This window comes from Tilletiaria anomala, assembly GCF_000711695.1.
Source record: "Tilletiaria anomala UBC 951 chromosome Unknown K437scaffold_40, whole genome shotgun sequence".
Lineage (NCBI taxonomy): Eukaryota > Fungi > Basidiomycota > Exobasidiomycetes > Georgefischeriales > Tilletiariaceae > Tilletiaria > Tilletiaria anomala.
In genome coordinates, this window is record NW_013546982.1 from 1 (window position 1) to 124,060 (window position 124,060).

At 55.8% G+C, this 124,060-nt stretch overlaps 46 protein-coding genes across 46 annotated transcripts; 23 read left to right on the forward strand and 23 right to left on the reverse strand.

Annotated features, from left to right (window-relative positions):
* Nucleotides 1-392: 392 nt before the first annotated feature.
* Nucleotides 393-733, forward strand: K437DRAFT_268326 (uncharacterized protein; the record flags this gene model as incomplete). Its single annotated transcript, XM_013387808.1, has 2 exons — nt 393-413; nt 503-733. The coding sequence occupies 2 exons, from the start codon at nt 393-395 to the stop codon at nt 731-733; spliced, it is 252 nt and encodes an 83-aa protein (XP_013243262.1).
* Nucleotides 618-1,802, forward strand: K437DRAFT_256447 (NAD(P)-binding protein). Its single transcript, XM_013387809.1, has one exon. It carries the CDS (start codon nt 780-782, stop codon nt 1,626-1,628), a length of 849 nt encoding a protein of 282 aa, XP_013243263.1. The 5' UTR covers nt 618-779; the 3' UTR covers nt 1,629-1,802.
* Nucleotides 1,803-1,935: 133 nt separating this feature from the next.
* On the reverse strand, nt 1,936-2,800 carry K437DRAFT_256448 (uncharacterized protein). The gene has a single exon (XM_013387810.1). The coding sequence runs from the start codon at nt 2,651-2,653 to the stop codon at nt 2,231-2,233; it is 423 nt and encodes a 140-aa protein (XP_013243264.1). The 5' UTR covers nt 2,654-2,800; the 3' UTR covers nt 1,936-2,230.
* Nucleotides 2,801-3,272: 472 nt separating this feature from the next.
* K437DRAFT_256449 (uncharacterized protein) lies at nt 3,273-4,059 on the reverse strand. The gene has a single exon (XM_013387811.1). It carries the CDS (start codon nt 3,877-3,879, stop codon nt 3,565-3,567), a length of 315 nt encoding a protein of 104 aa, XP_013243265.1. The 5' UTR covers nt 3,880-4,059; the 3' UTR covers nt 3,273-3,564.
* A 789-nt stretch (nt 4,060-4,848) lies between these two features.
* On the forward strand, nt 4,849-7,388 carry K437DRAFT_256450 (galactose oxidase). Its single transcript, XM_013387812.1, has 3 exons — nt 4,849-6,202; nt 6,269-6,727; nt 6,793-7,388. The coding sequence occupies exons 1-3, from the start codon at nt 4,996-4,998 to the stop codon at nt 7,179-7,181; spliced, it is 2,055 nt and encodes a 684-aa protein (XP_013243266.1). The 5' UTR covers nt 4,849-4,995; the 3' UTR covers nt 7,182-7,388.
* A 19-nt stretch (nt 7,389-7,407) lies between these two features.
* Nucleotides 7,408-8,064, reverse strand: K437DRAFT_246930 (uncharacterized protein; the record flags this gene model as incomplete). Its single annotated transcript, XM_013387813.1, has 3 exons — nt 7,408-7,670; nt 7,749-7,875; nt 7,975-8,064. The coding sequence occupies 3 exons, from the start codon at nt 8,062-8,064 to the stop codon at nt 7,408-7,410; spliced, it is 480 nt and encodes a 159-aa protein (XP_013243267.1).
* A 347-nt stretch (nt 8,065-8,411) lies between these two features.
* K437DRAFT_256452 (uncharacterized protein) lies at nt 8,412-10,116 on the forward strand. The gene is made up of 3 exons (XM_013387814.1): nt 8,412-8,745; nt 8,814-9,843; nt 9,920-10,116. The coding sequence occupies exons 2-3, from the start codon at nt 8,903-8,905 to the stop codon at nt 9,948-9,950; spliced, it is 972 nt and encodes a 323-aa protein (XP_013243268.1). The 5' UTR covers nt 8,412-8,745; nt 8,814-8,902; the 3' UTR covers nt 9,951-10,116.
* Nucleotides 9,856-11,754, reverse strand: K437DRAFT_294475 (putative VPS74-protein). Its single transcript, XM_013387815.1, has 4 exons — nt 11,222-11,754; nt 10,903-11,152; nt 10,184-10,833; nt 9,856-10,116 (listed from the first exon to the last, which is right to left on the reverse strand). The coding sequence occupies exons 1-4, from the start codon at nt 11,636-11,638 to the stop codon at nt 10,111-10,113; spliced, it is 1,323 nt and encodes a 440-aa protein (XP_013243269.1). The 5' UTR covers nt 11,639-11,754; the 3' UTR covers nt 9,856-10,110.
* Nucleotides 11,755-12,183: 429 nt separating this feature from the next.
* Nucleotides 12,184-13,521, forward strand: K437DRAFT_224121 (uncharacterized protein; the record flags this gene model as incomplete). The annotated part of the gene is made up of 5 exons (XM_013387816.1): nt 12,184-12,375; nt 12,409-12,559; nt 12,622-12,906; nt 12,967-13,326; nt 13,391-13,521. The coding sequence occupies 5 exons, from the start codon at nt 12,184-12,186 to the stop codon at nt 13,519-13,521; spliced, it is 1,119 nt and encodes a 372-aa protein (XP_013243270.1).
* Nucleotides 13,522-15,728: 2,207 nt separating this feature from the next.
* On the forward strand, nt 15,729-17,642 carry K437DRAFT_235646 (uncharacterized protein). The gene is made up of 2 exons (XM_013387817.1): nt 15,729-16,535; nt 16,610-17,642. The coding sequence occupies exons 1-2, from the start codon at nt 15,864-15,866 to the stop codon at nt 17,144-17,146; spliced, it is 1,209 nt and encodes a 402-aa protein (XP_013243271.1). The 5' UTR covers nt 15,729-15,863; the 3' UTR covers nt 17,147-17,642.
* A 297-nt stretch (nt 17,643-17,939) lies between these two features.
* Nucleotides 17,940-19,574, forward strand: K437DRAFT_256458 (18S rRNA biogenesis protein). The gene is made up of 3 exons (XM_013387818.1): nt 17,940-18,517; nt 18,587-18,969; nt 19,036-19,574. The coding sequence occupies exons 1-3, from the start codon at nt 18,086-18,088 to the stop codon at nt 19,505-19,507; spliced, it is 1,287 nt and encodes a 428-aa protein (XP_013243272.1). The 5' UTR covers nt 17,940-18,085; the 3' UTR covers nt 19,508-19,574.
* Nucleotides 19,535-22,580, reverse strand: K437DRAFT_256459 (sodium/hydrogen exchanger). The gene is made up of 4 exons (XM_013387819.1): nt 21,723-22,580; nt 21,133-21,649; nt 20,956-21,065; nt 19,535-20,894 (listed from the first exon to the last, which is right to left on the reverse strand). Exons 1-4 carry the CDS (start codon nt 22,182-22,184, stop codon nt 19,623-19,625), a joined length of 2,361 nt encoding a protein of 786 aa, XP_013243273.1. The 5' UTR covers nt 22,185-22,580; the 3' UTR covers nt 19,535-19,622.
* Nucleotides 22,581-22,862: 282 nt separating this feature from the next.
* On the forward strand, nt 22,863-26,937 carry K437DRAFT_274137 (uncharacterized protein; the record flags this gene model as incomplete). Its single annotated transcript, XM_013387820.1, has 4 exons — nt 22,863-23,058; nt 23,134-26,138; nt 26,208-26,804; nt 26,894-26,937. Exons 1-4 carry the CDS (start codon nt 22,961-22,963, stop codon nt 26,935-26,937), a joined length of 3,744 nt encoding a protein of 1,247 aa, XP_013243274.1. The 5' UTR covers nt 22,863-22,960.
* Nucleotides 26,938-28,157: 1,220 nt separating this feature from the next.
* K437DRAFT_118623 (uncharacterized protein) lies at nt 28,158-29,490 on the forward strand. Its single transcript, XM_013387821.1, has 6 exons — nt 28,158-28,355; nt 28,511-28,695; nt 28,753-28,881; nt 29,006-29,082; nt 29,168-29,313; nt 29,418-29,490. Exons 2-5 carry the CDS (start codon nt 28,567-28,569, stop codon nt 29,295-29,297), a joined length of 465 nt encoding a protein of 154 aa, XP_013243275.1. The 5' UTR covers nt 28,158-28,355; nt 28,511-28,566; the 3' UTR covers nt 29,298-29,313; nt 29,418-29,490.
* Nucleotides 29,470-30,648, reverse strand: K437DRAFT_256463 (putative ATP18-subunit I/j of the mitochondrial F1F0-ATP synthase). Its single transcript, XM_013387822.1, has 3 exons — nt 30,405-30,648; nt 29,775-29,844; nt 29,470-29,691 (listed from the first exon to the last, which is right to left on the reverse strand). Exons 1-2 carry the CDS (start codon nt 30,559-30,561, stop codon nt 29,813-29,815), a joined length of 189 nt encoding a protein of 62 aa, XP_013243276.1. The 5' UTR covers nt 30,562-30,648; the 3' UTR covers nt 29,470-29,691; nt 29,775-29,812.
* A 334-nt stretch (nt 30,649-30,982) lies between these two features.
* Nucleotides 30,983-31,588, forward strand: K437DRAFT_224042 (uncharacterized protein; the record flags this gene model as incomplete). The annotated part of the gene is made up of 2 exons (XM_013387823.1): nt 30,983-31,324; nt 31,403-31,588. Coding segments are annotated over 2 exons (528 nt in total), but the record flags the coding sequence as incomplete, so codon positions are not given.
* A 2,725-nt stretch (nt 31,589-34,313) lies between these two features.
* On the reverse strand, nt 34,314-34,949 carry K437DRAFT_235662 (alkyl hydroperoxide reductase/ thiol specific antioxidant/ Mal allergen). The gene has a single exon (XM_013387824.1). It carries the CDS (start codon nt 34,829-34,831, stop codon nt 34,409-34,411), a length of 423 nt encoding a protein of 140 aa, XP_013243278.1. The 5' UTR covers nt 34,832-34,949; the 3' UTR covers nt 34,314-34,408.
* Nucleotides 34,950-35,494: 545 nt separating this feature from the next.
* Nucleotides 35,495-38,937, forward strand: K437DRAFT_235663 (DNA repair helicase). Its single transcript, XM_013387825.1, has 9 exons — nt 35,495-35,623; nt 35,708-35,993; nt 36,039-36,136; nt 36,227-36,355; nt 36,422-36,483; nt 36,640-36,952; nt 37,014-37,487; nt 37,564-38,109; nt 38,176-38,937. Exons 1-9 carry the CDS (start codon nt 35,558-35,560, stop codon nt 38,866-38,868), a joined length of 2,667 nt encoding a protein of 888 aa, XP_013243279.1. The 5' UTR covers nt 35,495-35,557; the 3' UTR covers nt 38,869-38,937.
* Nucleotides 38,938-39,011: 74 nt separating this feature from the next.
* On the reverse strand, nt 39,012-41,855 carry K437DRAFT_224087 (uncharacterized protein; the record flags this gene model as incomplete). The annotated part of the gene is made up of 3 exons (XM_013387826.1): nt 39,012-41,017; nt 41,105-41,473; nt 41,573-41,855. The coding sequence occupies 3 exons, from the start codon at nt 41,853-41,855 to the stop codon at nt 39,012-39,014; spliced, it is 2,658 nt and encodes an 885-aa protein (XP_013243280.1).
* Nucleotides 41,856-43,161: 1,306 nt separating this feature from the next.
* K437DRAFT_118892 (uncharacterized protein) lies at nt 43,162-43,654 on the forward strand. The gene has a single exon (XM_013387827.1). It carries the CDS (start codon nt 43,241-43,243, stop codon nt 43,514-43,516), a length of 276 nt encoding a protein of 91 aa, XP_013243281.1. The 5' UTR covers nt 43,162-43,240; the 3' UTR covers nt 43,517-43,654.
* K437DRAFT_118883 (uncharacterized protein) lies at nt 43,547-44,494 on the reverse strand. The gene is made up of 3 exons (XM_013387828.1): nt 44,221-44,494; nt 43,790-44,064; nt 43,547-43,713 (listed from the first exon to the last, which is right to left on the reverse strand). The coding sequence occupies exons 1-3, from the start codon at nt 44,358-44,360 to the stop codon at nt 43,652-43,654; spliced, it is 477 nt and encodes a 158-aa protein (XP_013243282.1). The 5' UTR covers nt 44,361-44,494; the 3' UTR covers nt 43,547-43,651.
* A 640-nt stretch (nt 44,495-45,134) lies between these two features.
* On the forward strand, nt 45,135-49,540 carry K437DRAFT_274143 (uncharacterized protein). Its single transcript, XM_013387829.1, has 3 exons — nt 45,135-47,257; nt 47,338-48,775; nt 48,858-49,540. The coding sequence occupies exons 1-3, from the start codon at nt 45,495-45,497 to the stop codon at nt 49,431-49,433; spliced, it is 3,777 nt and encodes a 1,258-aa protein (XP_013243283.1). The 5' UTR covers nt 45,135-45,494; the 3' UTR covers nt 49,434-49,540.
* K437DRAFT_274144 (uncharacterized protein) lies at nt 49,533-53,266 on the reverse strand. The gene is made up of 3 exons (XM_013387830.1): nt 52,954-53,266; nt 50,307-52,866; nt 49,533-50,232 (listed from the first exon to the last, which is right to left on the reverse strand). The coding sequence occupies exons 1-3, from the start codon at nt 52,987-52,989 to the stop codon at nt 49,661-49,663; spliced, it is 3,168 nt and encodes a 1,055-aa protein (XP_013243284.1). The 5' UTR covers nt 52,990-53,266; the 3' UTR covers nt 49,533-49,660.
* A 200-nt stretch (nt 53,267-53,466) lies between these two features.
* On the forward strand, nt 53,467-55,746 carry K437DRAFT_246966 (DUF382-domain-containing protein). Its single transcript, XM_013387831.1, has 2 exons — nt 53,467-55,341; nt 55,417-55,746. Exons 1-2 carry the CDS (start codon nt 53,641-53,643, stop codon nt 55,681-55,683), a joined length of 1,968 nt encoding a protein of 655 aa, XP_013243285.1. The 5' UTR covers nt 53,467-53,640; the 3' UTR covers nt 55,684-55,746.
* A 298-nt stretch (nt 55,747-56,044) lies between these two features.
* On the forward strand, nt 56,045-58,207 carry K437DRAFT_246969 (uncharacterized protein; the record flags this gene model as incomplete). Its single annotated transcript, XM_013387832.1, has 7 exons — nt 56,045-56,324; nt 56,373-56,521; nt 56,606-57,172; nt 57,245-57,486; nt 57,554-57,687; nt 57,781-57,882; nt 57,952-58,207. The coding sequence occupies 7 exons, from the start codon at nt 56,045-56,047 to the stop codon at nt 58,083-58,085; spliced, it is 1,608 nt and encodes a 535-aa protein (XP_013243286.1). The 3' UTR covers nt 58,086-58,207.
* On the reverse strand, nt 58,199-61,687 carry K437DRAFT_256472 (Pkinase-domain-containing protein). Its single transcript, XM_013387833.1, has 3 exons — nt 61,219-61,687; nt 58,644-61,126; nt 58,199-58,542 (listed from the first exon to the last, which is right to left on the reverse strand). Exons 1-3 carry the CDS (start codon nt 61,219-61,221, stop codon nt 58,353-58,355), a joined length of 2,676 nt encoding a protein of 891 aa, XP_013243287.1. The 5' UTR covers nt 61,222-61,687; the 3' UTR covers nt 58,199-58,352.
* On the reverse strand, nt 61,302-61,823 carry K437DRAFT_118944 (uncharacterized protein). The gene has a single exon (XM_013387834.1). It carries the CDS (start codon nt 61,716-61,718, stop codon nt 61,383-61,385), a length of 336 nt encoding a protein of 111 aa, XP_013243288.1. The 5' UTR covers nt 61,719-61,823; the 3' UTR covers nt 61,302-61,382.
* A 171-nt stretch (nt 61,824-61,994) lies between these two features.
* K437DRAFT_118981 (uncharacterized protein) lies at nt 61,995-66,120 on the forward strand. The gene is made up of 8 exons (XM_013387835.1): nt 61,995-62,968; nt 63,030-63,265; nt 63,348-63,419; nt 63,522-64,453; nt 64,545-64,713; nt 64,800-64,899; nt 64,989-65,455; nt 65,536-66,120. Exons 1-8 carry the CDS (start codon nt 62,153-62,155, stop codon nt 65,960-65,962), a joined length of 3,219 nt encoding a protein of 1,072 aa, XP_013243289.1. The 5' UTR covers nt 61,995-62,152; the 3' UTR covers nt 65,963-66,120.
* Nucleotides 65,960-67,859, reverse strand: K437DRAFT_256474 (WD40 repeat-like protein). Its single transcript, XM_013387836.1, has 2 exons — nt 66,380-67,859; nt 65,960-66,291 (listed from the first exon to the last, which is right to left on the reverse strand). Exons 1-2 carry the CDS (start codon nt 67,501-67,503, stop codon nt 66,024-66,026), a joined length of 1,392 nt encoding a protein of 463 aa, XP_013243290.1. The 5' UTR covers nt 67,504-67,859; the 3' UTR covers nt 65,960-66,023.
* Nucleotides 67,860-68,180: 321 nt separating this feature from the next.
* On the forward strand, nt 68,181-70,429 carry K437DRAFT_256475 (putative TIF2-translation initiation factor eIF4A). Its single transcript, XM_013387837.1, has 4 exons — nt 68,181-68,314; nt 68,576-68,684; nt 68,974-69,120; nt 69,198-70,429. The coding sequence occupies exons 2-4, from the start codon at nt 68,677-68,679 to the stop codon at nt 70,261-70,263; spliced, it is 1,221 nt and encodes a 406-aa protein (XP_013243291.1). The 5' UTR covers nt 68,181-68,314; nt 68,576-68,676; the 3' UTR covers nt 70,264-70,429.
* Nucleotides 70,430-72,803: 2,374 nt separating this feature from the next.
* Nucleotides 72,804-75,365, forward strand: K437DRAFT_224116 (BOP1NT-domain-containing protein; the record flags this gene model as incomplete). The annotated part of the gene is made up of 2 exons (XM_013387838.1): nt 72,804-74,428; nt 74,516-75,365. The coding sequence occupies 2 exons, from the start codon at nt 72,804-72,806 to the stop codon at nt 75,363-75,365; spliced, it is 2,475 nt and encodes an 824-aa protein (XP_013243292.1).
* Nucleotides 75,366-75,368: 3 nt separating this feature from the next.
* On the reverse strand, nt 75,369-77,846 carry K437DRAFT_294491 (uncharacterized protein). Its single transcript, XM_013387839.1, has 13 exons — nt 77,578-77,846; nt 77,281-77,456; nt 77,124-77,215; nt 76,918-77,056; nt 76,826-76,842; nt 76,685-76,741; nt 76,525-76,606; nt 76,291-76,453; nt 76,052-76,207; nt 75,950-75,981; nt 75,795-75,879; nt 75,710-75,729; nt 75,369-75,638 (listed from the first exon to the last, which is right to left on the reverse strand). Exons 1-13 carry the CDS (start codon nt 77,747-77,749, stop codon nt 75,453-75,455), a joined length of 1,377 nt encoding a protein of 458 aa, XP_013243293.1. The 5' UTR covers nt 77,750-77,846; the 3' UTR covers nt 75,369-75,452.
* Nucleotides 77,847-78,823: 977 nt separating this feature from the next.
* Nucleotides 78,824-80,064, forward strand: K437DRAFT_246986 (uncharacterized protein; the record flags this gene model as incomplete). Its single annotated transcript, XM_013387840.1, has 5 exons — nt 78,824-78,958; nt 79,064-79,168; nt 79,235-79,398; nt 79,476-79,639; nt 79,726-80,064. 5 exons carry the CDS (start codon nt 78,824-78,826, stop codon nt 79,932-79,934), a joined length of 777 nt encoding a protein of 258 aa, XP_013243294.1. The 3' UTR covers nt 79,935-80,064.
* On the reverse strand, nt 79,795-81,303 carry K437DRAFT_256483 (uncharacterized protein). Its single transcript, XM_013387841.1, has 3 exons — nt 80,622-81,303; nt 80,241-80,519; nt 79,795-80,160 (listed from the first exon to the last, which is right to left on the reverse strand). The coding sequence occupies exons 1-3, from the start codon at nt 81,050-81,052 to the stop codon at nt 80,079-80,081; spliced, it is 792 nt and encodes a 263-aa protein (XP_013243295.1). The 5' UTR covers nt 81,053-81,303; the 3' UTR covers nt 79,795-80,078.
* A 2,242-nt stretch (nt 81,304-83,545) lies between these two features.
* On the reverse strand, nt 83,546-85,031 carry K437DRAFT_119234 (uncharacterized protein). Its single transcript, XM_013387842.1, has 4 exons — nt 84,735-85,031; nt 84,171-84,570; nt 83,832-84,042; nt 83,546-83,738 (listed from the first exon to the last, which is right to left on the reverse strand). The coding sequence occupies exons 1-4, from the start codon at nt 84,907-84,909 to the stop codon at nt 83,733-83,735; spliced, it is 792 nt and encodes a 263-aa protein (XP_013243296.1). The 5' UTR covers nt 84,910-85,031; the 3' UTR covers nt 83,546-83,732.
* A 2,375-nt stretch (nt 85,032-87,406) lies between these two features.
* Nucleotides 87,407-95,035, forward strand: K437DRAFT_119183 (uncharacterized protein). Its single transcript, XM_013387843.1, has 4 exons — nt 87,407-92,055; nt 92,122-93,067; nt 93,133-94,289; nt 94,353-95,035. Exons 1-4 carry the CDS (start codon nt 87,564-87,566, stop codon nt 94,862-94,864), a joined length of 7,107 nt encoding a protein of 2,368 aa, XP_013243297.1. The 5' UTR covers nt 87,407-87,563; the 3' UTR covers nt 94,865-95,035.
* On the forward strand, nt 94,679-95,716 carry K437DRAFT_119599 (uncharacterized protein). Its single transcript, XM_013387844.1, has one exon. The coding sequence runs from the start codon at nt 94,886-94,888 to the stop codon at nt 95,606-95,608; it is 723 nt and encodes a 240-aa protein (XP_013243298.1). The 5' UTR covers nt 94,679-94,885; the 3' UTR covers nt 95,609-95,716.
* A 204-nt stretch (nt 95,717-95,920) lies between these two features.
* K437DRAFT_119439 (uncharacterized protein) lies at nt 95,921-96,683 on the reverse strand (the record flags this gene model as incomplete). The annotated part of the gene is made up of 2 exons (XM_013387845.1): nt 95,921-96,487; nt 96,572-96,683. Coding segments are annotated over 2 exons (471 nt in total), but the record flags the coding sequence as incomplete, so codon positions are not given.
* Nucleotides 96,684-97,031: 348 nt separating this feature from the next.
* K437DRAFT_119187 (uncharacterized protein) lies at nt 97,032-97,511 on the reverse strand. The gene has a single exon (XM_013387846.1). The coding sequence runs from the start codon at nt 97,446-97,448 to the stop codon at nt 97,128-97,130; it is 321 nt and encodes a 106-aa protein (XP_013243300.1). The 5' UTR covers nt 97,449-97,511; the 3' UTR covers nt 97,032-97,127.
* A 103-nt stretch (nt 97,512-97,614) lies between these two features.
* K437DRAFT_119409 (uncharacterized protein) lies at nt 97,615-98,491 on the reverse strand. The gene is made up of 2 exons (XM_013387847.1): nt 98,250-98,491; nt 97,615-98,169 (listed from the first exon to the last, which is right to left on the reverse strand). The coding sequence occupies exons 1-2, from the start codon at nt 98,327-98,329 to the stop codon at nt 97,710-97,712; spliced, it is 540 nt and encodes a 179-aa protein (XP_013243301.1). The 5' UTR covers nt 98,330-98,491; the 3' UTR covers nt 97,615-97,709.
* A 5,112-nt stretch (nt 98,492-103,603) lies between these two features.
* K437DRAFT_119639 (uncharacterized protein) lies at nt 103,604-105,494 on the reverse strand. Its single transcript, XM_013387848.1, has 2 exons — nt 105,357-105,494; nt 103,604-105,216 (listed from the first exon to the last, which is right to left on the reverse strand). Exon 2 carries the CDS (start codon nt 105,126-105,128, stop codon nt 103,704-103,706), a length of 1,425 nt encoding a protein of 474 aa, XP_013243302.1. The 5' UTR covers nt 105,129-105,216; nt 105,357-105,494; the 3' UTR covers nt 103,604-103,703.
* Nucleotides 105,495-108,046: 2,552 nt separating this feature from the next.
* K437DRAFT_246994 (uncharacterized protein) lies at nt 108,047-112,812 on the reverse strand. The gene is made up of 5 exons (XM_013387849.1): nt 112,220-112,812; nt 110,084-112,129; nt 109,629-110,007; nt 108,922-109,547; nt 108,047-108,852 (listed from the first exon to the last, which is right to left on the reverse strand). The coding sequence occupies exons 1-5, from the start codon at nt 112,640-112,642 to the stop codon at nt 108,133-108,135; spliced, it is 4,194 nt and encodes a 1,397-aa protein (XP_013243303.1). The 5' UTR covers nt 112,643-112,812; the 3' UTR covers nt 108,047-108,132.
* Nucleotides 112,813-115,644: 2,832 nt separating this feature from the next.
* Nucleotides 115,645-117,634, forward strand: K437DRAFT_274158 (uncharacterized protein). Its single transcript, XM_013387850.1, has 4 exons — nt 115,645-116,244; nt 116,302-116,358; nt 116,419-117,361; nt 117,440-117,634. Exons 1-4 carry the CDS (start codon nt 116,014-116,016, stop codon nt 117,484-117,486), a joined length of 1,278 nt encoding a protein of 425 aa, XP_013243304.1. The 5' UTR covers nt 115,645-116,013; the 3' UTR covers nt 117,487-117,634.
* A 51-nt stretch (nt 117,635-117,685) lies between these two features.
* K437DRAFT_246995 (uncharacterized protein) lies at nt 117,686-119,237 on the reverse strand. The gene is made up of 5 exons (XM_013387851.1): nt 118,958-119,237; nt 118,794-118,857; nt 118,650-118,728; nt 118,521-118,583; nt 117,686-118,455 (listed from the first exon to the last, which is right to left on the reverse strand). The coding sequence occupies exons 1-5, from the start codon at nt 119,049-119,051 to the stop codon at nt 117,721-117,723; spliced, it is 1,035 nt and encodes a 344-aa protein (XP_013243305.1). The 5' UTR covers nt 119,052-119,237; the 3' UTR covers nt 117,686-117,720.
* Nucleotides 119,238-120,069: 832 nt separating this feature from the next.
* K437DRAFT_268358 (putative HIS3-imidazoleglycerol-phosphate dehydratase) lies at nt 120,070-120,888 on the forward strand (the record flags this gene model as incomplete). Its single annotated transcript, XM_013387852.1, has 3 exons — nt 120,070-120,258; nt 120,352-120,808; nt 120,878-120,888. The coding sequence occupies 3 exons, from the start codon at nt 120,070-120,072 to the stop codon at nt 120,886-120,888; spliced, it is 657 nt and encodes a 218-aa protein (XP_013243306.1).
* An 83-nt stretch (nt 120,889-120,971) lies between these two features.
* On the reverse strand, nt 120,972-122,825 carry K437DRAFT_256493 (uncharacterized protein). The gene is made up of 2 exons (XM_013387853.1): nt 122,468-122,825; nt 120,972-122,383 (listed from the first exon to the last, which is right to left on the reverse strand). Exons 1-2 carry the CDS (start codon nt 122,737-122,739, stop codon nt 121,087-121,089), a joined length of 1,569 nt encoding a protein of 522 aa, XP_013243307.1. The 5' UTR covers nt 122,740-122,825; the 3' UTR covers nt 120,972-121,086.
* Nucleotides 122,826-124,060: the final 1,235 nt, after the last annotated feature.

Consider the following 124,060-nt stretch of genomic DNA (forward strand, 5'->3'; position numbering starts at 1 on the left):
TATTATTATTATTATTATTATTATTATTATTATTATTATTATTATTAGCAGTAGGATTCGTAGGTCCTGCTGCACGAGTTGGAGACTTTTAGCAACCAGCTGGCGGCACATTCGGTGCAACCTTCTGGCAGGCCAACGAGAAATGACGCCACACTGGAAAACGAACCTATCCCATTCTCGTCGCCCCCACCCCGGCGCTATCGTCGTCGCAGACTCCTCGGATCCCTCCACTACAAGCACCCGTAGAGATTTGCGAGTCTTGGTGCAGCAGCCTGCTGATGACGCCTGCAGCTGTCGCTGTAGCCAACTTGGATATTCTAGGGCCGCCGCAGAAATGTAGATCCTCAGCATCTTCCGCAGAGCCATCCGCGTCGTGCAATGCCCACATCGAAATGGTACAAAAGGCGGCGACTGTGGGTCGTTTGATCCAGCAGCCAACCGTTAACAATCTCTTCTTGCAGCTATCCACATGGCATTCCTTGCCCGCCTTCTTCACCGCAAGTCCACGACTAGCGCCAAGATGACAGTTCCCAGCTCCATCCCCGCTACCCAGCGTGCCATCGTCATCAACAAGACGGGTGGCCCCGAGGTGCTCGAATATAACGAGCAGTATCACACTCCCAAGCTCGAGGACCTCAAGACCAACCAGATCCTCATCAGAGCAAAGTTCGCCGGCATCAACTTCATTGGCGAGCTGCGCCTTTTTTATTCTCAATACCTGCGCTCCTGCTGACAATATCCCCCCGGCCCTTTCAGATACCAATGTCCGCAAAGGTGCAATGCCTGCTCCACTTCCGCTGATCCCGGGCATGGAGGGTGCCGGCACGGTTCTTGCCGCTGGTTCGGACGTGCAGAACCTCTTCCCCATCGGCAGCAAGGTTGGCTACATGGGCATTGGCATTCAGTCGTACGCCGAGTATGTGCTGGTCGACGCGTCCAAGGCGGTGCCCATTAAGGACGAGCAGACGCCGTTCGAGGACATATGCGGCGCCATGATGCAGGGCATGACTGCGCATTACCTCGTCAACGCCGACGGCAGCTACGAGATCAAGCAGGGCGACCATGTGCTAATCCACGCCGGCGCGGGCGGTATGGGTCTGTTGCTTACACAGATTGCCAAGGCAAAGGGCGCCGTCGTCACGACGACTGTCTCTTCCGCGGCCAAGGCTGAGAAGAGCAAGGCGGCCGGCGCCAATACGGTCCTGCGCTACGCCACAGACGAAGGCGCGAGCACCGATGCCTGGGTCGAGCAGGCGCGCGCTGCGACGCCCAAGGGCCAGGGCTTCAATGTGGTCTACGACTCGGTCGGCAAGTCCACTTTCACCCACTCGCTCGACCTCGTCGCCAAGACCGGTAGCGTCGTCCTCTTCGGCGCGGCGTCCGGCGCACCCGACCCAATCGCCCCGCTTAGCCTCGGCCCCAAGTCGATCAAGCTAACGCGGCCTATGCTCTTCCACTATGTTGCGGACGAGGACACGCTCCGCAGGCGCGCGTACGAGGCTCTCGACTGGATCAAGAAGGGTTATGTCAAGTTTGACTACGTCAAGGCGCCCCTGAAGGACGCTGCCGACTTGCACGCGAAGCTCGAGAGCCGGCAGACAACAGGTAAGCTCTTGCTCGAGCTATAATACCGTTGTAACATACGAAGCTATCGGTATAGTCTAGGCTCGACTTTCGTTTTCATCCACGATGCATGCACTCGACTACCTGAAGGAAGCGCATCTCAGAAAGGCGCACGCCCATTTTCTGTCCTGACCAAACCTTGAACTCGATCACTGAGCTGGCTCAAGGGCAACTTGGAGCTGCGATCACAAACACTGACCGACGCGCGAATATCAGGGGCTCATTGACGACACTCCAATGCACGCGTTGGTAGTTGCATTTAGTTGGATTAGAATGGAGGTATTCCCCATGTGATGTGTGACGTCAGAACCCGTTCTAGCATCTAGAAAACCCTCAAAAGAGAGTTTGGATTTCTAGATGCTTTGAAAGTAGCGAAAGCTTTGCAAAGATAGAAGCAGGCAGCCGTGGTGGCACTCCAGATCGCCCAAAAGCCGATGCCCAGCTGCAAGCTAGGAGCGCCGTCCAGGTCTGGGAGAGGCCTTGCCAACGGTGAGCTCAGCACGATAGCACCGACGAATTTGAGCAGCGGAAAATGTAAGCCATAAAAGAACAGCGTATTCGTCCCAAAGACGAGAGCACTTATCTGGTTCTGGCGATAAACTTGGGGCTATTGAGAGCCGCGATCGGCTGCATGAGGACGAGCAGGGCAAATGTGGCTGACATTGTGAAGGCGTAAGCCGGCGAAGGTGGGGTACTTGACGGTGTACAAGAAGCTTTGAACGCTGGAGAGAAATCGGTTGGCGCTGGCTGCACGCTGGCTTTGCGCTGGCGTCCGCAGGCAGTCGGTTGATAAGTTACCGAACTGGGAGATGCGTGTACAGACAAACATGAGCGCAAATATAACAGCCAGCGTAGCATTGATACCAATAGCCAATTTGCCGTTATCGCTGCGTGCCATGAACTGGCCATACACGAGAACAAAGACGACAAAGCTGAGCCACCCCGTGCGAGGAAACACGCTGATAATGCCGAGATCAGGGCACAGAGCTGTAAGATAGGGAGGAAGAGTTGCGCTCAGCGTATTCGGCATCAAGATACGTCAAGACCTGCTCGCCTGTGCCAAATAAAAACTTGAAGACGAGGCCTGCGTCAGCGTTGCAAGGGGGCACGCCATCCCATGGTGCCTTGGCGCCAATGTAGAACTGGTCCAGGTGAGCAAGAAATGCGGCTGGCGCTGGAGCTTCAGGAAAAGGACAACGCCCGTGGAGTGGGTCAGTCCAGATGTTAAGCCAGGCGAGCATGGCACTGAATGCCAAAAGCAGCCCATCTATGAGCAGTGCAATGCGTCTGTTACGTTGCAAGACTGCGGCATCTTCAGGGTTGGAAAGCACTGCATGAGAGCATACCGTCCGATTGAGCAATCGCACGACATAATGTGATAGCGCGATGGACAGGAGCCCGGAAAGAATGTAATCTGACGGACATGCCATTCTGTAAGAAAGCGACATTGCGAGGATTTTGGCCCGATCACCCATGCTTACCGATAATTAGAGCCCAGAGGGCAATATTGAGAAGCCAGATGCCTTGACTGAAGAGCTCAGGGAAGGCAAGGAAATTGATGACAATGATGGCAACAGCTCGAAGGACTACGTGCTTGAGGAGCGCTTGACTTCTAGGCCTTTTGATATACGCTGTTGCGCAAAATATTATTCAAGCAAAAATGGTATCATGCATTAATCACCACCATGTACATTTGGCTTTGTCATAAAACTTGGCCTGTTGAACTCAGACCATTTGTCCAATATGCGATTCCCATGCCCATGAGCATTGCAAAGCTTGGCGCACACATGTGTGACAGTGTCCCCAGCAGGTATGGCCAGAAGTGATTAAAACGAGTAATAGTGAGGCTTGCAGTTTCTGAAGTCATTCCCTGTCCGTGTGCGAACGCGCTTGAGTAAGTGCTCCATGATCTGCACCGACAGGCACAAGGAAAGGATCACATCAGCACTGTCCAAGTGTACTACACCTGACGTATTCCATCTTCTGGCAGCCCAGACAGGCTGATCCAGGTGGGCAGACCGACCAATGGCCGGCCATAAGCAGCATTAAAATGCCACGCGCAAGATCCGGGGCAATTACGCGGGAAGACGTGGTGAGTTTGGCAGTAGTGGATTCTGCTCGAATCTGGGTCGCTTCATCTCGCTCTTCAGTTCTGGCGACACCTACCAGGTTTCCGGCGAGCGTAGTCTCTTGAACATTAGAGACGAGGACGAGAGGCGTACACTCGTCTGAGCGTGTTGTTGTTTTTGTTGTCATTTTGCCATACGCATGCAAATGGATGATACGATGACCAGCGTCGGTATCTATCAGGGCGGAATCACTACGGACTATAGTACTCAATTACAGTTAATCCATGGTACCTTGCCCAGCGGTCGACTGGGGTGCACGCTCGTCGTTACCTTGTTGTTTCACAAGACGCCATGAAGATGCTCATATGTCTCTCGCCTTGACAGCTGCTTGGTAAGGCTGGCATATGGAGTGTGAACCACGTTGTACGCTCGAATCAAGGCTCGTTGCGAATACATCCCACTCTGACGCCGAAGGCCCCGTGCGGCGCTTAAATCAAGTTCACTGTAGTTCCAGACTCTTGCTTTTATGACCCCACGAGTCACCCAGGTCACCACCAGAAGCGTCCATCGTACGGGTCCCACTCCTTTCGCTCGATTGCACCACATTTATCTTTCACGCCTCAAAAGAACAAAGGGGACCTGGGACATCTGCCCTTCATCATTTTGGTCCAAAAAAGAAAATGTGAATTTCACAAATGGTGGAGCACAAGGCGACGTTGTGCCTTGCAAGGGGCCACCGTGCCTTGCGCGCACGGATGAAGGGCTCGAGGTGCCTCCTGATGACAGTCGATGTAGATCCAATGATACATGCTGTTGCTGCGGCCAGCTCGCTGCCCTTTGAAACAACGACCCCCTCCTGAACTCATCGGCTAGTACTCAATCATTGTTGTATCACGCCTCATGAGCAAGTGGAGGGGGGCATGAATTAATGAGTTCCCCAATGTTGGCACCAGAAAGCGGATAACAGCAAGTTGCGTGTTGACGAAAACTTAAGAGTAATCCCCTGATTCATAGATCAGAGCTGGTAAGCCCCTGGGATTTGAAATGGATACGCGCAGGTCGCCGTCTTTTTGATGAGCCCCTCATGACCCATCACCAGTACGTGCAATATAGGCGACTTTCACACCAGTGGTGGCGTAAGGCCGACCGTGGTGTTCCGCTCCATGAAGCAAAGGTCGTGGGCGTTTCAGCTCAGTAGCATGTAGGTTTACCACTTAACCAAGGAGAAGCAAGCGAAGATGAGAGTGCACCACCAGCAGCAGGCAGCGGGCCGTCGTCGTTGTCACCCTCGCTCCACAAGCCTATGTCGACAGTATTGGGCTACGCTGTTTCCTCCAATATCGAGGACGTGGACGTTGCAGGCTCATCGTTCTCTGTCACAGCGTACACAGTTGAAGTCAACGAGAACGAGCCGTCCGTGGCACACGATTCGATGTCGCTAGATGCACCCTCGGCCCCGGACGATACGATCGTCATCGCAGCTCCTCACCAGCCGCTAGGAATCGATCCGGCTCTTGATGCGTCGAGTGCGACCCTAGGGAGACATCTGTCCTCGCTATCAACGTCGATGGCGAGGACCAGCTCTGCTCCCCAGGGCAGCCTAGGAAACGGAAACATGTCCAGCACGTCCCTTGCCGATGTGCATTCGCTGAGTGCAAGCGTGGCCCCTGCTGGTCAAGCAACGTCGCCCTTTCGATCACCAACCGAGCTTCCTTTGGAAGACGACGCTGAGGTGCTGAGTGATGGCGCTTCTACATATGTCACCGCTCGAAGGGACGTAGGAAGCACTGCAAGTGGCCGCGCGAGCCATCCTCCCCCTCGCATCTCGGCATCAGCCAATCAGGCTCGGATCATAAATGAAACCACCCATGAAGCAAGCTCGACGTTTTCAAATGGCCTCAACAGCGCGCTGGGCTCAACTGGCGACGATCTCGTATCAGCTTCAACCTCCACTGCGTCACAGCCGCTTCATGCGGCTTCGGGGCAGAACCGCAGTGGGCATGGGTACAAGGGATCGGCGGGCTCGGCTATTGCACTGGGTCACTCCACCTCGTACACATCGCACGCCTCGAGCGAAGGCCCAAACCAGAACCCGAAAGGGAACCAGTCGAGTTTTCGATCCCAGTCGTCCAAAGGCAACAAGCGGGCCCTGAACGAGGAGTCTGTACAGGTACCAGAAAGCCCATCCAATAAGCTTACCGCGATTGGGACAGCCTCGGAAGCCGCGAATGCGGCCAGCGCTGCAGGCAGCACACCAGTTAGCGGCGGGGGCTCCTATCCTCACTACCCTTGGTCAACAGTCCGTGTGTCTGCTCCTAGGCTGCCCTCGGCGCCAGGCGTCTCCCCTGCACCACCACCAGCAATGTACTGGTCACGAGCGCCAGTACACGGGACTGTTCCCAAGCGCGCATTCCGCGCTCACACTGCGAATTTAGTCGAAGAAGTTCTCTGGCTTTTTGGGGGCTGTGACTCGAAGGGATGCTTCAGGGAGTTATGGTGTTTTGACACGGGTAAGGGTCTTGTCTGAGCCGGCTAAAACGCGTTACAAGCCTGACGACCCTCGCACTTCATCGCAGAGACCATGTGTTGGTCAAAGCCGAAGGTTACCGGGGACGTGCCGCCTCCGCGTCGAGCGCATTCATCGTGTATGATGGATCGTATGCTCTTCGTCTTTGCTGGTGGCGATGGGCCGCACTATTTCAACGATCTTTACGTCTTCGACACAGTATCCCTTCGCTGGACCAAACCGGTTGTGTACGGCGCGACCCCATCACCACGGCGCGCCCATACTGCGAATGCGTATGAAGGTCATATGATTGTCTTTGGTGGAGGAAATGGGGTCGGCGCGCTGAATGACGTGTATAGCATGGACTGTTCAAATCTGAGCAGCCTGGAGTGGAAGAAGTGGGACTGCAAAGGCAAGATTCCCATCGGTCGAGGGTATCATACCAGCAATGTCGTAGACGGCAAGCTAATTGTGATCGGAGGCAGCGACGGCCACATGAGCTTCAATGATATACACGTACTCAAGCTGGGTAAGGGCAAGCCGACATGCTCTTCGTTGCCACTGTCGAATGCGCTGATCAAACTTTTCACGCAGATTCAAAGGTCTGGTACCAGGTCAAGACCGATGAGATACACAATCGACTAGGGCACACCGCTACCCAAGTTGGCTCGTATCTCTTTGTAGTCGGCGGACACGATTCGCACTCGTACACGTCAGAGATTCTCACACTGAACTTGGTAAACTTGCAGTGGGAGGTCCGCAGAGTATGTGGACGCCAGCCACCTGGTCGAGGATACCACCAAGCCTGGCTGCGCGATTCGCGACTTTTTGTGCATGGCGGGTTCGACGGCAAAGAGATCTATGACGACCTGTACTACATTGACCTGGCCGCTTGCGCATACCTGCCGCAGATCACCAGCTTCAGCGTTGAGGTAAGTACATGCCGTGGCCATCTTGCCACATCACGGCTGATTATGGCCTGATGCCATGCTTGCGATTATGTTTGACAGTTGGAAGAATAGGCAGGCTAGAGAGAACCCCGAGAGGCAAACCCAACACGCCTCGGCTTGGCCGGTATTTCTTGTATGCGACAGACATATTCTCGTGCAATCCCGTCGTCTCAATAATCATTTCTATCCTATGGTACGGGTGAGAATATAGCGTCATGGTTTAATCTATTTCTGTCGTTGTGACACATCGCTGGAGTGTCTAGGTGTGCGACGTCGACACCATTTCGGGAACGGCCTGATGAGCCACCCTGTCTACGGCGTCTTGCTGTTTCGCCTGTTTGTCTAGGTACTCTTGTCTCAAGGTATCCTTCCACTTTTCAATTTCCGCCTCGGAAGCGACAATCCCTTTTCTGCCCAGTTCTGAGCAGGCCATTTGCCGTATTCGGCTCTCCCTTGCTCGTTGCTGGGACTCGTGAGAGAGAAGCTTAGTATCTGCCCCAACCACGAACCCAAAAATCGTAGCTGCCAAAGTGGAAGACGGATTGTTCAGGACCACTGGAAAACAACTACTCCTGATTTTTTCACTTCATGCTTGTTCACCTCCAGATGTCAAAAATGCCTTGAGCGCCAGCGTTTGCCGTCGGAAACCAGGGAAGAGATTGTGGGCGAAAAAACAGGACGACGCTCCTATCCCCGTCCAGATGAGGGCGCCTTTGATTGCTGCAGCCTGTCATATACAATCGCCATGGAACAGTTTCAATTCAGTTGCGATCAACCTCCAGCAATGGTGACCAGAGCGATAAGGGGCAGGCAAACAAGAACGCACACGCTGAACCTCATAGGCGCTTTCAATCTCCTCTTCCCGACGCCTTCTGCGCAGAGGCGCGCTTCCCAGCTCTGAAGTGAAGGTCGTCATCGCTTCTGCCGAACAGGTCTGAAGCCTCCTTTAGTTCTTTTCTGATGGGAAACTGAACATGGCGGCAACATGTGGTCTTCGATGACGAGACTTGAAGCGACGAATTGAGGCCATGCAATAGTATCTTGCATGGCCCTGTATGCCAATGGGATCGAGTCCTCATTGTAGTCTCGGCGGATTCCGAGTGATACAGACTATGGAAGATCATAAAACCCTATATTACGCCGAATACACCAAGTTGCATTACGTAATTTTCCGATCCCCTTACAAGCTTTTTTTCGCTGTGAGGCCAAAACGGCGTTCATTGCTAATTCGTTCGTCGCTCTCTGACACTTACGTTTGTGGCTGTATTTGGCCCCTGTAGTCACCGTGCTGTACATGCCAGGTCATATCAGAAGGCAGGGCTGAAACAAGAATTCTAGAGACTCCTTCTATCTCACGTCTTCTTGGACTTCACCTCTATCCCTTCCAATATTAACGGGGAACAAGTGCTAAGGCTCCTGCCTATCGAACGATCCTGCTTCGAAGAGTTTCTGTCTGCATCACAGAAAGTGTGCGAGCCTTGGACAAGTGGCTGCAAGGGGAAAGAAGGTCCAAAATAATAATAAAACAGGGCGGTTGGAACTACCACCATGACAAACCCTACGGATACAGCTGGCATCTCAGACGGAAAATTATTAGGTGCGAATGTAGAGCGTTGTAGACATCAAGCTCCATTCCACTGAACTCATCATCTCTTCCGTGCGTAGAACTCTTCACTATAGCTCATCGCGCCGCCCTGGATCGATCTGTACCCTTGGCTGCAACTCAGATTAGGCAAGCGGCTACACTGCTTGGCATGGCCATCACTACCAACGCGGAAGAAGGTATCAAGATTGACACTGACAGTGATAGCAGCAATAGCAGCAATAGCAGTGACAGTAGTAGCTCGTCAGAGGACAGCGATGACAGCAGTGACGACAACGACTCTGACAATGAGGAAGCATCATCCTCTTCTTCGTCATCTTCAGAATCCACATCTTCCAGCTCAGATAGTGACAGCTCTTCTGATAGCGACGATGAGAGCGAATCCAGCTCTAACGCCGAAAGCTCGGACGAGGAGAGCAGCGACGATGAAGACGATGGAGATGTGCCCATGAAGGCTACCGCAAACTCAGGGAGCGCAACAACCGGACCTGCGACTCCCACCAGTCGCGCCACTTCTTCGCTTGGCAAGCGGAAACATTCTGCAAATGCGGAGAGTGACGATGATTCGTCCGAACAGAGTAGCAGCAGCAGCAGTGGTAGCAGCAGCAGCAGTGGTAGCAGCAGCAGCAGTAGCAGCAGCGATTCTTCGGATTCGGACAGCGAAGCGGAAGAAACGCGAAAGCCCACACCACCCAACAAGGCAAATGAGGGCCACACGGCAAAACGAACAAAAACAGAGGCTGCAACAGCCGATGTTACTAATCCTCGGGACGGTTTAGCCGTTCCGATGACTAGCACGCCCCAGGGTGGCAAGGCGACCACAAGTGAGAGTGGAACTACAAGCGGCAAAAATACACCCAGCCGCAACGGAAACGGGACGTCGAACAGGTTCCAGCGCATCAAGAGCGAGGATGTCAGCTACCTGGACGATCGGTTGAAGGACATGTCTTATTCGGCCAAGTCTGGTGCAGGCGATTGGGGCGCCAAAGCTTCAGCGGACCTGATCGTCACGCGCGGCAAAGGATTTACCAAGGAGAAGAACAAGAAGAAGAGGGGCAGCTACAGGGGTGGTGTGATTGACACCAGCAGCCAGTGAGTGGCGATGAGCAAATTAGGCCACGTTCCATTGCAATTGCTGATTTGCGTACATCTCTTCTGCCCATTGCAGCTCGATCAAGTTCACTTATGACGACGAATAGAGCACATTGCGTCCCTTGACATGACGCGTATTCCCTCACACACGACCGTATGGCTAAAATGTGGCGCCTGGGTGGCCTGGAGCCGGAAATCATCTGTTTTGCTCCTAAGCAACGGGTGGATTATATTAATCGTAGCTTTAGATCAAAATGCCCGGTATTATCATATCTGAGATAGGGGGGAATAGTCAACTGAGGTGTGCAGGATGGGACCCCGGACCAAATGTTATCCTCACCAGACTGTCCATTTTTGCCAAAGTCGCCAGCAAGCCTGCGATCGCTTCGTATTGCGATTCATCCGCCTTGGAATAGTCATTGCGGATGGCTCTGGCCAATTCTGTGACGCCTACGCCCATGCTGGCCTCTTCGTAAGTATCTGTGAGCACACTTCCCTCGCCAATGCCGGTTCCGTTCATTCTTGCCCCCGAGGCAGATGCCGCGGTCGGGGCAGCGCCGATGCCTCCTCCAGGCGTTTGTGGTGCCATGGGCCACTGGCTGAATTCGTTCATGATGTCATCCGCCTTTTGAAATGCCGTCTCGCGCGCTTCATACGTCAGATGCGTCAGTGCATTTTCCAGCACATTCGCGGCAAACGCACAGCAGAGCAGGCAGAGCGCTCGCGTGACGCGGAAAGTGACATCCGCTTTCTCTTCGCGATAGAAAATGTTGGCATGTACCGAAGATGAGCTGGAGGTGAGGAGAACGAGTATTCGTTTTAGGACAGCATCTTTGGTTGCGGTGTCTGCCACAGGATGCGTTGCCATGTCGAACAGCAAAAAGTTGCGCTTTTCAGTCCGTAAAATACCCTTGTCTACCAATCCCTTTGCGAGCCGTTCGCGGACCTGCTTCATCTGGAAGCCAATCTTCATCCAGTTCCAGGTCTCACCTGAGTGGATTTAGCGAACGTACTTGTGAGCATGCCACCATATGCATGTTGCTTTCACGTTGCACTTACCGCTGAGCAAGTCCACCCATTGTGAACAGCTCATTGGCTCATCACATGCCTTCATGACTTTCAATGCTTCGTCCAACAGCACCTCCCCCGTCATCTTCGAGCCGATCACTTCAAGAATCCGATCTTGCACTGCGAATCTCCGCCGACTTGGATCCTTGGTGACCGCTATCCGCTTCCGTAGCACGAGCTCGAGTAGAATGCAGCCACGCAGTGCGTATGAAATGTTGTCATTCCAGAAAGAAAGATACCCCTGTGAGCGCACCATCAGGAAGCAGATTAGCACATGGTGGACAAAGGCTGCGCATGGATGAATACGCACCGCTCTGTCCTTGAGTCCTAACAGAAGGATCTCCTCCATCAGAGTAAGGTGTGGGTGCTCGTTTGTCTCCTTGTCATCATTCAGGTCCCTTGGATCATAAGCGACTCTTCGACCCCGGTCGTCGGTGACAGTGATGCTCTGTCCACCCCCTCCAGATCGGCTGAAAGAGGCAATCCCTGGCGAATTCGGATTGCCTAGATCGCCATCCCGCCGCCGTGTTCGTGAGGACGATCCTACATCCCAGCTCGACCTGCTTTCTCCACCATTTTCCTGATGCACAGGTGTACTGGTGTGCGAGCGAGGTGGGGTATCTTCGTCCAGGTCAGCCACTGCTCCTGCAGCCCAGCTAGTCGACGGGGCAGCCGACGAACCGGGTACGCGCCGTCGTTGGAGGCCTCCTGTCCCAGATGCGCTCATACTGCCAAGTGTCTAAAGCCAGACGTCCCGAGGGTGCTGGATCGGTGGAGTCGGCAGAACTCTAGCACAACCAGTAGCACATGTCTGATCTATGGAAAGTATCACGTGGAGAACTGTTCGCGCCTAATTGATTCATCCATTTATTCCTTGCAATGTGTACTTGCATTTTGAAAACAAGGAGACGGAGGGTCTCATCAGGCACCAGACCGCAGGGGGGCGTAATGGCCATGGGTTTTTTGGATAAGTGGACCGCGGTGTCACTAACTCGTTGCTAACTGGGATCAACTCAATCAATGCAGGGAACAGTGTCGTGGACGACAGTCCTGCATGCTCTTCAGTCTTCGCCCTTTAGGCAGAATTCGAGAGAGAGACCAAGTGACAGACAGCCAGATCAGCCTTGATCGCGGGAACGCCGGGGAAGCGCCTTGATTGCAGTGCCATACATGGCCTGGAGGCATCTGCCGCATCTGTTTCAACCGCCATCGCTCATTCCCACGTGCTCGCACCCGACTCGCCGTACAAGCCTGCATAGATCCTTACGCGCGATGACTTCCCAATCCGAAATAAAGCGTATATTTTTTGGCGTCATGCAGCAATACGAAAAGGCGATTACTACTGGAGATGCTTTCTTCTATCCGTCAGAGGTCCATGTTCTGCACGAGAGTAGCACTGGCTTGCAAGTGCCGTGGATCCTACGCAATGTCCCTTCTCTCCTCGAGAAGCCGACGCCGAATGCGGTCAACCCTGGGGTTGGAGCGAGCGAAGGGCAGAAACGGGACGAGACGGGCTTACAACAGAACAAATCAGATCCATTTCTGCCGCCTTACGTGCCAAACTTGCTCGTGAAGGAATGCGATGAAGGCGTTATCCTCCTCAACAAGTTCTGTGTCGTCCCCAAGCATTTTCTCCTCATCACAAAAGGTTGGTACTGCAATTTTTGACTTTATTCATTCTTGCAACTGACTAAAGCCTTGCGGACCCAGATTTCGTTCCGCAAGACCTCCCTCCTCCACCCCCACTGCTCAGCTTAGCCTATCGAATCGTAACAGCACATCCCATGTCTGACGACAGTGAAATGCTTGCTTTTTTCAACTGTGGCTGGGACAGCGGGGCAAGCCAAAAGCATTGTCATTTACAGTGCATCGAAGTACGTAAGGATGATATGCAACAAAATGCGAATGCAACGGGTACGGACGAACACGACGAGGATGGTCTCATCCCCATTGAGAAGTTGTTGAACAAAATCGAGAAAGACGGGAAAGAGCACGGTGGGTGCTCAACAAAATTGCACACGAGAACGCATGCTGAATTTTCGAAGCTTCCTGCAGATGGTGTGTATGCCCTCCCAGTACCCTGGCAGCACTTTGTCGCGCTGCTTGACGCAGGCCAGGCGAAAAAAGCCGGTACAACGGAGCAATATGTCACGAATAAGCTTATGGGCCTTTTAGATGCAATGATTCAAGCCAAATATGCCCTTTCATCGGCGGCGATAGAATCGTCCGGCAAAGATCAGACCGAAAGGCAGGATGGCGGGTTGATGGGCTCGGGGCGCACGCCGAGCTTCAACTTGCTCGTCACGAGACGTGCGATGCACTTCATTCCGAGGCGAACAGAGGAGTACAAGCTCGAAGGCGAATGGCCAGTGGTGAACGGAAAACAGCTCGGGGTCATGAGCATCAATGCAATGGGTGAGTTGCCACCTGCCCGGCGTGCAAATCAATTCACTCTTATGATCATTCGCTCTCCACTCAGGTTTTGCTGGCATGCTGTTGGCAAAGCATGCGTCCGAGGTGGAGGCCATTCAGCGCATGCCGAGGGGAGTGGCCGCGATACTGTCCCATGTAGGGCTGCCACCGGCGCCGGAAATGAGCAATCACATTTGACGCTCGTCATCTCTCGATAAAATTGTTTTGCTGCGGTATCTGGATGCTTCATCGAGATGCTTGTGAAGAGGAATGTCACCTTGCACCGCGGGTCCTCAGCAGCGTTTCGCGCGTAAAAAAAGTTCATCGCCTGACTGATGGTTAGCACAAAGAGACCTCCCGCGACTGTCCGGATGTCGGATACCGCTTCTCCCGAAGCCGGCACCAACGTGTCAAGCTTTGCAGGGGAGAAGACAGCGTTGCCGGAGCGAGCGCCTTCAGCTCTGGTCTGACATGATAACGCCTGAGGATATGCCGACCGTCTGAAACGTGTGGAATCAGCATCAGTCCAGCAAAAGGGGTCAAGATGGCTAGAGCAATGACGGCGAGGTACGCCAGGCGCACGCTCGGATTTAAATTGTCAATGATCTCAAACAGCATAGGTCAGTCAATTGGTTGCTCATCCCGGTAGTCCTGAAACCAAGAGAAAAGCCAATCCGCTTGCTCATTTTTCCAAGGTACTGCAATCGAGCCAAGGACCACTGGGGCTATACAACGGGCAGAGATCTGCAGACGCGAGGAATCCGTATGATGTTCAAACCCCTCTGGGTCTTTTGAGCCAACTCACCAGGTACGCACGCAAGTTGCATGCAAGAGTGTAGTTCTTAAGTCTGTTTATTCTTACTCGACGTTCTGCGCTACCGCGCTGTCCGGGTTGATTATCAAGTGGTTGGCGTAAGTACTCCATGTCGTACTGAATGGAGGAAGACCTGTAGTCAACGCCTGACGAGTAACCTTCGTAGTCGTATCGCCTTACACGCATGAAGTGACGACCCAGATGACGCTGAGTCGGGAAGGCTAGCACGAAATACAAGCCAGTCTATGTGAAGGATCCAGCAGAGGTTTCATCTCGACCGCAACTCTTGGGGAGCATCCTTGCTGTTTCTCCCAGTGAACCACATGGACAAAGTCAGCAGTGCGGGGAGTGTCGAGATACTAGCACAAGTTTCCCACGCCTCCATCAGACGCTGAGAAAAGGGGCTTCCCACGTAAATCACCTTCAACGCTGCCGACACTCGCCGCTCTTCAGCGCTGCTGACATTGGGTATCCGAGTGGGCGTCCCTTCTGGGCCGCGAGTAAGAATGTAGCGTAGGGTTGGAGGGGAGGCCGTACAGCTCTGACTTGCGCATGCTGCCGTAAGACAGGCATGCGAGGCCAGCGCCTTGCGGAGTATCGCATGTGTGGAGATGACTCAAGGTGGGGCTGTCATCATCCCGCTCAGAGAGCTCGGCCACAAGGTGCGACCTTATGCAGGCTCGTGCCGTTGGATAGCCACGTGGTGGCGTGCACAGCGAGGTCCAGATTAGGGCGCAAACCCGCCTGTGGCGTTCGGGATATGAGCAACGTCTTCCCCCATTATAAAGACTTGAACCTCAGAGGTTGGGCTAAACCTTTTGATTGAGATTTCATTAAATCTATAGTAGAACCTATCTGACGAGGGTATACATTGACAAGAGCGACGGAGGTGCAACTGAACCACAACGTTGTTGCTGCTTCAGTACTCATCTGGAAGCTTGATGTTTGATGCTTGATGATGAAAGCAGAAAGCTTGTAAGCCAGAGTCATGTGCATGCATGTACTATCGCCAGGACAGGGTCAGCAGCCCTGCCCTACCTTGTTCGCAACGGGCACACGTGCTATATATATGACAGAGTGACAATCCTGGGGGTGGTGGAATGGTGAGTGGGCCAGTCGTCCCTCGTGCTGGCATATTTCGATTCAACGCTGCAAACTCTGGGTCTGCTTATCAGATTGGTGCACATTGGTCCGAGCTTGCCCAAGTAGACCGGTTCAACCTCGAGCCAATGAATCTGAATCGCATCGAGGTGTTGAACTCGTGGAGACAGGTTCAAATAATGCAGCCGAAAAGGTCAACTTCCTTGGGCAGCAAGCGAAAACATCAGAATAATCTGAGTAGAAAAGGCGGTAGAATGTACTTGCACCTCTGCAAAAAAAAACAAAGTAAAGGCATGGCCACAAGGCGAGTGTCTATTAGGGTTATGCACACGACGAGTGCGACGCACGGGCCTTCATGCGTTTGGCGGGCTCGGGTCTCGGGTCTCGGCCTCTCCGGGACGAAGGATGATCCAACTCGGACGGCTCGAAAGCAGTTTCAAGCTTGTTGGTATGAACAAAGCGACCCCGCTCAATGAGGCCTGTAAAAGACGGTCGCTGTCCAGCACACCCTCCTGCGCAACGTGCTGAAGGCAGGCTTTGTCAAATCTTCTCGTTCCTCTCCCCAAGAGCTAGAATGCACACCTGCCGTTGTTCGAGTCGCCCTAGACGATGTTGTTGAACCACGATGGCGACTATCGCCGTACTCTTCGCGGCCCTTGCCGGCCTCGGGTATGTCGCTGTTCCCCTTGTCAGGGACGTTGCCGGGATCGGCAGAGCAATCACCCCGACGAGAAACGGCAACTGCGTCAAGATCCAAAGTTTGTCGGGTTGCGAAGACTTTTGGATGCACCACGAGTCGGGCTTGCTGTATGCCGCCTGTTCAGCGGCCGAGGGCAAAAAGCATTGGTTCCCTGGCATGGCAAACTTGCATGCCGATCAAAGGACCCTCAACGACGCAGTGTACATCCTGGATACCAATTCAGACCTGAAGACCAACCCAAAAGTAACCAAAGTCAAGACGGAAGGATTCAGCGGCCTCAATGGCGATGGCACATTCAATCTGCATGGCATCAACGTTCACGTCATCCCCGCCGTATCCACTGACGAAAACCCTACCCTGCGGATCTTCTTGAACAATCACCGCCCTACGCTCGACGTCCAGGGCAATTTGATCGACAACACAAAGACCGGCGCCAATTCCACCATCGAGATCTTTGAGACAACGCTAGGGAGTGACAGCATGACCCACGTCCGCACTTGGGCCGATCCGCTTATCCACACGCCGAATCGTGTCGCTCCGGTAGATGCGGACGGCTTCTTGTACACGAATGATCACCAGAGAAAATCAGGAAAGCACGTACGTGTTGAGACAAGCGATTCGCAAGCGGCTCACTCCTTTTTTTGCTTACGCTGATTATATCTCCTCGGTAGCGCGACACGATCGAGACGCTGCATCCAGTCGCTAACGTGGGATACTGTGATCCTGCTGTTGGATGCAAGATCGTTTATTCTCCCAGCGCGTTGCCCAACGGCCTTGTCCGTCTGAGTCAGCATGCAAATCGATACCTCGTTCCCTACTCTGGCCGCCCACATCAAACGCTCTTTGACTTTGACCCTGCGTCCAAGGCATTGAATAAGGTCGTCGACATCCCCGTGGGCATGCCAAGCGATAATGTCAACATGGCCAGCAACGGTGACGCTTTCGCCGCCAGCTTCCCCAAGGTGTTCGACACGGCCGCAGTCCTTGCTGCTGGGGATCCGTACAACCGCAAAGCCCCAGGCACGGTCATACGTATCCCGGCAGCCGACCTGGCCTCAGCTGGCGCGGATGGCTGGCACATTGAAAAGTTCTACGAGGCAGACGGCAGCGATGTCAACGTGATTACCAACGCCAACTTGGACGTTGCCCGCAACTTACTCTACCTTTCCGGCCCCATCTCGCCGCATCTGAGCGTCTGCAGCGTCTGACTTGGCTGCAATGCGTCTCCACAGAGTAATTCAAAAGGTGAGAAATTGCGCCAAAGAAAAATACAGATCTTGAAAGAAAGAGAGAAATCAAATACAACGGTCTGTAAAAAGGACTGGAACCATGTAATTCGGGACACTACCAACCCCAGTCACCCATGCTCGCAAAATGCGAAAATCATTCTCCTCTCTTACCCAATGTTTAAAACGATGTAATTGCGTCTCTTTGCTGTTTTTGAGCAGAAACAAGGCTGTATACGGTAGTAAACTTGAGTGCAAGGACAGAGCACCCGCTGTGTGACTCCTCGCAGACGAATGCAAGGTGATCCATGACGTTGAGATCAAGGCATGGTCTCAGATGCACCAGGCGTTGATCCGCCAACTTGGTCACATTTGGTTGCATTCCCGCCCCTCACTTGAGGGAGACGTTGCTTGAAACTTTGACAGAATCAAGATCGACAAGGTAACTATGAGCCGCCTTGTGGCTGTTCCACTCCAGGAAGGCGGGGACGGTGTACACGAAAGGACGGAGGCTAACGAACCCCCCCCCCCCAAAGAAATTAACAAACGAAATGGATATTCCGAGGTCACTTGTTAGGGTTGCTGCTTCTGCGCATGCTTTCAACGAGGGGGTGTTCGGGAAGTGTGGAGCTCGGAACTCGGAATTCGGAATCACGTCCAGAAATTTCGCTCCCTTCGCTCCTACTCTCGCCCCCCAAGGAGCGTTGCTGTCCGAGAAGTACAAGGTTGGCCTTGTTGCTGTCGCGCATGGCTATAACCCGACATGCTGTTCCGTGTGCGGGAGGACCATTAGCCACAGTTGGTACTGAAAACAACCCAAGAAACGGCAGTCATCATACCCTCTTGAGCTGCGCAATGTCGGTAGCGTCGACCTCCAAAAAGCGAAAAGTAAACGCCATTAGCGGCGGTACAGCAGCCTCCATGACCAGCGGCAGCAGCGTCCCTTCTGCATCAGAGCAGCAATCTGCGAGTGCGTCTCGTCTGATGCGCTTCACGGGACATGCCTACTTGCGACAAAGAATCGTTCTTTCGGTGTTGTCTGGGCGTCCAATTCGAATAGACAAGATCCGAGCATCGTCGTCGTTCACAGAGCCCGGTCTTTCCAATTACGAGGCATCATTTCTGCGTCTCATCGAGAAGATCACTAACGGCAGCAAAGTGGAGATTGGGTACACCGGTACTTCCATCTTCCTAAAGCCGGGGATTGTAAGCGGTGGAAAGGTGACGCACGACTGTGGGGCGGACAAGAGCATCAGCTGGTATCTAGAGTGGATTATCTGCCTTGCGCCTTTTGCCAAGCGTGAGCTCCACCTCACCTTAAAAGGCATCACGACGCACTATAACGAGCTTGGGGTAAGAGCACGATCATCAAATTTTCTGTAAAATGATCATCAGGTACTGACCACTCTCCCTTCGTGAAAGGCGGATATTCTCCGCACTGTCACTCTGCCGCACTTGCAACTCTTCATGCCGACCGAGCTTTCCTCCCTCTCTTCTCCCCTTGAACTTCGCATCCTCAAACGAGGAGCACCCCCGCTTGGTGGTGGCGAGGTGTTCTTTTGTTGTCCACTCCTACCTTCAACGGGAGGTACGGGATCGGGAGGGTCATCGGCGGGTGGCATGATTAGGAGCTTGAACTTTACGCAGCCTGGTCGCGTACGACGAATACGAGGTATCGCTAGCGCTACGCGCGTCAGCCCGCAAATGGCAAATCGCATGATCGATAGTGCCAGGGGTGTCCTCAATAGATACATTCCGGATTTGTACCTCTTTGCAGATGTGTTCAAGGGTGATGAAAGCGGCAAGTGAGTATGCATGTCGCTGTAAAGATGGCTATTCTGTTGATTGTCGCATCTCTTTGTGCCGTCCAGATCACCAGGCTACGCGTTATCCCTTGTTGCAACCTCCACAACAGGTGTTCTGCACTGCGCAGAAGCGCTTTCCAATCCTTCATCCTCAGAACAGTCCCTATCCACGCCCGAAGAAGTTGCACTCAGTGCTTCCCGCGCTCTCTTGACGGAAATTGCTAGCCGGGGCTGCATAGACCGTGCACACCAAGCGATGGTCCTCCTTCTGATGGCCGTAGGACCGGAGGACGTGAGCAAGGTGCGGATGGGCCGTCTCACGGCGAATGCGGTGCAAATGCTCCGGGACATACAAGATACCTTAGGAGTCAGGTTCAAGATCAAGGATGCTGATGCGGAGCAAGGGAAGAAGAGGGCGAAGAGTGTTGTGCATGCCGAAAACGCCGAGCCGAGTGAAACTAAAGTGGAGGTGGAAGGGGACGAAGTGATACTAAGCTGCTTTGGTGTTGCGGTCCGGGGCGCTCGCAAGGTTGGGTGAGGAGGCCGCAGGGGTATGCAACTCTGCAATGTATTCTGCTGGTTGCTGCAAGTCTTCGCTATCCTACATGTCTAGAGTTAATGCACCTATTACACTTTACTGACGAACCCTGAGTCTATGGCCCAAATGCCCCTTTCAATGTGGACGGCCCTGATGCTGTTCCCACAAGCGGACGCGTTGGCTCTGCCTCGTCGTCTTCGTCATCCTCGACCACGTCTGCGTCTCGCTCGCCGAAGACCAGCTCGTTCCGGGCAGCGCTAGTGCTCCGTGCCGCGCTTTTCGACAAGGCCACAGCCGCAGCCTGGGCCTCTAGCCGGTCCTTCTTTCGCTCCTCAGCTTTTCGATTTGCGACGCTGTTGCTGAACATGGGCAGCAAATAGCGCTCATCGATGCGCTGGAACCATTGACCATCGCGCATGATGAGGCCTGCCCGGCCCAGCAGCTGTCGCGCGGATGCAGAGCCTATGCCGCTGCGGGCCTCTTCAAGATCTAGCGGGCCGATTGCACTACTCGACGCTCGTGACGCCACGGTGGGTGCTGCTGCAGCTGTTCCTTCCGCTGTTGGCGAAGCACCGAAGTGCGCCGGGAGCACTTCACCAGAATGAGATGAAGACATGTCCTCGTCGTCATCAAGCTCGTAATGTGAAAAGTCGGTCATGTCAGCCGGCGCAGTGGCGAGCACGCGGCCACTAGCCTGCCACCCATATGAGAGCGGTGATGCAATTTGGCTTCCGCCGTGACCGGTGTGGATGTCGTCCGTGCTGACATTGTCCTTGAAGCTTGCCCGCAATGGTCTTGCGCTTTCTCGATCTTCCCATTGGCTGCGCCTGACGCCGCTGGTGGTCCTGCTCATTTGGGCGCGGCGATACGGTGCGCGGCGCCGCTGGGTGCCAGCCGAGCCCACAACGGAGCGCATGCTGTGCGTATCACTGCCCCCATATTCATCTTCGTCCGAAGAATCCCCATCGTCCTGCACGCCGGTGCGGATGCCGAGAATTTCGAGCATCTGCGCTGTCGTGCCACCAAACATGATGACGGTAAGCACGACGGCGACGAGGACGGTGGTCTGGAGCGGGATAGCATTCGTGCCTTCGATGCCTGCGCTCAGCGCAAAGCCAACCGCGCCGCGCAGACCAGCCCAGAAGAGCATGATCTGGTACTCGCGCGGAAGCTCTTCCTTCCCTGGTGTGCGGGCTGCGGCGCCGGTCCGCCGTCTGTTACGAGCGCGTCGGATGGCATTCACGATGCCTGCAATCGGAAAGACGGCGCAGTAGCGCGAAACGACGACGGCCACTACGGTGATGATGATGAACAGCGGCTTGTACACTAACTCGTCTTGCGTAAAGAGACTGAGGCCAAGGTAGATAAAGATAAAGTTCTCTGACAGCTGCATTTTTAAGAGTGTTAGCGAAGCGCGGAGAGATCAAATTGCGCATATATCGGCTCACGTTAGCTAGCGTCTGGAAAATGTATTTTGTTGTCTTTTGCGTTCGGGTCGACATGTTGTGGTATGCGTAGTGTTTGAGTGTGATACCGCAGAAGAGCAATGATACAATTCCTGGCGAAAGGAGGAAGCACAGTCAGTCAGTTTTTGTGGAAAAAAAGTAACCAGCTTGCATGCTCACCACTCATGGTAACACTGTTGCTGAAAAAGTAGCTCGTGTACGCTATCAAGAAAACAAGACAACTCTCCAAAGCTGGGTAGTAACTCAATCTAGAGTGTTTGAGCATCAGCGAGCACCCTAGTCCGAAGCAGATGCCGAGGGCCATGCTGAGCGTAAAAATGACGATGAAGAGCCCGAACCCATGGAAGATGGAGAGTGCCGAGATGGTCTTGCCTCGGAAGGTGCTCAGCGTGTCGAACATGACGATGGACACCGCGTCATTCAGAATGCTTTCCCCGAAAATGACGCTGTAGAGCTGCGGGTCGACCTTGTATGTGTTGAAGATCGCGAGAATTGTGACAGGATCGGTGGCGCTAAGCGTCGAGCCAAAAATGAGGCACTCGAGGAAGGAGAGGGAGAGTGACTCAAGTTGCAGAAGCGACCAGATGTAGACGATCGCGCCGATGACAATCGCGCTGATGAAAGTGCCTGCGAACGCAAAGCAGAGGATAACCCAAAAATTGCGGAAGAAGTTTTCCTGCGCGGCATACAGAAGCTCGAGTAAATCCAAGCTATTTTGGCCAAGTTGAAGATTGGGCGAGGTCACTCACCTGCCTCAGGTCATAACCGCTCGCAAGGATGATGGGTGGCAGCAATACATTGAGCATTATAGTATTGCTGAAGCGTAGCATCTTCTGCACTTGCTCGCCGGGCCCGATCCTCAAGATGAGGCCGACAAACATGCCAGCGAAGAGCCCGACAATGGTTTCGTGCACAGCGGTGATCTTCTTGACTTTGAGGTAGTACGAGGTCCAGAAGGAGCCAATGAGGAGCATCAACACGAGAAATAGCGCCAATGAGGAGAACCGCTCGTTTTGCTCCGCCGCTGGCGGTACCGGCGGGTCTGGTACTGTCGAGGGTGGAGGGTCCATGTACGTAGCGTTGATCATCTGAGTGAGGGCTGTGGTAAGGAGACCTGCTGTGGTCCTTGGCGTGACATTTCTGGAGAAGTTCAATGGGTTGAACGTCGAGATGTTCGAGGGTGCGAGTACGCCAGTGACTCCAGTCGCCATCTTTGGCGAAATGGCAGATGCCTGCCCGCTGTCCGAGCCTGCAATGTGAGTTCTGCTTGCTACAGTTGATTACTGCTCATCCGTGTCGCAAGAGACCCATCTGTTCTCTTCCGCTGCTGCCAGATCAAGCAGATGTGACTAAACTCCGCCTTGATATCGATCAAGCGAGAGATAGCCAATCATAGGAGTCTGTAGCCGTACCTCGCGCAGTCTTGTCGTCTGTGGGGAATTGGGATCCGTATCGCTGTGCTCCTCACCCCTTTTCCTTCCAGACTACTGCAGATTGTTGCGGGCCAGGGCTCGCAGTAATTTTCGGGTTCCAGCACTCTACTTGAAGACAAGTCTTCTATCGAAGCAAAGGCAGGTCCATCTGTCCATTGCCAGCGCCGAGCGAGCTCATGGTTACCTCGTGGGAACAAGAGAAAGAGGAGCAGAAAGGTTGTCATCGTTGTTGTCGCCTCGCATCACATTCACCGAAGTGAGCGACTGACAGATTGTGGCGCGAACTACACACATGCAACCCTAACTCTGCCATTGATCCACTGCGGTAAACGAAAGTAATTAGGGTTGTGGTCGTTGTCGCAAACGCGTCGCGTACTCGACAAAAGGTCGCGTTTATAGGTTCCCCAGGATGGTCCTCGTGATGATAGTCTTAACCTCGATCTCGTTGCCAATCAGCCCATGCTCAAGTGTCTGCCACGGAGGCGCACAGCAGGCCTAGACGAGCTTCCGTGCAATAAGAAAGCGACGATCGAAGGCAGAACGCAGCGGCAAAAATGCAGTTCAGCGACAAGCAGAACGGTGTCGACCTGCAGGTCGTCCACGGGCCTGGTGCGACCTACGTCAAGCACCCCACGCGCGGCTGCCCCATCGAGTACGTGTTAAATCTCAACCGGAGGGATGACTAGGCTCGGAGAACTGAGTCTTACCATCTTTACCCTTGCTACAGCATCGTGCTGACTGGCGGCGATGACTACCTGGTCCGTGCTTTGCCGAGCCTGGGGAACGATGACTCCTTCACACCTGTCACGATGGAAGAGGCAACGATGCAGATCAGCTGGATTGACGTGGACTCATACTTTATCATCACGTCTTCCGAAGATGGTTGCGTGCGCGTCTACACGATCAACATTGAGCCATCCACTGGGGAGAGCGTATGGGTCATGGACTCACTTCTGACGCGCTCCACCCTGCCGGTCCGCTGCGCCGCCATCGAACGCAACTATCCCACGGGAAAGGCTCCGCGCATCGCCGTCGCCAGCGATGAGCTCATCGTCAAAGTGATCAACCTGGAAGATCCATTAAATGTTGATCTCCTCACGGGACACATGCGTTCGGTTCGGCACTGCGCTTGGAGCCCCACCGCTCCGATCCTCCTGACCTCCGGCTGCGATGGCATTGTGCGAGTTTGGGACATGGGAACTAACGGTGAAGCATGCGAGCCAATCTGCACGCAGATAATTAAGGATCTCCTCGTCACTACGCGCGCAACGGACACGGAACGCGCGACGCAGACACTTTGGCATCCTACCGGCAAGTTCTTCCTCATCCCCGGCAAGACAAACGAGATTATCATCATGGGCCCGTCCGCCACGAACCCTGGGCAGTGGGAGCGCAAGCAGACATTCAACGGCCACTCGCCTACCATCGACCCGCCTGTCGGCGCGGTGACCGCCATGGACTTTAGCCCGAACGGACGCTACCTCGCAACTGCTACCGCTGGCAACGGGCAAGTCACTGTGTGGGACACGGCGACTCGTGCACCCATCAAGCGCAGACTTTCAGAGGCCAACGTTACCAGCATCAGCTGGAATATGCGCAGAAACGCGCTCTGCTGGACCGATCTTGGCGGATCGTTGTACAGGTGGGAGGACGTGATCAGTCCCGGAAGCGCCAGCCCGTGCGATCTGCTCCCTGGGCAGGAGGCCAACATCCGCATGCATCCGTCTGTCGAGGAAGAGGAGGCGCTAGCGCCTCAGGTGCACCGTGAGAGCAAACGATTGGTTGACATGAATGCCGCTGGCGCCGACCTGGGGCATGACGATGCCGTCAGCGACGACAACGACGATGACGATATGGTCTCCCTTGTCGATTTCGTCGTCGACGATGCCGGTGGCGATTACGCTCGCGATCTGGAGCGTGAGCGTCTCCAGCGTCATGCTGGACGCTTGAAAAGTGGTAAGAGCATGAGTGGGCTAATGGTCCAGGGTACCCCGAGTCAACCTGCTTTCCAAGTCACTTCTACACCCATGCGCAGTCAGCGGCGCTTTCTTGCCTTCAACACGCTCGGCACGCTCATCGCGGTGGACCAAGACAACCATCAAAGCATCCTATTTGAATCATATGACACTGCGGCTCGGCGCAATTACCGCATTCAGGACCAGCACAAATTTAGCATGGCCTCGCTCGCTTCTCACGGGGCGCTTTTCGCATGCGAGGAGAATGAGCGCGATCGCCTGGCCAGCACCGTTTTCTTCAAGCCTTTTGACAATTTGTGGGGTGCCTACTCTACCGAATGGAGCTTCGATCTGCCAAAAGGCGAGAGCGCCGTCTGCGTCGCCATGAGTGGGCCTTGCGGAAAGCCAGAAGAGGAGGAGAATGCAAGCGATGCTGCATCCACGGCTGCGCTGGTAGCAACGAGTGCCGGCTACGTGCGCATCTTCAGTGCTTCCGGTCTGCAACGTTTCATCTGGCATCTCGGCGCATCTGTCGTCACGATGGTCGCTGGCAGCCACACAGCCATGATTGTCACACGCGGACCCGGTGCGGCGCTGGGAGGATACCAGAATCTCAACTACACGCTCTTGGACATGCAGACGCTCGCAACTGTGAATCACGGTTCGCTGCCCCTGCCCAAAGACACCACTTTGCAGTGGGCAGGCTTCAACGAGTATGACACACCAGCCATTTTCGACTCTCGGGGAGTGTTGAGCGTTCTCGACGGCTCACGCTCTGGTCCCAACGCCAAATGGGTGCCGTCGCTGGACGTCAGGAGCATGCCGGAGGCACCAAGTACTGCAGAGCTCAAGTATTGGCCCGTCAGTGTCGTCTCCAACAAGCTGCTCGTGATCATGTTGAAAGGAGCAATGACAATGCCGGATGCAGCAGCAGCACGTCCGCTTGTGCAGGAACTCGACCTTGCGCTACCCGTTTTAGACAACACTTCGCCGACAAGCCGACATGAGGAAGCATGGTTGCGTCAGGCATTGCTCGCATCGATGGTCCGCTCGCGGCCACCTGCGCTGCTCGATGCCGAGTTGAATCCAGACGCCATCGAGCAGAATGCAGACAAGGCTCTGTTGCAGCTGATCCAGCTCAGCTGCAAGTCCGACAAGCACAAGAAGGCCATAGACGCTGCTCGCGAACTTCACACGACACGTACGCTAGATGCGGCGTTGAAGATTGCGCAGTACTTTGGCCTAGCCAGCTTGGCGGATCGCATGGAGGGGCTGCGCGAATTTGTGGAGACGAGAAAGGAGCGCGTCGAGGAGGCTGGGCATGCATATTCTTCCGGTATCGTCATTGCTGCACCGCGCATTCTCGTGCCCGAAAGCCAGGAGAGCCGTGCAGCTGCCAAACAAGCACTGACGGAGGACTTTGCTCCGCGCGCTCCAAAAGTGACAAGGCGTGGCTTCGGTGGAGGATTCACGGCTGCGAGCAGCAGCCTGGCTTCAGCTGCTGCTGCTGCTGCAGCTACTAGCTCTTTCCGCTCCTCGCCTGCATTTTCGGTAGCAACAACTGGCAGCAGCACAAAGCTAACGCTTAAAACGGAGATCGAGATGGAGGAGCGCGCGCTGGCTGAAGCAGAGGCTCAAGAGGCGGTTCGCACCCTGCAGGCGGACAGGTCCGCCAATGAGAATCAGGAGGCCGAGTCAATGGAAGGAGAGCATCAAGTTGGCAGGCTCGGCAAGCGCAAGATCGGCGAAGACTTTGTGCTCCCGGCAAAGAAATCCAGTGAGTCGATTAGGTACATGACACATCCTGCCACTCATCTATTGACGCATGCCTGCACTTGCCATCCAGACAATCCCTTTTTGACGAACAAGCCAGCAAACCCGTTCGCCAAGACTGCCAGTGGCTCTCACCGCGAACGAAGCATGCACAAAAGCAACAGCTTCTTTGACCGCGTTGACGCCGTCGAAGGGACCGGCATGACGATCGCGGAGAGAGCCAGGAAGCAATCGACGCTGTTTGGCTTTGCTTCTTCCAAGGTGCAAAAGAAGAAGCCAGACGCAAACAAGCAGCAGTCAACAAGTCCTGCAGCTACACCTGCTTTTGCTGATACGCAGCTGATGGATGATGTGGAAGGCACAATGAAAAGCAACAAGAAAGCAGCAGGAATATGGGAGGACGCAGAGGACCAGGTCTGGGAGAAGGAGATTGCCGAGGAGGAAAGCCTACGATTGACGCTGCAAGCTGCACGGCGGATGGAGCATGAGAGTGTCGCGCTCGAGGAGACGCAGCTGACGGGTGCTGCTGACGAGACGCAGAACGAACAAATGCAGGAAGAGGGCGACAAGGTCAATGCTGCCGGATTAACACCGATGAGACCAACAGGCGGTGAACGCGACGTCCACGGCGAGCACGCGGACGAGGATGAGACCAACACGGCGCGCTTTAGTGAGTAGCTCAGTCGTCCGGCAAGTTGAATACGGTCTCACGTTAGGGTGAGCTGACATGACCGCCCTCCACCGTGTGTGCCTCTCCAGAACTCGAAGCCTTCCGAGCACCAGCCATCAGTCCAGCTGCGTAGAAGTAAAACGTTAACATCATATAAACCGCGACCGCACACACTAATGTACTTTACCGAGCAAACGACGCAACATTCTACAACATGTAGACTGCACATGCGCTACTTGGGACAAACACTGTGAATCATATCATAAGCATTCGCAACCCACGTAGTATGCATTTGCGTTACCTCCAGCATTTTGGCAGATCTGGTCTTGTTTCCAGGGGCTAGACAGACGGTTCCCCGACCTACCCTTGAAAGCGCATATGCGCCCAACTTAATGAGGGAAGGCCACAATAGAATCCCATTCAGCTTGTGTTCTTCTGTCAGATATCACTCTAAGTGTGCATCGTATCAATACTCGTGACACCCATGCTTGCCCGTTGGCATCAGTCGTGACTGAAGAAGAGGACGAGCGGGAGGACTTGGGACAAAGATGGTGATAGGATGACTTTCTTCGACTGGCAGGCATAGAAGATGGGTGAACTGCTGCCTTGGCCAGCAGTCCACTTCACCGGGATTTCCGATCGCTGCAGTTCCAGCTTCGACCTGTCCTCAATACGATCCAATTCGCGGGCCTGCGCTCGTCCCACGCCGCCCATGGGCCTTCTTCGTACCTCTCCGTGTGGCTGTGCTTGATTGCAAACACTAAACAAGAGCGACTATCTTTGGGCGGTTTCTATGCACAACATATACCAAGTCTGCGAGATCAAGCACGTCTTCGGCCTGGCGCAACCCAAGTTCATCGTCTGCGATGAGGAGCATCTAACCAAGCTCTTCAGCGCCTGCTACCGTAAAAGCCAGCTGTTTGCCATCTCGCCTCCGAAGGTGCAAGCCCGACGCTCAGCGGAGGGCAGAAAGGCAAAGCTGACCACGCTACCGAAACTGAACTAGGACGCTTAGTACGTCCGTACCTTGCTTGGCTCTCTCCTAAGCAAATCTAATCACTTTCTGACCTGTCTCCCCCTCAAAGCCACTCATTCTCGCCCGGAATGGCAGGCCCTCCAAAGCCTCTGTGTGTCGCCCCGTAACATGGCCTGCCTGCTCCAAAGCCTCAATAGGACCCGCAAGGTCTACGACAGCAAACCCTCGAGGTCGATCAAGTTCATGCCCATGTTTCACCCGGCTGGCCTGGTGATTGGCATGATCACCTTCTGAGGCTACCCAACTTCCCCATGCCTGCGTACACTTCAGGCTTGGCTTGAAATATTTCTTTGACGCCTTGAAGGGTCATTTATTCATCTGCTTCGCTTTGCGCTCCATTCGCACGTGCCCTCACACCATCAGGGATCTCAGAGATATCCATCACCTCGCGCCATTCGGCCCCTAGAAATAGGCCGACGTCATCGAGAAAGAACATATGCTGCGGCTATCGAGCTGTCTGCCCTCGCCCTGCTCAATCCATTGCCGCTGAGAAAAGATGAATTCATTCGGATGAAGTACGTCAACTTAAAAACTTTCAATGAGTTCCTCGAGATGCACTGTGTGTGCAAGATGTGCGTACAATACGAGTTTCCCTGGTTTGACGGCGAGATTTATCACATTTTTCAACTGATTTCGTGCCGTCTTTCGACCGCTGAAAACCTCGAAGCAGCCTTGCAGCAGCGCTTCTCCGACAAGGTCGGTGTGCCAGTCACGCAAAGCTACAGTATGACCAAAACAACGGTAGGTATGTCTCTGGGTACGGATGCTGCCGTAGGAAGCAACGGGTTCCTCGCTTCTGGTTTGAAAGGAAGGGTGATCGATCCAGATGCGGGCAAAGATGTTCCGCAAAGCGGGGTGGGTGACTTGCACGTCCCTGGGCCTCTGCATCCAGCCGGGTCAGCGTGACCCTAGGTGAAAACGGGGACGGAGAAAGTCTCGGCCCTTTATGTCGTTCCCCTTCCAACGCAGAGAATCGTCAAAGGCTACTTCAAGAACCCCAAAGCGACCCGCAGAAGCCATTTTGTCAAGATTCTGGTTGAGGTGAGCGATATCGTGGATATTGACAAAAATGCCAACGATTGTGTCTTTGGCTCGGTTCAAGGAACTGCTTAAGGTCAGAGGCTTCCAAAGTCGCATCAGCTGAGCTTGAGAACATCTTGAAGAGTCACCCGAAAGTACGCCTACTAGGCATCTTTGGCGTCTAGAATCCGCAGCAAGCGCCGGAATTCGTAAGTTGCACTTGTGAGTTGCAGACCGAACAGATGTCGTTCTTAAAAGTGCAGTCTGATCAGTTGCTCGATTTCGCCCACTAACGCCGTCACTTCAGCCACAAGTATATGTGGACCTCATTCAGCCCGTTGATAGCGACACTTCGGCACTGGAAGCGGAGATCGGTGAAATTGTCAACAAGGAGATTCCAGGATCGAAGCATTTGCGCGCTGGTGTCAGGATTGTGAAGGCTGTTCAAACTATGTGAGCGCCACATAGCGACGTGGAAGTGCAGCGGTCATATCTCTCGGCGGCTTGGTTGCTGAACGATACATATCGTCTCGCCTCACCCTCTCATTGTGCTGCAGGCCCACCGGAAAGAGCATCCGGAGGGGGCTAGGCCTGCTGTCGAGGAATGTTATGCAAGGCATTCCAAGTTTTGAAGAAGCAATTACAAACCTCATCAGTCCTTTCTGTATTTATGTGCTTAATTCTTCCTCTCTCCTTTAGAACCTTATCAGGAAACGCTGTGCCCTCTGCAATTCAATCGCGCATGACAAACGCCCGGACGATTCTTAAAGTGACTTTCTTGCTCAGTTGGTCATGTATTCCACGACAAGATGGTTACAGCGGTGCAAAGACCTGTATGACGACAATTCGGATTTGACTGCCATGTCAATGACACTGGATGTGAAGGAAATTTGCGACGGAGACGATCGACTCACCGACTTTGCGGCTGCGTTATGTCCTATCTTGAGCGCGTCTAGTGGTGTGACTCCTTGTGCACCTTTTGGCCTGCAGCAGTTGTGTTGACACATGAGAAGAGGCGTCAGTCCCAAATTCGGAGCTAGCATAAGCGCTGAAGAAGAAACGACGCTTCCAGCAAATGTTCGATCGAGGACCTCGAGCGTATACCCCAACAGCGCCGAGTTGCACTTTTGAGACCTCGTGGCTGTGCCTGTCCAATCTGATTCTGCGATGTCCCTGCGGACCCAGCATACCGCATTCCACCTAGCGTGGGCGGCCGACAGGCACGTCTGCGCCCGATAGGCAAACGAAGCCGACTGGACCGGCTCGCAGCGAGAAGAGACTGGCTTGCCCGAAAAACAGCCCTTCGATCAAGCAGTTGGAGGTGCTTCGAGGGTGCCTTTAAGCCCCAGCCACTGTCCCGGTCTGCCAATGCCCTTGTTCGATTCTCGGGAACGCATCTTCGCGAATCTCTCGCAGTGCTGGTCCACGCCCTAACTCCCCTCCCGCCTTCTTCCTCCCTCCCGCACCAACAGGGTGGGTCACCAAAGGTTGACGCAGTGCCCACACTGGCAGCCTGCTCGTCTGCTTCCGTACTCCTTGCTTACCATATGGGTTGCGCGGATCCTTTGCATTTTCCCCGCTCTTGACCATCGAGTTTTGAAGAGCGTTGACGCCCCAGAAGACGATGCCGGACGCGACGATGAACGGGCCGAGCGGCTTCCAGATGGGGGTTGGGTATGCTTTGAAGCCGAGGAAAGCCATGATGATCGTTTCTTCTTCTTTTTCGCGAGCTGGCGTGGCTTCTCCGGAGATACCCTGGGATAATTGTGATGAAGAACGAAGGTAACGATGGTGAGAGGAAGAGCAGATGACCAGCACGAGGCAGAACCGCAAAGGAACTCGCTCTCACTTGTCTCGGAAGGAGCCGCTGGCGCTTCGGACGGGTAAACGGCGGGATTTACAAAACGCCTCCCTCCCATTCCCCCTCCCCACAAAAGCAGCACAATATCAAGAGGTGCGTGACGCGCAGGCCGCAGACTTAAGACGCTCACCCGATGGAGTCCATCCAAATGACCCAACATTCTGGTCAATTTACGAGGGTCCATACGAATGCTCACTTCGCAGGAATAAGCGCTCAAAGAGCTTTCCCCGGACCGAGACAAGGAGAGACGCCACGGTCAGGATGACGCTCGTGGACAGCGGCTCGGACGAGCTGCAGACCATCTGGTCGCTCGTCGCCGAGCTCTCCTCACAGCTCTCTGCCAACAAAGAGCTCTGCGTGTCGCTGCAGCAGCAAGCCGATCAGCTTAAGGGGCAGATTCATCACAACAACACCGGCTTCACCTTGCGCAGATTCAATGTCGACATCAGCAAGGAGAATTTCGAGAGCGAGCTCGAAAAGATCAACGTTGCTCTCGTTCGGGAAAACACTGCGTTGCAGCATGAAAATAAGCAGCTGAACCAGCTCCTGCGAGAACATGAGCAAACGCTTGAGTCAGTCATGGTCAAGTTCCGCAACTTTTCAGTAAGCACCAAGCTGCCGGGCGTAAAATCTCGGATTGACGGACGCTTAGCTGACTTGAAGCTTCCATCTGCCGGATAGCACTCAACACAGCATCACATTCTCGAGCTGACGCAGCACTACGAAGGATTGTTGTCTACGCAATCGTACAATCAGGCATCTTCGTCGCTGCGCGCTACGACAGCGTCCTCTTCTACACTCACTCACTTGGGTGATCTAGTACGGCGAGCGCTTCGTGTCATTGACGGTGAAGTCGACGACATGGAGGATGAGGATGACTTGTATGAGCCAGAGTTCGAGGACGAGGACGAGGGCGAAGGCGGCGAGGCGGACGGTGTCTCAGGAGACGAAGCCATCCATGGAGAGGATTCGAAAAGCGTCAAGATTTCAAGCAGCCGGCTTGGCCCATGCGCACTCGGGCAAAGTGCAACTTCTTCCGGGGGGAGCACAGGCAGCAAAGCAGCCGTATCATCGGCTCGCCGATCCCATCGCTCAACCGGGACGCGGCTGGCGCCCTCGAACTATCGTGTCGCCACTGATCCGCGCTTCTACGGCTCCGGTGGTTACTTTGGCAAGTGGGGCGATCCCAACGCTTTGCGTGCTGATGCTGCCCTGGAGGCGATGGCGGAAGAAGAAAAGCTGCGCAGCGAAAATGAGATGCTGAGGAAGTTACTGCTGGTTGCTGAAGAGCCTCCGCTGCCACCACCACTACCCGCTGCCTCACACGAGGATACTGTGCTTCCCACAGGCATCATTTCCGGTGGCATGCCTGGCTCCGAGAAGCTCAGTCTCGGCCTACCGAGGGGCAAAATGAACAAGGAGAGGCAGCAGGAATCGGATGGTGGCAGCAAAAACCCGAGTGGAGGAAGCAGCTCGAGCGATGTACCTGGAACAGGGAGCTTAGCAGCATCTATACCCCCAATCTCTACACTTTTGCGAACGACGCCCCCATCTGCACTTTCCCCGACCAGTTCGGGCATTACTGTGTCAACATCACCGACGGGCCTCCGGCCAATCCGCACTCTCCCGCTCCAATCGCTCAAACGCCCCCCAATGGATGGCTACCTGGCAGAAAACCAGAGTCTGCCCTACACGTCACCGCCGAACAGCTCGTTCGATAATGCGTCGCAACAGCAGCAAGGTGGCACGTCGGCAAGCACGCTCCCTCCTTTTAGCATCGATATTAATTTGGCGAGTGGTGGCGGTGACGACGAGATCGGGTCGATGCTGGAGGGTCCTTCGTCGCCGATCAGGACGCGGGAAGACACACGACCGACCGTCCGGATGGGTGCCCTGTCGCTTACGCGCTGGACCGGTGATGACGATTCTCGATCGATAGGCCAGGGCGCCGGCGCTGGCGGAGTCAACAACAAGCGATCGTCAAGCGCGCTCTTTGGAGAGACTGATGATGAAGGCGAGGCAGCACATGACCCTAGACTGGACGTAGGGCTGGGCAATGAATTGCACGCCAATAGTGGCTTCAGGCGCTTCGATGACGAGCACGACGAGCCTTTCACCTCGGGCTCTCGGCATCTAGGCAGCTATGAGATGACGCGCGACGAAGCCAGTTCATCACGATTCGGCGTGGAGAGTCTTGGCCCGCCTGGCGGCCTCACCCGCGTCGACATTCCCGCCGACCAACACAGCAGTGCGATAGACGACGGCGATAGCGTGGCGGTGGGCTGTGAGGGCAATGCTTCGCAACGAAAAGGAGACGCGGACCACCTGCTGCCGAGCGAGCCACCTGCGCATCAGTTTCAGACGATCTCCCTCGATGACAACGAAGATGAGCCACTACCGAGTGCGACGGCGGATAACCTGTCTGGTCCGTCGACAGCAACGCCGTTGGCAACAGAGGATAGAGGCGATATTACAGACGAGACGCCAGGGTCTGGGCCCGCACCGTTGCCGGCTTCGCCAAGCGTAGGCGCAGACAGAAGCGCCGCGTCGCTACCAGTTGTAGGCGTTCCTGGCGAAGCGACGGGCGCTGTATCAGCATCTAACGAAGCAGAGGACATGAGCGACAGTGGGCCTGGGGGTGGCAGCGGTAGCAAGCAGATACTCATAGAGCCAGAAACGGCCGGCGAGCTGGAACAGGAAGCAGAGGATAGTGAGGACCCGCTCGCTGCTGCTGCTGCTGCCATGGCTGGACATGAGGCGCCTGCGGCGGAAGCGCTGCATTCTGACGGGCCTGCAGCCGCCGGTGCTCCAGCCGAGGTTGCGACGGAAGACAAGAGCAGCACCGATGGCGACGATGAGGTTGCCAGCATCGGCGAACTGGGCCTCAGCCTCGGGCCTGAGGACGTCGAGATTGTTACACCTGTCAAAGCTGTCGATGAGACAAAGGCCCAAGAGGCGTGATGCGCTCACTGTCCTGTACTTTGCCACCAAGTCGTCATTTTGCGCTTGATCATATTGCGCAGTAACGCTCACAATCGACGGTGCATGTTCAGAAAGCAGCCCAGTGTTCGTGGCACATGAGCGCCAGGGAGACTACATGGGCATGTCGCTCGAGCTAGCTAGCAGGCTCGTTCTGTTTGCGCTTGGGAATGTGCGGATGACCAGTCAAAATGAGTTGGTATGAGCTGCAATTCGATTCGGAACGGAAATTCGGCCGAGAGCTGGAAAGGCGATTGCCAGGTGAAACCATGCTATGAAAACGGTCCTAATTGCACCCATGTGTGCCGAAACGAGATGCTACGGGTATCGTGAACTGGATGCCGGGGGCTGATGCGTGGATGAACGGCGCGCAAAGCGATACGCTCCGCTTAAGCGGTGGTGGTAGGCGCGGGCGCGGGCGCCTCCGCCTCTGTCTCTGCGGCAGATGCATCCGTGGCGACAGCAGCAGGAGCGGCCGCCGCTTCGTTGCCGGCAGAAACAGGAGCGGCTTCGCTTCCCGCAGCTGGAGCTGCCGTTGGAGCGGGAGCTGCGGGTGTGGTCGTCTTTGACGGTTGCGAGGCTGTCAGCCTTTTGACGACATCCTTGGCCTTGTCGACGTGGCCGCCGCTGTGAATGCAAAAAGAAAGCCAGTCCCGGTGTCAGTCTTACAATATAGCAAAGCAAGCTGAGTGACCGGCCCGAGTTCTCTCACAAGTCCAGTGCGCTGGAAAAGACGTGCGCAATCTTGCCTTCCTTGTCGACGACAAAGGTGACTCTGCCAGGGATGAGGCCAAACAGCTGTTTCTTGACCTTGAACGCCTTTTGTGCTTCACCGTCCTTGTCTGTGAGCAGGCTAAACTGAAGCTTCTGCTTCTGCCTGAAGCTGGTGTGCGACTCCTGGTCTCCCTTGCTGATGCCGACGAGAGCGGCAGCGCCTACCGAGAGGAAGTCGTCGTAGCCGTCGCGAAAGCGGCAGACCTCCTTCGTGCAGCCGTACGAGTGGTCTTCCGGGTAAAAAAAGACGACGACAGGGCCCTTGTCGAGCCAGAGCGTAGAGAGCTGGACCGATGTGCCATCTTCGTTAGGCAGCGTCACGTCCGGCGCTTCGTCGCCGACTTTAAGGCCAGACATCGTTGGGATTGTGCTCTCTCGGGAGGACTTTGGGCCCTATTAGTTGTGCGGCCCCGTTGCAGCTGGCGGCGGTGGTAAAGGCGTGTTGTAAGGTGGCTCGTGCTTGACACAGAGAGAGGGTCCCAAGAAAGTAAGGATGTGCCCCAACAAGATCTGGTCACTGGAGGTTGTCAGAGAGAGCTAATAAAGGGTCGCCATATCTCTTCATCCTTCATACCTCACCGGTTTTGTTTGCTTGCCATGACGACTGGCCCGCCCATGGTTGGGGCACGGGCCACTCAAGACTGAACTTGGATTGGAAAACGAGTCACGTGACTTGAAGATTTGCATTGCAGTTGGACGCGACGCGATGCCGGCCGGTCATTGGCAGCCTTTGGGGAGCATCGCACACTTTCTTTGCATGGTGATGGATTCAGACTTGGAAGCAGGTTGCGACATGGGACGCGACGCATCGGCGCCTGTACAGCATGAAAACGGGCCTTTCCCTCGAGGTTATGGGCGCATGAGGCTGTCACTTGAAGACATTTGTCATAGAGACGTGCCAACGTGATGACTGAGTCGGTTCGGACGCAGGCAAGGCCCTTGGCCCTTCCTACACCGGGCCAAGCCACCACGGCTGGAGGCCCCGACCATGCTTGCAAGGCTCGGCACGCGCAGCAGCTTGCAGCCTCGTCGCGCGCATTCTCTTTCCCATATCCGCAAGCATATGGGATTCAGATCGACTTGATGCAAGCCGTCTTTCGGGCGATCGAGGATGCAAAAGTTGGCATCTTCGAGAGTCCGACTGGGACGGTGAGGCAGCGTCGAATGTCCTTTGCGCTAACACTCAGAGATACTGATACAGCATGCCCCCCTTTTGTCGGTTTCCTCTAATAGGGCAAGTCCCTCAGTCTCATCTGCTCGGCCTTCACATGGCTTGAGCACAACGCCAAGCGCTCAGAACTGGCAAATGAATCTGAACCCTCCCATTCAGGAGCAGAGGCAGGCACAGGCGACGAGCCAGACTGGGTATTAGCGCATGCGCGCGCAAAGCAGAGGGAGAAATCCGAGATGGCGGAGAGAGAGCTGAAACAGCGCATCGCGCACGCAAAGCGCTTGCAGGCCAAGTTCAAAAAGGAGCGCAGGCAAGACGAACGTATGAACAGAGGCAATAGCCTCGGTAGTGCCAGTACAACGAAAGCACGCCCGTCAGCAATTATGTCCGCAGGAAAGAAAACATCATATTCGAGGGCAGATTCCGACGAGGAGTTTTTGCTTGACTCGGGCGATGAGGCCTCGTCCCCTACGAGCAAGGCCCGCAAAAATGTAGATGCTCAGGACGGCGAACTGGCCGCATTTCTTGGAATGCAACGCGATGCCGACTCCGTCGTGGCTGCTCTTGGCGGCACCTCGGAGGCTACAGATGAATTGGGCCTCAGCGCAGAGGTGCGAGCGCTGATGGCACAGTATGACCAATCTTCCGCTGCTCGCGCCTCCTCCTTCAACCACTACTCCTCGTCATCCTCTTCCAATACACTCAATCGTGTCACTTTTAGCAGCAGCATGTCGGCGAGCGCGCGTGCCGAAATAGAGGAGCTTTTGCTAGCGCAGACTACGCCCAAGACCTACTACGCCAGTCGCACGCACTCGCAGCTGAGCCAATTTGTGCATGAGTTGCGCAAGACACGCTTCGCTACGGGAGCACTGCAAGCGCCAGCAGACACTGCAAGCAGCAGCGCGGACGCACAGAGATCAAGGCGATCAGACTCGGATATGATGCTCGAAGATGCTCCGTATTCCATGGCTGTGCGCAAGCGATCTCGCGTCAGCAACGGTCTTGTCGCACAGACAGAAGTCACGGAAGGGGACGCAGCGCAGTCGCCTGTACGCGTCGTCGCCCTCGGCAGTCGGAAGCAGATGTGCATCAACGAGGCTGTCCAGCAGATCGGGCGCGAGCGTGGCACCGAGGCGATGAACGAACGCTGCAAGGAGCTGTTGAAAGGCAAGCGCTCAACCGCCCCGAAGAACAGCGGCGGACAGCAGGTGCCGCAACGACAAAAGAATGAGAAAAGATGTCCTTATGCCCCAGCAATAGATGAGGGCGGACTGGAGCAAGCAATGGAGTTTCGAGATCATGCTTTTGTGAGCGCAGCTGCTACAAGTTTAAGAAGGATTGCTTCGCTGATTCTCCCCACCCCGCCAGACCGAAGTCAGAGACATTGAAGATTTAACCGAACTAGGACGCTCGCTCAATACGTGCCCGTACTTTGCTTCCCGTCTTGCAGCCAAGCAGGCACAGCTCGTCACGCTGCCATACAATCTCCTCCTCCACGCCGACTCGCGGCTGGCAGCCGGGGTCGATGTGACGGACAACGTGATTCTCATCGACGAGGCACACAATCTTATCGACACCATTCTCGCCACGCACACTGTCTCAATCACACTCACGCAGATCCAGCAGGCCCAAAAGCAGATTGAAACATACGTCAATCGCTTCGCGCTCAAGCTCAGGGGTAGCAACGAGATGCATCTCAAGCAGTTGGAGCTTGCACTCAAGAGCCTCAGCAAGCACTGCCTGCGTTGGGTGACGGCGCATGCCGAGAGCAAGTCGACAGAGGAGATTGTCACCGCTTCCCAGCTTGTGTCCAGCATGGATGGGACGCTGGATCAAATCAACGTGAGTGCGCAAGAACATGCAAGCGGGACGACCGGCTCACTGAATTGGCCCACCGTCACGCGATCCGCACATGCAGCTGGCGCAACTCGATTCTTTCCTGCGCGACAGTCAGATTGCCCGCAAAGTGGCCGGTTACGCGGACAAGCAGGCAATACAAGCCGCCAATAGCAGAAGTGGAGGCTCTCTCGAGAATCGCAACAGTATCACGTCCATGCGCACTATCTCCTCCTTCCTGCTATCGCTAATCAATGCTGACCAAGACGGCAAGGTCCTGCTGAGCATGTTGCCGCAGAACATCTCCAAGGAAAGGCCACTTGCAAACGCGGGGGCGGATGCAAGCGCAGCCCCGAATATGATCATCAAGTACCAGCTGCTTAATCCTTCCAAGTCGTTCAAGACTCTCGTCGATCAGTCCCGCGCGATCATCCTTGCTGGCGGCACGATGGAGCCGGTATCCGATCTTCTCATGCAAGTCTTGCCACATGTGCCGCCGACGCAGATTTCGAGGCTGTCGTGCGGCCACATCATCCCCTCTTCAAATCTCTTTGCCGCGGTCGTCTCTGTTGGCCCAAAGAAAGCGAGACTGGAGTTCAAATTCGACAGTCGGAACGACCATGCGCTGGTGAGTGTGTGCAGCACATTGAACGCGTGACAACATAGCATTGACTACCTGTTGTTCGTTTCGCAGCTTGATGAGCTCGGGTCAGCCTTGTCAAACTTTTGCAATGTCATCCCAGACGGCATGGTCGTGTTTGTGCCTTCGTACAAAGTGCTCAACACGTTCATGGAGCGCTGGAAGGCGACGAAGCAGCTCGACAGCCTCATGCGCCGCAAAAAGCTCTTCATTGAGCCTCAGACTGCCGCCGAGGTGGACGCAGTCTTGCGGCACTACACATCCGCGATCGAGATGCCGCAGCCAGGTATGACGGGCGCAATCCTCATCGCCGTCGTCGGCGCCAAACTATCCGAGGGTATCAACTTCTCAGACCGTCTAGCGCGTGCCGTCGTCATGGTCGGCCTGCCTTTTCCGAATGCTGCAAGCGCAGAGCTTGTCGAACGAATGCGCTTTGCAAGAGAGCTCGCCAGCAAGCAGCAGCAGGGCTCCGCAGTCAGCACACCAAAAGTGGATGCGGGCAAAGAGCTGTACGTCAACATGTGCATGAAGGCGGTCAACCAGTCAATCGGGCGCGCGATTCGTCATCGGAACGATTATGCTGCGCTCCTGCTGGTTGACATGCGCTTTGCCCGTCAAGACATCTCTTCCAAGCTTCCGGGTTGGATCCGAAGCGAGGTCCACCGCGATCTCACGTTCCCACTCGTTATGCGCGACTTGGCGGGCTTTTTCCGCTCCAAGAGAACAACGCCAAATACCGGCCTATGAGATACGCTCGTGCAGGCAGGGATGGTTACCAAGTAACTTGTTGGACCGAAATACTGTAGCCTACAAACCAAGACATATGTCACGTGTATTCACAAAAAATGTGTGAAGGGCCCAAACGCAAATGAAAGGTACAAGGCTAATCTTCATTGCTGTCTGGGCGAAGCGGCACCGGGTGGCGTCTCGGAAGCTTTCTGCATGTCCGCAAGAGGCGGGCGCCTGTTGTGGTCGTGCTTGGCGCCGCTGCCATTGAGGCCAGCGTGCCCAGCAGCCTGCGTCTCGAGGACGGTGGACGCGCCGGAGAAGTTGAGCTGGCGCGACGCGTCGCCTTGGTTCTTGAGGTCCTCAGCGGAGATGATCTCCTGTAGCGAGTGCGTGCGGGCACGGCGCTGCGCGGCCACCCCAGCACCCTGGCCCTGCTGCTGCAGCGCAGAGGAGCGGCCGGTGTATGAGCCGCCGCCTGCGACGAGTGGATTGCTGCGCTGCTCGGTGGGCGACATGATAAGATCGCGCAGGTTGTTATCAGAGCGATTGCGTTTCTCGGCAAAGGAGCCGGCGCCGCTACCGCTCCTGCTGCGTGTGCGGGAACGGGAGCTGCGGCGCGAGGAGGCATTGCTGGCGCTATGGCCGCCACCCATCCAGGTGCTTGGGTTGAGCATGCGGAAGACGGTTTCGTAGTCACCGTCGTCGTGCTCCTCGTCACCGTTGTCGTCGCCAAATTCGCTAGCTTCAGCGCTGGTAGTAAAGCCGGAGTGCGTGACAGCATCGTCCTCGTCAGATGGCGCAAGGACGGCTTTGAACTGCTCACGCAGCTTGCGCTCCTCTTCAGAGATACTGGCCTTCTCGCTCTTGCGCGGCTCGGCGGAGGGGATCTCTCGCGTGGCACCGGCGGTGTCGCCCGCGGCAGCGACTGCGGCGGAGGCAGCGGATTTCCTGCTGCGCTTTTGCTTCTTGGTGCCCCAGCCAAAGAGGCGCTCATCGACCCAGGCGAGCGGGTGAGACAGAGGGCTATCGACGCCAGGTGCGCTGGACGTGGCGGAGGAGGGTTTGTCGACGCCGGGCTGCGCACTGGCGCTCGGTGCGCTGAGCAGGCGGCTCGACTCAAAGTCTTCCCAAACCTGCGGGGCGAACTCCTCGATGAGCGCGTGGATCTCGGTGCTGAGGTGTGCGCGCATCTGCTGCAGCTCCATGATCACCTTGTGATTGCCGGGTAGGAGGGAGATGAAGAGCGGAGGGAGCGACTTGTAGATGTCGATGCCGACCTCGCCAAACTTGAGCGTCGAGTATGCGATGGCGGGCAGTGCGGCCATGACATAGAGCGGCATGAGCATTTGCTGCTTCCAGGGCAGCTGGTAGCGGTGGGCGAGGTACGTGGCGCAGCCGGCGTACACGGTGTACAGCACGGGCGCGACGACGAGCGAGACAAGAACCTTCCACGTGGCAAGCACATCTCTGCCTTTGAGCTTGACCTGGCTCGCTGCGAGAGCCTCCTTCGCCTTGCGCACAGAGATGCTCTTGGCGAGGATGAAGATGGGCGAGTTGAGGACGACGCCGGGGAGCGCGAGGCCGCCCCACATGCCGAGCAGGAAGATGCGGTAGGCGAGCAGGCCGAGGGAGCGCCAGCCGGCGCGCGTGGCACGCTCGACCTGGTGGTCGCGAAGACCAGCGTAGCGCAGCTTGGCGTTATAGCGCATGACGTCTTCCTTGACCTTCTGCACGCGCGGCTCGTGCTGGAACTGGAGGTAGCCGAGGATGAAGCGGCGGTTCAGCTCGACGACCTGTCCGAGGCTGGCGTGGTGGCCTGGCGGGGTGTAGAGCCGTCGGCCAGCTTGGATGACCATGAGCGTCTCGTAGTCTGGCGCACGGACGGTGACACTCTTGAGCCCGTCAAAGACGATATCCATCATCTGCGCGACAGCCTTCTTCTTGCCGTCGCCGCCCTGGTCGAAAAGCTGGACCATCTCCGCCGGTACGTCGAGCGGCGCGCCAAACTCGATGACGGCGCGCGAGCGGAAGCGGTGCGGGTGGAAGTAGGACAGCCCGACAGGGACGATGCGCACCTTGAGGCCAGGGTTGGCAGCCATCGCGCCGAGGGCCATGATGACGACACCCGCCTTCAGCGGGAGCAAGTCCGTGCGGTCATGCGAGCCGCCTGCGGCAGAGTGAAGAAGGGACCGAGAATGGCTGCGTCAGGCATCTGATTTTCGAGCGCTACCGCTCACACGAGCAGGGTACGCACCTTCAGGAAATATGCCGAGGCTGCCGCCCTTGGCGAGCTTTTCGTACACCTTGGCGTACATCTGCGTCTGGTCGACGAACGGCAGGACGGTGTAGGTGGACCCGTCTCCAGCGAGCGCATCGCGGACAGGCTTCTTTCCGGGTGCATCCTTGAACTCCTTCTTGATGCGCACCTGACTATCGCTGAGCACCTCGACGACCTCGGCGTTGGCGCTGCCGTACTCTTTACCCAGGACGAGCTGGCCCTTGACTTGGAGCTGCGTGGTGAACTGCGTGCCGTTGCGCCCGAGCACAAGCAATGGGTCCGATGGTGAGAGCGTGATTGTGCCCGCGCCGGGCTTGGCGGAGTCCGCTGCGCGCGCGACGGGGACTGCAGGAGGGGGTAGACAGGGAGAAGAAAGACATTGCATCCGCAGTCCGTGGTCAGTGGCCATCCTTCGACGGGGAAGAGTGGGAGAAAGATACGCACTGCTGTGCATGAGGCGCGCGGCGGCGCCAATGAGCGGGCGCTTGAGGCTTTTCTCGGCGGTAAGAAAGGCGACGCGGCGGCCGCTGGCGCGGCGTACCTCGCTGGCGAGCAGGAGCGGGTCGAGGAACTGGTTGTGGTGCGGTGCGGCGACGAAGATGAGCGGCCCGCCGGCGCCCTCGCGGGGGATGCGCCAGCTGCCACGCGGCTGGATGGAGCGGAAGAAGATGTTGATGATCAGGCGCCAGAAGAGAAGCGCGAGATCGAACACTGCGTTGGACGCCATGATGCCGCGCGCGGCAAGTACACGGCCGAGCGCACGGGCGCCAGCGCGAGGGACGAGCAGACGAACAAGCGACGCAGGCAGCGGCAGTGAGTGCAGCAGGCGCTGCAGGTCACGCAGCGTCTCCCGCAGGCGCGGTGGGTCGCCTGGGAGCGTGTAACGGTTCAGCCCGTGGCCGTGGCTCTGGCTCAGGTGCTGCGCCGAGGTGGACGATGGTGCTGGCGCTGCCGTTGAAATAGAGGAGGACGAAAAGGCGCCACTGCCGTGCGCCGGGCCGAACGAGGGTAGGTGGCGCGGGGCTTGTGAGCGCGAGAACCGGTGGGGCGGAGCGCCGAGCGTCGTTGTAGTCGCCGCCGGCTGGGGTGCGACAGCGGTAGAGGGAGGCGCGCCAAGTGCTTGGTCCTGTGCGTCCCGTGCTTGCGCTTGCTCTTGCTCTTGCTCTTGCTCTTGCTGCTGGTGCATGTGCTCGATCGCCTGCGCTTCGAGGTCCGGTCGCTGCGCAAGGCTGGGCGACGCGGACGAATCGGAGTCGGTGTGCAGTTTAGCGCGGGCAGCAGCAGCGTTCGAGTTGATTTGCGGGCTCGTCATGTGAGGATCGCAGTCGGTAGGTGCGTGGGTGGATTGCGGTATGTGTGCTGCTGAGGAGGACGAAGAAGATCGCGCCAAGACTGACGAATGGCGGGACCGGCGTTTCTTCTCACGTGCCCTGCCCTCCTTGTCCCTTTTTGGCGGCAGCCCGTGCGAGTAAACCTTCTGGACTAGAAGGAAATCTATACTTGGCTCGGCTCAGCAGGAGACCTGAAGCGAGAGGATGCTGCCATGTGCCAGCTGCCTGGAACGAACGATGCCAGCGGGGATGGGGCTGGAGACGGGGAGCGCGTGCGTCGATCCACAGCGTGTGGCTGGCCCTATTGGCTGGCTGGCGGGGGGCTGTTGGGCAATGAGTCGCGAGTGGTGCTGGTCGGCAGCCGTCGCCGTGGTCGTTGCGCAGGAAGTTGTAAGAAGCGAATGCATCCGTCTCGCCCCGCAACCCCCTTACTCCACCTGATAGACGTCCTGTCCTGTTCTTTATGGTATGCATATACATCAAGTAGCAGCGGGAGTTCCGCTCCGCCACCCTGCCGCGCGCCAGTGTGGTCAAGGTGACAGTGTTCTCAGCGAAAAATGTTGAGGGCGCAGACGCCCGCAAAAAGCCCACATTCATCAGCCATGCATATCATATCACACCGCACAAGGGCAGAAAGGGAGAGGAGCGAAAGAGAAGCGAAGGGTTGATCGCTCTCTCGCCAAGCACCCCAGGGACCACCACTTGGTCCCAACTCGCACAACCCTCGGCCCGACACTTGCCGCCCACGGTCAAACACGACCAAGCCAGCCTTTTCTGGCGCATGTACATGCATATCCTGGCTGACGGCCGTGGATCACCACAGCCAGCATGCTTTCGCAACCCGTCATGTGCCCACAAAAGTATGTACGGAACGATCGGAAACACTTCCTCTTCCGTCCCCAATGCGCGAGGGCCCATCAAGCGGGTCTCAGAATTTAGATGGTTCCTGCTCTCAATCCATATCACTAGCCTTTTTCGTGTGAATGTTGTTTTCTTTTCGATTCAAGTCAAACTTGTATATATATATATATATATATTCGCGTCCCAGATCATATAGGCCACAGGGGCCCCTACCAGGTCGATGAGCAGAAGCGGATCATCTGTAGCGTCTGTAGCTGTGCGTTCTACCAGTCCCATTCTTGATCCAAATCGGGCCTCCTGTTGCTTCTGCCCCCGCATCTGCTTGCGCCAGTTATCTAGCACGTGCGGCAGAGGAGAGCAAGCCACCAAATAGAATGAAGAAGCGTCTCTGTCCTGTTGTAGCGTACACAGCGCAGTGGTAAGCAATCGTTGCAAGAGTAGTTGGTCCGGCCAGTCGATCATATCATACGCAAGGAAGCGGCGCAGGTAGGTTTAAATGTCTGGATGGTCCTCCCCGGCTGTTCGTCAGCTTGGGCGTAGTCGGCCGTCGAAAGAGAGGAGGTGACGCCTGCAAGCCGGAGGACCTTTCGACATAGTGTAGACGCAAAGGTTGATACTCGGGCCGAGATGGGCGGTAGCATCACTAGTGACGACGAAGAGGGCAGACGGGTCAAGCGCCAACAGGCCCTCGTTCCTACCCGCCCTAGCCAGCTAGGCACTAGATGTTTCTCTTGCGAGGCAATGCTGGGCGACATCGTGTCACTATCGGCATAGACACTGGCGCAAACGATTCCTTTATACCACGCGCACTAGTCAAGCGACTCGGGCTGACGCTCTAGGGCGTGTGGTGCAAAGGAATCGTTTGGGTCAGAGAATCTCGCAACAACTACGGCACCTTACCTGGCAGTGAGCCTTTGGTCACGCCAACCAGTGTGCTGTGGCGTTGTCGGCAGACACCCACAGAACAGACTTTTCCTCGTGGGCAGGCCATTCCTGGCGCCCAACAACGCACTGCTCGGAACAAGCACGTGCCCTCTCATCTTTGCCCAGCTTGATCAAGTTGATGCGATCCCTGCTCACCTGGTCGAGGTGGGCAAGGAAGGAAGAGTCCCATCCATTACACCATCGCCACTCGTTCTATGCTGGAACAAGCTTCGGCTGCCGCTCAAATCAGCCCCATGTTGATGTCCAGGATAGCATCTTGTGGAGGCTGAGGATCAGACTCCCCTTTACCTCTTTCTATATGGCCATTTGACGGGACAATGCTCAGCTGATGTGCACTTTCACCATAAGAAGGTGCAAGTGTACATGCGCACCGCTCTTGGCCGTGGAACGGGTTTTGGGGCTTGCAAAGGATATTTCCAGGACGGGGCTGCGTATTCAGCAGCCGCCATGAATGATCAAACCGTCTCTCATCAATACCCCTACCTTGGTACGGTGCGTCTGAACAAATCCACCTTGATCCAACAAGATCAGAGCCTTGTGCAGCTGAGGACCTGAATGAATCCTTGCTTGTCCCTTTGTCGGAGCATATTATTTTGTGTCTGCGCCCCGAGACAGTGATGAAGATGATAGATAATAGATACAATCTCTGTGGAAGGAGTGTGTAAGAAATGTCTGCCAATAGCCGAAGTAGACAATGCCAGCCCCCGCGTCCACACTTGCTTGACAGCAAATGGAACGCCTTCCTTTGCCCTCTGGCGCGATCCTCGCGGTGCGCGGCTGTGGCTAGCTGGGCCGCCCGCGACACACGCGAACAAAAAAGACCTTATCCAACCTGACCCGCCCAACCGTTGTTGATCAGAGCCATAGAAGCAAACCGCACACACACCCTGACGCCATCTTCATTCATACAAACAGCTGACCGCCCCCATCGGCATCCGCGCTGCGCTGCGCTGCGAGCGCGCAAGTCAAATCCTGTCTGTGCTCGTATTCCGCGATCCAGCGATTGGCGGTGTGCACCACGCGTGGTCTCGTGCTCGTCGTGCCAGTGGCCTGCACAAGGACATCGTTCAGCGTCTCGCAGAGTGTGCAAGCGGCGCGAGGTCCAAAGCAACAGAAGCAGCGCAGGAAAGGGCGAGACTGAGAGCGCTGGATGCAAAAAGGGAAGACCAGAAACAACAACAACAGCAAAAATACCAAGGAATCGCCATCCCGGCAAGCAACCCGCAAACATGCCACCACCCTACCCCTCCTCCACTTCGCACTCTCCCTCGCCCTCCTCGTCTTCGCCGGCGCTCAAGCTGAGCCCGAACCCGAATCCCGGCCCGCGAACGAGCTCCATCGCCATCTCAAGCTCTGCCTCGTCTTCCAGCGCGCACCCTGGCGGCGCGTCGTCGACCACCTCAGCGCGCTTGTTCCTCCCTGCGTCTTTGACGTCCATCCATGCGCATGCAGCCATGATGCCGCCAGTCCGGTGCGGTCATGAACAGGTGGAAGGCGGATCCGATCATGCTGAGGATGACGACAACGACGACGAGGAAGCAGATGATTTTTGCTCGGCGCATTCTCACACACAGCAAGCACCAGCACTCTCACGGCAAGCGCAGGAGCCAAAACACAGTGTGCTGCTCCTGCCTCCGAGGACATCCACGTCCGCGTCTTCAGCATTTGCGTCGCAGCCCAGCGCCTCCTCCGGCTTCCCATCTACCGTCAAGGAGCCGAGCGTCACCGGCAACACGATCAACAGAAGCCCCATGTCCCTCGCCGCCTCCGAGCCTCGTCGATGGAAGAGCCGCGCGTCCGGAAGCGGCCCGTTATTGAGCTCGAGCTCGAGCGCGAGCAGCGGCGCAGGCGAACAGCAGGGCTACTACTACTTTCAGCGCAAACGCATTCCTAGGCACATCAATCTCTTCCATCCGCCGCAAGGCATTGTAACGCGCACGGCGATGCAGTATGCGGAACTCCATCCTTCGTCAGCATCATTGACAGCACCAGCACGAGGGAGAGAGCGAGGGCGAGGGCAAGCCTTCAACAAGGCGACCCGCAGAGCGCAAAGGGGCCAAGCGCCGTCGTTCACGTTCATCTGCCTCGGCGTCGGGGGGGGGCCACTTGAGAGCGACTGTTCGTGCTACCTGCTCAAGCCCGGCGATGCGCCGTGGATCCCGGGCGCCACCGGCATCGGCAGCGCTACGCGGCGCAAATCATCGACCTCGTCCGCCAGCGTGAAGGGCAAGGTGGCCACGATGGGCATTCCAGAGGCTGCAGAGGAGGGGCAGGATGATGCTCAGCGAGAAGAAGTAGAACAAGAGGAAGAGGAGAGTCCGGAATTTAAAGGCTCGTGCGTGGTCATAGAGGGCGGGTCCTTCCTCGGCGCTTTGGCGCGCATCTGCTCGCAGCCGCAGCCGGAGGACCTGCCTAATCGCGGAGGCCGTGCGGCAGAGGATGACGGGGAACTGTGGGGGCAGGAGGAAGACGAGGAAAATGTGGACGGGGAGGACACGCTTACCCCCGATGCAGCCACGCTACATCTCGATCCGAGCGCGGCAAGTCCAGGTGCTGCTGATGATGCAGAAGGCTCCGAGTCAGACTCGAACGACGCGCTCTGCGCGCCGTACGCCCCGCCAGGGCCGGCGTTCCACCCTTCGAGCATCCTTTTTCCGTTCTCAGACCCGGCACTACGTGCCGGCTTCCTCGCGTCGTGCATCACCGGCTTCGTCATCACACATGCGCACCTCGACCACATCGCCGGCATGGTCCTCGGGTGTGCGTCGCTCCCCGGCACAAAGATGGTCTGGGGCACACGCGGAACGCTCGGCAACATCAAGGGTATGTTCGACGGATTCATCTGGCCCAAACTCGCCCGTTGGGAGCCCCGCGAGGATGCCGCTCCTGACACTCCCGGCGGCAAGAATGGCAGCGCCGCGGGCGATATGGAGGACGGGACAGAGGAGGAGGAAGAGGAGGATGACTCCGTCGGCGTGTACAGGCTGAAAGTGTGAGTACTATACGCCCTTCCCCCTGTGTCCCCTTGCTTTGTGTGCTGAACGGGCAGCCTGAATGTCACCCTTCATGCAGGCTGCAGCCGCTCAAGCCGACTTGGATTCTGTCGCGCGTCCTCTCCATTCAGCCATTCGCCCTCTCACACGGCCTGAACCAGAACGTTTCCCCGCCTGCTCCACCTGCCGCCCCAGCAGGTGCAGCTGGCGGCGCCACCAGCACTGGTGGCGCTGGTGGTGTTGGTGGCGGTATAGCATTGCACCATCCCTCGATGGATATTGGTATGGCTGCGTTTGGCGCGTTCGGCTTCAGCGACGTCCTAGGCGGCGGGGGCGTTGCTGCGCCACTGGCGTTCGGCACAGGTGGCCACGCCGGCAGGGCAACGAAGCGCTACAGCCTGCCACTGTCCAATGCCGTGCTGCACTATCCCCTTGCCTCCGCCTCGACGTCGGCATCGGGGGCCAGCACAGCGTTGCAAGCAAGACCGACTTCGCCGGGTGAGAAGCTCTTCTTCACCAGCCCGTTCGCGCCGGCTGAGGAAGGCACGTGGCTCAAGCGCGCGTCAGGGACAAGTGGGAGCTCTGCTCGCCAAGGGCGCAGCAGCGGCAGCAGTGGTGACGGTAGTGGTAGTGGAGGGAGCGGAAGTGCGCAGGGCAAAGCGGTGGGGACCTCAGCTGGGAATGGCGCTGGTGCAGACTTTGTTCTGCAGCAGGCAGATGGAGGCAAGAGGAAGACGAGCCTAATCTCGCCTGGCGCTGCTGTGGCTGACGACGAAGGCAAGCAGCTTGGCGCCGCCGAAAGCGCACAAGCCGCGGCAGCAGCATCAACATCAACATCGACATATATTCCGCCCGTCCAAGCGCAGCAAGAGCAACCGCAGCAGCTGCACACGTCGGCTCTCTCGGAAAAGATGAGTCAGCGCCTGGGTGTCAGTCTTGGTGCGCAGCCACTGCGCAAGGTGTCGCGACGGCCACGCACCGCGGCTGGGTCCGAAGTCGCAGCTGCGCGGCGGCGGCAGCAGACGTTCGAGCATTCTTCGCTGCATGTCGGCCCGACCCATCCGAGCGCGACCTCCGGAGGCAATGCTGGTTCGGAAGCAGGACCGGCATTGAGAGGTGGCGGCGATGCTCCTGGTGGTTCGGGCTCGCCTGCTCTCAGCAGTTCATCCTGCAAGCCAAGCGGCTTGTCCGACTCGGGAGCCTCCAGCCCAAAGTTCAACGTAGGGTCTACAGCCGGCACAGCAAGCACGGGGACAGGGCCTACGACGGCTATGCAGCCGCAGTTACAGGCACAAGCGCAGTCTCAAGCGCAAGCGCGCCAAATCTCGCCGCCATCGTTGGACAGTACAGCATTCTTCATCAAGAATCACCGGACTGGCAAGGAGGTGCTGTTCTTTGGCGATGTTGAACCAGACAGTATCAGCAAGTATCCTCGCAACATGGAGGTGTGGAGGCACGCCGCTGCCAAATTTGTACAGGGAGTGCTGAACACCATCTTCCTGGAGTGCTCTTTTCCTGTGAGTTGCTCGAGGGACAAGGTGGGAGCCTACCTGCCTGCGCTGGTTCGCTAACCCTTGCGGACTGTGTGTTTACCTGAAGGCATCGCATCCGACAAAATTCCTCTACGGTCATCTCTCTGTCAACCACCTCTTCGACGAGATGCGTGCGCTGGCACGCTGTGTGCTCGTCGAGCGCAAGAAGCTCGAGTCGGCCTGGCAGCGAATGCGGCTGCTCGAGCAGACCGCTGCGTACCGCGGCACGAACGGACTCGGCAACTCGCTCGATCCGCAGGCCGAGCAGGAGCTAGGGTCCAACAGCCTTGTCAACGACATGGCGCCCATCCCACCGAGTGCTAGCGCCGCGCGCGCACAGATGCAAGCGACGGACGAGGAGCTCAAGGGCATCCTGGAAGGGCTCTCCGTTGTCGTCATCCACATCAAGACTGCTCTGTTCCCATCCTTCCAAGCGCCCGCTCCTTCGGCAAACGGAGAAGACGCGGCTGCTGAGAGGCGACGTAGTGCCGCCTCGGGTGCCAGTGTGAATGTCGGCCCGAGGATCATCGACCCGCGCAGCATGCAGCACCGTATACTCGAAGAGCTGAGAGAGAATGAAAGCGAGCTGCAACTTGGACTAAGAATCGAACTGGCAGAGCAAGGGCAAAGGATCGAATGCTAACGTCGGGAATTGCATAGCATCTGCTCGTATCTGAAATTGCAACCTCGAACACTACTGTTCATCACTTGTACTAGCAGCATCATGGAATGGAAAGCAAATAATTTCTCAAGCAGGCATAGTTATTGGAAGGGAACATGCTGGAGTACAGAACTGTATGGATGTCGTCGTCTGGACACTTTTGTGGGATCGGTGCATAAGAAGAATCGGAGCAGAGCGCGCCTCGACGTCTACTTGCTGTCGGCCTGTTGCTTGGCAGCCTCCCTTTCGCGCCAAGAGGGGCCTGAGCCAAGTTTACGGGCTGCGAACGCGCCCGGGCGGTAGACGCTAGGCTTAGACGCTGCGTCGGGAGCACCTGCTGCGGATGTGCGCCCAGTCGGCACCGGACTGCTGTCCGCCGACACTCTTGGGGGCGTGGAAGAGCCATTGGTCGCAGGGGTTGATGTGCCACCTTGCTGAGCCTTTGCCGCAGCCTTTTCTCTCCAACCGCCACCATTGCCGAACAGCGGTGGGCCAGCTGATGGCTCATCTCGTGAATCCGGCGTGGCCGTCGCTGAAGCCCGCGTTGGTCGCCACGCGCCGCCAGTGCTTGGAGTGCTGGAGCCGCTGCCAGCGCCGCGACGCCGTTCCTCTTCGCGCTTGGCCAACAATCGCTCTTCCGCCTCGCGCTCCCTCTGGCGCTGCTTTTCGGCAATCTCGTCCAGCTTTCGGCGCTCGGCCTCGCGCTCGGCCCGTCTTGCCGCCTCGGCTTCGGCCTTCTGAGCAGCCTCTGCCTTGCGTTCTTCTTCGCGCCGAGCTTCCTCTGCAGACCACAACAAGCGAACAAGTTTAGCAATCTTGCCAGCATACCAATAGCTTGAACAAGCGAGAACTCACCCTCTGCACGCTTGCGCTCACGCTCCTCCTCCAGGACGCGGAGCCGCTCCTCCTCTTCGGCGCGCGCAATCTCGTCCTTGCGAGCCTGGATGGCAGCCGCCTTCCTCTTTGCCTTCTCCTTCTCGATCATCTTCTGCGCCTTTGCCTTCTTCTGGCTGATCTCCTCCTTCCGCTTTTCCTCGAGCTCTGCGCGAAGGACCTTGTAGTCGGGTAGGATCTTAATCAGGCGCTTCTTGACCTCGACGTCGTGCTCGTGCTTCTCCTTGGCGGCCTGCAGCAGTGTCGTGTGCGAGGCGTTGTAGAACTGCAGGTCCACGGCTTTTTGGCGCTCGTAGTCCTCGCCGAGCAAGGGAATCTCCTCGCGACGGTAGGCACGTTCTATGTGATCCATACGACGATGGATGACACGCAGACGCTCGTTGAGATCGCGCTTCTCCTTTTCAATCTGTTCGACCTGCATCTGCACGAGCTGGTCCGTATCCAGGTTGGCAATCTCGGCGTCTTCAAGCTTGAGACCGCCGCGCTCCTTGAGATTCTGTGCCATCTTGCGCGCTTCTTCGACGCGCACGGCCTCGAGCTCCTTCTTGATGCGCTCCTGCTCACGGCGGCGGTTCTCCTCTTCAATGCGCTTACGCTCGGCCTCGGCCGCGGCCCTGGCGCGCTCGGCGCGGGCGACTGCCTCGTCCTTCTCACGCGCAGCGGCCTTTTCGGTCAGCAGCTCCTTCCTGCGCGCGAGGATGGCCTTGCGCGCGACGGCAGCGCGGTGCTCCTGGTCCGCGACGGCGATGGCGTGTGCGAAGGCCTCACGCTTGGCCCTGGTGGCGATTTCAACGATGGTGGGATCAATGACCTTGATAGTCGTATCGAGTGTGTACGCAAGGCGCTGGAGCTGCGTGCGAACCAGCTCCGACGGCGTGCTCTGCAGGCGGACGCTGTCCGCCTCAATGGCCGCGTTGGCCGAGAAGGAGGAGCCTCCGCTGGCGCTGGGCTGCGAAGAGGGGTGCAAGTCGGTCTGGAAAACGTCGTCCTGGAACGTAATGGCCTTTTCGAGGTGGTCGATGCTGATGTTTAGATGGCCGCGCTTGCAGGCGTTGAGAGCGAATCGTTCAATATCGGCCGCCGTGTAGTTGTACGGTGCCTCAAAGGGAGAGACAAGGTCCATGACCTTGGTAAGCTTGACCTTGTCGTACACCTGGCTGAGCTGCTGGAAGAGCCGGGTGAGGATGACCGAGTGGAGCTGCTTGACGTAGCGACCCATTCCGCTTTGGTCTGCGGCGAGCTTGGCGATGATCGGCTGTATCTTGGCGCAGATGCTAAGTGGGTGGAACTCGACTTCGAGCATGTGGTACAGCTCGCGGATCTCCGGTAGCGCCTTCTTGAGGACGTTGCGCATGAGCGCCTCCTTCAGCAAGCCAGCGCGCGTAGGCGTGCGCTGAAGACCGAGCAGCGCCGTCAGACGGCCGGTGCGAGACCGCCCCTCAACATCCCCTTGCAAAAAGTCGGTCTTCACGCGGTTGAGGTTGCCAGTGCCGGGCGCACTGCTTGAGATGACAGGCACAGCGAGGGCGCTGAGCAAGACGTACGACGCGATCTTGGCCTGCTCGTCGTCCGACTTGCCGCTGAGCCTGGCCAGACTGTAGTACCTGTTCCAAGCGGCGGCGTGGAAGAGGGCATTGTCGCTGACGAGGAAGATGCGTGCGAGCTTCTCGTAGTAGTTTGCCATCATCGTCGGCCGGGGCGCCTTTTTGGCGGTGGTGAGCAAATTATGGACGTCTTCGACGCTGCGGAAGGCCTCCTGCCAAAGCTCAAGCTCGACTGCGCTGTTGAGTTGGGCGAAGCGGGTGTCGAGGTGGCGCTGGAGCGTGTCAGCATCAGTGAGGTTAATGGCATTGTTGTGTTGTCCGAAGCGAGACACGTTTTGCAAGTGGTTGCGCATGAGCTCGCATAGACGCCTGAACTCCGTCTTGCGCTGGTAGGTCAAGCAGAACTTCAAGGCCTGGTGAGCGACCTGCTGGTACGGCAGCTCGAGACGAGCATTGTTCTTGAGAATGTCGAGGGCAGTGCGGTAGGCCTCCCAGAGGAACTTGAGCCAAGGCGTGACGAGCACGCGGTCCGTACGGTCCTTGCTCTCCTCCACACTGACAGACCCAAGCAACATTGACTCAGGCGTCTCGCTCTCCTCGAGATCGTCGACCTCAGCCTCGGCGGCTGCTTCGCCGCCTTCACCGGCAGCAGCGTCATCCTGCGTCAACGCGCCGCCGGTGACGTGGTTGGCCTTCTCTTGCGCCTCGACGACCTTTTGGTTGGCGAGCTTGAGGAAGTGATTGATGACGAGCTCGATGCTAGCAGGGTTAGAGTTCTGCGAGGCATTCTTGTACTGAACGAGGCCATCCTTGGCGGTGCGACCGCGCTTAAGCTCAACGCAGAGGTCGATGAAGCGCAGGACGATAGGCTCGAGCGAGGAGAGCGGCGTCTGCTTGAAGCGACGCGAGGTGAAAATGTCGTGAAGTGCTTGCAGCGCAGCCTGCGACTGGCCGACGCCAATCAGCTCCTCGGCGCGCTGTCGAATACATCGTGGTATGGAAATGTCAGTGGGTTCTTATCAAGCGAGCGTGCCGCCAGAACGCTCAGAAGACGCGCTTCTCACCTTGAGCACCGTGTCGGGTCTCGCAACGGGCGGCATATTGGCTTTCGTTTGTTTTACTTTGATCCTTGAAGGTCGTGTTTGCTCGCGTACTTTGCCTGTAGGCTTCGGGGCGATGAAGTCAAAGAAAGTCCTTGTTGGGCAAAGATGGTCACTGGAGAGGGGTGGGAGATCGGCCGTCTGCAAAGTGCTTCTTTTGCGATCAGGGCGATTGACTGCGGCTGATGTACGCTGAAGACACTCTGTCCGTCTGTCGAACTGAGCAGAGAAGGCCTTTGTCGGTGAGCCGGGGCAAGGACTTGGTGAGGAGTGGTCGGGAAAGAAGCAAGGAAGAGGACGAAAGAGAAAAGTATGCTGAGAAGGTCAGAAGGGCCGCGCGAAAATTTGGCGAGTGGTGTGATGGGAGTGGCGACCACTGGCAGTGTGTGCTGGCGGGCATACAGTCAATATGTTGGCCTGGTCAAATACTAGCTGCGTCATGAGTATATATATATATATATATACCTAGCGTAAGCCCTGAAAGTAGCACTCATCCAGCCGCAGAAAGCAGCAGCATCGTGCAGTAGCATTGTAGCCAGCACAACGAGCTGTCGCCCAGACTGAGCTGCGGATAGAGACCGCTTCGTGCGCACGCAAGAGGAGAGTAATCCGTCGTGCAGCCCGCCTGCCCGCGCACGGCCTCACGCAAAGATGTCGGCAGTAGCCTCCAGCAGCAAGAACCCACTTCCCAATGGGAATGCGGGAATCCATGCAGCTACTGCGAACGGCAGTTTAAAGAATGCAAATGGCGCCAAGCTCGGCAAAGCCGCTCGCCGCAGGGCCAAAAAGAAGGAAGAGAAGGCTGCTGGTGCTGGCCATGCCACAGCAACATCTTCAGCTGCAGCCGCACCGAGCCAGAAAATCGGCGAGGCCGATGCTCAGGAAGGTGACTCAGCCGTTGCAGATACTGCTGAACCAGATGCACCAGCCTCAATACTTGATGCCCCGGAGATGGATGAAGAAATGCGGAAGCACTTTGGCAGCATCCTGCAACGATTTGCACAAGCTTCGGAAGACACACCTGAGGAGCAGGGAACCGAGCCATCAGGGAAAGGCCAGGTCATCTATTCGGACGAAGAGGATCTTTCTGACGAAGACGACTCAGATCGAGAGCACGAAAATGCAAACAAGCCGCTATCGAAAAAGAAGCAAAAGAAAATTCAGCGATTGACGGTCGCCGAGCTAAAGCAACTCGTCGCGAAACCAGACGTAGTGGAAGGAGTCGATGTGACCGCCAACGACCCACGGCTGCTGGTGCACGTCAAATCCTACCGCAATACTGTGCCCGTCCCAGCACACTGGTCGCTGAAGCGTGACTACCTAGGCAACAAGCGCGGCATCGAGAAGCCGCCGTTCCAACTGCCTTCGTACATTGCCGACACGGGTATCGCGACCATCAAGGACGCGCTGCGAGAACGAGAGGCAGACCAAACACTCAAGGCCCAAACGCGTGGAAGAGTGCAGCCGAAGATGGGGAAAGTCGATATCGACTACCAAAAGCTTCACGACGCCTTCTTCCGCTTCCAGACCAAGCCGCCCATGTCGAACTACGGCGAGATCTACTACGAAGGAAAAGAGTTCGAGACCAAGTTCAAAGAGCGACGACCGGGAGATCTCAGTGACGAACTTAAAGAGGCTCTCTCCATCCCGCCGCTCGCACCACCGCCATGGCTGATCGCGATGCAGCGGTACGGCCCGCCGCCATCGTACCCGCACCTAAAGATTCCGGGGCTCAATACGCCCATCCCTCCTGGTGCGCAGTTTGGCTTCCATCAAGGCGGTTGGGGCCAGCCGCCGGTGGATGCGTTTGGGCGGCCTCTGTATGGAGATGTCTTTGGCGACGGATCAGGTTTGTCAAATGGCTTGCCGAACACGGACCAATTCGAGCAGGACGTGCAAAAGGAGATCTGGGGCGAGCTGGAGCCAGAAGAGGATGCGGAGGAAGAGGAGGAAGAAGAAGAGGAGGAGGAACAAGATGAGCAAGAGGACCAGACCGAGGAAGACTCTGAGGACCGGGGGCAAGCGCCATTCGACGGCTTGGTGACACCGTCCGGCATGGAGTCGGTCAATTCGACCATCCCACCTGGCTTGGAGACGCCAGCTTTCATCGAGCTACGGAAGGACCAGCGTGCAGCAGCGGGGCGTGCACCTGGCGGGCCACCACCACCGCCGCCAGGGGCAGCCCTTGGTGGGCCAAAGCAACTCTACCAGGTCATCCCAGAGAGCCAGACCGCTATTCGGGGGATCATGGGCAGCGAGAGGGGTTACGATGTCTATGGTGCTGGAGTGGGCACTGGGGCCTCTGCTTCTGGCGCTGCACCAATACTTGGCCAGGAAGACAAGGGTACAAAGGTGAGCAAGTCGGAAAGCTGTGACTCTCTTGAATTTGAAATGCGGCTTTTGACACTCTACGTCTTCCGTCCGCAGCGAAAAGCACATGCAAACGGCATCGACGTCGCGCTTGACCCGGCGGAGCTAGAAGGCCTGACGGAAGCAGAGATCGCGCGGCGGTACGATGAGGCGCAAGCGCGGGTGCATGCGGCGCGCAATGGCGGCACGGTCAATGACACGAGCCGGGAAGAGATGGACATGCTGAGGGAGGAGCTGGCGAGGAAGAGGCATCAGACCGAGGTGCGAAGGCAGGAGAGGAGGGATGGCGGCGGCGGCGGCGGCGGTAGGGATCGGCAGCGGTAATGCACAAAGTAGCTATTCTGTTCACTTGTTCTGCCACTTCCAAATATATCTTATCCACGTAAGCAAGCACATGCTGCCATCTATGAGTGCAGCCATCTGAGAAATTCATTGGTGCCATCGACTGGTATGAGGGACCATCTCTCGGCCGGGACCCAGAAAAGCGCGGCGCGTCACGTGTGCGGCGGAGGGGTCAACGCGGCGTGTTCGGCAGCCCTGCCATATTTCACCTGGAACCGTCAATGTGGTGTGCACTTGTACTTCGACATTGGCAAGGCATCCTTCTGAAGTGCTCAAAGGGGTGGTCGAGCGGCTCAAGGTGTAAGCCTCTGTCGAGAAGCACACAAGGCCCGAAGAACCCACGATGGCAGCGAACGGCGCGTCAGCCGATCCGACTGCGATCCTCGATCGTCCCGCTGTCGCACACGATGCTCTGCCATCCTTATCCGGACCCCTCGTCAGTCCGATGGGCGCTAGGCTGTACAAGGCCCAATTCGCTCCTCTGTACGATTTCCGGCTGCGCATGCTGCGAAAGAAAGTCCGCGCATTCGCCCAGGCACGGTGGGAAAGCCAGGGCACGACGACGGCTAGCCATCAAGCCGGCACAAATCGTAGCGCGGACGTCAAGGGGAAAGCGAAAGCAAGTCAAGAAAGCATGGAGGTCGATAAAGATGAAGATGGAGACTCGCAAGGGCCGAGCTCCTCGCTGAGAGAGCAGGCACATGCAAAATTCGTTTCGCGCGTGTTGGACGTGCAGCAGGGGGATGTGTGCTACATCATCGGGACGGTCTACTGCAGCATGCTGCTCAAGCCAGACGTGCTGGAGGATCTGACCCGAGATGTTCGTTGACCGCGCGCTTGATCGCTGTCTCTTGGTTTTTTACAATGCTAAATGTCTTCACTGTGCCCTCTTTTCCTCACACAGCAATGGCTACCACCGCAGCCGGTTCGAACGAAATACTTTGACGCGGACAAGGACGAGATATTTCTAGAAGACGAATCCGGCCGTGTGCGATTGACAGGCCAGGCGCTCCTTCCATACTCGCGGGGTGGTGCCAATCTGCGCAACCAGATTGTCACCGGCGTCGTCATCGGTGTGCTTGGCACAGAGACCAAGAACGGCGATTTTGAAACCGCGGACATAGTTTTTCCAGATGGCAGCAGTGCTTTGAACGCGCCGTCGGAGGAAGAGCAGAACACCGAGATGCTCGCGGACATCCATGTGTCGGATGACCAGTGGATCGCACTTGTTAGCGGCTTGGAGGTCGGAGCGGATGAACAAGTCGCTGGAGAGCCAGACGCAGATGCAAATGGCGAAGGCACGTCGCTGCGACCTGATTCGGAGCTCAGGCTACTCATGCTCTCCGAGTGGCTCTCGGGGCAACTGGGCGAGGATGAAGATCGCAAGGAGAGCAGGAACATCGTCAGCTTAATTTTGGCTGGCAATTCGCTTGCTGAGCCAGTTCGATCGGATGACGAGAAGCGCGGCACTGTGAGTATCATGGCTTCCCTGTCGTTATGAACATCCGTTCCCACAAGTTGAAACTGATTCAAAAAATGACAGCGCAAAGCACTCGCAGCCTCGAAACCGCTGACAGAAGCACCAACACCACCCAAGATCTTCGACACATACCTGTCAGACATGGCCGCTACGATGCGCGTGCATCTCCTGCCAGGCGAAAAGGATCCAGCGCCAGTTGTCCTGCCGCAGCAGCCGATCCACCATGCCCTGCTGCCTAAGAGTGCGAGATGGAGTCTGCTGAAGCGCGAGACGAACCCGGCATGGTTTGGCCTGGGTGGAAAGAAGTGAGTGGAGAAGTGCGACTGCGTGCTTGGATCCGATGAGGTTAATGCATTCCTTGTGGCAACTCAGACTCCTAGGCACATCCGGCCAGAACATCGACGACATCTTCAAGTACATGGAAGAAGGGCAGGACTCGCGGCTCAGGATGGCGTTCCAGACACTTCGATGGGGCCATGTCGCACCCACCGCCCCAGACACACTTTGTGAGTGATTGCACAGAAAACTCGTGGTGAAGTTCTGCAGGCTGATTTCTACTGTTCTCACATTCTACCGTCGTCACTGCTGCTGTTTCTCAGGGTGTATCCCTTTTACTGACCGCGACCCTTTTTTGCTGTTGGAACGTCCGGATATCTACTTTATCGGAAACCAGCCTCGTTTCGCCACCGGCCTTTACGCACGTGAGTTCTGCGGATTGCCTGTACGTGCAGCTCTGACTGCTCGCTGACTATACCCCCATCGTTTCGCAGCGGCAATGGAAAAGAGTGAGGCGCGACCGACGCGCGTCGTGCTCCTTCCTCGGTTCTGCGAGACGGGCGAGGTGGCGCTAGTCAACCTGCGTACGCTTGAATGCAAAGTCGAAAAGATCGAGGTCGACCTCTGATTGATGAGGACGGCGCGTAACTCTAGAATCGACGATGCCAAGGCGTTTCTACTCTCGCTCAAATGTACACATTACACGCTTTGTGTAATGGCAATACGATTGCGATGATGATAATGGTATCGAATATGAAGAGCAAGTTACAGTACATTTAAGTTATGATCAACATTATCCAAGCAGAATGAGGAAGGCAGAAGCGACTTGATGTAGACAAAAAATTACACAGCGGGCAGGCGACAAGATGTTGGTTATGGGGAAGGCAAAAACTCTTCACAGCCATCGCCCTCGCAGACCCTCGAGCCAGCGGCCATAGAGTAGGTCTGCAATGGGTGACCGATACGCCGACGCAGCCTCGTTAGAGTTTTCGGATGGGCTCTCACTGACGTTTGCGAGCGAAGGCCGGCCATTGCCAAGCCTGTTGCGGAAGGTGGTGGAGAGGTTGTCTCTCGCTGCTTCATTACTGTTGTGAAAAGGGGTCCACGGGGAAGAACGCGTGAGTACCACTCCTCAAGGACACCTTCCCTCACTCGCTGAATTGTCAAGCATGGCGCAAGCACTCACTCGTTCATGCTGAGCAACAAATCGACGATCGTCTGGTACGCCAATTTCGGGTTGATGTCGCTGAGGTCCTCAAACCCGCGCGTAATCATATCGAGTGCCTCGATCTCGCGCGCGTCCATCTCGTCCCTGCGCGCCCGCTCCATGACAGGTAAGACGACCTCCTGGACGAGCGCACGGCCCGCTTGCGCCTCGTCCGCCGCACCGATAATGTGCCCGCTGCCGCTGCTGCCTCTGCTGCCTTTGCGTAGATGCCCACGCACATGCGGCGGAGGCGGCGTGTCCTGCAAGTTGCCGTTCGACGGCGTCCGTCGGATGCCGCCGATGAATTCGGCGCTGATGCGCGCGCTGCCGCCTGCGTCAAGCCGCTTGACGGGGCGGATCGTATCGTGCCCACTCGCAACGTCCCCTTGGCGCAGGATGGTGCCGTTGATGTCGTTGCGCTCGTTCCAGCTGCTGCGGCGCGTAGTGTTGAATGGTGAGGCGCTGCGCAGCGCTGCTGCTGTAGAGGACGACGAGGCGCCGGCGGTGACATCGGCGCTGCTTCGATTTTTCAACGCTGCCGCGCCTGAATCGACATCTAGTGGCGGCGCGAGTTTTCCGCCAACCCAATGCTGCTGTTGGTTAGTCGCATCGCCGGACGCAGCCGGCAGCCCTCCGCCTCTGCGTTGGCGGAACGTATCTCGGAGTGCATCGATGTGCGGGCTGTCGACATGCGCCGCGGGCTCCTTGTCTGCTGCTGCTTCCAATACAGAGACAGATGCGGACGCGACAGATGTGGCGGCTGTGTCGATGCTGTCGCGACTGCTGGACGCACGCAGGCGCTCCGAGTCGCGCAGGTTGACGGCTGCGAGTGAGCCCTTGCCCGTGCTGCGGCGCTTAGGGGTCGCGGGTGACTCAGGGCGCACATTGTCCGCCGCCGCCGAGGACGACGCAGCGGAGGACGACGAGACGGAGGACGACGACGAGGAAGGCTCCATCGACGACACGGACGGGGACGCGGCGACGGCATTGGCCAACGACTTGGCCGGGTGGTCCGGCCCACGCACGGTGCCGTAGCCGGCATCGGTCTCCTTGTGCCCGCTGCCGTTGTTGACCTGGGTGGCGTGGATGGATGCTTTCCAGTCTGCGAGCTCGCGCTCAGCTTGTGCCTCCTCGTCCGCGTCATCCTGCACATCGTGCTGCTTGTGGTATAGAAGCGATGAGCGGTTGCTGCGCATGGTATCAAACTGCCAGGCTGAAGTGACGGTGCCGTTGAGCGTGCTGGCGCCGTCGCTCTGGCTCATGTCGTGCTGCTGCATGCGGTCGCGCGCGATCTGGCCGCCGCGGTTGGCACGGCGGGCCTTCCAGTCCTGGTGGCGCTCGATGAGCTCCATGAGCGATGACGTCTTCTTGGCACCCTTGATGAAACGGTGGCTGAGCAGCTCCTTGGTCGTCGGGCGGTGCTTGGGGTCCTTGATCAGGCACAGGTCGACAAAGTCCTTAAAGTGCGCGCTGAAGCTGCCTTCGAGCGTCGGTGACTTCGCCTTGGGGATGAGGAAGAGCACGCGCATCGGGTGGTACTCGGACAGTGGCGGCTCGCCCTTGGCCATCTCGATGGCGGTGATGCCTAGGGACCACAAGTCGGCCTTGCAGTCGTAGCCGGCCTGGCGGATGACCTCGGGGGCCATCCAGAAGGGCGTGCCGACAAACGTGTTGCGTCGCGACTTGTTGCTGCTAAGTTGCGCCGCGACACCGAAGTCGGCGAGCTTGACGCGGCCCGACGCGGAGAGGAGGACGTTGGCGGCCTTGATGTCACGGTGGATCTTGCCCTCGTTGTGCAGGTACTCGAGGCCGAGCAGAAGCTCGCGGCATATGATCGCGATGTGGCTCTCGTGGAACGGCCCGGCCTTGAGCAGGTCGAGGCAACTACCTCCGGCGAGGTACTCCATGATGATCCAGAGCTTGTAGCCCTTGACGAAGCTGCCGTAGTACTTGGTGACGTACTCGCTGTCGCACTGCGCAAGGTGCGCGATCTCCATCTGAATCTCGCTAATGTCATCGTCGCTGTCCTCGAGGTCGATCTGCTTGATGGCAACAATCTGTTTGGTCTCCTTGTGCATGCCGCGGTATACGGTGCCGAAGGAGCCCGTGCCGAGCTTCTCGAGTAGCTCGTACTGGTCGGACAGGCTGGCGCCGGACGCGATCGCCGCGGCGGTCGTGGTGCCTGGGGCGCCGCGCGCCGAGGAACCGGACGAGGTGGTCCACAAGTCACTCTCACGGGAGCTGGCCGTTACACCCGAGGAGGAGCGGGATCCGGACGCGGCGCTCGAGCTGACCTGCGAAAAGGAGGGGGACGCTGGCGCCGACGAAGGCCCGGCGCTGCACGGCGAGCGGCCATCGGGTGCGCAGGAGCTCTTTGCCGGTTGCTGTAGCGGGGGCAGGTCCTTGTTGCTGCGTCGAGGGGATAGCAAAGGCGAGCGCGAGCGAGTGGGGAGCAGATTCGGCTGCTCAGGGACACGCGAGGAGGGGGCCACGTCAGTGCGCTGCTGCTGATAATCGAGGTCAAGGCGCGTCTGGCACCGTGGCATGGACTCACCATGGTGGGCAGCGTGAGAGAGGCGGATGTCGACCGATTTGGGTGTCTCTGTCTGCACGTTTAAGGAAAGAAAGAAAGGAAAGGGGGTTGGGCGTATAGATGGACGAGTTGTAGATCGCAGGGCTGCAGGAGTAGGAGTAGGTGAAGATGCCAGATGCCTCGCTTCACCTCGCCTCACACTTCTTATTTTCGTTGTCCCCCCTGGCGGCGAGTGGCTCTGCGCGAATGGCAAGCGGGCTGTGTGTATGGGGCGGCGGAGGATGGATGGCGGTACCTCCCGTCCAGCTGGATCCTGCGGGGAGCGGTAAGCAGGATGGAGTTGATAGATGGAGATAATGGATGGATGGGGGGGGGGAAGTTGTGCTCTGCTCAGGGGTGTGTCCGATGTGTGCTGAACTTCTACATGGGATCCTTCGTATACGCCACGCGCATCTCCCCATCTCAAACCCTCTCCCTCGGTAATAGCGGCAATTCTCCTTCCGTTGCCTCTCACTCATCATGACTTACCTGCATTCGTATTTGGATCACAACTCGACAGACGGCCTCGCATGTGCACGGGGTGCCGGCAGCAATACACCCCTCGCTCTCTGCTGCAGGCAGGCGGCACCTGCTGCCAAGAGGGAGAGCAAAGTATAGATACTACATACAATAGTCGCGGATAAATGGCGATTATATAATGGGGGACGGGGAGAGACACCAGTGGGAGTCCCTGCGGCGCCTATCACAACCATCACGAGCTGGATAGGTGTTGTTCTCCCCCCGTACATTAACACACGTGTAAAAATCACAATGCATGCTTGCTTGGTGCGCTCGGCAGCCGTCAAGCCTGCCGTCCTCTTGTGATGAAGGCAGAAGCGACAATCCAAGCCCCCTTCCCCCCTGAACTGTAGCGTGTGATCTGCCCCTCCACGCCGTCCGAAGCCACACCCTCATCATGACCTCCGGGCCGCTGTTCCGCTCCCCATCGCCACCCTCCACACGTGCCGGCGCAGGTGTAGGACGCCGCGAAGATGGCAGCAGCAGCAGCAGCGAGCCGCCAAGGCTGTACGGCCTCACGCCCTCGCGCGCAAACGCGCTCATCAACGCGCGTATACGCCACATCGGCGCCGAGCTCGCCGACCCTGTCGGTGCGTTCGCACCCGCCAGCAGCTTGAATCGCTCCCTCGCCGCCGCCGCGGCAGCAGCAGGACGAGAAGGAGGCAACGGCGGCGACAGGGTCAAGGCGCTGGCGAACGAGCGCTTGCAGGAGCTCAAGGAGCTTAGTCACATCTACGGCCTCAACGAGCGGCAGGCGCACGCGTGTGTGCGCATGGCGCTCGGCCTCAGCATCAAAGCCGCGCTCGCTGCGCCAGCCGATGCCGGCGACGACGACGATAGTGCTCGCAAAGGGAAAGCGCGAGGGATGCGGGCGGACACGCTCGCGCGCACGCCCGCCGTGCCGTCCATCGCGCTCGGCTCGAGCCTCCTCAAGCTCATCGTCCCGCGCCCCGGCTCCGAGTACGGCAAGGAGCTCGTGCTTGACATCCTCGGCGCGCTCGGCCCCGCGCCGGGCGCGCTCGAGGACCCGAGGGCCAACGGCCAGAAGGCTGGTGGTAGCTCGGGCTTGCCGGCGCAGGATGCACAGGAGGAGGGCGAAGAGGAAGAAGAAGCAGAGGAGGAGCCGGATGGGGATATGGATGCAAGCAGGCATCGGGATATGAAGAAAAAAGCCGGCAAGCCGTTGCGCAGGCATGTACACCTTCGCGTGCAGGTAAGTGCGCGCCATCCATTAGGTCTGCCCACGCAGTACTGACTAAGGCGGTGAATCCTAGGCGCTGGCGCTCAAGCTGCTCATCCTCCTGCTCGACATACCCGCCATCTCCATCGAGCACGCCGCATCCGAGCACGCCGCGGTGTCCTCGCTGGGGAGCCAAGCGGCTGACCCACTCGATGCGGCACGCAAAGCGCACTGCGAGCTACCCTCATCGTTCCTCAGCGTCGCAGCAAAAAGGATGCTTGATCGGTCTTACGGCGTTCTGTTCCACTTTCTCGAGTACCAGACACTGCGGTATGTATCGCGTCAAATCCTGTCCCACCCGTGCTGGGTGGCGTCCGGCCGCTGAGGAACCTGTTCTTTGACTGCCGCGCAGACCGCATCTGTGCTACCTGCTCTGCAAAATCGCGCGGCGCAAGCACGTCAAGAACTACCGCGTCGCCGGCCTGTGAGCTTTCGCACCCCCCCTCTCATGTCCTATCCTGTTGCAGTAGAACCCTTTCGTTGACGTTCGTGCACCCCGTCACATGTGCACGTATGCACCACATAGTCTGGCTTTGCGTAGCATATTCCCCGATGAGCCAGCCATCTCCTCCCTCCTCGCCGTCTTTGGCAACTTCTACCCGGATTTGCTCTTCCCCGACCTCGTCGGTGCCGCCCGAGGTAGCGGAAGCGGCGGCGGCACACTAGGAGCAGGCATGAACCTCGGCCTGCTCTCCGGTGGCGGCGTCCCCCCGCCGGGACTCAGATATCCGGACCTTGCGTGGCTCGTACACGTTGTCGAGCTACATCGCCATCCGCTTGGGCTACCACAGCCGCAGCCTTCGTTTCCGGAGCAAGCAGGGCATGATGCTCAAGCTGCTGGCGAGAGCGAGCGCCTTGCGAAGCGCCGCAAGCTCACTGCTGCCAAGGCCGGCCTGCTTGGCGCTGCTGATTCGCTCGTTGGCTCGGCGCCCGGCAACGCCAGCGGCAGCGGCAGCTATACGATCCCAAGCGGTGCCGTGATCTCCGTCGATGCGTCATCGCTGATCATCTCCGAGCTGCCGTCGATCCGCTCACTTGGCATGGCCCTCGACCGCCTGCAGATGCCCTCGCAAATGGCCGCCGCGCTCAATAACAGACTTATCAGGCTTGCCGTGCTCGTCGACGACGAGGTTGAGATGCACGATTGCATTGCTGAGTGGCTCGTCTCCGCTTTCGAGGACGAGATGCGCTCGCAAAAGGACCTAGGACCGCGCTCCGCGCCATCTTCAGCTGCGGCTGGCTCCCCGCACGTCGGGTTGCTTGTTGAGCGCACGCAGGAGCTCTTCGCGCTCGCCGGCGAGCTGCCACCCGCGCTCGCGCGCTGGCTGTACGCCCTGCTCGCGAGCGGAGCGGCACAGATGCTCAAGAGCAAGGTTCACGCGCGCCGCTTTTTCGACTCGGTCCCGCTTGAAATGGTGCTTCCGCTCGTTGCGCTGCTCAAACCCGACGCACCAGAGGGTGCGTACGCGCGCCTCCTACAGGGGACGCCCTGGCTGACGTTCCTTGTCACTGTCGCTGTCTTGCTCACTTGCTTGCCTTGCGCCCGTAGCTATCAGCAAGAATCTTCTTCAACCGCTCGAGAGCATTCTCAGGGCCCCTTGTGCACCTTTCTCGTGCAAGATCCAGATCCTCAGGTCGCTCACGGACATGCTACAGCTGTGGGCCCGCTTTGACTGGGCAACGGGCCTGCGGCAGAGCCAGAACCGGGCGCTGAAGATGTGGGTGGTCGCTCGACGTGCAGACTACATATAATGCCTCTGGCTTACTGACAGCACATCCCTGTACTCCTCTGTCGCTTCTGCAGCCGCTATGGCATCACGCCCATGCGCCACTGCGAGATGTGCTTCGAGTCGATTGATTTGACCGGGGCCTTCTTGACTCGCCTCGCTGGCAATGTATTACAAGTGAGTTGCAGGCTACACAGCGCAGCATCTCGCACAGCTTCAGTTGGAAGAGGAGCCACTGATCGTAGGATTCATTTCTCCGCCACCAGTCTCGACCAAGGTCCATTAAAGCACAGGCAGCAGTCCTAGACGCATACGCGACGCTCAGCGGACCGCTTAGCGGTCTGCACTCGTCTGTTCTGCCTTCTATGCCGGCCACCATGTTGCTCATCCTTTCCCCGTCCATTTACTGCCCTTCGCGCTTCTTCTCTCTCACCCAGGCGCTGCGGCGCAACTTTGAGGTGTGGGAGTTTGCGCAGGACGAAGTCTTCGAGCAGCAGCAGCAGCAACCACAGTCCCAAGAGCAGCAGGGAAGCAGTCAGCCTGGCTCAGTGGCGAGTGGGGCGCCGGCCAACAGCCGCGAGGGAAGGCTGAAGATGGCAGAGACTGCTTACTTTGACGAAGCTAATCGAGAAGACTTGAACCGCATGGTCGTCGTGCTCGCCGATCTCGTCTGGAGAGTCAAGGGTTTCGCGACGGTTGAAGAGGAGAATGGCATTTCTGTCGGACTTGGCAAGTGAGTGCAAGGCGGAACCGTTGTTGCGTTCGTGCTCTGTGACGTTGACGCTTGCCTGGTGTGCCGTGCGGTACCCGCAGGCGCTTCTTCACGAACTTCAAGCAGCGCTGCGAAGAGCGCGGTGAGTCGGCGCTGATGACCGGCTCGCTGACTCAAGGGCTCGCGTTTGTCAGCCTAGCAGAGCAGTACATGTTCTCGCTCGCGCGCGAGCGAGGCTGGAGCGGCGCACCACTCCGGCCGCCGATCTCGCAAGCGTCGCTAAAAGCCGCACGCACTCGGCACGGCTTCCCCGCGAGCGTCGCCTGGACAGACTACAGGGCCACATTCCTACAGTGGCTCGATGCCAAAGGCGCGGGCGGACTGCAGGAGCTGTTGAGCGCCATCATGAGCTCGCTCAGGCCGCCCGTGCGGCAGCAAGAACAGCAGGGCGGAGGGACGCCGACGGCAAGTGCGGGTAGCCTGAGCCAGCCAGTTGCAGGTTCATCGCAATTTCCCCAGGCGCTGTGAATGTGGTTAGACCTTGCTTGCATTATAATACAAATGAGAAAATCCGCACGACTTGACCTCTTCACGGTACCCAATGCGCATCGTTGAGCGCGACAGTGACGAGCGCCTTGTTGTGCCCGTTGTACTGCCTGACCGTCTCGCCCGAGCTGAGCTCCCAGAGCCGTGCGACGTGGTCGCTGCTGGCGCTGACGAGGTAGGCACTGTCCGCTGAGAACGCTGCGTCCCACACCCATCGCTGATGCCCCACAAGCGTCTTTTCGAGTGTGAACGCGTAGCGGGATGTGTTCCAGATCTTGATCGTCGTGTCTGCTGAGCATGTTGCCAAGTATCTGTAAGAAAAGCGCCGCATCATGTGCACCCAGGGAGGAAACCATTAGCGATGATACGACCAAAGGAAGGATGAACGAGCCGGCACACCTGACATCGGGACTGAGCAAACACTTTGTGAGGTACTTTTCGTGCGCGCGGAACGTGGTGACGGGCTGCAAGTCTGTGTACTCTTCGCCTGGGTTCGCATTCGCCGGCGGTGGCGGTACGAGCGGCTGCCCATCTGCAGCAGTGGAGCCTTCCGGGGCTGCTTGCAACGAACCCTGCCCTCCAGCGCCTTGCTGATCTGGGACGACGCCCGAGTTGATGCGCCACACGTAGACGTTGCCGTGGTGGTTGCCGGCAACAAGGCAGCTTCCCTCGCTTGCGACGCTGACGGAGCGGATAGGCACGTCCTCCTCTGGCACGAGGTCGTGGCTGCATCCGTTTTGCCCGAGGTCCCAGACCTTGACGCTGCCGGCCTGGTCACACGAGATGACGTCGCCCTGGTTCGGATGCACGACGACGTCGTTGACCGCTGCGTGGTGGTCGTACCAGCGCTGCGCGCGCGAGGTGGTGCGCAGATCCCAGATCTTCAGCGTGCCGTCTTCTGAGCCGGTTGCAAGCCACTTGGCATCGGCGTGCCAGGCAAGGGAGGTGACGTTGCCGGAGTGCCCGTCGAACGTCGCGACTGGCTGGCCGCCTGAGTGGCCTGGGATCGCTTGGGAGCCATTCGTGTTTCCTGGTCCCGCAGGTGCCGGAGCAGGGGGTAGTCCACCTGCCGCTCCTGCTCCGCCGCCGGTACCTGCGTTTCCACCGGCTCCGAGGCCTGCTTGGCCGGCTGCACCGCCTGGCGCCCCGCTGCCGTCTGCTCCATGCCCTGCTCCTCCCGGCAGTTGCGACGGTGCAGTGATGTTGCAATCATACAAGCGCACCTTGCCCATCCCCGCCGCTGCGAGCCATCGCTTGTCCGGGCTGATGGCGAGTCGATTCACCTGCGAGTCGGGGTGCTGTATCGTGCGACTGCAGATACCGGACCACGCTTCCCAGAAGCGGATCGTATGGTCGTAGCCGGCCGTGACGAGCAAGACGGAGAGCGCATCTTGCTGCGCGGCTGCTGCTGCTGCTGCTGCTGCTGCCGTGTCGGCAGATGGAGAAGCACGAGCTGCGGACACGGGGACATGCGCTGGTGCTCGGGTAGCACCTTGTATGGATGGCGCACGGTGAGCAGTCATGGTGGAAAGAAGGGCTACAGGCCGTCACTACTAAAAGGGGGTAGGGCGATATCCAGGTTTATCCACGCTGGGTATTTCTTTTAATGCCGGCTTCTCCGATGCCCTGCAGACGCCAGCCCACACTGGGGGAGCCAGCGGACGGTTGCTTTACCTGCTACCGCTGCAGATGAGGCGAGGCCCCAGCGGGCGCCGCGGGCATACGGGAGCTCGGAGCGCCGCTTCGCCTTGAGGAGGGCTCGGAAGCGTCCGCGCCGTACGGATGCGATCAGCGCTGTTGCTGGGTGTGTTCTCCTTGATCGTGAGCTGTCCTGCAAGCGTGTGATGTGCGCGATGTAAGCATCGGTGTTCCATTGGCAATCGTCGTACCTCGGCGCCATGTACCGATGGAGGTACATGGCTCCGACCAGCTCGTGATCCATGCTACGTTGCTCTCTCGGTCAACGATGAGATCGATTCCTACCAGGATTAGGGTTGTATTTCCCCTCAGTTCCGCGCCACCCCTCTCCCCCGGCCGTTTCGCACAAGGGGTAGGTCGGCGTGGCACTGCGCCAGTGTCGGGATGTGTGGTGTTGGGTGTGGGTGTGGACAAATTTTTTTCCAAGCATGTCTTTCTTTGCCCACTGAGAAATTCCACTAAAGAAGCCAAAGAGAGAAAGAGAGAGAAAGAGCAAGTGGATGGACAACAACGCGCACAGCACCTGCTCTTTCTTCTTCTTCCTTGCAATCCCCTTCCTTTCACCTTGACCCTCCCTTCCTCTTCTAATACAAGGGATTGAGTTCCTTTTTGAACACAAACATCGCTTTTCACAAGGTATGTTGCAGCTGGGAAGAAGTGGAGCTGGGCGGGCGCCGTGGATACGCGCGAAGGTGGGAGGGTCGACGCCGGTGCGCACACGGTGGATGCGAGTGGCCACACTGGCTTTGCTGGGCGATCCATCCACTGTTCTTCCTGTTCGGTGGCGATGCGCACAGCCCATGTCTTGCTCCCAAGAGTTTTCGCTGTCTTTGTGGACCTGTTTTGTTGGTAAACTGATACATCTTTCTGCTGGATTGCGCTTTGCTCAATCTTCAGCTCTTTTTTACGTTCACACGCCATTCTACCTTTCAGGTATCGTTTCTTCCCGAGTACAGGAGAAGAAGCGAATCTGAAAGTCTCAAAAACCACTAGCAATCATGTCGAAGTGAGTTATTGCTAGTGCTTGTTCGGTAGATGGCCATCAGGCACAGGTGATTTGAGGCTTCTGGCAGGAGGGCGTAATCATTCCGTGTGCTGCCGCCACCATTCTGGACCCTGGTTGGACTTGCATAGCCATAGGGTTGGCTTTGCCTGCGTGAATGCTGCGCATTGGGCGGAAGCATGATCACAAAGGGCCTGCGCTGCAGGTTTATTCTTGTTCAATGTGCAACTGTTGCATTCTCTTGCGCATGGGGCCTCGATACTGACCATTGTCTTCTTCACATTTTCACCAGGCCTGAGGATGTTGCCGCCGTCGGCGGTGAGGGTAACGACCTCCAGCTTGAGGGTGTCGAGATCGAGTCCAACTGGGACCAGGTCATCGACAACTTTGACAACATGGAATTGAAGCCCGAGCTTCTCCGTGGTGTCTACGCTTACGGGTGAGTCTTCAGTCGCGCAATTGTGGAACTCGCAACACAGATGCTGATCAGAGACATGCATGTTTTCCTCTGTCCAGTTTTGAGAAGCCCTCTGCTATCCAGGCCCGTGCCATTGTTCCCGTCATCAAGGGTAACGATGTCATTGCTCAGGCCCAGTCCGGTACCGGCAAGACCGCCACCTTCTCCATCTCGATTCTGCAGCGCATCGACCCGTCGATCAAGAACGTGCAGGCACTCATCCTCGCCCCGACGCGTGAGCTGGCGATTCAGATTCAGAAGGTCGTCATCGCGCTCGGTGACTACATGAGCATCGACTGCCATGCCTGCGTTGGCGGTACCAATGTCCGTGAGGACATGGCCAAGCTGCAGGAGGGCTGCCACGTTGTCGTCGGTACCCCAGGCCGTGTGTACGACATGATCAACCGTCGCGCCTTCCGCACTGACCACCTCAAGCTCTTCTGCCTCGACGAGGCAGACGAGATGCTAAGCAAGGGTTTCAAGGACCAGATGTACGAGGTGTTCCAGCGCTTGCCGCAGGACACTCAGGTTGTTCTGCTCTCTGCCACCATGCCGCAGGACGTGCTGGAGGTGACGAAGAAGTTCATGCGCGATCCTGTGCGCATCCTTGTCAAGCGGGACGAGCTGACGCTGGAAGGTATCAAGCAGTTCTACGTTGCAATTGAGAAGGAAGACTGGAAGCTGGACACGCTGTGCGACCTGTACGAGACGGTCACCATCACACAGGCGGTCATCTTCTGCAACACGCGCAGAAAGGTCGACTGGCTCACTGACAAGCTCACCTCACGCGAGTTCACCGTCTCGGCTATGCACGGCGACATGGACCAGGCGCAGCGCGACGTCATCATGCGCGAGTTCCGATCCGGTTCGTCGCGTGTGCTCATCACGACCGACTTGCTCGCGCGCGGCATTGACGTGCAACAGGTCTCGCTCGTCATCAACTATGACCTACCAAGCAACCGCGAGAACTACATCCACCGTATCGGTCGAGGCGGTCGTTTCGGTAGGAAGGGTGTCGCGATCAACTTCGTCACTAGCGACGACGTCCTAATGATGCGCGACATTGAGAAGTTCTACTCGACCCAGATCGAGGAGATGCCGCTCAACGTTGCGGACCTCATCTAAGCGAGGAACGCTTCAGCCGACTGCATTCATTGAACCATTCGGATACTTGCTCACCCACTCACTCGCTCGCGACGTAGATGAGAGGGGGCGCGCTCTTCGCTGATCGGCACGGACTCGCGCACGCATGCACAAACGCAAAGCAGTCCTCTGCAGCAGCAATCAAAACGGGCGTTCGAGAGTCGCGGCACGGTGCTGCCTGCTTCTATTCTCGCCCTGGAATTGAAACCCGCAATGTCACTCTCCAGGCTCTTTTCGCGAATATAGAAGGCGACTCAAGTTGCAACGTCGTCAGAGCATTCCACGAATCGAAGAGCCTGGGTGGAGGTTGCCGACTGTCTCTATAAAGCCTAGTCGCACCTCTCACTCTCTCCGACACCACCTCCACACCAAAGCTTGTACATTACCCGCTCTCACCCTGTCCCGCCCCGTAACCTACTATGAATTCCTCCTCCATGCACTCCTTGGTCTCCCGTCCTCTGGCTTCCGCCTTTGGCTGACGCTCAGCTTCGCTCCGTATGAGGGTGTTTCAAGTTACGACCCATCAAGCCCACGATAACCCAAATTGAAGGTCATTGAACTGACGGGAATGATTCACACGACGTACACTTACACGTAAGCGTTGCCACGCAAGCCCCGCTTTCTCGAGAAGAGCCCATTCGAAAGTCTGGGTACGTCCCTGGTGAAACTCGCTTGCAGCCGTTAGTAGAAGTAGTGTTGAGCATGAGATTGCCACAGGGCAGCTCATCACGACTAGTCGAAGCCCTCTTCCACACTAGAACGCGTCAAGGGACTAGAAACTCGGAGCTCAAGCGCAATGGCTTGTAGCTCCAATCGTTGATCCTCAAATTAGATACGGCGGATATTCTAGCTCGGCTCCTCAGATGCACAAAGATATCGCTCCTTCTCCTAGAGCTTTTCTTCAGGAGCTACAACGCCTTGCTAGATGCTGTCTGGAATAACCTTGGGATATCAATTCTGCTGCTTCTCAATCCTTGCACTTTAATCATGACGACGATCAACACAGACTCTCTCAAAAGAAGATGACTACTCTGCAGAGAGAGCTACCCACATCACGCGAGTTGCGGTAAGCGTGCACCCACAAGTCAATTCACGTGAATAGCAGCCGGATGACAACAACCCTGACAGAAGCCCATCATTCGCATCCAGTTCACAAGAGGCGGAGTGGAATGCCTGGTCGGGCCTTGCCACAAAGGTGAACGGTCGCACGCCTTCGTACCTTCTTTGCCGTCCGCTCGCCTCGAGTCCGAGTTCGACCACATTTTATCTGCCAGTCATGACGAATTGCCTGGGGATGAACCCATGAATCTCGATAACATCCATGCGGGACATGCAAAACTCCACGCTTGAAGGGTCCATACCATTCCCGTGGAAGAAATGGGACAATTTGGGCGTGAGTGTCGCAAAGTTTCACCGTCGGCATCCTTGTCAAAGGGAGGTTGAAGGTGGTGGGCATTACGATCTGGACGCGCAGGCTGACACAGGTCACCTTGTTGAGAAAACTGTACAGGCGGGCCACAGACGTGTACCGTCTGCGCGCAAAAGCGTTACGCCGATTATAATGTTATTTCACATGAAGATTGATGCTGCAGCTATTCTAAAGAGACAAAGGAACGTTCGGCGATCCTTCACATGCGTCCTCTTGAGCAGTGCTTCTATACCAAGTAGCAGATATGTAGTAAAGTGCGGTGGCTCTATTGATATTGACCAACAAGATTCCTACCACAGTTGAATGCGCTTTGTGTCAAGTCTGATTGGACCTGTAGTTCAGATGCTTTATATAATATCAAGCATCTGAGCTAGGGTGCCCCAAGGTTGTGTGCAGGTGAGCTCAGTTCAAGCAACTGTTACGACTCATGCAGAAGTGGCCTGTGTGCAGTCCAAGTATTATATCGGAAGCGGAACCTGGCCTGGGTCAAGCTGTGCCAGACGCGCGCTACACCCGCAAGTCGCCGCAGTTTGAAAACAGCTGCGCCCTGGTCAAAAGAGCAGCGCTGGTGACCGAAACCGTAGTAGGGAGTGGGCGACGGCACAAGAGGAGAACAGCGTAGAAGCTACTCGAGCAACGTCCACTCCGACACGCCAAACTGAATGATGCTTATGTAATAACGATCAGCGGAACGAGCAAAAAATTTGCCTCCAGCAGCGATCACGGACTCTTGCTTGGACCAATCGCAGCGACAAGTACTACACGGAAGCGAGGTCACTGCTCTTATGGAATGCGCAATTTTTGGTCTTTCTCGAATGGATCAGACACGTAGTCGGAAGTGCATATCGACCGTGAGAGTACACGGTTCGATAGCTCATTCTTTTGCGGAAAGCTAGAAAGAAGAGCGAGAGGCGACGACAAGATGGCACCACCGCCGGTGCATGGCAAGCTCCCTCGACCTTCATCCTCGGATGCCTCTGGTGTAGCAGTGGGGAAACGAAAGAGGCCGACGGCTGCCGATGCACAGAATGGGGGCATTGGTGGCAAGTCGGATGACCAGCGAATTTCCTCTAGCCTGTTTCCAGAAGACGGCATGCTGCGGCTTCCAGAGCCTGAAGATGAGGACGGTGCAGAAGGGGATCAAGAAGATCAAGGGGAAGACGACATCCCAGTTATAGATCCGGGGCAGAGTTCAGACGAGGAAGATGCTTTTCCTGAGGAAGAGAAAGCAGAAGAAGAGTCACGAGACAACGCCGATGGCGCAGACTCGGGCTCCGAGTCGGAGTCGGAAGAGGGATTCGATAGTGAAGATATCGACAATTGGGATGGATCGGACGAAGGGGACCTGAGGGAGAGCGCGCTCGCAGATGAGCAGGGACAAGAGACAGACATCTCTGAGTTAGATGAGACGCTAGAGAGAATGATGGAAGAAGCTAGAGGGCCGAACGGGAAGCCGACGGAGGATACATCCTACAATGTCCTTGGCATCAACAGGGACGAAGCTGCACAAGCCTTTGATCCGGACCGTCAGAATCCGGACGGAAGCAGCAAAGGTGTCTGGAAGGTCAGCGATATTACTGGAAAGCCGAAGCGTGTCTACCCAGCTATCGAGCCCAACTACGACTCGGACTCCTCGACAGAGGATGCACCGAATCGGATCGGCAACGTCCCACTCGAATGGTACGACGATCTTCCGCACATTGGTTACGACATGGACGGCAAGAAGGTCATGCGGCCCGCCAAGGGAGACGAGCTCGACAGGTTCCTCAGCACAGTGGACGATCCAGAAAGCTGGATGAGCGCGCAGGACAAGATGACCGGACAGGACATCAGATTGACCGATGAGGAACTCGACATCATTCGCAGGCTGCAAAACGCCGAAATTCCAGATGGATCTTATGATCCATACGAGCCGACGGTCGAATGGTTCACGGGGAAGGGAAAGGAGCTGCAGACACCTATGACAGCCAAGCCGGAGCCGAAGCGAAGATTTGTTCCAAGTAAATGGGAGCACAAGAAGGTCATGAAGATCGTCCGTGCCATCCGACAGGGTCGAATTGTGCCGCGTGCACCGACTGCCGAGCGACCGCCGTTCTACAACATCTGGTCCGAGGCCGATGAACCTCACCCGGATCATCCGATGAACATGCCAGCGCCCAAGATGCCATTACCCGGCCACGCCGAAAGCTACAATCCACCAGCAGAGTACCTGTTCAACAACGAAGAGCGCAAAGAATTTGAGTCGACTGACCCGGCAGACCGCAAGATCAACTTCATGCCCGCAAAGCATCCGTCGTTGCGTAATGTGCCCGGCTACCAGAATTTCATGCAAGAGCGGTTCGAACGCTGCCTCGATCTCTACCTGGCGCCCAGAATCCGCAAGAAGCGCGTCGACATTGACGATCCGGAGTCGCTGGTGCCGAAACTGCCGAGTCCTAAGGATCTCCGGCCGTTTCCGAGTATGACCGGCGTGATCTATAGCCATCCGGGTGCAGGCGACGCCTCTCCGCTTCGAGTCAGGTGCATTGCAATTGATCCCCTGGGCGTGTGGTGCGCTACAGGCGCAGACGACGGTCGTGTCAGACTATGGGACTTGGCCATTGGCAGATGCGCTGCAGTTTGGGACCTGCATGCTGCTTCTCCATCTAGCGAGCGAGCACCGGTGCAGAGCGTCGAATGGTGCCCAAACAAGGCGATGGGCATCCTCGTAGCTACCACGTGAGTCCACTTTCATTCATTGCTCTCCCACCTTGCATCTTCCTTTCGGGCTAAGCTGACACTGGCTCTGCTCCAACGTTGTGACAGTGCTGGAAAAGTCACCGTCATTGCTCCACCGCAAGCGAACGTGGGTCATGCCCCCACCGCCTCGCCCTCCTTCCTCTTTGCAACGTCTGGCTACCAGATGCCTGGCACCGAGTCGGCCGACATGGCCAAGAACCCCGTCAAGTGGACGCGGCCGAGAGATGTCGAGCGCAACAGGGGCGTCGCCGCGCACATCGCCGTACCAGGGACGCCCAAGCAAGTCCAATGGCATGCCAAGGGCGACTACTTTGCCACGGTCGCCAGCGACGCAGGTGCCTCCGCTGTCCTTGTTCATCAACTCAGCAAGCATCGCAGTCAGGCGCCGTTCCGAAAGGCAAACAAAGGCTCCGCAGTGCAGAAAGTCGCTTTCCATCCTTTCAAGCCACAGCTTTTCGTCGCGACGCAGCGGTACATTCGCATCTACGATCTCGCGGCGCAGCAGCTGATGAAGACGCTCTTGACCGGTCTAAAATGGATCAGCTCGCTGGACATTCACCCTGGTGGCGACAATCTTATTGTCGGAAGCTACGACAAGCGCCTGATTTGGTTCGACCTCGAGCTAAGCAACAAGCCATACAAGACGCTGCGCTACCATTCAAGAGCCATCCGCGCGGTCTGCTTCCACAGATCCTACCCGCTCTTCGCTTCCGTCTCAGACGATGGCACGGCGCAGATCTTCCATGGGAATGTGTTCTCGGATTTTAGCCAGAATGCACTGATCGTTCCGCTCAAGGTGCTTCGTGGGCATGAAATTAAGAACGGGCTGGGCCTACTAGACGCCAAATGGCATCCGACGCAGCCATGGTTGCTTACCGCCGGCGCAGACGGTGAGGGCCGTCTTTGGACGACATGAATTGACACTTCACATGGGTTCGTCATGCATCGGTACTATACAACATTGGCCCAAGTGTCATGGCCTGAAGAGGGACACGAGAGGAGCCTACTTATCCTTCTTGGCTTCCACCACTGTAACGTCACTGCTTGCACTGTCAGATGGCGGGGGAATATTATTTCCCAAGTCTGAACTGTCTTCCAATGCGCTTTTCACGGCTTGATCGGCGGAACGCGCAGCCTCAAGTTCCTTGCGCAAGGCGATCAGCTCTTTCTCAAAGCGGCGCCCCCAGACCTGCCGGAATTGAACACAAGCATGAGCCAAGATGATAACATTGCTGTTTACACAACAGCTTCAATGCTTACCTCGACATAGTAAGAAGCACCTGTATGCATGGATCGGTTATGTGTCAGCACCCATGATTCATGCTCAAATAGACAGTGGGCTCACCGTTAATCACGCTCATGAGCAGCACAAATAGAACCAGCACTGCAGAAGCCGTCTTCGATCGGTAGAACAGAAGAGGTGCGGGCAGCTGCAAAGAAGGAGAAATCTCAGCGTCAACAGAGCGTCGGTGGCGTCCGATGTAGAGCTTATGTACGCACTGTGGTAATAATGGTGTATACAAACTGGAGCACTGAGAAAACGAATGAATCGTCAATGCTAACGTCCAAGAGGTGCTATGGGTCCAATATAAAAAGACTCACGCATGAAAGCGGGCTCGCGTCTCTGCGGCTTTGCTTTCGATAGCAAGTTTGCAACTGCGCCTTTACCCTGACTGAGTGTGCTATAGCTGTTCGTGCGTTCACCACTTTCGATCTTAAACCGCCTTGGAACCATTACAACGTAGTAAAGTGATTGCCCTGGCGCAAACCAAGCGGAACACGTTGCCAGCCCAAGGGTCAGTTTGGCCTATGCTCTGTAAATAGACGTGCAAGATACGCACAAACAATGTACACCCCCACATTGAAGAAAAATGTTCTGAAACTGTTCAGATGCACCATCTGAGCGAGTGCCGGATATTGCTTGTACGCAATATCAGGGGGGATGAAGTGGCGGATAGCGACAAAGACCAGAAGTGGGTAGAGGTGGATAAAGAGCGAAGTCATCTGCAGAAAGAAAAGCGTGAAGTAGCAAGAAGATGAGGACATGCACCGCAGTTGGATAACTGCATGCATACCTTGTCTAGAGAGTGAAAAGTCATCGAGTTTCTCCATGTTGGAATTGCCGCTGCCAAAGGACCATGCGCGGCGCAGTAGCAACTGTTGGAGGAGTGGCACGAATGAGCTACGTTGCCGTTGAGGCCCAGATCATCCTTTTCGTCTCCTTGTTCGACTCACACCGTTAATAGGAACTTGGACTGCGGCATTAACCAGATAAATACCAAATTCGCCACACTGCAGTAGCGGCCATCCGTACATAATCATCCAAGGATCAGGTACAACACATCCGTGTCATCTGCGCCTTGCACCGTGACTTACTTTAAAAAGTAACAAAACTGCGATCGGCATCATCAAAGGGGCGAGTTGATCTTCAGCACGCTGTAATGTAGCATACACCAAGGTTGACTTACGTCAAATAAAAAGTAATGCCACTTTTTGCGTGTATATGTGAAGATCCGTATCGGCAAGAAGTAAAGGCATTGAATGGTGTATACCGTCGCTAGCCACTCGGGCCTGAGAGCAAAGATGAGAGACGATATGACGAGGTTCCTGTTGGCGAAAAGTTCAGCCTTCTCTAGCTGATTTACAAATCATGCCAGTCTGGGAGGGGGCTCACATTACGCCGATGACAAAGGAGACCTTATCCCTCGTCCTGACCATCTTGGCGTCGCTCCATCTTTCGCTAAGCTTTTCAACGCGTTCGACAACCTTGACCGTACATTGTAATCTCAGCAGATAGGCCAAATTTTCAATCCGTGTGCTGCAGAGCTCACCCCTTGCCGCAACTTCTCTGCTTCCTTCTGTAGTGCTTTCAGTTCCTTCTGGCCTTTGGCCCTTTGAACGAGTTTATCTCGCCGCTGCTTTGCTTTAAACTTGACCTCTTCGGACAAAGTTTTGAGCTTACGGTCCAGAAGATCCACGCGAGAGTCCCAAAAGGTTTCGAGGAGATCTAAAGGCATGTGTTCCATTCGTTTAGGAGAGGCGAGTGCAATAAGGAGTACGCGTAAAGACGTCAGTAACATTCCCCTCGAAGCGCTGCATGTACCGCAGCACTGGCAAAAGAGACTAACCAGCCAGAGGTAGGCCAGAAGCGCCTTCCATGAGGTCGATGCCATCATGCGTCGATGCGCTCTGCATGGAAGAGGATCTGCTTAGAGCAGACATGCTTTCCGAGCAAGTTGGGGAACGGTTGTCGCTCTCTGGGCCGGGGAGCCAGCCATTATGGACCGACGAGTCGGCCATTGACGCATATTTCGCCTAGCCTCTGATATCAGCTATGTTTAGACATGAAGTTTCTGCTCAGCCTGTGGAGGCGCTAGGTGGCGCTGTTTCAAGTACCAAGAGGAGGATGGGACATAATGGACGAGCCCTAAAGCATATCCTTTCCGAATTCAAGGTTCAGTGATGCATCGGAGACTTGCCGCACCGCACGGCGGCGCAAGTGTTGGTCTCGCAGTGTGTCCATGATAGGACCGCGCCCGTGTGATATCCATCTACCGCCCTTCCCTTCCTCTATCTACGATCTCTTCCCGCAGCGTCCAACAGGTTCGTCTTTGAGTGTTATGGATCGAAACAGGGCATCGAGACCTGCTCGTAGTAAGCTGAGAAATGCGGTCATCTGCCGGAAGGCTGCTATCCGTCGTGGCCTCGAGCTCTGGCGGCCCAGTGCGAGGCGTCCAAGTGATCACAATTACTCCATGCACCCAACTTTCCCGCGATGGGCGTATCTGCAACGAGGGCGCTTGCAGCGGAAGACATTTCCGTAGAGTAACTGCAGGGAATGGTATGCCTCTATTTCGACAGCGTTGGTACTCGACTGGAGCAGAATCGAGTAACTTCTCAGGGAATGGGGAGGCCCGAGATGCGGGCACCGTCTCATCCAGCAAAAAGGACACCAAACACCAGCTCTCAGATGCTGCCGCTGCTGCAGCGTACTCAGCAAATCTGGCTAGCTCTTCTGCATCCAGGAGAAAGACAAACAGTCAGCGTCAGGCATCTTCATCACCATCATCCTCGCCGTCAGACAAAACAGCGGAAAGTACAAGCTCACCTTCATCCGTGCCTGAGTTAGGGGCCTTCTGGTCCGCCGCCTCTTCGGCCCCAGAGTCGAGCTCGGATCCATTCATAGACAGTGAGGAATTGCTGAAGCGTCGATCTATGCATGCACAAAATCGGACGGAAGACTTTCGGAGGCTCAATGCGCTGACCTCAGGCCCGAGCTCTCGATCGCCCACTCGCGACTCAGAGGGCCGCACTCTGGAGGATGCAAATGGACAGGTAGAGAGCACCGCATTCTCGGGATCAATGACCGAACAAATGTCTGCGGGAACAGAGCTCGTCTCAGTGGCCCCATACGACTCCTCTAGTCAAGCATACTCGCGCGTGATTCCAAAAGCCTCCCATCCCTTCGACACGAGGGAGTTCGTGAATAAGCTTGAGGAAGCTGGGTTTGTCCGAAAGGCCCCATGGATGTCTGCGGATCGGAAGGGAAAGGAAAAGGAGATAGAGGGAGCGGCGGAGGATTCCGATCATAATGCAGACCTACAGCTAGCGCAGCACCGAGATCCAGCACAAGCGATCATGGAGGCGACGAGAGCTTTGTTGGCAGACAGGAACAATGCCATGCTGCAGCGCGCACTCGACAAGACTGATCTGGAGAATGTGAGTGCCTGATGACTTATTCCATTTTTGTGGCGCTCAACGTTTTGCGGATTGAATCCTACACAGGAGGCATATCTATTCAGCGCAGCCTTGTCCGAATTGCGTACGGAATTACAGGTCAAGGCTCGTAACGATGCGGCGTCCTTACGAAGCCTGACTACGCTTCTGCAACGCGAAGTTGACAGCATGAACCAAAAGATGCGCGAGGACATAAACACGCTTAAGCATGAGTGAGTTCGACGACGCTTACATCGCTTGAGCCGCTGGGAATCACACACGTGATGTTGATACGACCCTTGCTTCGCAGCATCCAAGTTGACATGAACAACCGCAAATCCGAATCCAAGGAAGAGCAAAACCAACTGGAGCAGGATATTCAGGATTTGCACAACCGCTTCACTATTTCGCTCAGCGACCTCAAGACAGAGATTGAGCAGAACATCAAATGGGATGCCACACGGCGGTCATTAGGTGCGTCCCTTCGCAAGCCGAAATCAGAGCGCGTGATCCTGACCACGATGATAATGCGCGCATCCCCAAAATCTCTTTCCTATCAGCCCTCGTCTTCGGCATCGCAGCTATCCTCATGACCACAATCATGCTCGCTGACTTCTTTACACGACCCGATGCGGAAGAATCCGAAAAGAGAAAGAACGGTTCGATGACTGATGGAAGCGCAATAACGGGCGAGACCAATTTGCCCAAGAAGGCGGAGGAGTTGGGTCTCGTGCCGCAGTATATGCAGGATGGCAGTCGCTTTGTATAGTGTAGGCGCATCGCCTGGCCTGTGATCGCCTCGTGCGGTCCCGCCAAGAGCTTTTGAATAATACATTTCACACTTCCGATAGGATGCGTTTTGCAGGAGATGCTGATGCGCGTCTAGCGGGAAGTACTCCAACGAAAGAAAAAATCACTTTTGGCCGGCCTTCTTGCGTGCGTCGGCGGCTAGGCGGTTGTGCTCGGTGATGTCCTCCGATTCCCAAGGATAGGCGCTGAAAGATCAGTGGCAAAGAATTGGACGTTGTCAGTAATTTTTCGGATCTAACGAATCACTGACTGAAATGAGGCTCACATCCACTCATTCTCCGTGTCCTCGCCGGCGTAATACCTGATACCCTCGACGATACCATTCTCTATCCGCTCTACAGGTTGGTTATTGTTTGCGGGTGCAGCTCCATCACCGGCGATGTGGTTGTTCTCGTTGAGGATGGGTAACTTACCCTTCTTGATGTTGCGCTTGTTGTGCACGACAAAGCAGGCAAACTTTGTGGCGGGCACCGCGGCTCGTTCTTGCTCCGACATGGAGGAAAGGGCCTGGCGCACATCGTTGTACAGTTCTTGGTAGGCGTACCTGCGTGGAACAGAATGTTCAAGTAGAAGAGATGATTTCCCGCATTAGAGGTGGTTTGCGCGATGCGAATGGTAGCAGCAGAGGTAAGAAGGTCTGACGCACTGTAGAGTTGTTCGAGAGTCATCTACTTCGTCGACGATAAGGATCTTCTTGCCGACCAAGCCACCGGCATCTTTGCCCTCTTCGACCTTCTTGGACGGGTCTTTGTGGCCCAGGAGCGCTTTCTCCGAAATCCACTGCGTGCGTGTGACAGACTTGCCAATTGACCCCTCAACCATGCCTGCCACCTCTTCGTATAGACTGAGGCCGATGGCCTGCGTAGGGATGTTGCGCAGGCGTGTGGGATCAAGCTCCGAGGGTCGCTTGAGGAAGGAGCGCATGATGCGACCGGGAATCAGCCCGCCGCCGCTGATGAGGACCATCAGGTCCGGGTCGAAATCAGCCTTGATGTAGGCGGCGCTGCGGTCGATCAGCTTGTGAATGTCCTCGTACGTCGGACGGAGCTTGCCGTCAGCGCACAGCGGAGTCGGCATCGTGGGCAGCGGTAAAACACGGCGAGGGGTTGCAGCGCGGGTGAAGTCGCACAAGCAGTTTCTGACGCAAGTTTGATCCTCGCAGACGTCGACCGGCTTGTTGTCAGGGCTCTAAACAGGCTGAGAGCGTAATTCAAGGTGCTATCACAATTTCGATGTTTGTTGGCTCCTTGCGGACAGCCGAAGATTGCGAGGCATTCAACAGCTGACTACTGTACTGACGCCCAACCGCACACAAGAGTGAAGAGATGCCGCACGTTTTTGTGGAGCATTGGTTTGTTAGCTCTCTTTGGATGAGCTGGTTTCGCTGTAAATCCCGCTCATCACTTTCGCATTCGGGTTCATGAAAATGACGCATCATTCGCGCTTGTCGCTTACCAAGGCGAAAGTTGATTGATTGATACATGGGATGTGAGGGCAGCTAGTGATGGGCTACCTCACTGCGGGGAACAACGTAGTCTCACTGCAGCAAGCACGCCTTGAGCCGTGAAGGGAGGCATCCTCTCGCGTCGCTCTCTCGCATTCAGCTTCGTATTATACCGTCATGTACCATCCGCACATGTAGCTAGACTCCTCGACTTGCATTGACATATCCCATGCTCCCGATCGCTCGCCGGGTGCGTCGCACTATCTGAAAGCGGGCTAAGAGGTGGTACAAGAGAGTGTGGGTGGTAGTGGTGGCAATGGAAGGAAAAGGAGCAAGGTCGAGGTAGACACCCGCCGGAGCGGTTGGGTGCGAAGAATGGGACCAGGGTGCGGTCGGATAGGCAGGCTGGAAGTGCAAGTCTCGCCAGCATGCCGAGTCGGGTACAGGCGGACCCTCATTGCGCGAACAGAGGGTGGTTCTTGCTAACGCAGCTCAATGCGCAGGTGACTTGTGGATGTAGCGGCGGTACGTAGAGGACCGCCAGTGGCCACACGTTTGCATGTCCTCCGGCGCCGCACCACAAGCACGCCCACGTGGTCGCCCCCCATCGGAAGCAGTGACCAGCGTATCTCAGGGGGGACAACCCCATAACACCCAGCGCCGCTTTGACGGCCGCAAGGAAACGCTCGCTCGAGAAACCACCACCACGCAATGAGAAGACCGACACCGAGGAGGGGCGGCCAGACGTGATAAGCCGGAACGCTGTGATCGTGCAGGCAAGACCGTCAATGGATCGAGTAAAAAGCGTTGTCTGCGGGGAGGATGCTGTCAATCTCACAGAGCAGTTCTTCTTGACACTCCTCCGCGATGGAGGCTATCTAGATGCCTGATTTGAAGAGGATGTCGAGAGCTTCTAAGGACGTCTTCCCCCATGCGGTCTTTCTCTCAGCTTGTACGAGAACTGGTCGGTAGGGATGGCCATCGAGGGCCGCCCCAAAGCTGCCACCGAGGTAATGCGTCCTCTCTACCCCTCGGGCAACATCACAGGTTCAATGGATGCACTCTGCAAGTGCCTTAAATAGGAACGCGCTCGAACAATAGCCAAAGAGACGACATCGATCGTCATAGAAGTGACCGTCTAGCTGGAGGTCAAACCGTGCTACTCGGAAGTGGGGAAAGTGTTTTTCAGGTCAATTCTTGCATAGGCAGAAGTTGAGGCAGGCCGCGAAGCCGTCAATGATGCGCTGCATGACATCGTAGCGAACAACAGGGACCACAGTGGATATGCCAGCATTGATGGAAGGCATGGCGTTGATCATTCCTAGGCCACCACAGGTGAAAGACGCTGCGATGTTGAGTCTCGTCCTTAGGCACGGCCCCAATCGGCGAGCAGACGATCTACGATGCGTCCGCACCAGCGCGAACCCTGAACACGCTTCAACCTCTTATCCATACCCTCCAGGACGCGCTGCAGACCCAGGTCGAACATAGGCAAGTTGCGAACATGAGGCTGCGAAGCGTCCCTCGAAGGGCCGCTATAGCCAATCAGGAGGCCGTGCTGCAGCCCGCTAAGCACTTGCTCGACTGCATGTCGGTCGGAATAGGGTTACAGCAGGCACCGCCAGTTGTGTGACTGCTGGGCGCAAGGTGAAGTCCCTACCAATTTCGTCGAACCGGAGCAACTCAGCTCCTGGAAGGACAAGGTAGGGCGAGCTAGTGGCAATGGCTTGCTGTGCGCCACCATGCGAATTAGAAAGAGGTCTACACACGCCGAAGAGCTTGATAAAGCTGGACCCAATGTGGGCACTGGCACGTGATGGTCGCCTTGGCCTACCTTGGCAGAGGGATGTGTGATCAGGACTGATGCAGTCGTCACCGCGCGACTTGTGTTCGACACGACCGAGGCTGTTGCAGACGTTCGCGCGCCCGCTCGACACATGCGTCAAAGCGGGGGTTATGCGTAGTGTGCTAAGACCATGCGATCTGCAACAAGCTCACCAGGCGACTCCGCCGACGTGGGACTTGTAGCGGAGTGATAGACGTGCATAGGTTGAGAGGGCAGTGCTGCACTACAATTGTGATTGTGATTGTGCGTTTGAAAGGTTGTTGTTCTTGGTTGGGTAAGAGCTAGCGGCATGCCTGCTCGCACAGCAGGTCAAGCAGACGCGTTGTCGCTTGCAGGTACTTTTCTCATTCCCACCCTTGCCCTGATTGTACAACCTGCACGGCTCGTTGTCACACGGGGCGGGCGATCGGATCGCGAGTGAGGCACACCTTGAGTAAGTGGTAGCATCCACGTGCCTCCACTGTATACTATGCCTGTCCGCGAGCAGGCGGGTCTTAGAGAATAAGATGAAAGCGCAGCGAAACGTCCACTGAAACTCGCAGTGTTGCAAGTTCTGATACACCCACGCGACTTGGTCTAGGGATTGATCCATGTCCAAGAACGTCCTCCCCTCCCCCCGCGGTGATATAGACGGTGAAGAGAGCGGAAATCCTGCAGGTTCGGAGGTTCGGGACGCACTTCCCGAAACAAGTGTTGTCCTCGCTTGCATTTCGAAGTGTCGAGTCGGGTGTCCACCCATGTCTGTTGCGCCGAACAGGGGTAGTCCCTCTAGAACCGCTGTACCGAGGTCGGAAGTAAGGTTGCAAAGACTTGCGAAACCCAGAACCGTAAAGCCGAACTCGAGCACGCGCTCGCGATCTGCACCGCTAAGCCAGTGCCCAGGCCATGGAAACAGACGTACTCACTAGCCGTGGGTGTAGCCTGAACGCGGGCCACTGTTGCCCCAATCAAGCGAGTAAGGGTGTCTCCACCAAGTAACATAGGACGACTCACAGATTCCAAGCCGGAGATGCGGTTGGAAAGGTCGTTGACTATCTTGGTGACGGCGGGCCTCCGCTAGCTGTGCTTTCGGTTCAGCGATGCACTGATAGAAGTCGGTCACGGTACCGCGCTGCTGAGGGGGGCAACTGCTATTATTCCTGAGATATCTCACCGCCAGCGGTGAGATTCTAGGACGAAGTGTGGGCGGCGAGGGCGCGAGGCATTGCGTGGGTTGGGCTGCGGTGACATGAAGCGTGCTGGCGGCCGTTGCTGCTGACGAAGAAGTCAATCTGGAGGACTTGATGGTACCTGCTGCACTCCTTGCTGATGCCCATGCAGAGGAACGAAAGTGGAGGTACTTGAGTCTGTCAGCAGAGCGGAAGAAACTGGCGAGGACACAAAGGACAAAGCTGGAAGGATATTTCGTTCCCAGTTGCATTCGCATTGCGTTTGAGCAGAGACAGCTCGGGATGCGATGAGCTACTCACCTACTCTCTTAGTCGTGTTAGCTTTGAGCGCTTGAGCAGACATGCAGGGAGGGAAGGAGACGGCAGAGAGGATTACTTGAATGAGATGACAAAAATAAAGCGAGCTGAACGGTGCGGAGGAGAGAGCCGTGCGCTTGGGGTAGAGCGCAATGTGCCGCAGTCGGATATTCGCCATGGTTCCCAACGGACAGCGTTGTTTGCTGCCAACCTATACTGCCGGAAGGCCACTGCGGGCGTTCATGCTTATGTGCGTGATTCGCGACTCGTGGCCGTCTTGTATCCTAGCGTCACGCGGTAGTCATACGACTTCATCGGTTTCATTGCATTCACTAGTACAAGGAGCCAAATGCTGTGTCGCGCAGTGCATGCGATGAAGGGAGGGGAGATGGGCTATGTAGATTTGCCTCCGGCCAGCTACCATGTTACCAAGCTTTTTAAGTTACCAATTTTCCATGCTACCAAGCTTGCCACGTTACGAAGCCTCCGACAGTCAAAAATCTATGATGTAACGGGGTAAGACAAAGGAAGCTCAGGGGTCGTGACCAGCTCTTCAGCGCTATGATTGCTAGTTCAAACTAGTTGGTCACTTGCGAAAATCCGTGGGCTTCGAGGTGTAGTTGCTGAGCTTGGCTGTTTGCAGAATCGCGTTGACCTGAGCGGTGAACTGAGGGTCGAGGGTTGGGGCGGTGGCTGCCGTACTTGTGTGACATTTGGAGGCTTGGTAACGTGGTACGTTTGGTAAAATGATAAGCTTGGTTGATAAGCTTAGTAATGTAGTAGGCTTAGTGAGGTGGTATTTGGTCGGGGCACAAGTTAGGGTTAATCAAGCTATTATGTAACCTGGTAAGGGCAGAAGTGGCTTTAAGTCTGTGACCAGCTTTTGGCGCTATGGTTACCGCTTGTGAAGGACTGAACAGCTTGCTTGAGAATACCAGTGCGACCAAAAGACGGTTGGGGACTTTCTGACAGATACACTCTCACCGCTCGTTGAATGCGTCTTTGGGAGTTCGTCATGGAGGCTCGTGGAAGTGTCGAGGCTGTGCTTAATTGTGCACAGTGCGTGGACATTTGACTCAGCTTCATAATTGCGCATTCTCGTTAACAGCGCTCGAAGGTAATGCAAACCTGTAGATGGTCATCACGCCTTAGTTCCGAAATCATACTTCCTTAGTGCGCCCCTTGGTTTGGCAAAGGGCTTGCACTGTTGTCCTGACCTGGTCGTGAGCTGCCCTGTGACACAGACGACGGAATGAGTAGTCTGTTGGCTTGACAGGGATTGAGCGCTTCCACGGTGCGCCTATAACGCAGCGAGCGAGCGTGCGATCAATCGAGCGCTGCGCCTGGTCTGAACGCCTTGAGGCTGACTGAGACTCTGCGTTCTGATCGAACCTCCATGCGCGCGCTTGGGGATTGTACGGGATGCGTCCGTCGACGGACGCCACCGCAGTCATCGCCGGTAATAAATGTATCGCCGACGAGCATAGAAAGGTGTTCCTGGGACTATTTTCGCCATCCAATGTATGGTGGAGAAGTAGGGACGAATATCGCCAAAGCTGGAGCAGGTGGAGCTTGAAGTTGAGCGCGAATTGAGCATCTCATTGCGCGCGTTGAGTCTGAATGCCAAGGAGGCAAGCAGTGTTGTCTCCTCGGCTCGTGCGTAGCAGGCGTAGGCCCATTGCCGCACGATGAGATCACGGTGTCAGAACTAGACTTTGGCTGCGCCGTGTGGCTCGACTTCAGGAGGCACCTGCACTCTGCACTCATCAACTCGGCAAGCGCCGAGAGCGGAGTACTGATGTGAAGGGTCGAGGGGATACTTTTCCTAATTGGCCTTGGGCCTTGAGGGGTCTCTTGGAGGCTGGCTGGGTGGTGGGGGGGCAGGGCCTCTCCGATGGTCTTCGAAAGTGCGGTGAGTTGCTTAAAAACTTGGGTGGCCGGCAAGAGGGCAAGAGTGCATTTGTCGTCCTGTTGTGTGTGTGCGAGAGTGGCGTTGGCAGCATTGCGGCAGTGTGAACTACGCCACATCGCCGGGCGGTGTCGGGCGTCAAAAGTGCATATGACATAAATATACACACAGGCCCAGTGTCTCCTCCTTTTGTTGTCTGTAGGAAGCGCGCTGCGCTGCGGTCTTGTCACACCAGTGTGGCAACTGCGGGGAGGGGGCGCCTCCACTGAACACTGAGACAGTGCTGGATCGCTGACTGAGGACAGCCCTTGGCGTTGGGAGGGCATTGCTCCAGCCTCCCAAGTACTACAGCTTGCTCCCAACAAAGTACATATTACAGACGACCCGACTTCATGCTCGTGGTCGTCCGACGAGGAGCTCATCACATTCCATTGCTTCTTCCCTATCCTTCCTGGAGCATGTCCTTTGTTCTGCGCAGGGCACAGCATCCCTCGACAGCAGGGCTGCAAACGGGCCCCGGTCTTGTGCATCGGTGTGTCTGTGGATGCGTGCTTATGCGTGTTGGCAGCAAGTCACTAGGTCTGCGCCGAACGGGGCGTCGGGGCGTCGGTGTGTCTATGTAAACGCTTGGTGAGCAGCGTCAAGGTCGACTCAGGAGGCGAGCAACGCGGCGGCCCTCTGACTCGTGATAGGATTACTTCCAAACAGAACCCAGTTCCATCAGATGCCAAAGTAAAAGCAGACTACAGCATCGTACATGCTGTTTACTGCGGACCAACGATACGCACACGCCAACAATTACATCCGATAGAAACCTGGCCGCAACGCCAGCCGCGGCTCACGCCTACGTTAGCAGCGATAGATCTTCTTCGCATGGCATCGACGGTTTCATTTCAAGGGAAAGCTAGCTAGCGACGCCCAACATGCTCCGCAGAGGCAAGGAGAAGCGCTCTGACAACTTCAACTCCAGCGCAGGCAGCAGCAACAGCATCAATGCTGCAAGCCAAGGTCAAGGGCCGAGTGAGGGGCAGGGCGGGCTGAGCGCGTCATTATCAAGCTCTACTGGGCTTGGAAGCAATAAGTCGCTGCCTGTTCCACCCCTGCCTTCGCCCGGGCTAGGCGGCGGTAGTAGCAATAGCTTGGGGCCCTCAGGAGCAACCAGCGTCGGCACACCTGTGAACGGGTCAGCTGCCTTGGGAGAGGGGGATCGCAACGGCTCTTCGAAGGGCACATCCGCTGCTGCTGTGGCTGCGGCCGCCGCAAACAACCCTAAGCTGCGTCCTGAGCAGCAAGGGCAACATAGCGCAGGCGTGGCTCTTCCGCTGCCGCCCTGGCATGAAGCGGGCCCAGGTGCGAGGGAAGCCGCATACAGTCAACCTGGACCCGGGAGAAGTACCGGTTTGCCGCAAAGCATATCCATAGACATCCACCCTTTGCAGCAACAGCAACAGGCGACCGCCGCGACGCACGGATTCCAGCAATTGCAGCAGCAGGCCTCGAGTCTGGGTCGCAGCCAATCGGCTTTCAACTTTCTCCTCTCGAAAGCGAAGGCATCCTTTGGTAGCAACCAGCAGAACCAAGGGCAAATGCAGGTACAGTCCGCTGCCATCGCGCAGCAGCAGCAGCTGATGCAACAAGGAGGACCAGGAGTGATCCACTCTTCGAGTTCCATGCCGGCCGTACAGGAAGGGTGGGGCATGGATGCAGGAATGGGCATGGCTTTCGGAGGCAACGGAGCAGGCGCTCCGTACATTCCTATGCGACGAGGGAGCTCGGGGCCAGGGCTTGCGAACGGAGGCAGCACCATCCATGGCCAGCGGGAGCAAGGCGTCGAGGATCCGTATGGACTCCCGCCGCGGCCTAGCTTTGCGACAGACGAGATTAGTTCCCCCCTCGCAGCAGCGTCGAGCCCGACGAAGCGCAGCTTCTTTAGCATGGGCCGCGAGCGCAAGCCTTCGCAGACATCTGTCTCTGCTCCGCGGCAGTCCTTTGCGGTTGCACAGAGCCCGCTGGGCAGGTCCAGCATGGCTTTGGACCGCGAGGGAGAGCGCATGATGGGGCTTGGCATGGGCATGGCAGGCTATGGCTATTCCAGCAGGAGTCAGTCTGACCTGCATGCACGATCGGATGTCCCGCCGCTCCCTCCAGACGCAGCTGCGGCCGCCTCGCGTGCAGCATTCACCAGTGCAAATACCCACGCTAACCCGAATGCTGACCTTGGCACCGGTGGCTTCCCCGCGCAGCGGAGCCCGTACCTGCGGTCTCCGTCACCAAACTTTGTCAGCGGCAACAGCATGGCGTTCTCGCGCAGTGTCGACGACCTGAGTCAGTTTTCAAGTCCCGCGCTCATGCCTACATCGCCTGGGGCCGCTTCTATCACCAGTAGCGGAAGCATGGCGCCTCCGCACAAGCTCCGCGTACTTGGACTTGACCAACAGCAGCCACCGCCGCAACAGCCACATCAGTCGCAATCATACCAACATGGACGTGCTGCGTCGATCATCGTAAGCAGCGGCAATCACCAGGCAATGGGTGCTGCCAATGGCCAACGACCGCCCGCAATGCCGCCGCTGCCGCCGCAGCACCAACAACAAAACCGGCTGCGAGAAGCGCAGCAGCAGCACGCGCGCAAGGCCTCGCGTCTTCCGTTTAGCTCTAAGGAAGCGCAAAAGGGAACTATAGGGACCCTTGATGCCAGCAATACCGGCTCTGCGGGGCGGAGCCAGAGCTTGGCGAATTCGCTAGGCGTCGCGACCGCTTCAGGCAGCGCCAGTAGCGCCATGCGCCAGGTGTCGTCATCATCTACTGGAGCAACGTCCATGCTCTCTTCCACCGATAGCGCTTGCACAGGTGCAGGGGCAGGGGTAGGCCGCGGCGTGTCTGCCTCTCCGCAGTCCATGAATATTCCCCTGCCGCCCGGCGCATCTTTCCAGGGCTTGCTCAATCGCAATATCAACATTTCCCTCTCGTATGCACAGCTCAACGAGGGAAAGGAGAAGGACATCACCAAGGGCTGGAAGCCGTACAAAGTAGTCATGCAGAATGGCAACCTGCAATTTTACAAGCCACCCAGCGGACTTGTCGAGGAAGTTCGTGCCGTCTTCCCTGCCGGTATCGTCCGGCCCACGCCCAAAGCGGCCACAGGTGGTCTGAGCGATCAGTACAATGGCATAGCACCGTTGGACGCCGAGGCGCTCAAGCGTAGCGGCTTGAACACCCGCGATCTATTGAGCGCCACAGCCTCGTCCGGCTCGATCGCCGCCTCATCACCTTCATCGCAGCGAGCTACCAGCCCAACTAATGGTAATCTCGCCGAGTCGCCGAGCTTCAAGCAGCTGTCTCTTCCATCTCCCTCTCCGTCGGTGCCTCGGCTTGGCACCGTCGAGCAGAACCCTGGGAAGCCAGATGTTCCTCGATTCGCAGCGCCTTGGGTGCGCCCCGACCACCATCCAGAGCTCAAACTTGTTGTCGCCCAAGAAGACCCTGGCTCGTGGGAGCGCCGAGTGGACTCTGGCTCGCTGCCAGCTCTAGCGCACGAGTTGGTGCATGCCACACAAGCAACGGAGAAACGGTCACCATCAGTTGCGAACCGTGATACCACCATCACTATGGACGGGGTCACCGAGGAGGCGGGTGAAGAGTGTCGGACGTTCGTGCGTTCGCTTGTCGTCGCTGCCATCCTCCATCACGACGCTCTCGCCTCGCTGTTGGACGAGGTGGCGAAAGCATGCAAGACCAGTCAATCAAAAAGTGCACCGGTGCGCATGCTGATTGCGGCGCTCGAGCCTGAGTTGATTTCACGCAAAGCGAAGGAACAGGCCATCGCAGCGCTACGTACCATCTGCGAGGCGGTGCAAGCACCGCTGCCAGCCTGGGTGGCCACTTTTGAGGCTGCCAAGTTTTCAGACGATATACCCTGTGCAGCCATCGAAGCGTCCAAGCGAACCAACCTTCGACCGCTTCTGAACGGAGCCTTTCCAGATGGGCTCCTCGTTACGCTCCCACCACAGGAAATTGCGCAGCAGATTCAAGCGTGGCATGTCCGAGAAACATCGCAAGTTCTGCGCCCTTACTTGGATCTTTCGAGCATCCTCAACGCAAGGGAGCAGAAAAATTCGCTTCTTTCGTTTGACACGAAGTCCTTGCACCCTGTGACCGAGCTGGTCTTGGAACAGGTTTTCTCCGTGCAATCACAGGCTTCAGACAACGGGCCCACAGCCGCTGCAGGGCAGGCACAGGCCGTCGCGCGCCATCGGGCCGCCATTCTGCGCCACTGGATCGCAGTCACATCGTATCTGCAAGCATACGGAGACATCGCGGGCTGGACCGCGGTAGTCGCCGCGCTCTGCTCTCGTGCTGTCGCTCGCCTCGAGACTACTTGGCGCTTTGTGGCACCTGGCGACAAGGATCTCATGGCCAAATTCTGGTGTCCCTCCCTCGCAAAGGTTGGCTGGACTGAGTCGATGCTATCAACTCAAGTCAACCCTCTTCTGAGCTCGCCGGATATCCCAAATCCGAAAGGTCTGCATGGCGAGTCGCTTGGTTCCATCCCTTTCTTGGGAAGCCTCGACCTTCCTGGAGAACTACAGATGGGGACGGATGGCGGTGTGGAACTGGACTTGCGGAGGAGCAATCGTCTGTCAACGCAGCTCTTCCACTTGCTTGCCGAGGTGCAGAAGGACGCACACAGCGCGAACTCTGCATTTGGCAGTGAGATCAGGCCCGTAGTACCCTTGCTATTGGAGTACAAGACGCTCTTCGATGCGTACCGGACCAGGCCTCGACCTGAGGCTCTCACATTCTACCTCGAGCGCTCCTATCACATTGAGCCGCGGACTTTGGGTAGCAACGGCATTAGTTGGCGCCAGCGCCCATCTCAGACGGTTGCAGCAAATGCGACCACACCCCTGCTATTCGTCAACCCTTTGCCTCTTCAGCGAGTCGTGGACCCCGAGTGGATTTCGCAAGCAGCCAATGGCGACCTACCAAAGCTTCCTAACTTCAATGATGGAGAAAAGGATGCCACTATTACGCACAGCTCACAACTGCAAGGTGCCGCGCCAAATGCAGCAGCGATGATCTTGCGGTCCAAGACTCTACCTTTCGCTTCTCTCAAAGGCGACCGTCGGAGTCCATTCCTGCGCACTTTCAAGCCGGTGACCGTAGGCACAAATGATCACGCCGAGATTAGGATTGGCACTGAACTGATCTTGAGGCCAATGGGCGAGTCCTTGGGCAATTCGTCGGCTTCGCCTTGTGGAAGCAAGCGCTTCTCTCAAGACTTTGCGCGCTCCTCACGTCCTCCATCCCAGGTCTCAAAGCGGTCAAGTCTGCCGGCTTCCAACCGCAGTTCCATTGCAGATACTGGCACTGTTATGCTGGTTGAGGTTAAGGCTGCGACATTGGAGAGAATGAGTGCGTGCGATTTTAACCCTTTTTGGCGCAAGGTTGTCACTCACATTTTTCCTGTCACTGTTGCAGTCGACGTGATCCTAATGGGTGTCAGACACATTCAGGTTCAAGTCTCCGACGACAACGGCGAAGTCCCTTTGTCTCTCCGCAGCCAACTCTCTCTGGACACTGGTGACCTGACAGCTGCCTTTTTGGGCACATATCGTGGTATTTGCTCACCTGGTGTTCTCTTCGACCTTCTACGCAAACGCTTCGTCGGGGCGATAAATGCTGGTCGCGAGCTCGCATTACCTGTGCAGCAACGATCTTCGAGTCAATTCCCCTCGTGGTCGTATCCAATATCAACAGCCTCATCGTCTGCCCAGTCGGTCGACTGGGATACTGTTACGCGCGTCCGAGTCGGCGTCCTCAGTATCTTGCGGAAATGGCTGCATGACTATGCGCAGGACTTCATCGACGACCGGGAGCTTTGGGCAGCTACAAGCTCGTTCTTGCGGGAGCGCCCCACACTTGACGAATTCGAAGACGATCCAGACAGGGCCCGTATTGCAGCATTTTACGAAGATGCCGCCTCGGCTTTCAAGCTCCATCTCATGCGACCGAATCTCGATGCAGAAGCTTTCCTGAGAAAGACGAGCTTAGCTGCATCCAATTTCTCACCGCCGTCAAGCTCACAGACCGATCCTTTTGACATTGACAAAGCGTCCGCTCAGGAGGTCGTCGACTACCTCGAGCCTGTTGCAACTGTCTTTGCAGAGAAAATTACACGCAGGGACTATCTCATTGTCAGTGAAATTTTCGAGCGGCAGGCAAGCGACACGACTGGCTGGTTCCCTCCGCGTAAAAGCAGTGGAGAAGATGGCGTTTCTGGCACGACAATGTACAAGATGCTCGAGATCATCCGCCTTGCGGGAGCTAATCCCCAATCACTCACCTTGCAGCAAGCCCTTCCTGGCGCGGTGCGTGATGTATGTGCCGCACAGAATCTTCTCCGCGGATGGATCGCCATTCAGATGTGAGTCTAAGAATGTGAATATGGCCGACGAGCGCATGGAAACTTAGAACTGCTTTCGTCGACAGCACTGAACCACGAATTGGTCTCGTGAAACGGCAAGAGCGACTCTCGAAACTTTTGGATGCGATCTTTATCTGTCGCGCGCGCATGTCCAAAGGCCGCGGCCTGGGTGCTGATGGCCCGCATACTGTGTTTCAGAAAGCATGCATCGCTGGCTTTGTGGAATCCGCTATCACCAGCAGCATCACGTCTTCCGAATCGCGAATTTTTAGCGCGGCGTGGCAAGGCGTTGCTCAAGCCCGTCAAGGCAGCGTAGAGTCATTGACTCGCCTCGGACCGCAGGCTGAAATAGCGAAAAATATGTGGGACGTCGCAGGTCAACGCGCTTGCACCATCGATATAGGGTGGATCCTCGGATGTCTGGCTGAAGCGATTACACAGCCTTATGATGTCAGCGACGACGCTGCACCTCTCATCCCATGGGACAAGTATCGCAACGTCTGGAATCTCATTAATGCCTCCGGTATCGGACAGCAACAGACATCTCAGGCAGAGCTCGATGTGGCCAGCGCTCGGCTCAAGTCAATGCAAATAGCGCTCGGTGGTGTTATCTGGGATCGTAAGTTTTTCAAGGAAGAGGCAAGCCGCGAGGCAAGCTACGCCCCTGCTGGCTCGACCTCTAGCCGCTGGCGCAGCATGAAGCCTTTGAACAATTTTCTCGCGGAGCAGCACGAGCGTCAAAAACGATTGCGGATGGCTTTCGATGCAATCGATCAGGATTCCAAAGCCGCTTCCGACGCCGCAGCTGCTGCCGAACTTCGCAAGGCTAATTCCAACGCCACCATAGCCCCTACTGCACCCGCATCTGAGAAGCGCGCGCGTCGTATGACAGCTCTTTTCCGGAATGCTGTACGACCAGTGCTGCACGAAAAGCACGACCAAGCGGCGGCCGCGACACGCCCTCCCGCAGAATTGCTCACAAGCATTCCGACTTCCAAAGCGTCGCTCATTGCCCGTTGCGGGGCAGCTCAGGTCTCTGTCTGGTCGAACTCTCAAAGATCATTTATCTTCCACCTCACCACGGCAGAGGGTGGCAAGTACTTGCTTCAAGCGCCAAGCCAAGGAGAGATGACAGAGTGGATTCGTATAATAGACCAGGCTGCAAAGGCCTTCATACCGCGCAGACCTGCTTCGAGAGGCAGCGCATCAGGCAACAAAGGCGGTGAGTAGAAGCTGACTAACTACTTTCGCCTGTACATCCGTCTTATATGTGCTTTCCCGCCAGTGCCTCTGTTTGGTGTTCCACTCTTTGTCATTGTCGAGCGAGAGGCGCGGCTCGTGCCGATTGCCATTGAACGCATGTTTGCCGAAATCGAAGCCCGCGGCCTGCGAGAACAAGGCATCTACCGTATCTCCGGTGCGAAGAGCGCCATCATGGGGCTGAAGGCGGCTTTCGAAAGGCAGCCGGCAGACCAAGTCAACTTGTCAACGGGCGACTTCAGCGACGTACACACTATTGCTGGCCTCATCAAGCAATGGTTCCGTGATCTGCCAGAGCCCTGCATTCCCTTCAACTGTTATCATCGCATGATCGCAGCGGAGCAAATTGAGAACGAGGAAGACCGGCTAACCACGATTCGAGAGTTGATCTGGAGCTTTCCTAAACCACATTTCAACCTTCTGGAGAGGACTTCGCAGCATTTGTCGCGGGTGGTAGAAGAAGGCAAGGAGAACCTGATGGCGCCGCACAACATCGGTCTCGTGTTCGGTGAGTTTATTGGCTTTTCTCTGGAATGAGTGCCAGTTGTTGAGCCACCAATGCTTTCACATGTAGGCACTTCTCTCCTGAACCCTCCACCTAGCCCAAGCAGTGTGGCTGAGGGCTTTGGAAACATCGGCAAGGCAGCCCACATTGTCAAGATCATTATCATGGCACATGAGTGGCTCTTTGACCCCATCGTTGAGGCAGAGCCTACGCCTGTTGAAACCGAGGAGACGGCGAGAGTAGGCCACTCGGACTCTGAACAAGCATCAACAAGCAGCGTACCCTCCGGTGCGACTGTGTCTGCACCTGTTACAAACGATGTTGAACCTGGATCAGGAAATGTGGACTCCAACAAGGACTCCATTCCGTCTTCCTCACCTGCGAACAGAGCAGAGCTGTCGGTTGTTCAACCGGAGCCCAGTTCCGCGTCTGCCTATGTTGATGCAGCAGCGTGCGCGCAGGCACGCGATGAGGAGAAAGAAGAGTTGGCAGATGACATCAATCGTATCGACTGTCCATTGAGCCCACCGTCCGCGCTTGGTCTCCAGCTGGCCGACAACGAGGGCGAGCGCACAATTGCCGGTACTCTGAGCGGGGGGCGCAATCTGCCGCGACGTGAACAAGAGGAGAGCATCTACCTTGATGCCCAGGATGCGCTGGAGATGCTGAGTTTCAATCTCGAGGAGCCGGTCAGCCTGGCTTCGCCACTGGAAGAGATTGACGATCCTATGCAACAGCTGCACACACAGCTCAACGCCATCGGCAAAACGCCTTGACATTCCTCAATGTTCAACTTTATTGCAAGCTTACCACTTAATTTTCGAAGAGCAAAAGCAAAAGATGATACCCCAAGGTCCTCCGCTCGCATTCCATGCACTGTTGTATTCCAGACTCGTATTGCTAATCACGGAGTCGGAGAAGATTCGTGTCTGAGAGTGGCACATAGCGGAAAGCGTTTTAATGTACTCGGGCTCATCAATGTGGCCTGCAAATGAAAGAGATCATGATAGCGTCTCAAGAGATGGGTGCAGCAAACGAGGAGATATATTCGACTCACAGTCAACGTTTCTCTCTGTTGACCTTGCCCTGCTGCAAGCAGCTCCCGACCTTCTTGCACGCCTTTGAGGTGACCGCGAATAACTCTCACACGGTTCGCTTTGAACTTGCCTTCGCCGATCCATCCATTCAGCTTCGCGACGAATACATATTCCCAATACTGTCGGCGCCACGCGTACGCCTCTACAATGGACACAAGTCTGACACTGACGCCAGAGAGCAAGGGCTGCTTGACTTTCTTCAGATCGTCGTCATACTCGCTTGAGAGGACAGCTGTGATGGTGCCGCCACCGCTGGCATGCTTGAGGACGTTGCCGAGCGAGCCGGACGTGCCATTCTCGAGGATGTCAACGAATGCTCGTGGCAGGCGCTACGGTCTCGTCGATCGGAGGAACTTCGTCTGTTCCCTTGTAATTGACGACAGTCTGTGCATCGAGCGACTGGACATACGCTGTCTTCGCAGTACCTGCTATTGCAATGAAGCGGTTCCTGGCGAGGTGCGCAAGTCGTACGGCGTAACTTCCAACCGACGAGGAACCTGCCTAGATGACGGGTGGCTCCCCTCCTGTACCTGTAGCCGGCTAGCCATTGTAGGTTAGCTGAGATAGTTTGAGCCCGTCAAAGAGATCAATGACCGTGGTCAAGCAATCGAGTCTGATCGGAGCCGCCTCATCGAAGCTAACATTCTCGAGTATGCGAAACCTCAATTGCTCCGGAGCGACTGTTTGGCCGTGGTCTGCAGCGGTACTGGGCGTCGCGGGCCAGGTACGTGAATGCGCCGACTCGGTCGCTGACTTTGTACTCCTTGACACCAGATTCAACAGACTTGACGGCTCAGTTCAGGCGAGATTGTCGCCTTCGATGCTGGGGAAATTCCCCGTTTGGCCATCTTCCTTCGTCATGCCTCATGCAACCAACTCATCGTTGTCTTGGGCTCATGAACCTTACCAAATCATTGACTACGCTATCGCCGGTATGTACAAGCATGCATGTCAAAGATCGCCTTATCGCCGAAGGAGGCGGGGCTGCGCATGGCTTGCTTCTTAACCATAATAGACGAGTTTCATGCCGCCTTGGGATACAAACGCGATCATTTGGGCGATAGGGCCGGCAATGAGAGGTGCTCCCTCAATCACTCAGTGCCACACAGCGCAGTGTAACATGTTCAGACTTCGGTGCTCTCTACACAATGATTGATGAGACTCTCGATTGACTCTCGAGTCCAGGGTCCTTCGAAAGTCAAGGTCTGCTTAGTTTGTTGCTGCTCAATCCGGAATCAGTGGGGGTACACATGGCGTTTTGAAGCCGTTCCCTTTGCCCTCGAGGTTTCCGGCACCGAACACCGGGTTGGGCTCGTTCTGTGCATGAATCGGTGGTTGTTTTGCAGCTTTCTTTTACCTTTCTTATGCCTCTTGACCAAGTGGTCACACCATTGACGGCCCTTTTCGCCCACCGCTCCTGGCGGAAAGTTGCGGAAGATGGTCGAAAGGTAGGCGGAGGGCGGGCCTGTGGGTGCAAATGTGCAACGACCGAGCCCGATGGAAGGGTCAACCCTGGCATTCATTGGATGGATGTGCCCTTGTCGAAGCATCGGTCAAAGAGCCACATGGGTATCCACACCTCTGTAACCACGAGATGTGCAAGCTGCGTCAGACTTGTGTATCAACGGGTTGCTCTGTGTTTCATGGCCTCACCCAGCTCATCGCTTCCAAACTCGTAAGGACTGAATGGCAACCATTGCCACCATGCGTTTCCGCCCTCCTGGCTGTTCAATTACTTTCCTTCATCCTCAAAGGGATCTTCTTTGCTCTTGTAGTCCGTCTACGGACGCTCCTGTCTGACGGCCGTGATTATCGGCAAAGGGTTGGGTCCGTCGTTGATTCCATTCGTCACTGCGATGCTTAACCGTTTAAACCAATCCTCGTTCATGGTGCCTTGTTCCTCTGCCTCCTCGCCGACCCTGCTACCAGCTGACTGGCCAGTATTTGCAGCATGTTGTTGTCGCTCTTCTTGCGCCGTTTTCTTTTCATCCGGTGCAATCCTCCACATGGCAGGACGCAGGAAGATGTGCGTCGTCATAAGTGTGCAATACCACCCAAGGGAGTGGGATACACCTTGCAGCCTTTCAGCTTGCGGATGATGGGTGCAAGCTGAAAGAAGATTTCTTCCGATAATCATGCAACGGCATTGATTGCACTTGCCGAAAGCGCATGTCTGCCAGATGACGTTGTGAAGTGATGAAACAAGTAGAACCGTACCAAGATGTGCAAAAATGTGTAGCCTGTTGTAGTCAGAAGGTAGCATCTGGCTTTGAGCCTTTGGCATCGGAACATGGGAGTGCAAGTGCTGCTCAGAACTCACGAAGCAATCGCCCAGCAGGTTTCGCTTATACCTGCGACATAGGAAACCAATGCCCAGAACTGTGCTTCTGCGACCTGCATCTGCGCAATGTAGCTCAAAAAGCTCAGTGTCAAGCTCTATAGCCACCGCCACTTCCTCCGAGGGTGGCAAGTGGCAGGTCGTCCTCGTGCACCTCTTCTTCCGGAAGTTTCAGAAAACGCTGAAGGTGCCGATTCAGACAATGCCGGATCGCCATACTGTCAAGAAGGCTGTCTCCTCTGGCGACATAGAGTTAAAGCGCGGAAGGTGGGTATCTAGTTAAGCTCGAGGCAGAGCGAATTGTTCTTCAAGTCTTCGGACACCTGTCTGGAGCAACCGAAATAGAAAGGTGAATGAATCATGTCGGATGTTGCTGGAGCGAGGGGTATCCACCTGGTGGCTCAACTTTGAGATTTCTTTCGGGATATGTCTGCTCTTTCAATTGCCTCCCGATGTCCTTGACTGGCCAAACTCATTCCTCTGGTTCCCCGCGCCAGGCGTTTCAACAGGCGCTTTCCACAATGTTCGTGATCTTTGCCGGGGCGGAGACGGGGCTGAGGCTTTCATTTTCACTAGTGCCTTTGGCATCTTTCGATGACGATCAGTCATTCAAGAAAATGGTGCCGACCTGTGTGCCCGCATTCAGGCCTCGGCCCGTGTGCTCCCGTCTCATATGTTCCTGGGAAGTCCGAAAGGGGATGTAGTAGTGCTGAGCTCCCGTGAGGACGGTATGTTCAGCCCAGGCTAGCGCCCCTTCGGCAATACGTTTCGGTGCATTTCAGCGGGGGAAACCCAGGGTAAAGTATTTAAGCCTCGCACAACCCTACCACTCAAAGTCGTGGAATGGAGAGAGGGAATGATGCAGATCAATTTGGATACGGAGCACAGTTTTCACGGAATGGAGAGCTTGTTGCGTATTGCGGTGATCTCGAGCCGGCAGCACATATGGCGGTCTGGCCAGCGCCTCCTTGGAGGTGTAGCCAGAAACGCCATCCGAAGAGCAGCTGCCAGATGGTGACACACATACACTTGAGATTTAAGATCGTACTCATCGTATTGCATCGAGTGGAGAGAGAAGAGCCTGCCCGCCAGCAGGCAGGTAGCGCAACTTATCTTTGGTTCTGAATATGTTCCCGGTTTGGGATCGGGATATTGCGAGGTTTCTCAGTTTCCCTTGGGATCCCGCAACTCTCCCACTCTCCCGTTCCCGTTGCATAGTTTTGGACCTGATTTCGCAACCGGAATGGCAAAGGGGGAGAATCCTGCAGGGCGATTCAGCGTCGGTATGGGAGGCAGTGCTGGCGGCTGTCGCCTCGGCCTACTCGCTTCACTTCCACACGCTCGGCGAGCAGCTAGTCGTACGCATCAATTCCCCGCTCGTGGGGTGAGGCGAACCTTTTTTCGTCAGGCGAGAAGGCGCCGACTATCGGCGGAACTTTGTCTCACGTAAATAGGAACCCGCCCAGCTCATCTACAGCGCGTGAGTCGCGAAGTTATCGCGCTCAAGAAGCTAGTCAAGCGCATGTAACCTTTCATCAAGGGCGATGGCGAAGGCGGTGAGAGGGTGCTCGGTAAGCCCAATTGACTTACGCTCGCAGAACAGTCGGTGATATAGTTACTGATGCTGGATCTGGGACCTTTCTTGCGATGCCTGGCAAGTTGCTCGTTGCCATTTGCGGGTATTGAAGCCGAGCAGAGCTACGTAAAGTTGACAGAACTCTAGGCTAAGTAATTGAAAAGTATTGTAAATGAGCATTGGCAAGAGAGTGGGGACCGTGGTGGGCTGGTATTATAGAATTGTGACAACATCGAATGTTGCAAGCTTTACATCTTCATATTCATATACGCTTTTGCAATTTGCATATATGATGTATATGTGCTTGTAAAAGTGTATCCGTTGTGTCCTTTGCAATGTAACGATAATTCCGCCTTCTATTGTTCTGTTAGCTATTTGCACACTGGGTTCTGGAAGCGACCACAACATATATGAATGATTGAACTTACATACCTCTAACAGGCTGAAACCACCCGCAGGCGGTGCAGGGCAAAGCTGACACGTTGCTTCGCCAAGTAGCCGAACGTAGCCAATACCCAATAGACAATTATGATCAGAATGTCAGATTTCGAACAAGATTGATGATTAATTGATCCGAGAGGAGGAATCCTCTCAATACCCGAAGTTACATGCCTATAGAGGCCAACAATTGGCATCGCCGAGGTCAGACATCTCACCAAGCTTTAGGCTAAATATTTAAGGCGTAACTCTGAAGAATTCTGAAAATCGCTCATCACTACTCTTCCGGTGTCAATCCACTGAGAGCGGTATGTCTCAGCATCAAAATGGTCTATGGCCTGCGACCCACGATAAGTGGCACGGTGAACGGACCATGATGGAATCAGTTACATACTAGAAATATTTAATTGTAAACAACGCCGATCACCAGCTGTTCGGACGGTCCGAGCCGCTTTTTGTGTCACAATCCGTAACAAGGTCCAAGAGGAACTCGATCTAGGAACGTTGCCGAGCTTCCTCTGCCAAGCACCATTCTGCACGTTTCCATGGGGATACCTTCAGCAACGACCTACCTCATCAAGACCCCCCGCCAGTATCCCAGAGAAGCTCAGTCAATTTAAACTGGCATCTTATACAGCTTCATAATCTGAAACCGCAAGCCACATCTTCTGGTTACTGCCCTTAGACTTGCACCCTCATCTCTATCGCAACCCTAAGCCTTGGAACCTAGTTCCTTGTTGCCTGATAATGAAATTTAAGGGCTATCTAGCCTACATTCGTTGTCCAGAGCTGTGAACCTCTCTAAATCTATTTCGCTCTCAATGCGCTTACAGGTCCTGTCGTTTTGGATTTTGGCTTTTTGTGCTCTCTGGTCCCGGGCGCCGGTACGCATTCATCCAGACTGGGGCCGACACAGCCCACAGGGCTGTTCTCGAGATCAGTAGCCTTTATTCTCTCGGCGAGGTCACGCCCCAGCACGCTGAAATCGTCGCACTGTCTGCCGAAGTGCCGGGGGGAATTTGGTTGCAAATTACGAACTTCATGAGACTGCCTACGCAAGGGGCTCTGAAAGGGCAGAATTACGTTGGAGGCTGGACCCATGGTATCTAGGTGGCCAGAAAGACGGAATTGGCAGCAGCTCGCCACCCTTCATGTTTTGTCACCTGTTAAAGCATCCAACAACCCAGCACTCTGCATGGACGGTTGAGGTTGAGCGCGCTGAGTGCTTGTCCACATAGCAGTCAGTGATTGAGCGTTAACTGTTGACGTTGAGCTATGCACGCTGCTTCTAGCTGTCAATGTATGTGTTCCCTGAACATCCGTAGAACTGTATCACCATCAACATCACCTTACATCACCCACTCACTCCGAGAATGTCCCAAGCTACTGAATATGTCCACATAAAACAAAAAAAACCATTGCTCTTTCTCATGATCGTGTTTTGTTGGCCTCACAAAGGTGACGTAGACATGGGTCTGAACGAACTGGGAAACGAACTGGGGATTTGAACAGGTTTATTACACGGATATATAAAAGCATCGAGTGCGCGGTAAATGCTGCTTCGTAAATACAAGATGAAGGAGGAAGTTGGAGGGTATTTTGGCCTGACTCTGAAGAGAGGTTTGGAGTGGGGGGCGCATAGCCCTGTCGGCACGAACTAGCAAGCGAAGGAAGTCGGGTAACTGGACGGTAGTGCCAGGGGTGACGGTGATTATGTGAGTGAGATGGCTGCAAGGTGGACACCAGTCGCAAGAGAAAGCAGGGGAGGCGAACAGATATGCAGTATGGTGTGCAGATGTTGTTTCTTTGTTCAAATTCGTAATGTGTCGAGGAGGCTGGAAGGGCTCTATCGATTAGCAAGCTTCAATTTCAGAAGAGAATGCACCGGTTATCTGGCATCTGGCTCATCTCCGGAGCGACCGTGGTCTCGTTGGTCTCCGCTGTGATGGCAAATCTGTGTTGCTGGTCACATTCAAGTCAGATACGCTGAGATGTTGTGAGACTGATATCACTGTGGCGGGTGTCCTGAGTATTGTACGTGTGCTGACTACGCTCCGTTTGGTGTGACGTCCTCGCGCCGCCGCGTCGGCCACACCGGCTGCCATCTCCATGGCCGCTGAGATGCCAGAAGCGGAAGCAGTGACGTTCATCGCGTGCTTGTCTTCGCCGAATGGATGGCGTGACAGTGATACGCTGCCTTCTCGCCCGCCGACCTGTCCATCGTGGTGCGACCAGGTCTTGGCAAGGTGACCCACCATGACACGCTCCCGCTCGTCCGAATTCGGGTGCCATGTCTCACGCAGCGCGCTGCGGTTCGAGCGGATCGGAGTTGGCCGGCGGATTGCCGCCTGTACCTTCGTCTTCCTACGCCGGCGCCACAGGAGGAAAAGGAGGAGCAAAAGCAGCACACCGGCCAGACCGACAAAGACACCGATCAGTGCATCGTGCACAAGTTCATTGTGTTTGTCGCCGTTGGAAACACGGTTATTCTGCGGAGCTTTGCTACGCCCGGCGTTGGTGTAGATGTCGAAGCTCCTGTCCAGGTACGATGCAACCCAGGTCTCCGCGGAGGTCTTCTGGCCTTTGTACAGGGTCGAGTTCGTCTGATTAACCTGCTGTTGCAGCTCCGGAGTGTGAGTGGTGGGAACGTAGCCTTTCCAGATTGTGTTGGCGTGATGCAAGGTATTGTCCGTGTCGTTCGGCAGCTGGAATGCGAGCAGCTGCCCGATGGTAATGCTCGACTGGGAAAGTTGCAGAGCCTGGTATAAAAGCATCGAATTTGGAACTGTCAGCCAAGGGAGAGCATTTACTCCAATTACCAACTCTTCACATTTCCGACGATTGTAGGCATGAGAGCGACCAGAATAGCGGCAGATCCGTTCTTGTTTATGGCGGCATTGTCCCGAGAACGGACCCTGCTTAAACAGGAGTGAGATACTAGTCGTGTTCAAGGGTTGTTCCAATGCACCGCCCTGAGGATTGATCGAGCTTGCAGGCTGGGAGATCGGGTTGTAGGACACCTGAGGAGTCGGAGCGCCTGCCGAAGTTGCAAACGCGTAAGGATTCATGTCGGAGGAGGTGTCAGAGGCCGTTGCATTGAACAGAATGATCAAACCTCCTGTAGGAAGCATGGCAGTAGTAGAGCCAAAGTTGGTGAGCAACGGCAAAGGCATAATGGAGAGCAGGATAGAGTTGCTGGTGCTGTTGACACCGGCAAGCTGACTGAGACCAACTGTGCCTGATGGTGGCGAAGAAGTAGACGAGCTGATGGAGCTGCTAACGCTGCTTGTAGGGAGGATGGTCAGGCTAGGACTTAAGTTTGAGCCAGAGTTGCTGCTACTGCTACTGTTGCCGCTGCTACCGCCAGTGCCGCTTCCGCAAGTCAGTGCGCCGGGACCCGGATTTGCTCCAGGTGCGCAAGTTCACAAACCCGGCACGACGCCTGCTGCACATGTGGGCGTGGGAATGACGCCGCCACCTCCCTCGCCGCACGTGGTCGTGCTGCCGGTTGGCGTTGCACCGGGAGCGCAGGTGCATTGTCGGTTGCCAGTAGCCGTTGGCGCGGATCCAGGAACACACTGGGAAGGCGTACCACCACCGACACCGTTGGTAGATGTGGTGCACACACCGTTGCTCGACATAAGGGGCGCATCGCACCCGCATGCAAAGGGGCCGCCGAAAATTGGTTGTCCGGCCGTGCAGGGTTGTTGGAGTAGCCCCTGGCAGAAACCATTGTTGACCATGGAAAGTCCAGCGCAAGCGCATGTCGTAGTGCCGCCAGGGTTCGCAACAGGGGAGCCGGGCGGGCAAGCAGTCGGTCTTGGATCTTTATCATTGGTGGAAGTGCACTTACCAGCATCGTTGGTAGTGCTGGGGTTCTTGCAGTTGCAATCAGGGTTATTCGGGTCGCCGACATTTTGACCGGGGGTGCAAGTCGGGGTGGAACCGCCACCCCCTCTGTTGCTCGTGGAGGTACACTGGCCGTTGGCACTCGTGGTGCTCAGAGTCTGGCAATTGCAGTTGGGATTAGCTGGGTTGCCGACGTTTTGGCCGGCTGTGCAAGTGGGTGCTCCGCCACCGCCATTGGCCTTTGACGTACAAGTACCGGTCACAGTGGACGAAGGGGGAGGGCAGGTGCAGTGCGGAACCGGCAGGCCCAGCACAATGGTCATGATGGCTTCACCGTTCGAACACTGGCCAAGAGGAACGCTGCTGGTGCATAGACCCGCCGCATTTGTCATTGAAGGGCTTTGGCAGTCGCATTTGGGAGATGCCGTCGGCCTCTGTCCAGGTGTGCACTTAAGCGGCGAACCGCCTCCGCCATTGCTGGGCGTGGCCCTGCATTGACCTCTGCTGTTGGCGGAGCTTCCACTTGGACATGTGCAAGTAGAGATGGCGGAGCGACCGGTGGTTTGCAAAACTTTGCACAGAGTCGCAGCGTAGCAGTGGCCCTGGTTGATGTAGCTACCCGCGGCAATGGCGCAAGAGCAGGTTTGGGAAGCTGAAGGTCCAAGGGATTGGCCGTTGCCCGAGAAAGAAGGGATTTCTAATACCCTTGGTGGAACGCATTTCCCTTCGCTTATGCTGCTTTCCTGGGGGCAACCGCAGGATATTCGATGGCCATCGATGACTTGGCTAGGAGTGCACCGTTCCGGAGTCGCATCTGGCACGATCGAAGCTGCCCTGGCGTCGCGGCCACTAACGGTGTCGCTCGGGGTGTTGCCGATGCCATCAACAATCGCTGTGCCGTTGATGTTAATGCTGGCTGTCGTGTTCATTACATCAGCTTGAGCAAGAGGTTCGCGGACGAAAAAGCCCTCTGCGGTCGTGCCAGGCGCTGGGCCCATCGAGCGAGGGCTCCATGTGGAAGGCGTGGCGCGGGCATAGCCTGCTGTCCGCGACGGGCTCGGGTGTAAGACCGGCTTGGCCTGAGCACTGGTGGTGGCCAGGAACAGGGTGAGTAGGAGGGAAGTGTCAAAACGCATATCCTGGGCGCAAGCAAGCGCTACAAATCAATCATTTGGGTCAGACCGAAGCGCCCCAAATGGCCGAGGTATTGGTACTCACGAGGCAACCTTACCCCTACGGCCGGAGAACAAAGTGGGGACTGCCTGCCAACTGCCCAGTCGCTGCCGAAAGGTCACGCAAGGAGACCTAAATAAAAGAGCTCAGAGGCGACGTGCGAAAAGCGGCGAGTTCTCGATGAGTAAATGTCTAAAAGCTCCAAGAAAGCTTCAGCCAATGCTTGCCAAGCAAGCTATGATCCCGGCCCAACGTCACTCTGGGAAATCCTTAGCATCGTCTTTTGCTGAAGGGAATGGTAATGGCAATCGCAGATGACGATGACCTGATGCAACAGGGAAAGGGATGTGCCATTCATGTGGGAGGAGGCGAGGAGCGCTTGTAACAGCAAATTACCGGCCAGCGGAGAGCTGATGAAATGAAACCGTTATGTAGACAACCAGGCTGGAAGCAGCAGTTGAGCAGACGATCGCCGCCTTTCTTCCCTAAAGTCTCCCTTTGCTCAATTGATGCGATGATGGACGGTCAGGTGGGGCTGCAGGCGTGCCTGTTGCAGCTCACGCCGATCACGGACGCCCATGCCCAATGGCCTGGGCAGCAGCGCAAATTGTCCTGGTACATTGTCTGCGAAAAGGGTGACAATCGCCGCAACACTTCATTCTCACATAGTCAATGTACGGGTGAAAGAGAACCGCCACTGCGATCCGCCTGCACTCTGCAGATCACTTCCTGGCCACATGGTGCAGCAAGATTGGTGCCACTTGGGTTCATGCGAAACAACGCGCTGCGTTTTCATCGATCTGGACACTTTGATTGTTGCGATCCAGGCACCGAGGCAGTGAGGAAAGAATAGTGTAGGTTTCTGTGCAGTGGGCTGTAGTGCACGACTGTGCTCGCACTAATATACACAGCAGAATCTAGTGGAGATATTTGCTCTGGAAGAGTCTGTCATTTCGCAGCCGAAACGCTGGGTGCAACTAAAATGCGAAAGTAAAAAATACAAAGTGAATCAACCAACACCAGTCCCCTGGCTGCAGGTGGCGACTAGCTGGACATGGCAAAACATGTAGCATAAGGGCGCACTCCCACATCAACAGCCAATGCCAGAGGCAAAATCAATCCAGAATTTCACAATTTATGAGTCAGCAATCATTCACCCTGTTGCGACCGTCAGTGCCCACAGTAGACTGATCCCCAGATGTACAGAGGCACTCTATGAAGGCAGCGATAATGGCTAGGTTCATACAAGGCTAAGCACCATTCACGTGCATATACCATTGTCCACTCTGAGTGATATGGGTGGTGCTGATGATGGAGCCCAGGCCCCAGTAGCGCTGAATGCATGGTCAAGTGTTCCGTTCCGTCCGTTACAACAATCCAACTCGTCATGAGCGAGAAAAGCTTTTCACTCCCTTCTCACAAGTCCCGCAATCATCTTCATATCGTCCATTGTTCATTGAACCGAATCGTCTCATTCATTCTCCACAATTCAAGCGAATAAATAGCGCTGTACCATGCCACTCAGGCAGTGCGAGGACGTTGCTCGACGTCCGAACCGCCTGATGCCTGACCAGAGCTCTGGTCTGCCCTTCGGTCGGAATCTTGGCACGTGTGGTGGAGCAGGGCGAATTTGTTGTGAGAAAGTCACACCCGTATCTCTTTGGGCGCTGCATCTTCTTAACCTGTTTCGAGCTTCCCGCTTATCCACGCCTGGCCACGCCTGGCCACGCCTGTCCTGGCACTCTCTGAGTCCCGCGAGCCTTGACACTGCCTTGTGAAGCTGTGACAAGTGACTCTCGAAAGACTTTGGACAGGCCCTGATGGCTACGTTTGTACATGGGTACTATTTGATCATGTACACATACATACGGCATTTTCCCACTTCATATTTGACCATGTTGCTAATGGTAACGATTGACTGTGTACTTGAATGGTACTTTTAAATTATGAGAATTGCAGACATGTACACAATGGGCATATGTACATCAGTGCAGACCTTCAAAGAGCGTGGCAGATATCCAGTGCTGGTGTGCCCATCCATTCTGCTGCCGGAGTCTCCGATACAGACAGCCAAGGTAGTAGAGGCTCGTTCGGCGACATGACTTCTTGATAAGAGGCTTGCGAACTTGGCGGAAAGCATCACAGGAAAGGTGTCAATGATTGGCTGCAGATTACCTCTCGTAGGTCCTTATACACAACCCCACTGGATATCAGACGTCAAATACAGCTGGACAAATTTACCGGTTTCTTCCAGTGCCTGAAAATATACCTCTAAAGAGATGGAGGTCTACGTATGTGTTATGTACTCGATGATGATACGAGAAACAATGAGAAACCGACCATCTGATAGGAATCAGGAACGCGCGTCATTTACATACGGTACTGGCTTGCGATTGCGCCTGGGTGCGCCGACTGCATTACATAATAGCGCAGCACCTTGGCATTCGACAATTGGCAAGGAGGGTGAGATCAAGGATGGAAGGAATAAAATGGAAGAATGCATAGGTTTGCAGTCCAGCTTGGGTTAACCCTGGTCAAGCCACAAAGGCACATCGTACATATAATGAAAGCAAAAATGAGCAAAAAACGTGGACCTGCTATTGTTAGCAGGCTTTGAAGTGTGAGGAGGACCGACGAATCAAGTTCACAGCCTTGTGCTTTGCGACCAGGCTATACAAGAAATGACTATCCCATTTGCAGGAAATGGGGAGATTTGATAGTTGCGTCTTTACACTTTATTAATGGCGACTTGAATGCAAATCTATTGAAATACATGCATTCCGAACAGACATCATCATTCTCTCATCTACCGAGGCGCGACCATCATTCTCAAGCCGGGACAAGGGCCTTGCTCTTCTTCTGCTTCTTCCCTTGCACCGTTTCGTCCGGAAGTCCTGCTCTCGGCTCCGCGCTTTTCTTCTTCTGATTCTTTGGCGGCGGCCGCGAATCGTCCAAACCTTCCCCATGCTTGCGCTTCTGTCCAGCGAATTCGGAGCTTTGTAACTCCTTCCCATTGGCACCCTTGCCATTCTTTGTTGAAGCAGCACCAGCAGTATTTGAACCTGACAACACTGTCGAACCAGTAGGCGCCGCTACTGGCGCGACAAAGCGAATAGAAAGGATGCCCAGCAGCTGCTTCCACAACGAGCGCACGCTTGGTGAAGGAGCAAAGCGGCTGCTCGTCGCGAGCAAAGTGTCCACTTCGCGGAGCTTCTCAGTGTTCCACACACGAGCCAGCATATGCGCATGTCCTCCGCTGACGTGCACTTCTCCTTCGTCTTTGCTTGTGCTCCTGATCTTCTCGTTGTCCTTCTCAGCGAGGTCTCCTGCCGAAGTGACGGCACGTTGGGTGATGCGCGCAGCTTGCATGCCGAATTTGAGCACTTCTTTCAAGCGAGCGGCGTTCATCGTCATCCCACCAGCAGCACTCTCACCCGCGCCCGCACTGTCGCCCTCGTCACTGGATGTACACGCTGCGCGCAGAGTTACAATAACCGTTCGCGCGACCTCAGGGAGGAACTCGAGCAGCTCCTTATTGTTTTTGTAAGCCTGGAGAGAGTTGGTCCGTTAGCCAACTCCTCAAGTTTCATTCCTGCTGAGCCTCGTGCGTACACTCACCTGCTGCGCTAACTGCGCCTGCTGTGTGACCATCGTCTGTAGCAGCTGGAAAGCCTGAACCTGTTTGAATGTCCCAGCGCCGAGACCAGGCCTGCATGCGGCCAGGATGCGATCGCGCAGAGTCCAGCTTACGGAAGGACAGCATTTGAAAGCGTCAGACACGAACACGGGCTTGACAGCGCTGCGCTTTCGTTCAACAAATTCGGCTAGAGTATCCGCATACACATCCGTGATGTCCGGCGCAATGTTGGCGTGATCATCCGAGGAGCCAAGCAATGCCTTAGTCAGGTAGAGATTCGCTGCAGAATGCAGAGGTGTCAAATGTGCATCTGCCCCTGACGCAGTCGAGGAGCGCGCCTCGGCATGGATGTACTTGAGCAGCTCCAGCGCTTCCGGTGTCTCCTCACGTGAAAGCGATACTACTTCCTTGGCCTTGCAGATGCGATTCTGCAGCAATCCGGCAGCCTTGTTGCGTAACTGCTGCTCGTCTTTCTGAGAATCCTTGACGAGCTGCAGAAGCGGCTTGAAGAGACGCAGCAGGAGAATGTTGCAGGCCTGCTTGCGCGCGAAGATGTCAAGGAGATCTAATAGCCGATTCTGGAAAGCCATGGCTTGAACCTTCGCATCTAAGAATAGAAGAGAAGTGTAAAAGCATTTCATGTCAGGAGGAAGAAATGAACGAGCATAAGCACTCTTAGTCAACTTACTCTGCTCAGCTTTCTTGTTCGACGCTTGCAACTTGAAGATCTGTGCGAGCTTTTCGTCGAGTGCAAGCATCTGCTCGTCACCCAGGTCGGACACCTCGCTGCCAGAATCAGAGCTGTGATCGCCATCGCTGTCATTTTCACCATCGACATCCTCTGTATCAGCAATGTTGGCTTCCCGCAGCGCCGCCTGCACCTTTGCGCGGAACTCTTCGTTAACAACTTCAGCTACGTCTTCGTCTGCTTCATCTTCTTCGCTTTCTTCGAAGCTTGTGTCCGACGTCATCTCCGCAACCTCGATGGCGTCTGCAGGGAACATAGGTGCATTTTCTTCGTCGGACGCCTCCTCTTCCACTTCTCCCTCCGCACCGAGGTTGAATTGCTGCGATTGTCCAAAAATGGAGCTTGTCAGCAATACAAATCTAACAGCGTCAGACTAGTTCAAGGCGGCCACGCACCTCGATAATATGATCAATAGCCGCAACGTCAATCAAGTCTGTTAATACTCCGAAAGCCTGCAAGGCAGCAGAGCGCAGAAATGCCGACGGCTGCTCGAGACAGCTGACGATGGCGTCAGTTAAGACCAGCGCAGAGCTGGGAGTCTCCTCGTCGCCTTGAAACTCCGGCACCAGGGCGGCATCTTTGCAATTAACGAGCGAGGTGAGCAAATCAGCTGTCGAATCCTCATATTTGTTCATGCTAGCACTGTAGAAAAATCCGGCGCATAGCAGAGCCTCAAGTACGCGCATGCGGGTCTCTTGGGCTCCATCCGAATCTTTTCTGCTGCTAGCCGTTTTCCTCAAGGCCTCTATAGCAGTGTGTACGCTTTGCAACTGCTCGTCGAGCTGTGCGTCAAGCAGCCAATCGACATTCTTCTTGTCGCGCTTGAGACGATAAAACATGTCCACGGCGCTCGAGATCCAGCGCTCGCGGCCGCTCTTTACGCCCTGCGCCTTGTACGTCCTCGTCAAGCCATTTGCGAGCACATCTTGTACTACTGTGGTGGTCTGGTCGTTGAGTTCGCCGAGGCAAGCGACAAAGCGCGATCTGCAGTGCTCTTGAAAATCGGCTGAGAAGGGCGGCATCGGAACAAGGGGAAGCTGGGTTGTGGATTTTTTCTGGCGACCGAACCCATGGGTGCACAGGAAATTGAGGATTGACTCGATGCAAGCTTCATCCTTTTGAATGGCCGTTTGGCGAACGAGGATGTGCATCTGCTCCACTGCCCACTTTCGCCGCAAATCAATGGTGGCGCTCACATGCTGGTGTGGTCCATCGTCACTTTCAGCTGGGCTTAAAGAGTCTTGGCCTTGAGGAGATTGACAAGCCATTTGGATAACGAAGTCCAAGTAATCCTTGGTGCTTTTCGTGTCCATCTTGGCAAGCAGCCCTTCAACCGTCTTGGTACCAGTGAGTCGGTCAAAGTGCAAGCTTCCATATCTTCCGAGCAACTGCTTGATGAAGAGCAATGCTGTGCTCGGATTTGCGGTAGCAACTTCATGCAGAACCTCCATGGTTCGAACAGCGGCTGCGTGCAAAAATCGATCAGCCTTGCTGAGATGATTGATGCAGCTCCGCATGATATTGGACTGGAACAGGAGCTGCAAGTCAGTGATCTCAGCGCTGGCGGCTATCCGCACCAACGCCATCTGGAACACTTTGAAACCCCAGAGCTTGCGTTCCGATGACGCCGATGGAGCAAAAAGCTTTTCCTCGACTGCAACGCGGAAGAGTGTCGCGAAAGGCACGCGCTTAACTGCGGCAGCCGACGTGGGGCTTGCTGCATCCTCGCCAAAATAGATGTCGAAGATGACGTGCCATGCGAACGGGATCTCGGGGCGCCAGGTCCCTTGTGCTGCATCCGCATCCCCTGTCTCCAGGTCGGCGCCTTTATCTGCATCCCCGACCTCAGTGACAGCGCCGCCTTTGAGAATGCGAGCGATGATATCGACGTTGTCAGGATGTAGCGCTTGGTCAAATTTGAGAGGCGCCACTACCGCTTGCTTGGAGGAGTGGTCCGAAAAGTTTTCCTGCTGCATGTATAGCAGGACCGCGAGCTTATCCGCCGTTAGCACCGCTTTTTTACCAGTCATTGGAGCAAGGATGAAGAGTTGCTCCCAAAGCCAGCGCACTGCTTCCCGCTTCTGCACTTTTGCGAGTGAGCAAGAGCGAAGCGATTTAAGTGATTGAATAATCACCCACGCACAGCTCTCTCGCAACCACACTTTCTTGGCAGCCACGGCCTGAAGGACATGAATGGCCCGTTGGAAAGCGCGCAAGTCTGTCGACTCCGATGAACTAGGCGCAGAGTGAGCAGCAGAAAACCCATTGGCCTGCGTGAAGAGCAACCCAGAAAGAACGAGCGAATGCACAGCGAAGACCTTTGCAAAAAGTCCATCTCGCTCTTCTTGTCCGCTGGCTTTGCCTTCAATCTTTGTGTAATGCAGTAGCAACGTGAGAACGTCATCTGGGCCTAGCAATCCAGAAGGTAGCTTGCAAAGTAGCTGATTCGGGGTAAAAGAGAGATCATTGTTATATGATTCTGTCGTGAGCGATGAGTTCTTTATTTCGAAACTTCAAGCACGTCAACCCACTTCGGTCAAGGCCGTCGCAAAGCCGAGCCTGGACGACTGTCTTGGAGAGGCCAGTCCTCGGAGGAGTCTCTTGATTGCATAGCTAATTTCCGTGGGAATTTCCGTTTCTAGTACCAACTCGATCCTGGCAACTTGAGCTACGTCTGCTCTGAGGATTTCGTTATTCAAGCTCTTTGCAGTGGAGCAATCGGTCAAACTATCTTTGAACAAGCGAGCTTGAGGTGGCAACGCAGTAGATAGAGACGTTGCTTTCGGCTTGCCGTTGTCATGGGGCTCGGGAGCAGAATTTGAGACAGAATGCGCTTTGCTGGCATTTTCGCCTACAAGATGAAGAAGCTGGTCGACGAGTTGGCAAGAAGCGACTAACCGCTCGGACGGCTTGTCCGAGGCTAGCTTCCAGTAGAGCGGTAGCGTTCCAGTCATGACGGATAGCCTGTTCAGCTACAAGACCGGAGGGAGCTTCTCTGCCTCACAAAATCGACTTTATCGAAGTTATGTAGCCAGCAGCATCCATCAAAGGCACACCCTGTCACAGAGATGACGACTGATTACTGATGAGCGATGAGCATTTGCTTGAGCATTGAGGCGAGCACTGGAAAACCGCTGAGGCGAACTGAGGGAACTTGATCTCCCACACCAAGAAAAAAAAAGTTGGCGACGCGAGTTGATCTCTCGTCTCGTTACGGTTCGGTGCAACTCAATCTGCAATCATGCATGTCATTTTCATCCATGATTACAGATGGTATTATGTGGGGTTATCGAGAAATTTCATCATACTGAATTTGGCGAAAATCAAGCAATAGAACCGAAAATGGCAAATCCCGGCTTCCGGGACAGGAACATCTGGCGTAACTTGTGAGAACCTCCATTCAGTCGACTCGGCCTCTCTCATGTGGGTGTTGATAGTAATGGCTACACCAGGAGATCGGAAACAACCCTAGAGCATATTGTGGTAATCGGATCAGGCCTGAGGGTATTTCATCTTCAGACGTCTAATTCTTCCAGGTCGTTGGTTACTGCACGGTGCCAAATAAGTACTTAAATGCGTTGAGGTCAGATAAACTTCCATTGCCTCCTGCGATCTACATCATAGGATTGATGACGACCAGACTCCTAGTATGCGGCGTGAGTAGCTCCTCAACCTGTCGTCTTACGACCTTGTCGCATGAAGCACTGCCGCAAATGATGCCAATTCCACCCGGTGTGGGGGGAGCAGACTTCCTGGTAGGCCGCGCACGCTAAGATCAATTGCTAGGATGCTAAGCTCGCAAATGGCGAGTGATTAAGTGACAGTGACGACGGAGCGTACAGGCCACCCCTCCAACCCGCTTACTACATGGCAGCCGCATTTCGCATAGCATTTCTTGAGCTCAAGGGCGGCCCACTGATGCTTGCAGCAATTACCTGAGCCAATGAGATCCGTTATGCCTTTGAAGCTCTGGTTGTTGTCGGCGTTAGCGCCCAGGTTGCCACTGTAGGTAATAGCATCATCATCCTGTCTGGTTCCGGAAATGAATTTGGCGCCCGCATTGGTAGCGCTCATTGAGCCAGAGAGCCTTGCTTGATTTTGGATATCTTCGGATCCAGAGGAGCTACAATTAAACATTCTCTTTTGAGCAGTGTGTCTGATCGAAGTGTCCATGCTGCAAGCAATTTTGACGTGAATTCTGCGCCTGGCTTCGTATAGCGCCAGATCGCAATTGACCGCCCCTGTATGAATAACCTGGAGGAACTCATGGAGTACAAGGAAGTCAGTAGGCGGCACATGGAAGGATGGGCTGGAGTGAGGCCATTTTCATGGACCCAGTTTCCGCTACTATTCTTGCCAGATACCTGAGAATTGCCGGCATCCGTTGAATTAACCAATGTTATGCACATTCTCAGTCGTGCAACGAGGCAAAATGTAGTTTCAGACATCACCTATCTGAGAGGCGCCGTATAAAATAGAAAAAGGATGATATCACCTAGGCTTGTGCAGACAGGGAAGACAAAGAGCAGGAAACTCGGCCTGAGCAAGCACGAGATGTCCATATTGAAGTTTCCCACTTAACCTGCAAGGCAGCCCGGAAGAATGCGACCAAAGTTGCTGGCGGTGTCGAAGATGCTAGGGAATAAGCGCCTGCAAGAATGTGGTATAGAATGGTGAAGATTTCCAGGTAAGGTAACACATTGTAGATGCCGAGGAAGAGCTGCCAGTGGATGTGTCAGAGAAAAGAAGCATTTGGCACACAACGTAAGGAGCCATGCCAATGTCTAGCAACTCCGGAGCAAAAGAGTATTTTCACAGGTGCTTACAAGGTCTTCACCACGCGTGTGTGGTCCAGAAATACTCGAGTGGTATCCACCGGTTTGAACAGCCAAGTTTCGAATGCCCTGCCGCAATAGAGCCCCAACATTAATATTAAGCAATACTCGAAGCTTCCAAGCCAAGAGCTCTCGCTGTAACCTTTGCCTTCCGAAATGCCTCTGGGCCGGAAAGTAGCTCTGAAAGACATCAACTAGTATTTAGGGAAGCCTAGATCAGCCGAGCCAATTCGAGGGATTGTGGAAGCAGTGAGAACTTACTGTTGACAAATCCAAATAATGCAAGCGGCAGCGCACAGTTCTTCTTGTCTGCAAGGAAGTCTTGTGATGTGAGAGACAGGGAAGCACACGCTCCAATACATGCACCAAACCCCTCTAAATACCACCAACTATATCCTCAGACCTACTTCAGGGTAGGCAGGCTAGGGGAAGCGGGGACCTTGCTTTTCTCATCCTATCTCCATTTTCCACATCGTCATCATCATCGGAGTGGTCAGGGCCTCTAGCTGAGGCAGCAAAAATGGAGTTTCCTTCATGCTCGGCATGTTGATTGTCAACATGTCGCTGCATTTCCACATCGTCGACGATCGCAGGGTCCTGGCCGTTGACAATGTGATGGCCGCGAGCACTGTCCCTTACAGCACCAGGTCCTCTCTCTTGATCCAGACCTGAATGTATTCTATACATTATCGCGGCACTATTTGGCGGTGTGGCGCCGCTGGCTTGCCTTGGAAATGTTGCCATTTGACACAGTGTCGTGCGCCGATGTTATGCTCACAGCAAATGAAGGCCACATGAACAATCGGAAGCTACGGCGCAGGATTCTGAACGATTTCCCAAGCAGCTAAGCAACTCGGGATCTACATTCAATCACAACCACCAAGAGCAAGCAACAGCAGCAGCAGAAGCAGCGATATGCAAATGCCATGGCTTTGCTTCGGAGTGTTGGCTTCACCGTGGTCAGCGGCCAGCACAGATTTTAGCTCCCAGTGCGGCGCAATAATCAAGTTGCATCTCTAAGAGAGTCGCAGAATCCACCCGGATTGGTGGCTTCAGGTATTCAAAATCGGTGAGATACTCAGGACAAGATCTTTCGAACGCGATCAAATATCGTCCGAGGAGTTTCGGTGGTCGGTCTCTTGATTTGTCTCCTCTGTCTGGAGCAGCGGCAGCATACAGCAGAGAGCAAGCCAACCCAGTGCCATCTACACGAGCCCTGGTGGCGTTCCATTTTATATCTAACGCAACAACTTGCTGCCTCATCGACTTCATCGTCTAGTCGCTCATTAGATAAACCTTGCTGCGAGTTTGGGAACTACTGCTTGTACGCCAAAGTTGAATGGGCATCCCGCTTTCGCCGGGAGACGAAGAGCCACCTGCAGATGCAACCGTCGATCTCTGTCTTCTCTGAAGCAGATAGAGGCTCAGTCTGTCGCTCGATTTGAGCGTTGCGGGCTAGCTGCAAGTGTCTTTGACCGCCACATTACACAATGAACGAGATGGAAGTCCTACCCGGCATGACTTGCCGCCCTTCTCTACTGCCACCTTCAGAACAACACACGGAAGCACACATGCACCGACAAGTGCTTGCGGAGGACACGTATTCGGTAGATACATATTCTTGGAACAGGGCAAGGAAAAAGAGAAGATCCCCACATAATGACAGCGAAGCAAGCGACGAGGATCTTGGCGGGCCATCAAGTGGACCTCTCTCGCCAAATGTGGGTATCTGTTGATGCAAAACACGCTCGGCCCTGCGTTGACACTTTGGAATGCAGAAACGCATACACGTCGAAAACAGCACGGCTCAAATCTGCCACCCTAGTGGCGTTTCAGTCAGTTCTGCATGGTCGCCCCGATTTTCCACGATCGATACTGACCTACCCAGCATGCAGATTGCGGTTAACCCGTCTCATAATGCACGAACGCAGCCTCTTCCACATGCAGCCCCAGCAAATCCCACACCCAACTCTGTCACTCCTTCGACATCGTTTGAGGACGATTACGAACTACAACGTTTGCGCTTAAGTAGTCCATCCTCCACGCTGAGCAGCACCTCACCATACCTGGGACAGGTTGCACAATGGCAGCAACGATCGCAAAGCGACGTCAGCGTCATTATGTTCTCGAATGCTGAAGGTGGCCCAGATATGAGCGCAGATTCGATGCTAGGCATACAGGGACAAGGCTCAGCAGCTCATCCCAGGTATGCGTTCTCGCACTCTACAACCAGAGTAACAACCACTGCCATAACCGACCCGGCACCTTCAGCAATGCGTCTGCAACAAAGCGACCGCATCAATGGACACGGACTCGCCTACACGCCCATCATACCGTCTCCGCTCTCAAGGAAGAGGGCTATTACCGGTAACAGCGACAGTGTCATTGGGTCGCCACATTATCACATATCAGTGGTTCATCGAAGCGGCGGCATGTTCAATGGAATAGCGGGCAACATGAATGCAAACGAACCGCCCCATCTCGGTTCGCATCTTTCTACTGTAGCACGAGAGCGCAGGGCTGGCAGCTCCGGCTCGTTGAACAGCTGCTCGTCAAGCATGGCCGTCGACGGCGCAAGTCCGAGTTCGCACGGAGACAGGCTTGGCCAGCGGGATAGCGATATTGACATGATGGCAGAGCATGCAAGCCCGCAGGGGACAGGAATGGCCCAAGGCACAGCGCCAGGCTCAGAGGTGGGTGCTTCGAGCGCTATCAAAGGACGCACGAGGACGGCCTGCAGCTCGCCGGGCCTCGTGTCGAGCGGTCCAGCAGGTGGGAAGCAGATGCTCAGGTTCACCCTGGGCTACAGAGACGACTGCGAGCTTTGCCGGGCGAGAAGTGAGTGCTTGCTTCAGCTGCATTTAAGGAATGGGAAGATTCTCTGTTGGCATCACCGCATACTCACTTGAATTCCAGTACCAGGACACTTTACGCACGTCGTACGCTCAACAGAAGGGGGCTGAGCACTGGCGACGACGCGACGTGAGACAAGAAAGCGGAGCAACAAGAACGCAGAGAATCGCAACAACTCACATGACAGGGGCTACGCCACAGCGCATCAGATGTATTTCAACATTCAGACAAAAAATTCAGGAAACCGCGGTTTCAATCAGTTGTACAGTAATGTATTCCTTGCATCACGATTGAATCTTGCAAAAAAGTACATTATCTATAGCTAGGATTCGTGTAGCAAGCGCTCAAAGCAGGCCTTTGAATGGGTCCATTTTCGCTCCTTGGACGGCAGGAGCCTTCTTTTGCGACGCTGTGCTGCCAAAGCTATATGAAGCAAGCAGCGCGTCAAACCCGGCACCAGCTCTGCTTTTACCATGGGACACAAGGCAAACAGCAATGCTTGATGCCTGCTTGGCGCGCGCCGAGTGTGAAGCGCTTGCCAAGCCACCAAGGATGAGCGACCGCAAATCGTCGGCGCTCAGCGGCTTGCTGTCCGCTGGCTTGCTTGCAGCCACAGAGCCTACACTGAATCCAGGTACAGGTCCCAGCGCGGCAACACCGGCTTTGGCAGGCTTGAATGATCCATTAGGGCTGTTGACCTTGCCAAGGAACGCGAGGACATCACCTTTGGTAAGCATGCCACGCACACCTGTACCCTTGATGCTCAACGCATCGCTCGAGGAAACATGGTTCTCTGCCAGCAGCCGCGCAACCGATGGGAAAATAGGACCAGTGATCTGCAGAGCGGCATGCGATGCAGATGATGACGCGGGTGCTGAGGGTTGCGTGGGTTGAGAGGACGACTGTGCTAAAGATGATGATGAAGACCGGTCGGTTGAATCGTGCTCATCTTTCGAAACCGGCATTTCTGCCAGCGAGGAGTCTTCTGCAGGTGCTTCGAGATTTGAAATGTCGTCTCCTTCTTCGGCGAGCAGCGCGATCGTCTTGCCTACTTTTACATCCTTGGCTCCATTTTGGATCTAAAGGAGGTGGGTTTGAGTCTCTGCGCGAAGACCGGGGCGCAAGCTGGCAAACCTTCACTCACGATGATTTTCCCAAGCACCCCATCCTCTTGTGCTTCGACATCCATGGTTGCCTTGTCAGTTTCCTGAGGCATTGCGAGAGATTTAGCATTGCTGGCACTTGGGCTTCAGTCGACATCCGAATAGCTCACTATTTCCAAGAGGACATCTCCAGCACTGAATTTGCTTCCTTCTTTGACTTTCCAGTTTGCGATTCCGCCCTCCGTCATTCTAAAGGATACAATCAAGACTGACTTAGCGCTCTGTAATTGCTCAGCACAGAGGTTGCAGCTCACGTCGGACTCATTGCCGGCATAGCGAATTTGGTGATGACATGTCGTTGCGAGGTCGATGCGAAACCTGTTGAGGGGAACACGCGCGTAACAGAGCAGTAGGAAAGTCGGGCTTTCAATCTATGGCCAGCAAGACACATCAAGGAACCATTGCTGTCTTTCCTTACCTCGAACTGCGCACGATGGGCCATGATGGAGGGAAAGGCAGCAGCCAGACTGGCTCAGCTGCCGCAAAAGGCTCGTAAAGCTTCTCGCCGCCATTTTTACTTGACAGAGTGCGCAGCTTTCTCTGATATATCTGCGTACGAGCTCACAGGCAGCGCAGACAACGAACAGAGATCATTTGCACGATCCTTTCAGGCCAGTCGTGAAAGGTGGTGACCAAACCTGGAAGTATTCCTGCTGGCAGCTGGATCACCACAGGTGATGGCAAGCGGTGTACCCAACCGAAACTTGGCAGCCTCATGGCTTTGGGAAAAGACACCGACCCGGAAGTCAAACATTCACAAATTCTCGGCGACTTTTGAATGGCCAATTTTGGGTCTTAAATTCAGTGCAACCTCTTAAAAGCGTTAAAGACATCCAAAAGTCGGGGCGGTTGCCTGCCACACTGCCACACCATATAGGGTTGCGTGGTGAGGCTTTGACGGTTCTTTGGAAAAGGCTTGGGCCCCGTTCCGCTCCAACTTTCGGCGCCTGCTCACTGTGCCCACAGCAACCCTGATTTTTGGCTTCACCACCTTGCCGACATTCCCACTCCGTTGGAACGCTGTAGAAAGCTGGAACCTAGCAGACATGCGGCTTTGGGATCCATGAATAGGACGAATAACCAACAATGGTCGCGTCGGGGCTAGATTATGGGAGAAGGACGTTGCAAAGCCGTTCCAACACCATGGGTGACGGAAGAGGAGCAGACAGGAAAGGGCTGCCGTAGAGTGCAAGGGTCAAATAGACAGTGTGCATCTTGTAGACGGCGAAGGCAAGCGCGTCGGAGTGGTAAAGGCAACAGTCAGGGTTGCTGCGGGCATAGTGAGCAGGCGCTGAACGTTGGAGCGGAACGGGGCCCAAGCTTTTTCCAAAGAACCGTCAAAGCCTCACCACGCAAAACCTATCCGGTGTGGCAGCCAACCACCGAAAGTCGGAGATACGGACCAAGCAAGAAATGTCCATCTCTCTGTCTTCCGGCTTATTTGCGTATGTACGGAGCCTCTCCCCTGTACGAATAATTTTCTCAAACGAAGCCCTCATCCACCTCAAAGTGACATCAGTTGATCCAAAGATGGCCACCGCACGAGCACCAGCGGCGCCTGCCGCTAGTGGCACCTCGGTCCCTTTCTCCGTGCGCTCAGCCACTGTCGAGCGCATCACCAACGAGACACAGATCCAATGTACACTCGCGCTCGACACGCACTCGACGTATGCGCCACAGGTTATAGATGTACAGACGGGGATTGGATTCCTGGACCATGTTCGCATGCACAACAGGATCCGGCGCTGCTTGCGGCCAGCGGCGAAGTTCAAGCGACCCCCTAGCTGACACACTCCACGCCTGAATTCACAGATGTTTCATGCCCTCGCCAAGCATGGCGGTATGTCACTCACCCTAAAATGCAAGGGCGACTTATGGATCGACGACCACCACTCGGCCGAAGACTCTGCGTTGGTACTTGGTGAGGCCTTCAAGCAGGCCCTGGGCCCCGTGAAAGGGATCAACCGCTATGGCACCGGTCATGCACCATTGGACGAGGCACTGTCCCGCGCCGTACTCGACATCTCCGGGAGACCATACTGCGTGGCGGAGCTAGGGCTAAAGAGGGAGAAAATTGGGGACTTGAGCTGCGAGATGATCCCGCACGTCTTCCATTCGTTTGCAATCGCTGCCGGCGTCACGCTGCATATCGATTGCTTGAGAGGGGACAACGACCACCACAGGAGCGAGTCAGCATTCAAGGCACTCGCGCTGGCTATCAAACATGCTGTTGCTCAGACTGGTACAGATGATGTTCCAAGCACAAAAGGTGAGGCCTCGCATACCGTGCACTCGCTGTTTGCGCCCTCCTCACGCCCCTCTTGCTCATCTGCTCCAGGGGTTTTGTGAATTGCACCCAAGGTTCGAATGCGAGAGTTACACGATTGGAGCCCTTCATTGGCATCTTGTAGGCATCAATCCAGACGATAAATAATGCACTTCAAAGGTTTTGCGAGGCGGAGCAACTTGAGACGGAACGAGTTGCAAGTCCACCTATACAAATACATATGCCGAGACAAATCGGGCACGATACATGCCAATGGCCGATCACTTCTTCCTAGTATCAGCAGTGACAGTCGCGGAGGATGTCCCCACAAGTGATTGCGAACCAGGCTCCTGCCCAACCTGGACCCTGACGACCTGTCCATCTCTCGTTCGGCCTTTGACAATACCCTTGCCCGCCACCTTGAGCAGAGCGCGCCTCCTCACACCGCTAATATCGCGGTACACCAAAAAGGCGCTGCGCGTCGTGCCGCCTACGTGCGCGGAAAAGACCGCCGCGTCGTCGCCATACTTGGATCGGATGACATGTGTGGCTGCCGAGGAAGAGTCGTCGATCAGTTGCTGTGCGCTCGCATCCACGCTATCCCAGACGGTGGAGACGGCTACGAGCGAACGGTTTAGCATGCCGCGAAGGCCCTTTGCAGGCGCATACGGCTGCTGGCGCTGTACACCGGTCGCCTTCCCGATCTGATCTCCAAAACGCCCTGCGACATTCTGAATCGATGCTGCCGTCTTGTGCGACACCTTCACCGCGCGGCCGCTCAGCGTGTGGACCGCTGCTACCGTCTGCATTGCGCGCGGATGGATCTTGGCGCCGCTAGTACTCGTTCTTGCGACGGAGCTATCGGATTCTCCGGATGCCAGCTTTACAGGCGTCGCAGCGCCGTTCGTCTGTGCGGACTTACTTGCGCTCCCAGGAGCGGAGAATTTGGTGACTTGCCGCTCGGCTATAGCGTCTGCGCCTTGCACGATTTTCTTGCCAATGAAGTTAGAGCCGCTAATAATACCGCGGCTGATCCGATCGGCTCCGCGTAAGAGCCAGTCGTCGCCTGCTGCCGAGTCGACAGTGCTGATCGGCCTGACAATGCTCACTCGGTGTGGGCCGCTGCCCATCTCTTTTCCGCCTGCGCCTTGCTCTGCCTTGCCTTCAAAGTCGAGATCGATCAGCACGGGCTCCTTCTCAATGTTAGGCGAGCTAAGGGCGGGGTCGAATCCCTCCTCCTGCAGCACCACACCATCTTGCTCCAAGTCCAGGGTGCCAATTACCGTACTGCCATCCTTCACAGAAATGAGCTCGATCTTGCCGCGGTCGTCCGTGGCATATGTGTCAGCGTTGAAGACGCAGTAGGAAGAGAGGATGTCATCGAAGGTTGCGAGCGTTGTCACTTCGTCACTGCCTTGCTCCGGAGCTGGCAAGTATATAATGATGCTGGCGCCGGGCACTTCGGGGGAATCGAATACATAAGCATTGTGCTTTGGGCGATGTTGGACGCGCTGAGATGCCATCAAAGGGAGTGAAAAGTCAGACGAAGGAACGGACAGGACGAGGAAAATGTCGGTACTTGATATTAGAGGAGTGGGATTGCGTTAGTACTGCCGCCAGGAACTTCACCTCAGCACTCGAGCAGGCGTGAGTCAAACTCACTCATCCCCCGCTGCATCGGTGCTCGCACCCGCTAAACCGTACGCATCACCGATGTCGATTGTAACCAGCTGAACGGACAAGATGCCCGAAGCGAGTTCGATCTGCTCGCCATCTTCACTTTCCAATGTTGCATTGATACCTTCGCTTGCACTAGGCGCCGAGTATCTCTGTGTTATGCGCACTGACCGGGGCAGCTGTAGCAGCTCGAGTCCGCGCGGGTCGAGATGGTGCGGGTCCTCCTGTTGCACGCAGCTCTCTTCCGTAGGGGCCATCGTTCCTGCGATATATGCGTTCGATTCCTCAAGCACAAGGTTAGTAGCTTGAATAAATGTGCGGAAGGCCAGAGACACTTTAGTAAAGGACACCGTGTCACCATATATACTCAATGTCATTCTCCACTCCCCGTGGCCAGTGCACTGCACAGCCGACATGCCAAGCATTCTATTCTGGTAACGGCGAATGGAAAAGTTGGCTTGGGCGGCGCAGGTGGCATTTGCTGTCCTGTGGATGGGTCGCTTACGTAAATATTCTCAATCTGCTGCTGCTTAAGTGGGTTGACTCACTGCAAAGTGTCGGTCAACGGGCGAAGGCGTAACATCTGTTTACGCCGTAGGTACGATGGTTCATCAAGGTCGCATCTGTTCTGTTGTGAGGACGATTGGTTGGGCTACTTGCAAATCTTTCGAGAGCTCGGGTCGAAACGCAAAGAATTCCGTGGTGGGGAAGGACCGAATCTCTTTGCCGTCTAAGCTTTGGCGAAAGAAGACGTGGCGAAGAGAGTTCAAACAGAGCCTTGGGAACTGGTATTGGCCAAGACTTTCTGCAGGTGAGCCATGTTGTCGGTCGCTCGCGAACAAGGACAGGAAAATTCAGAAGCCAGTGTCAAGAAGGATCGACATCGACGGCCGCCAAAGCAAGACAACGTGCAAAAGGAGGCGATCGGGTCCAAAACTTCAGGACAAGGTCAGGGACAGCGACCCGAAACTGAAGGATCAACGTCAAGGACAGGCACGAGAGAAAGTCAAGCCACCGCCTCTCAACAACGTTCAGCTGCCCCAGCCAATTCTAGCAATCGTGGCGGCAAAGCTGACTCGAGCTCCAAGGCTCCTGTCGACGGAAAGGCAAACAATGCCGACACCGAAAGGGATGGCTCAGCTCGGCAGTCTGCCAAGAAGCGCAGCCGAAATAAAGACAAGAGCAAGGACAAGAAGTCAAAGGATCGGGACGGCAAGGGCAATGCAAACGGAAGTTCTGGGGTGCGATTAAAGGTCGTAGTTCGCAAGCTTCCCCCACATTTGCCACAACATGTCTTCTGGGGCGCCGTCTTGCCATGGGTGAAGACCGCCAAACAGGTACAGGATGCAAAAGAGGCCTGTTCTACCAACGTATCTGTCGAAGAGGGTGGTGACAAAGCTGCGGAAAAAATACCTGCTCTTAACACAGACGAGGATGGGATGGCAGTTTCGTTGGACACCCAGCAGGCACCGGTGACTGCAGACTACACCGAGTACATTCCTGGCAAGGTACAAACAAAGTGAGCTGCAGCCTGTTAGTTGTGCTGGCGAGTGGTAAACATGGATGTCTGACACTTTT

Coding starts and splice junctions, on each gene's coding strand:
- K437DRAFT_256474 (XM_013387836.1), bottom strand. CDS start 67,503: ATGACTGCTCACCGTGCGCCATCCATACAAGGTGCTACCCGAGCACCA. Junction 66,292..66,379: donor TTGCTCAGTCCCGATGTCAG/GTGTGCCGGCTC, acceptor CTTTTCTTACAG/ATACTTGGCAACATGCTCAG.
- K437DRAFT_256458 (XM_013387818.1), top strand. CDS start 18,086: ATGACCAGCGGCAGCAGCGTCCCTTCTGCATCAGAGCAGCAATCTGCG. Junction 18,518..18,586: donor CGCACTATAACGAGCTTGGG/GTAAGAGCACGA, acceptor CCTTCGTGAAAG/GCGGATATTCTCCGCACTGT. Junction 18,970..19,035: donor AAGGGTGATGAAAGCGGCAA/GTGAGTATGCAT, acceptor TGTGCCGTCCAG/ATCACCAGGCTACGCGTTAT.
- K437DRAFT_256452 (XM_013387814.1), top strand. CDS start 8,903: ATGGCCATCACTACCAACGCGGAAGAAGGTATCAAGATTGACACTGAC. Junction 9,844..9,919: donor GTGATTGACACCAGCAGCCA/GTGAGTGGCGAT, acceptor TGCCCATTGCAG/CTCGATCAAGTTCACTTATG.
- K437DRAFT_118623 (XM_013387821.1), top strand. CDS start 28,567: ATGACCAAAACAACGGTAGGTATGTCTCTGGGTACGGATGCTGCCGTA. Junction 28,696..28,752: donor AAGATGTTCCGCAAAGCGGG/GTGGGTGACTTG, acceptor GCGTGACCCTAG/GTGAAAACGGGGACGGAGAA. Junction 29,083..29,167: donor GGAATTCGTAAGTTGCACTT/GTGAGTTGCAGA, acceptor CCGTCACTTCAG/CCACAAGTATATGTGGACCT.
- K437DRAFT_235662 (XM_013387824.1), bottom strand. CDS start 34,831: ATGTCTGGCCTTAAAGTCGGCGACGAAGCGCCGGACGTGACGCTGCCT.
- K437DRAFT_294475 (XM_013387815.1), bottom strand. CDS start 11,638: ATGAGCGCATCTGGGACAGGAGGCCTCCAACGACGGCGCGTACCCGGT. Junction 11,153..11,221: donor TAGGACTCAAGGACAGAGCG/GTGCGTATTCAT, acceptor GTGCGCTCACAG/GGGTATCTTTCTTTCTGGAA. Junction 10,834..10,902: donor ATGGGTGGACTTGCTCAGCG/GTAAGTGCAACG, acceptor AAATCCACTCAG/GTGAGACCTGGAACTGGATG.
- K437DRAFT_119187 (XM_013387846.1), bottom strand. CDS start 97,448: ATGCCAGGGTTGACCCTTCCATCGGGCTCGGTCGTTGCACATTTGCAC.
- K437DRAFT_256448 (XM_013387810.1), bottom strand. CDS start 2,653: ATGCCGAATACGCTGAGCGCAACTCTTCCTCCCTATCTTACAGCTCTG.
- K437DRAFT_235663 (XM_013387825.1), top strand. CDS start 35,558: ATGCAAGCCGTCTTTCGGGCGATCGAGGATGCAAAAGTTGGCATCTTC. Junction 36,356..36,421: donor CTTCCAATACACTCAATCGT/GTCACTTTTAGC, acceptor TTGCTAGCGCAG/ACTACGCCCAAGACCTACTA. Junction 36,953..37,013: donor AGTTTCGAGATCATGCTTTT/GTGAGCGCAGCT, acceptor CCACCCCGCCAG/ACCGAAGTCAGAGACATTGA.
- K437DRAFT_274158 (XM_013387850.1), top strand. CDS start 116,014: ATGAACGAGATGGAAGTCCTACCCGGCATGACTTGCCGCCCTTCTCTA. Junction 116,359..116,418: donor GCCACCCTAGTGGCGTTTCA/GTCAGTTCTGCA, acceptor CCCAGCATGCAG/ATTGCGGTTAACCCGTCTCA. Junction 117,362..117,439: donor CGAGCTTTGCCGGGCGAGAA/GTGAGTGCTTGC, acceptor CTTGAATTCCAG/TACCAGGACACTTTACGCAC.
- K437DRAFT_246966 (XM_013387831.1), top strand. CDS start 53,641: ATGTCGGCAGTAGCCTCCAGCAGCAAGAACCCACTTCCCAATGGGAAT. Junction 55,342..55,416: donor AGGAAGACAAGGGTACAAAG/GTGAGCAAGTCG, acceptor TTCCGTCCGCAG/CGAAAAGCACATGCAAACGG.
- K437DRAFT_118892 (XM_013387827.1), top strand. CDS start 43,241: ATGTACATGCATATCCTGGCTGACGGCCGTGGATCACCACAGCCAGCA.
- K437DRAFT_119409 (XM_013387847.1), bottom strand. CDS start 98,329: ATGCAGGTCGCAGAAGCACAGTTCTGGGCATTGGTTTCCTATGTCGCA. Junction 98,170..98,249: donor ACCTGCTGGGCGATTGCTTC/GTGAGTTCTGAG, acceptor TGACTACAACAG/GCTACACATTTTTGCACATC.
- K437DRAFT_256475 (XM_013387837.1), top strand. Junction 69,121..69,197: donor CGTGGTGTCTACGCTTACGG/GTGAGTCTTCAG, acceptor TCCTCTGTCCAG/TTTTGAGAAGCCCTCTGCTA.
- K437DRAFT_119234 (XM_013387842.1), bottom strand. CDS start 84,909: ATGGCGAATATCCGACTGCGGCACATTGCGCTCTACCCCAAGCGCACG. Junction 84,571..84,734: donor TAACACGACTAAGAGAGTAG/GTGAGTAGCTCA, acceptor CATGGGCATCAG/CAAGGAGTGCAGCAGGTACC. Junction 84,043..84,170: donor TCAGGCTACACCCACGGCTA/GTGAGTACGTCT, acceptor ACCTCGGTACAG/CGGTTCTAGAGGGACTACCC.
- K437DRAFT_256450 (XM_013387812.1), top strand. CDS start 4,996: ATGTCGACAGTATTGGGCTACGCTGTTTCCTCCAATATCGAGGACGTG. Junction 6,203..6,268: donor GTTATGGTGTTTTGACACGG/GTAAGGGTCTTG, acceptor ACTTCATCGCAG/AGACCATGTGTTGGTCAAAG. Junction 6,728..6,792: donor TATACACGTACTCAAGCTGG/GTAAGGGCAAGC, acceptor CTTTTCACGCAG/ATTCAAAGGTCTGGTACCAG.
- K437DRAFT_294491 (XM_013387839.1), bottom strand. CDS start 77,749: ATGGCCGACTCGTCGGTCCATAATGGCTGGCTCCCCGGCCCAGAGAGC. Junction 76,454..76,524: donor CTTTTCACTCTCTAGACAAG/GTATGCATGCAG, acceptor TTCTTTCTGCAG/ATGACTTCGCTCTTTATCCA. Junction 76,208..76,290: donor TGTGGGGGTGTACATTGTTT/GTGCGTATCTTG, acceptor GGTTTGCGCCAG/GGCAATCACTTTACTACGTT.
- K437DRAFT_256459 (XM_013387819.1), bottom strand. CDS start 22,184: ATGGCGACTGGAGTCACTGGCGTACTCGCACCCTCGAACATCTCGACG. Junction 21,650..21,722: donor GCGGTTATGACCTGAGGCAG/GTGAGTGACCTC, acceptor TATGCCGCGCAG/GAAAACTTCTTCCGCAATTT. Junction 21,066..21,132: donor CAACAGTGTTACCATGAGTG/GTGAGCATGCAA, acceptor TCCTTTCGCCAG/GAATTGTATCATTGCTCTTC.
- K437DRAFT_119599 (XM_013387844.1), top strand. CDS start 94,886: ATGCTTTCACATGTAGGCACTTCTCTCCTGAACCCTCCACCTAGCCCA.
- K437DRAFT_246995 (XM_013387851.1), bottom strand. CDS start 119,051: ATGGCGGCGAGAAGCTTTACGAGCCTTTTGCGGCAGCTGAGCCAGTCT. Junction 118,858..118,957: donor CCCATCGTGCGCAGTTCGAG/GTAAGGAAAGAC, acceptor TCCCCTCAACAG/GTTTCGCATCGACCTCGCAA. Junction 118,729..118,793: donor ATGCCGGCAATGAGTCCGAC/GTGAGCTGCAAC, acceptor TGTATCCTTTAG/AATGACGGAGGGCGGAATCG.
- K437DRAFT_256463 (XM_013387822.1), bottom strand. CDS start 30,561: ATGGCTTTCCTCGGCTTCAAAGCATACCCAACCCCCATCTGGAAGCCG. Junction 29,845..30,404: donor GGATCCGCGCAACCCATATG/GTAAGCAAGGAG, acceptor CAACTGCTGCAG/GCCAAAAGGTGCACAAGGAG.
- K437DRAFT_256483 (XM_013387841.1), bottom strand. CDS start 81,052: ATGCCGACTCCGCTGTGCGCTGACGGCAAGCTCCGTCCGACGTACGAG. Junction 80,520..80,621: donor GACTCTCGAACAACTCTACA/GTGCGTCAGACC, acceptor TGTTCCACGCAG/GTACGCCTACCAAGAACTGT. Junction 80,161..80,240: donor GACACGGAGAATGAGTGGAT/GTGAGCCTCATT, acceptor CTGATCTTTCAG/CGCCTATCCTTGGGAATCGG.
- K437DRAFT_119639 (XM_013387848.1), bottom strand. CDS start 105,128: ATGGGCCCAGCGCCTGGCACGACCGCAGAGGGCTTTTTCGTCCGCGAA.
- K437DRAFT_118883 (XM_013387828.1), bottom strand. CDS start 44,360: ATGAGAGGGCACGTGCTTGTTCCGAGCAGTGCGTTGTTGGGCGCCAGG. Junction 44,065..44,220: donor GACCAAAGGCTCACTGCCAG/GTAAGGTGCCGT, acceptor GATGTCGCCCAG/CATTGCCTCGCAAGAGAAAC. Junction 43,714..43,789: donor TACCTGCGCCGCTTCCTTGC/GTATGATATGAT, acceptor ACGCTACAACAG/GACAGAGACGCTTCTTCATT.
- K437DRAFT_119183 (XM_013387843.1), top strand. CDS start 87,564: ATGCTCCGCAGAGGCAAGGAGAAGCGCTCTGACAACTTCAACTCCAGC. Junction 92,056..92,121: donor TGCGACATTGGAGAGAATGA/GTGCGTGCGATT, acceptor TCACTGTTGCAG/TCGACGTGATCCTAATGGGT. Junction 94,290..94,352: donor CGCATCAGGCAACAAAGGCG/GTGAGTAGAAGC, acceptor CTTTCCCGCCAG/TGCCTCTGTTTGGTGTTCCA.
- K437DRAFT_246994 (XM_013387849.1), bottom strand. CDS start 112,642: ATGACTGGAACGCTACCGCTCTACTGGAAGCTAGCCTCGGACAAGCCG. Junction 109,548..109,628: donor GAACAAGAAAGCTGAGCAGA/GTAAGTTGACTA, acceptor TTCTATTCTTAG/ATGCGAAGGTTCAAGCCATG. Junction 108,853..108,921: donor AGGCGCAGTTAGCGCAGCAG/GTGAGTGTACGC, acceptor AACTCTCTCCAG/GCTTACAAAAACAATAAGGA.
- K437DRAFT_118981 (XM_013387835.1), top strand. CDS start 62,153: ATGACCTCCGGGCCGCTGTTCCGCTCCCCATCGCCACCCTCCACACGT. Junction 63,266..63,347: donor CTCGAGTACCAGACACTGCG/GTATGTATCGCG, acceptor ACTGCCGCGCAG/ACCGCATCTGTGCTACCTGC. Junction 64,454..64,544: donor CAAACCCGACGCACCAGAGG/GTGCGTACGCGC, acceptor TTGCGCCCGTAG/CTATCAGCAAGAATCTTCTT.
- K437DRAFT_235646 (XM_013387817.1), top strand. CDS start 15,864: ATGGCGACTATCGCCGTACTCTTCGCGGCCCTTGCCGGCCTCGGGTAT. Junction 16,536..16,609: donor AGAGAAAATCAGGAAAGCAC/GTACGTGTTGAG, acceptor TCTCCTCGGTAG/CGCGACACGATCGAGACGCT.
- K437DRAFT_256472 (XM_013387833.1), bottom strand. Junction 58,543..58,643: donor TTGTTGCTCAGCATGAACGA/GTGAGTGCTTGC, acceptor TTTTCACAACAG/TAATGAAGCAGCGAGAGACA.
- K437DRAFT_256447 (XM_013387809.1), top strand. CDS start 780: ATGCCTGCTCCACTTCCGCTGATCCCGGGCATGGAGGGTGCCGGCACG.
- K437DRAFT_274144 (XM_013387830.1), bottom strand. CDS start 52,989: ATGCCGCCCGTTGCGAGACCCGACACGGTGCTCAAG. Junction 52,867..52,953: donor GACCCGACACGGTGCTCAAG/GTGAGAAGCGCG, acceptor TGTATTCGACAG/CGCGCCGAGGAGCTGATTGG. Junction 50,233..50,306: donor TGAGCGCAAGCGTGCAGAGG/GTGAGTTCTCGC, acceptor TGTGGTCTGCAG/AGGAAGCTCGGCGCGAAGAA.
- K437DRAFT_274143 (XM_013387829.1), top strand. CDS start 45,495: ATGCCACCACCCTACCCCTCCTCCACTTCGCACTCTCCCTCGCCCTCC. Junction 47,258..47,337: donor GGCGTGTACAGGCTGAAAGT/GTGAGTACTATA, acceptor CCCTTCATGCAG/GCTGCAGCCGCTCAAGCCGA. Junction 48,776..48,857: donor TCCTGGAGTGCTCTTTTCCT/GTGAGTTGCTCG, acceptor GTTTACCTGAAG/GCATCGCATCCGACAAAATT.
- K437DRAFT_256449 (XM_013387811.1), bottom strand. CDS start 3,879: ATGACAACAAAAACAACAACACGCTCAGACGAGTGTACGCCTCTCGTC.
- K437DRAFT_256493 (XM_013387853.1), bottom strand. CDS start 122,739: ATGGCCCCTACGGAAGAGAGCTGCGTGCAACAGGAGGACCCGCACCAT. Junction 122,384..122,467: donor ACCGATGCAGCGGGGGATGA/GTGAGTTTGACT, acceptor TCTAATATCAAG/TACCGACATTTTCCTCGTCC.
- K437DRAFT_118944 (XM_013387834.1), bottom strand. CDS start 61,718: ATGATGAGTGAGAGGCAACGGAAGGAGAATTGCCGCTATTACCGAGGG.